General features: G+C 52.4%; 1 protein-coding gene across 1 annotated transcript; it reads right to left on the bottom strand.

The window, feature by feature from the left end:
* Window positions 1-53,023: 53,023 nt before the first annotated feature.
* On the bottom strand, window positions 53,024-110,133 carry LOC127482175 (nectin-1-like). Its single transcript, XM_051812259.1, has 6 exons — window positions 109,429-110,133; window positions 66,245-66,595; window positions 65,194-65,496; window positions 64,626-64,743; window positions 62,641-62,792; window positions 53,024-53,602 (listed from the first exon to the last, which is right to left on the bottom strand). Exons 1-6 carry the CDS (start codon window positions 109,508-109,510, stop codon window positions 53,061-53,063), a joined length of 1,548 nt encoding a protein of 515 aa, XP_051668219.1. The 5' UTR covers window positions 109,511-110,133; the 3' UTR covers window positions 53,024-53,060.
* Window positions 110,134-141,744: the final 31,611 nt, after the last annotated feature.

Below are 141,744 nucleotides of genomic sequence, written 5' to 3'. Positions count from 1 at the left end.
GGCTGGATTCCCCCCGTGCAAGCACAGCACCGGGATGGCAGAGCAGTTCCTCCCATCCCGCTTGGAAAACATCAGTTCCAGGGGGTATTTTGGGAAAACATCAGTGCCAGGGGGTATTTTGGGAAAACATCAGTGCCAGGGGCTGTTTTGGGAAAACATCAGTGCCAGGGGGTGTTTTCCAAGAAGAGAGGAGGGCAGCAGAGCGTTCCCCGGAGCTGGTTTATGGTAGTTCTCAGCCTTTTAGCAGCTGTTTGCACACGAAATTGTTTCACGCGATTAGGCAGGTAACAGCACCTCTAAGCCCTGTGTCAAATATTATTACGCAATAAAATAAAACCCCGAGGGGGAATCGTCCTGACACACACCCTGATTTACACCCTGCGCCGTGGAGATAATTACATTTCAGCCTGATCTCTAAAAGGCAGCCCAGGGAGCCGGTGAGGAAGGTGCAGCTCTCTGCAGCGCCTGCTAAGTCAGAAGTGTCTTGTTAATCATTGTTTTACAGGAATCAAAACAACGCTGGAACAGAGAGGGACTAGCAGGGCTGATCTCCAGGGTGGCTGTGAGGAGGGCTGGGAATAGGGCTGACTGGGGAAGACAGCTCTTGCTGAACAGGGAACAGGGAGGGGGAGCAGCGTGACCTTTTCCTGCCTCTTCGTTTCCTAAATAAGTGTAAAAACACTTATCATTGCAATTTTCTCGTCCTCTTCCCAACAAGAACAAAAACATGGCTGAAGGTGAAGCTGCAAATGTGCCTGAAGATGCATTAAACTGGTGGAGAAAGAGGCCAGGAAGGATGGGTTTGCTTGGGAGGGAATCTAATATCCATGAAAAGGGAATGTATCCCTATTCCCCATTTCCAGAATAAGGGTGCTGGGCTGTGTGAAGGCTTCATTCTGCCTCTCACCTGGGTCTGGGAAGGAGAAGCATTGAGTCACTAGACCTTATCTGTAGCCCATCTTCACCTTGTTTTAGTACAGAAAGACTTTCCTTCTTTCCCAGTTAGAGGGAAGACACTTCATGGGGAAATCCCAGGAAGGAGGGAGATTTAACCTGTCTCTTTACCAAAATGCTCATGCTGTGAGTTCAAAACCAGCACTGCTTTCACCTTTTTTTCCTTCTCTTCCTTGCAGGTTGGTGAGACTAATCCTTTCAGGGTGTGAAAAAGGGCAGAAAAGCCTCAGGTAACCCAAAGTCTCATCCCCACCTCCTTTCCTGCTGGAGAAGTTGTGGCCCTTCAGTGCAGCTCTGCAGGTCTATGGAACTTGCAGGTGAAGCCTGGGGTGAGGAACAGGCTCAGGAATGGGGACAGTGGGACTGGGATAGCTGCTTGTTGGGGCTGAGGAGAGCTGGCAATAAACTGGGATTAACTGGATGTTGCAGCCTTGAATTTAGTTCTGTCCCACTCTCACGTCTTTGCCTTTTCCTTGCCCTTTTCCAGGTGAAATCAGCACTGTGATTAGAAAGAGAAGAGAAGGAAATTAATTACTCATAACAAACTTTTAAGATCACGGGTTAGACAGTGCCTCCTTAAAAATTTCCAGATCCCCAGGAAAAGCCAGGTCCCTGCAACGCACTTTACATACTAACAGAGTCCAATTCCCTGTCTGATAAAAGCAGAAGGAAAGATAAAAAAGCCTGAAGGCAAACAGGATTAATTGTGTGTCAGAGGTGCCTAATTAGAAAGAATGATGGTGTGGAAGGCAGCACACAGGAGGCACGAGCCAGCCCATGCTGCTCTTAGTGGCTTCTTCTGTACCCAGGAGCATCAGCTATGGACACCTTAAATGCTCTTGCATCACTGAGTCCCCTTTTTCCACTCTGTCCCTTCCACCTGGGATGTAGGAAACCCTTCTCTAGTACCTCTCACATGCCAGTGTGACCCTGGGAAGGTTTCCTCCATCCACATGCTTATTTACCCCACCTGCCTTTCCCCTGGAAAATCCATGTGTTAAAGAACTCCTATCCCTTCTTCCTTCTCTTTTTCGGTGTCTTTCCTTCCGAGCCTTTTGTCCTGCAAGGCTTTTGAGCATCTGCAATTTCTGAGCCAAGTGTTTCTCCTCAACCTCTGAACCTCAGGGAAGCCCTGAGCCCCTGAGCCTCCTCTGAGGACACAGAGTTGGCTTCATTAGACTTCCTCCACGCCCAGAGACAGAGCCTGGGTTGCCATGTTAAATAGGAATAAATGGCCAGCAGTGTTGTGCTGGAATTTTCCACAGAGCAGAGCAGCTGGAGGGGATCTGGTTGTTACACGTGATGGGAGGGTGCCAGTCTCTTCTCCTGCTTGGAGGCTCAGGGAGCGTGAGTGGGACTAATTTCATTTCACCTAAAGCATTCAGTGAATCCTTTTCACCATGTAAAATCCATTGCAGTTTTCTCATTAATCCTCCAAAGTACAGACACTTACTCCAGGCCTAATCCCACTCTGCTATTGTGTTTCTCTACTGCAGCCTTCCCTCATCAGCTTAACAAATTCCCTCGATTTCAATGGAAGATCCAAAGCTGAACATGCTGGGCATTAAACTGAGACCATCTCCCAAGGGCTGTTACACCTTCCTCGTCTGGAAGCAGCCTGGGCAGGGAAAAATCCTGAAAGAAGGCAGGAGAGGCGGAGGTCACGAGCTGTGACATTTAAAAATTGCTTCTCAGAGCCCCTGTCAGGTGAGACAACAAAATGTATCACGTCCCAGGCAAATTAGAATTGATCGGGGCGAGGGCTGGGGCTGAGATTCTCTTTCTCCCTTTGTGCCTCTTCTGGGACTGATCCCAACTCCTGTGGGGAGATAGATGGAGAGTCCAGGCTGGTGATAAGGAGCTGGATCTAATTAACAACTTTGTCAGAGGGCTTTGTTTCAGAGGCTCAGCTCCTGCTGCCAACACACCCCATCCATCAATTTTAAGCAGCCCTATCTATGCACAGCTCCTGGGCTCAGGGGGAGCTGAGGAGCTGTTAAACCCCCAGCACTGGCCCTCAGCCCTTCTGCTCTCTGAGACCAGCAATGAGCTCAGGCACAGCTGCTCTTCCTCCAAGGACTTTGGTTTCTTCTCCTTTGCATTTCCTTGTGTTCATTTTGCTTCCCTCTCTTTCCTCTGCAAACCTCCTCCTTTCTCCTGGATGCTGATTCGGGATCAAGCTGTTTTCTTCCCTCCATGCATCAGTTTGTCACCTCTATAATGGAGAATGCTGACCCTTCCCTTTGCTTGGAGATGCTGGAGGAAGGGGGGGAGGATGGTTATAGCAATGTTTTCATCTTCAGCTGCTTGGCTTTGCTCGCCCGTGTCATCTGAGCAGCTGTTCCCTTAATTTGCACCAAGAAATTGTGTTGTTTCCTCCCAGTTCAGGCTGTTGTTTCCTCCCAGTTCAGGCTGTTGTTTCCTCCCAGTTCAGGCTGTGGGTCCCCTGCCCAGCTTGGCACCCCTGAGCTGTGTCAGAGAAGTGTTGCTTTTCCTCCTGGGTGCTTCCCCAGCTGGGGTGGTTATTGCACAAGGGATTTCAAGCCAGGAAAAGCTCTAAACCTCCTTGACCTGGGTGCCTGTCAAGTTCTAGGCTACAAAGAGCCTTTTCATGGCCAGCTAAACAAGTAGCCACATACACCTGCAGGTTCCCAGCTCACCAACAGCCCCTTCCCAATTCCTTGGGGACCTCAGGTGACCTGCACAGCTCAGTTTTCCCATTCCTCCTGGCCCTGCTTTAGCTCTGAGGATGCACCCAACACCTAAATAACATCTCATAATACCCACCCTTAGACCCCTAATACAGGCTGAGGCCATTTGCTCTCTTTCCATTTATAAGGTCTCATTCCCATGTAAATGTTTCATTTGCTTCCGCAATTACTTTGATCTCTTCTGAATTTTTTATCTCTTTTTATTGTGTTCTGGGATCATAATCCTGCTTTATGTCCTGCTATCTTTTGGAGAGGCCAAATGCCTGCGTGCATTTGTTTTTCAGCCTGGCATTTTCACTGTGCAATTGCTACACGAGCACACTTCTGAGGGAGAGATTCACAGTGGAAATTAGGCATAAAAGACTAAATGCTCCTGTTGAGCTATGAGCTGCTGTGTTGTTTTGTTAAATTTTTAAGAGTATTTGGATGGAAATGGTCCCTTTTTTGGTTCAGTTTTCACAAATCCCTTCTGAGAAACCATAGCATCCTTCTGGAATATGCAGGGAAGACTTGTCTGATTTAATAAAAGTGAGAAGGGGAAACAAAATAAACCCAGAAACAGTGATATATCCTCTAAAATTAGCAGCATCACAGGCATCCTAGTAGAACTAACTTGGGAATGATGGTGTGACATGCAGAGAAGTGGGGGAGAGGCTTTTTATCTCCTCAGCCCTTCTCCAAGGACGATGCTGGGTGGGAAGGAGATGGTCTGGCTGGAGCCAAGCACAGCCCTGGTGTGATCTCTGGTTTGGGGCACAACCCTGTCAGCACCGGGCTGAAGTGCTGAGCTCATGCCAGGGGGGGAGATGGGCATCCTTGGTGCCAGGCTTCATCCAAGAGAAGGAATATAAGGAGCAAAAGGGGTGGGAGGGAAGTGTGGGTGAAAACCAGGCTTGGAGGAGACGAGCACGGCGCGGAAGGGAGGATGTGTTTGGCATTTTGCTGGTGCCTGTGCTGTGGGAGGGCAAGGTTTTCCATCTCCACCACGCTCTGGTTTGTGAAGTGAGCTCACCCAGCTTCTGAATAAAGACAGGGAGAAGACCTGTCCATGAAGGAGCAGTCTGAAATTCCCAGCATTAACACGGTTCCATGCAGGACCTCCCGTGGTTTATTTTCCTGCTTTAAGTGAGCCACTTCTGCTCCCCCCCGGGATTGAGGAGGGGATTTAACCTGCCCCTGCTGATGAGGTGGTGAAAGGCCAGCTGAGGTGCCCAGGCTGCCCATTCCATATGCATATGAGCTTGGTGTGTGCCTTGAATTCCTACCAGGAGCCTCTGATCAGCTGGCCCTGAGGCATCACTGAGACACAAAGCACAGGACAGGCCTGGGGAGATCCTGAAAGCAAAGGCTGGGGTGATCAAACCCGTCTGTCCCTGTTACACTTCAATCCTGTCTTCCTGCAGCTCTTTCAAAACAAAGTGCAGCCAACAAGACAAGCATGTCCTGAGACAGACAGGGCAGGGCTGTCTCTGAACAAAGAATTCGGTGCTGGTGCAACATTTAAAGAGAAATCACTTTTCCTCAGCCTTAGCTGGGGAAAGAGTCCACTGGCAGAGGGGGCTCAAGGACAGGCCCCCTTTTTGCCTTCACCCCCTTCTCTGTCACTGCAGCAAGTGAGGTGTTTTCACTGTGTATTTTCTGAGTTGCAGAGTTATGGTTGTTATTAAGTTGGAGTATTTTTATAGACTTGTCCACTTACAATATACAAGCGTGTTTACACACCCAAACCTTTTGCTTTTATTTAGTTCTCTCCTTCCCTGCACCCCATCAAGTGACTTCTAATAAATGACCGAATAAATGCATTCAGATAGTGCTGTAATGGAGAAAAATTCAGTATCTAATGAAGAGGTTGTTCATACCCCAGGACTGTAAAGATGAATGATGGTGACTACAGTTTGAAAACTCCTTTTAGTTTAAAATATTGCTCCCTCATAAGGAAAAAAGAAAGCACAAAGGAAAAAAAAAAACCCAACCAACAACAATCATGTATAGTTTTTACCAGTCAGGAGCTGCTTGCACACAGAACAGAACTGTCGCAGCCAAAATTGCTTCATATATCATAGACCAACACCAGGCAGATAATGGCAAAGCCAGCTCTGATCAGGGGCTGATTATTGTCCCGTGCTCCCAGCACTGATGTGCAGACAACTGACTGCAGCCTGGCTTTCTTGAACTGAGCTGATCTCCTGAGGTTGAAATGAAGAACGTGATCACCCTGACGGGGAAGATGAGGGGTCAACCCGAAGGAGAATCCCTAAAAGAAGTAATCCTTCCTCTCTCACACTTACATTTTCTGTTTGAAATAGGATTGTCTCCTTCCACCACGAACCTGTGTGTGCTCAAAGGGAAAAAAAGGCTTTTGTCTTCCTGGTCTGTTAGTGACAGATATCAAATTATCTCAAAATCATCTTGCACCTGATGGGAATCTGTGGTCAGATGAGTTCCCAGATTGCAATGCCTGGCAGAAATAGGAAGCAGAGTGGAGGGAATTATGATGAGATCGTGTAGTTTAGTATCAATCTGCTCTCCCCCAACTTATCCAACGTGACCCTGGAGCACCCACCTTCTCCCAGGCAGGGTGTGTGTTTGCTTTGCCCAAGGGCTGACCCCAGAGAACAAAAGGCAGGCTGTTGTGGGTGATTTGGGAGAGATGGACATGCCAGGGGTGCATTTGCAGGTGAGGAACAAGGCCTGTTGGTGCTGTGTCCACTGGCTGGGAATGTGTAAGGAGCGCTCATCCTGCACAGTGTCACAGCCTCGTTGGTCCTTCAGAGGGGACAGAAACCTCCTTGGACACCAGCCCATCTGCTCTGTTACACCCCTCAGCTCATCAGCTCCCTTTCCCTGGGCTCCACACTGTTCTCTGTGCTCTGTTTTGCCCTGTCTGTACAAACACATCTCTCCAGACTCACAAGACACCACGATCAAACTCTCCGGCGCTGGGATAGGGGAGATGGAAAAGCAGGGGCTGTTCCCTGCCACTGCAATGTGATCCCAGGGGACCATCCATCAGCCTGTTTGGCTCTTCCCTTCTCCCAGTATTTTTGTCGTTAGGCCATTATGAGTTTCAGATCAGGGACAGTCCCACTGGTTCAGCAGCAGCCAGGCAGAGCCTGCAGGGACAGTCACAGCACGAGCAGAGATCAATGCAACAACTGAATCCTGTCCACTCCCCCAGAGCTCTGGGAATGTGCCAATCTACTCAGTACCAAATCCATGGATTTGGTGCTAACATGATGCTTATCTGCAGTGTTGTACCCTAAGACCCCCTGTTTCATTTATTTTGACATGACACAGGGGCAGTGTCAGAAAGGAGAGGGAGGTGGGTGATCCCCAGGCTTGATCACACTTGGCAATTCCCATGTGCCTGTTGTCAGCCTTTCACTGCTGGAGAACAAGCTCCAAGCTGAGAAAGGCATCCAGTGGTCAAAGGGTCGTGGTGGGGACACAAAGTAGAAAGCAAATAATATGACAAGAGAAGTCAAGCACAGATGAATCTCCTGCTGCTGAGACAACAAGTCAAACTTGCACCTTTCGTGCCTAAACCAGCACATTAAAATTAATTGAATGAGCCCCAACTTCCGTGAGAAGGATGTTCTGTGGCTGTTCATCTGAATCCTTGCTTCCCTCAAAGATGTTTTTGTGTCATTAATCCAAAATTATGCTACATATCCTCCTTCTTGTAAAGCACAGTGAGACACAGACCTGGGATCTGCCACAGTTTGTTATTGAGTTTGTAATATGCAATTGTGGGAATGATTATAATATCAGCAACTGGATTTCATCTGTCCCTGCACATTCAACCAGGCAAGCTGGAATGAACAGTGACAGGCAAATGTTCTTGTTTGCACACAAATCCTTTAATAACTAGCAATTTCAGAAAGAGAAAAGTAGGAGAAAAAGAAGTTGAAGGACAAAGAACTCACATATTAAATTCTACAGTGAAGTTAAGTCTTGAAAAACCGTATCATTGAGGCTTTCAGCGTGCCTGGAAGAGTGGTAAAAGCAACCAAAAGGGTTAATTCTCCCCCTAAATCTCTCATTCAGAGACCACTATTTGCATTCCTTTTAAGGCAGGCAGGAAATTACATTAATTTCTCTAATGTGTGCAGTGCCATAAGTTCTTTTTTTAATTACAATGATCAAAATATTGCTTAAAATTAAAGGCAGCTGCATTTGTTTCTGACGGATATCATAATTGCAATTGTAAATTGGGAAATGTAACGTTTCCTGGTGCTGCTGTGAGTAATGGTTCTGAGATCATTATAGATAGGTAGATATAAATAAACCAGGAGATCTGTGAAAATAGAGCAAAAGCAAGCTAAAAGGGTAATTAGCTGAGCGAATGGGAACAGAGGGATCCGGGGCTCAAAAAAGAAAAATAATCTCAGAATTCTGAGGAGCTCTGTGACTGTATTGGTGGCATGTTGAAAAGAAAAAAAAAAAATTGCTTTTCAAAAAGGGAGGGGGGAAAAAAACCACCGGAACAACAAAGGAAAAGAATTAATTTGAACTCTGGATTTACCACGAAGGGGGTTTTTTTTGCTGTCTTTATACCCTGTAGAGGAATAAATTCCTCCCCGTGAGATCCCCCAGTGCAAATGTCACAGAGTTCCTTTGGGTTTGTCCTGCCCTGGGCCTTGGCTCCCATGTTGGGGTGATCCCTGCTTTTCCCTGGGGAGCAGCAGGTGGAAAAGTGGCTGGTCCTGGGGCTCTGTCATTGCTGGTGATGAGAAGACAAGTCATGTTTTAAATCAGCCTCTTTTCACCCCCTGAAGAGGGAATGTGAAGCCAGGTTGGGGCTCCTTTCCCCAGAGCTGTCCTAGTCCAGGGTCCTGCTGCCCTCTGGGAGAGGGATGGAGCAGCTTCACCCCCTGTTTCTGTTCCACACAGCCATGGAAGAGCTGGAGACGCTCAGAAAAGCCCTGGAACACCCAGCAAGGTGCAGCTGAGCTGGTCCTGTGTGAGTGAATGGCCTCCCAGGGCACCACGAGCCAATTTGGAAGGGGTGTGAAACCAGAGGAATGCACGAGACGTCAGTTTACGTTTTTCAAAGAAAAGAAAAATGGAGGTTTTTCTGGTTCCGAGGCCCTGACAACTGGAGAATGGCCAACTCAGCAGCAACATTTATCAGTAGGCCCTGAGATATAACAGGCAATCACACTCCAGCTGGTTTCCCATCAATAAGCAGGGATGGAATATTAGTAACAATTCCGTGGGATTTGGGAGGCAAACACTGAAAAAAAAAGAGCAGTTGCAAATTGGAGAGCTCGGCCCGGATTCCCTGCTCTGCTGAATTCCCTGGTCCAACAGCTCCAGGTGGTGCTGCTGTCGCTGCCTCACCAGAGCCATGCTGGGAAGAGTGGGCTGAGATGACTCATGGAAGAGACAGATGGAAATGGGGAAGCAGTGACCAGCTGTGCAAACCCCTGGAACGTCCCCAGATGGGAAGGAGCTGTTGCTGGACCAGCTGACCACAGGGGCTGGAATTGTTCCTGGCACAGGCAGGAGGAGCAGGACACAGAGATCTGGTTTGAAGAGACATCCTTAGAGATAAAATTAGGAAGCTGCAAAATGAAGTGGAGCTCTGATGCTCTGGGACAGCCCAAAGTTGGCCCCCGGGGTTGTGCCCACAAAATTTGCAAGCACAAGTAGAGCTGAAATCACTGAACATCTGCTGAGGAAATGCATGTTCTCACATGTGTGAGAGGACACTTTGACCTTAATTGGAGCAAAACCAAGCACCAAAATTTGACTAGCCGGGCAAAATTCTGAGAAAAGCTGGTCCATCCCATAAAGCTGATTACCAAGGAATGCTTTCCCTCTGCTGTGGGCGAGGGAAGAAGCCAGCAGACTTCTTAGGCTTCATTAGAGAGATGGGGATCATTATTTCCCTTCTCCAGCTCATAGAATCACCCACTGAAAGGATCCTTTGGCAGCCAGAAACCAACTTTACAAGGACAGTGACTGATGGAGGAGCCTTTGTGGGTTCTATAAACAGTATTGATTTTCACATTCACAACGAAATGAATTAGCTGCCAATTGTGTCTGAACTGTGCTGCTGTCCCTTGAGCACTCTGTGAACAGGAGTAGATCTGCAAAACACTGGGTGCCCTCAAGGGAAGAACAGGCTGAGGAGGGAGGGAGGGAGGGAAGGAGCACAGATGTGGGATTGAAAAGGTTGTCTCCAGTTTAGTCCTCTGCTATTGTCAGCAACTGCCTTAGGAAAGGCCATTTCTCAACTAATCAGGCTGTTGTATAAAACCTTAAGGAAACACATTTAAACTCCATGGTCAGCATGGTGCTGACATACCTAGTTGCAGACTAATCTGAGAATTCCTAGCTAAAGGGGACCAGGAGAGAGAGAGAAAATGGTGGATACTGAGGGAATAATGTGAAACTGGGCTCCCCTCTGCTCCACAGGACTTCCCACTCACACAAACCCTGCTGTATGTTCATCCTCACGCCTGACAACTGACAAAACAGACATGTGGGCATCGAGGACTATCATCTCTGTGCCAGTCACAGTGAGCTTTCCCTTCCAGAGCTTCAAATCTGCTGTTCCAGACAGTCCCCCACGTCTGGGAGATGGAGGGATGTGAATGACAGGAGTGACCCGAGAGCCAGGACAAATGACACGGCCCCGTGTCACAGAGCTCTGTCTCCTGCTCTAATTCATCATCACCACGATGAAGAAGAGTTCAGACACTGCAGCTGGGGCTGGTTTAATCTTCTGCAGGGCTGTAATGACTCTGAACCCCGTGTCTAACATCCCTCAGCGTGACTACTTAATTACAGTAATTAGGGAGTGTGGCAGGAACCTGTGCAGTGTGAAGGAGGCACTGCTCTCAGGAAACGGATTCTCTGTCCCTTGGGTCCATTAGGAAGTGATCCTGCCCATCCCTTCCATCTCCTGTGGCAGCCTGTGCTCCAGTCTGGTTGCTCAGGAGCTCTGTCTGCTCCAAGCTGGGCTGGACCCCCTGTCCTGGGCAGGGGATGTGCTGCTTCTCATGGTTCTTCCTTCCCTCCCATTCCCAGACCTGATTTTATGCTCCAGCATCAGTGAAAGATCACTCCTGGCTACTCTTTAGAAGAAGACAAGGATGGTGTTGGTCAGTTAGAGAGGTGTCCCTGGGAGAGAAGGTGACAGCCAGGGCTCCTCTCTCACCATCACCTCCCACAAGAGGGGAGCTTTCAGCTTTCCCACCGGGTCACGGGGAGCTGGAGAATCTCTCCACCCTGGGAAAAGGCATGTGGAATGCTGATGGAGAGGAGAGAGCACTGGCACAGCATTGCTGTCACCCCACATTCACAGCCAGGATGGCCTTCCCTCCACAGAGAGTGATGGCAGCTCGCCCTCGAAGTAGGTGTGATGTCTTTCTGGAGCAGCACCGCACTCTTGACCCTGCCCAGCCCCCTGCCCACATTCCCCGAGCTCAGACAGTGTAAATCCTCTGTGTCCTGTGCCCTGAGTGACTCCCACAGGCTCACAGCAGCTGGATCACAGCACAGCCCTTTCCCCACCCCACCACACGTATCCCTCTCAGCCCCGACCCTGGCACTCAGCCTGCCTGGAGCGTTCCCTCGGCTGCTCCCGCCCTGCTCCTCACACCTGATCTTCCCTGAGCTGCAGCAGAACACGTTTCACACCAGGAGTGTTGACCTTTCCAGCTTCCCTGTGGTTCAGAGACACTTTCCCTGCCTGCTGTGACGTCCCTGTCCGAGCACACCCCGCGTTGGTCGCGCTTTGGGGGGTGACACCGAGCGTGGCCAAGGGACAGGGATTAAACCTGCCCCCAGCCAGGGCAGAAATAATCCTGGCCCCACACCACTGCACCGAGGAAGAACCCCGGCTCTGAGTTAATGAACCATAAATTCCAGCTTAATGAGTTTTATACTGAGGAGAATAATTAATGTAATTAGTACTGATACGAAAATGATGGTACTCGAGCCCGGATTACGAGGAGGGGGGAGGCTGAGGGTGGGAGGAAGCTTGGAGAAAGTTCACTCTGTCTATGCTGCTGCTCGCCCAGAGGAACAGGGCTGGATGCATTCTTGGCAGGCTTTAAAACCTCACCTCCCATCTGCCATAAAGGGGAAGAAAATAGAGCATGACAATAAGAGCAAAAAAAAAAACCCCAAAGAGATCAGCCTGCCCTGTTTGCAGCAGGGATGTGGAGCCTTCAGTGCAGCTCTTTCTCCTGGGCTGGCCTTTAATTCACAGCTCCCCCACTCCACTCCCTGCTCATGGTGTATCCTCTGCCCTCCACAGTGCCTATTTTTTTGTTCTACATGAAAATATCTTTATGAAGGTGATTAACTCCAGGATGAAACAACAGCTCTTCACCTCACACTGCATAAGCATATATTTACTTCTACTATATAACTGTTTTGATATGTTTTATGTATTTAATGCAGTCCAGGAGGCACTAATAGCTGTATTTTGCTTTTATTCATGTAAACTGATACATAAATTTCTATATAACCATAAAGTGACCCAGTAAGGGGTACTCTGAGTGTGGCACTGATCAGACATTCAGCAGTGGAGAAGCAGACCTCAAAACTCATCTTAAGTGCTGGCCCTGATAGCGGGAGAGAAATAAAAAAGAGCAGGAATTGAGGTGTTTCACAGCACCTCTGTTTGATTTGGCTTCTTTTCCCCCTTACCTGTGCAAGGTTTTGCTCACAGCAGCCTGGGTGTTTGTGTGACTTTTCAACACAGATAAGCCAGGCTCTAGCTGGGCTTTGGTGGGAGTCTCCTGTTTCATAACCTGCCATGCAGGAGATAAATCCAGATTCTTTCCCCCTTTTTGGAAAGCGAACACTGTCCTGGGGGGGGAGATGCCAGGTTCCAGAAATACAGGATAAACCAGTCTTTGTGCAGAGTGAGGGTGGCATTGCCAGCAGTCTGCTCCCACCATCCTGCATTCTACCCTGGGCCAGGCTGCCCCTGAGGATAAGCTGTGTCTCTCCTTGATATTTCTGAGAAACAACCCAGGGAAACGCTGGAGTTCTCAGCAAAACTGTGCCATGGTCTTGTCAGCTTATCTCAGGCAATCCAATAAATCCTACCCAGTAATGCCCAGCTTTGGCTGCTGCTGGTGCTGTATCCAACCCACTGGCTGCAAGGCAGAGACCCTTTTACCCTCCCTCCTTCAACCCCCACCCCAGCCCTCTGCAATCTGCTAACCCAGATCTGGGGCTAAATTGTCCCAAAAAGGCCTTTATCCAGAGGCAGAGGCTCTGTCCTTGTGCAGTGGAGCTTTGTTATTAAAAAATATCCTGGGGATTTTTTCATTCTCGGAGTTAGTGGCTTGTGCTAAAAATTCTCTAATGTTGTATTGATCAAATGTGTCTGACAGGGAACCTCCTGAGTAAGCAGGAGCTCTGTGTTCAGCTGGGTTGGGCTGATGCCCCACGAGTGCAGGTTCAATGCCTCCCTTCCTGTGGAAGCAGGACTGCTTTCCTGCCCAGGGAAATCAGGCCACTGGCACAAGAAGTGGGCTAGAGAGGAGGGAACCCAGGGGTGACCCCACTGCACCTTCCCTGAATAGCTGCTGGCCCCGAGGACCGGCTGGCTGTGACTGATTCTATCCCACCCACGTGCACAGGGAAGCTGGGAGGAGGCTTCCCAAACAGTTAACAAAAGGAATTGAGTGAAAGAGGCATTTTTTGGGGCACCACAGTGGTTGAATTGCTCCAAGGGCAGAGCTAGAGTGGGAATGTGCAGCAGATCAGCAGATAGTGCCTTGCAGATCACCTGGATGTCACTCCTCTGCTTACCTGTAACTCCTATTTCCCCACTGGCAAAGGAAAGGTGTGTTATCCCAGTCCTGGGAAGCCTTTGGAATGGGCAGGACTCAGCCAGTGTCTCCTGGGCCCCGTGCAAAGGCAGGAGTGTGTGCACATTTTGGGGTGGGAAGGGCAAGGGAGGAGGGAGGTGGTGAACAACTCCAGCCAGCACTGGGAGAAAGGCAGAGATCAAACACCCCACCTGGGTTTCACAGGTATGACAGAAGCCCTTGTAACTCTTCAGTTCGCTTTCATTTAAGTTCTGTGATCAGTCTTTTCCATCTGCAAGAGCTCTGGTGTCAGTGCCACCAACACATGGAACAGAAATTATGACATTTCACCCTGGTAACAGGAAGAAGGGCTTCATCTTAAAGGTCTTTTCAACCTAAATGGTTCTGTGTCCTATAACACCAGTTCCTCCCATATTCTGCCAGCCCACTGGGTCACACTCCACCAGTTTCCTGTTCAACTTGTTCAGCAGTCTACACCCAACAACTTCACGGCTCAGTTCCTGGAGCAGGGACCTTTTAGAGTCAATTGGCACCATGTCAGGAGGAGAGCACCTCTCCTCAGTGTTGCTGCAGCAGGATTTCAGCACCTCCGGGGTCCCCACGGGCCTGGGCAGCCTTTTCATGGAGCAAAGGGAGTGTTGAGCCCATGGCAGCAGGTGCAGGGGAGTTTGGAAGGAGCCCCCAGGCAAACACTGTGCAGCAGCAGGGAAAGGGAGGGAGGAGTAAGAGCCCCGAGTCAGAACCATTTCCAAACACAGATTTGTAAAACCAAAGCAGTGGACTTGGACCTCATTAGCTCTTCCTTCAAGGTTTTCCTTCAGGGTTTTCCCCCTTTTCCTAGGGTGGTGTGTGGCGAATCTCTCTTGCCATTTTTTTTTTTTGAGACCAACCCAGAGAGGCAAAGAGAACCAAGACATTCCTATACTTATTATATGTGCTGGCATAAGTCAAACTAGTGCTTTGAATTGAGGCTCCTCTTGCCTTTTACTTTTCTAAGGAGGGTTGAAATGCTTTTGCTTTGCTGAAAGCACAGTAAAACCCTCTGTGGCAGACTTCTGTGGGCAGCTCACATTCAAAGCTGCACGAGGCAAACCAGAGTTTCTCTGTAATGCTGCAGTTTGAATCTCTGCCTTCCCCTTCCTCATCAAAGCATCGTCCCCCCAGCCATGGGCAGCAGAGAAAAACCACCTGCAACATGTTCTCTGCCTCCTCTGGCAAACAATCATTTTGTCTGGCTTGTTTCCTTATGTGTCTGAAGACCTGAACATCTTCCACTCCTCGTTTAAATTCTTAGATCTGTCTGAAACTGCATCAGGAGGTGAAGGCTCCAAATCAAACCTACCTCTGCTATTCCAGGCATGCAAGTAGGGAAGTGTGGGATGGATTTTTGCTTGCCTTTATTCCGTGGTCAGCGGTGCTGGGTTGGTTCCAGGACATCAGAGACCCTTGGGTTTTCCAGCACCTCATCACCTTTCCAAACAGAGGGACCAAAGGCAGGTTTGGCAGACTTGAACACAGTTCCCTGCTGGGGTGGAAGTGTTGGCTGTGCCTTCAGTTCAGAGCACACCCAGTTTCCAGCTCTGTGGCAACCAGAAAGTCCCCCAAGGTGTGTTGAGAAGGAAACGAGGGATAAACACATTATCTGAGTCAAGACATGTAGCATTTGAGTCCATTGGTGACCAGCTGAATTCTCTGGAAACTGGGGGAGGAACTGTGAATCCAAATGACTCTGAGAAGGTTTCCATCAGTCAAGACCAAAAGGATGGCATTGTAAAGTTGTGTTGAATGCTCTAAGGCTGTGCCTGCATAGTCCCCTGGTCCTTTGGGATGAGAGTGCTCCATGCACCAGCACACAGGGAAGCTGCTGCTGCCCATTTCAGCTTGGCCAAAAAATGTTCATCCCCACCTCAGCCAGCCAAGCCCAGCCAGGTCACTCAGCTGTCATCTAGTGGGACACCACCTCCCAGCAGGAATCTCCCTCCCCAGGAGCAGCAATTCCCACCACAGAGGGGAAACCTTGTCCTTGTGACCAGCTCCCAGCCCCTCTCGAGCACAAAGTGTCAGCGTGCACAGGGAAGCAGGGAAGGGTGGGAACACTCCGTGCTCCAGGGGTGTGTTTGGTGCCATGCAAGGGCCTGGGGGATCCATGCACGTGGTGCCATCTCACACAGGGCTGTACTGCCCCACTCACTGAAGAATAAACTTCTCTCTTATGTACAGATCTGCTCATTATCCTGCAGGGGATCCACGAGGTAGTGTGACATTCACAGATGTGCTTCTCTGGGGAGGAGGAGGAGGAGGAGGAGGAGGAGGAGGAGGAGGAGGAGGAGGAGGAGGAGGAGGAGGGACAAGCAGGGCGAGGCTGGAGGCTGCTCCAGGTGGGAACACAGCAAGTGCAGGCACCAACTCCAGCTGCTCACGTTCAGATACACAAAAATCAAGGGGTGCCTCAGTCCGGGTGGCACAGCGGGAGCTGGGATGGGGCAGCCAAGGGGTGCCCACCTCCCCTGGCAGGGAGGCTTCACCTGGCTGGGAGTTCCTTTCTCACGTGTACAGAACAGCACTGACACGTTGTCTGGGGCCTGGGCAGCGGGATGATGGAGTGGTCCCCATCCCTGCCTCCCACTCAGCACCCTCGTGGTTTCCAGAGGAACAGCAAGTGTGCAATGCCTGCAGAATCCCACATATCCCCTTGTTCAGACCTGTCCCACCCCTCCTATGCCATACCTGGGTGAAACAGGTGAAAGTCATCCCTGAAACCAAGCTCTTACACAGCATCTTCATTCCTCGTCCTCCTCCTTCCTCTGCTTTGCTTTTATATACATTTAAGTGTACATCGACATTTATTTTTTCCTCTAATACAGGTGAACACAAATGTGATGTGGAGATAAATTCCCTTCTCTAAAACACTTTGTGGCCACAGGAATGTACACGTTTGGATTGACACACCCACACACATTCCAATATCCAAAAAAAAAAAAAAGTGTAGTCCCAAAACTAAGATGCTTTTAAAAAAGTTAAAAGGCCAGATTCCTCTATTGGCTTTTATCCTTCATTAAGAGCAAGGAGATTACCTGAAAACATGATTTGTTCTTCATAATCTGCCTGAGTTAATTTTAAAATTCCAATCAACAGATGCAAGGAAGAGAGAGGGGAAAAGCTAGTGGGGGGCCACGTTAGGCTTTGAAAAGAAAATTAGAGAGAATGTTTTCCTTCATAATTATTTTCCCCTTCTGGTTTCAGGTTATAAGACAGTTATTTAAAGGATGCTTCCTCCAAATGGGTTGACTTCAAAATACGTCCCCATGTCACATGGATTTAAAGGAGTCAATCCAAGAGATGGGGAATGGGAGCAGGAAGGGAAAAGGATAGAAACAAACCCCCCCCAAGTCAAGCACTGATCTCTATTTTTGGGTTGGTTTTGAGCATCTTTCATTACAAGCATCTTATGATTTGGTTCAGCCATCCAGCCTGAGCCCTGAGCCCTGGCTGTGCTGGAAAACCTCACACAGGCTGGACCAGGGGCCGTGGAGGATCCACACCCGGCTCCTGCGGTGCAGGGAATGACAGGAGGGAGCCTACAGGGAATGACATGAGGGAGCCTACAGGGAATGTTTCATGGGGTTGGGCACATCCCACCCACCAGAGGGGCAGCTGCCACCCACGGACACATGCACACACAGAGCCAGCTGGGCACAGCAGGGCCAGGAGGAGGAAGGAGAGAGCGATGCAGGAGCTGCAGGAGACGTGGGCAGAGCGTTCCCTTGGGCACGAGCAAAGCTGGGCAGGTGCTCAGCCTGACCCAGCTTTAAAAATCAACCCATAAAATTTAGCTGATGGCAAAAAAAGGAGGGGGGGAGGCAGGATCTAAAAGGCCTTGGTCGCCGAGTGAAAAGAACGTGGAGCTTCTTCGTTCTGCACCTCAGACATACTGCTCCTTAGGGCAGATGTAGGGAGCCCGGGAGCCTGGGGGTGGGCAGCAGAAGGAGATGTCAGAGTGGTGAGGGTAAAGATCCTGTGGGAGGTCTGACAGGGGGGTGTAGACACGAGGGATCTTCTCCAGGTACCGATGATCCTGGTGTGAGTAGCAGCGGCTCAGGTAATCACCCGCATCCGATACCTCTGGGTGACACTTTCCAAAGTTCTGCAGGGCAGAGACAGAGAGTCAAGGGGTGAAAACTCGGGGCCACAAAACCTTCACCGCTCCTCAGCCCCCTGCTGAGACACACGTGGAACGAGCAGGATGGAAAATCAAACAGTTCTGCTCCAGGGAAATAGAAACCAGGGTGATAAATCCTCACACTGCAAAATTTGTAGTCTCACTCCCCAAAATATCCGTGGTTTTGTTGGTGTGTATGTACAGATTGTGCACAGTTTGTCCCTTGTCTGTAAATACTCTGCTCTCTGGACAAAATAAGCAGCTGGGAGAGGAAAGACAGTTTATTTTCACTCTTTCACACCTGAGTTTGGGAAAAGCAGTGCTTGGAGGCGTCATTAATCTACCCAGGGCTCGTGCTCTTTCATTTAAAGGGCACATGTGTCTGAGCAGGGGCTTTGGATGCAAACTGGGTTACTGTGCCTGATGTTTCCGTGGCAGACAGGAGGGCATGTGTGGAGCTTTACCTGTGTGAGCAGCTCCCCTGGCAGCCTGGGGGCCAGATTTGAGAGGCAAATCAACTGCAGAGAACACAAAACACTCGCAAAACCCAGGCTGCTGTGTGGGTCTCATGATCTCTCCTGTGATGGAGTGTGTGCCGTGGATGCTTTGCTCTCCCCCGGGGTGAGAGAGCATCTTTCCCACAGCCCAGGGCTGCGGCTCCCCAGAGGGTGGCAGCAGATGGGAAGGATTCCTCCCTGCTCACAGCCCCTTTCCTCCTCTGGAAGCCCCTCAGGATGACCCAAGCAGGAGGGACACCTGGAGAGGACAGGGCTGTTGGCTTTTAAAATCACCCCACACTCATGGGCGCCCACCAAGAGCCAATTTCTCCTCTAAGGGAGAGCCAACAACACTTTGGTGCCTGTGGTTTCAACAGGGGCTGGTTGAAGCAAGTAACTTGCCCTTGAGTCCTTCCTTGTTCTCGTTCAAAAATACCAGAAAGAGTCAGTTTAGTGGAAAGGACAAGGATTTGACCCTCAGGAGAGAACGCCTGAAGGAACAGAACAATCTACTCAGCTCATCTGCTGCCAGTTCCTGGATAAATATTTCACCAGGATGCTAAAAAAAAAAAAATTGTATAGAAAACAAGGTGTCAACAAGAATTTATTGATGGGTAGGACTGCTGGGAGAGGCAAGAACAAAGCTGAAGGGCTGCACAGTCTTAAGGCGATTTTGGGAACAGCCTGGGTGGGAGCAGTGAAGGCTGCTGAGGATGGAAAGTTTGTCTGAGCACCAGGAAAACAGCAGCAATTCCAAGGTCAACCTGATTTTCATTTCCCTGCCACTGGTACAGCTGAATATGCCACAGATCAAGCTTCCAAAAGTCAGTGATTGTGTGTTGGAATTGCTCTGTTGGTACCCTAAATCCGGGTGGGCCATTCCCACAGCTGCCTCACGAGGGTTTGGCCACTTCTGGCCCTGAAGTGCAAAGTGAAAAGGTGGTAAAAAGTGAATAGTGTGCAGCAGTAGAGCTGTTTAACTGGAGGAACCCAGGCCAAGGGCCACGAGGGAGCTTCACTAACTCCACCTTAACCTCAGCCCCGTTTGCTCTTCTTCTGATGGCACTAGCTGCTCAAAAGGCACAAAGAAGGGGTAACAGCCAGGGAGGGTGTGAGCCAGCATGGGGAGTGTGCAAAGTCTGTATAATCTACCCTCCAGAAATCTCAGACACAACAGAACTCCTTTCCATACCTGCAAGGGGAGGAAAAAATAATAGCCATGCTCTCCTCCTGCTTTGCAGGGGTCATTAACTTTCTGGGTAAAGCCAAGCTGAAAGGGAAGTTGTCTTAATTATGGCAATTTAGTAAGACACAGCAGGCAAAAGGGGTTTTCTTAGCAAGGTTTGTAATCTGTTATCTGTTCATGGGAGGGAAGGTTTAGATGGTTTTTGGGCATGCAACAGAACAGCACAGGATTTGATGTGACTGTGTCTAAGAAAGGTCTCACGGGAAAGAGATTCTCAGTTAACAGAAAGTGATGTGTAAGTTGAGCTGGGTGTGAGCAGGTAACTCTAAATTAAACAAAAGGGGTTGTGAGATCCTATTTTATGGGCTGCTGTGACAATATTCTGGGTCAGTAAAGCATAATTCTTTCTGCTTGTCTCCCAGTCCATGTGGGCAGGGGACAGACATCCATAAATATTGCTAAAAGACACTAAGTGCAATTCTGTCCACACTTCTGTTTGCCCAAGTGAGTCCAAACAAACTCTCCTTTTCTTTCTGGTCAGTGTTTTGTGAAGTCAGGGTCAAAGGAAGAGACTCCCCTGTCTCCTTTCACCTTTCCTCAGCAGGTGAAGGCAGGATTTGCATTGCTCCTGCTTTGCTCCCTGATCTCATTTCTAAGTAGCAAAAGGGAAGAGAACAAAATCAGCCTGGTGTTTTTTTTAACATATTTAGCAGCCCGTGCCCTTTGACTTCTTTCCCCAGTCCCACTGTGAATTTTCCCCAATCTAATTTATCTTTAACGAAGTTTGAAATTAAATTAGGGATAATGAACTAATTAAATTGAACTGGCACACGATTCTACCACCTTCCCCCACCTGACTTCTCCCACTTGCTTTTGTCTCCAGCATGACTCCATGCAATTCTTCATTATCTGGGTTACATCCTCCCCTCTCAGTTTTATTTTCAAGAGCTTGATTAAAGGGGATGTCAGCAATCTATGCATTTCAGACAGCCTGGCAGATTACCTTTAAACAGGCTTTATTTGAATGAATTAGAGAGCTTTCATTCCTGCCATGTCTTACTCTCAGCCCTTCTCCACCCCCCATACACCTGATTCCATCTTTTCTTCTATTTGCAGATCAGCTCTTTGGGTAAAACCATGTGTGCAGCAGGTGACCATGTCTTGTACTTTCAATCATCTTGAAATAATGAGTTTTTACTGGTCTAAAAGTGAAAAGCTCCTTCTCAGCATCCTGAGGATTCCTCTGCTGCAGTTTTTGGGAAATCTGAAGAGTATTGAGAGCTGGGCAGACACTGGTTTTCTCTGCTTGGCCAAACCCAGGGCACATTCCTGCACTTATGGAATGTGTGAGCCTGTTCCCTGGCTGGGAAAAGTCCCTGCTGCTCGAAACTCTTCAAACTTTGGGCTGCCACCCCCCTGACCCTCTCCATCAGCTGATCTGGAATTTTGGGATGCAGCACAGGCTGGTGGCCAGAAAAAAGTTCTGTTGAGTGACAGCAACATAAGACTGTTGTCACTGTGGACCATTCAGTGGGGAGGATGTAGGTGTTGGGAGATATAAAATACACTGGGAACCAAAAATAAGAAGCATTTCATCATTGGGAGCCTCACATCCTCTCCTCCCTGGTTCTAAACTCCCTGCTTGCTGGTTTTGAGCTGTTTTTCATCTTCCAAGCATGGGCACAACTTTAGGTGTCTCTGGGCACGTCCCTGTCCCTGAACTCCTGTGAGGGAGTTCTCGAATAATCTCTGTCCTGAGCAAAGAACAAACATTCCTGTCCCAGGGATGAGCAGGAATCAGTGGTCCTGAGCTTGCTCTCAGGATCTTTGTGAGCATAAAACCAAGGGCAAGGGGGACAGAGGGACTCCCCCCTGGGACAGAGGGACTCACCCCTGAGCTCAGAGAACAAAAAGGATGAGCATGAGGAAAGCTGAAATTCCCAAAACACACGGCAGGGACCTGTGATGAGGGATGCACTCAGACACATGCAAGTATTAGTTATGCAGAAAACTTGCTCATAAAGTTGCATTCCTTCCCACAGCATGCTCCTGTCCTTCTCTTGCTGCCTCTAGCACCTACCTGGTCCGTGTTCCTACAGCAGCTTACACCAGCAACAATCTCAAACATTGCCCTCCTTGCTGTTTCTCTCCCAAATCCTCCTCTCTATCCTTCTGGAGTCAAGGCAGAGCTGCTGTTTAAACTGGGGAAACTAATAAGGAGCCACCTTAGTTCTTTGCTTTATTTCCCCTGCAGTTTGGAAAGGGGAATTTTCACCCTGGTCACCGATTTTTTGGGGTTCTTGGCGCGAGTCTTTTGGTTTTCAGACATTCTTGCTGCAACAGGGACAAGAAATTCCCAAGCAAAGCTGAGAACCGGAGTGTGGGGAGGTGAAGGGGGGAGGAAATAATTAAAAAAGCATCAAGAAAAATGAAATTGCCCTGATCTGTGGTGTGTCTGAGCGGGGAGATTTCGTGGCGGCGAGATTACACCTTCAAAGCACCATATGACTGGCTTTATTTTTACTTCAGAGAAACTGGGAGGATTTCCAAATTTGGATTTGGAGGATTACTGTCCTTTTGCTGACAATAAAATTCCCCACCCCGGGGAGGACAAGGCGAGACCTCCCAAGATGGATTAGGGAGCTCTTGCCTTGTTTGGAGCGGCGGGAGCAGCTCCTCCAGCACAGCCCAAGGATCTGCTGGGAACTGGAGCTGAAGGCATGAGGGAGGGTGGGATTCTCATCCTCTCATCCAGAGGAGGCTGGCAGGTGCCTGGGAGCTGCTCAGCCCCAGGTGACAGACAGACCCCACGACCCAAAATGGAGAAAAGGAAAACCAAACCCATCCAAAACTTACTGTCCACTCTCGCTCGTTACGTCTACGAAGACCTTGATCCTCATTCTGGGAGCAGGAGTGGGTGAGACACCACAAGAGAGAGGTTATGGTTCTGGTCCGGGCCAGGGCTGCTGCAGACACTTACCTAGGAAGGCTTTTGCTACAGCAAGGGGACTACAGGGCTGCTTCCAACACGGGAAAACCAGGGACCACAGGGATAAAAGGCAGACTGAACTGTCCCACTGCACACCTTCCACCTGGGGGTTTGTGCTGCACCTTCACCCCCCTGCCAGCCCGGGGGTTCCCAGTCCTCAGGGAGACACTGAGCAACAGGGCTGGCCAGGGGGACTTCTTGAAAATACCATTTTCCCCCCTGCTTATCTTCCTGCATGGAGCTACTTCCCTCCTTCCCAAGGATCCAATTCCCCTGTGCTTTATCTCCTCCGAGCCATCCCTCTCCATCCTCAGGCTGCTGCTTCTCTGTGAGCCTCCTCTTACCCACCTGGGGCGACCTGGGAGGGATTCAGGCAGCTGCAAAGCACCTCAGCACCTCAGCCCTCCATTTGCTGTCTTCCTTTCTCCTCACCCTTCCCTGCACCTCTTCACTGGGTACCCCCTGTAGCCCCTTTAAACCCACAGCCCCTTCCTGCCCTCGAAAAAGCAGCAAAATGAAAGGGAAGAAGTGAGACAGAAGCTGGAATCACCACAGCTTTGGGAATACACAGGAGTGAGGAAGAGTTGTAGCCAAGGAAGGGGGTACCAATGTCATTTCCTTGGCCAACAACTCTTGGAACCATCCAGCAAATTTCCCATGGGCTGGGAAAGGAGAGATGTCTCCCTTTCAGACAGAGACCTGGTGGCTTTAATAGGTGTGGTTTTAGGGCAAGGAAATGTAAGAAGAGCTGAAAATGCCTCTTTCCACTAAAAAAAACACCACTCAAAGGGTCACTGGTAGCCAGAGATGGACCAGAACAACCATTTGTAGGTTTAAATTCAGACTGAGTCCTAATCCCTCCCTGCCACAGGACCTGAGCTGGGTGACACCCGTGCAAAAAACAGGAGAGCAAAGTCAGGTCCGGTCTCTGATTTTGAGAAGGAGAGCACCAAAGAAAATAACCTTTCCCCCTCTCTCCCAAACATCCAAACACGCTGCCTTGCACCACCCTCACCCAACAGCAGCTCTGTCACTGTCACACACACAGCCCCTCTCTGACTGTCTCTTATTCACCGAGTCTTTCGGATGCAGGAACCTTTACGTGTTCCCATATTCTCTCACATCCTCTCCCACCTTGTTCTTTCACACATGCACATATGTTCCATCTTATCTATAGTTACTTCCATGCACACAAAACTCTCCTTTTTTAATTTTCCTTTCAATCAGTCCTTTTTTCTTCCCCCCCCCCCCTCCTTCTTGCACTTGGAAAACACCTCTTAACATTTCTAGGAGGATTTTTGACTCCTGCAGAACTAGGTACTAGAATCCTGGTACTGCTGCTGCAAAAAATTCCCTGAACTGAATCCCAGACCAGGAGCTGTGCCCACCTAATCTCTCCCTGTGCCTCCAGCCACGCCGATGCAGCAATGGGGGCAAACCCTGGCCTGAAATGAAGGAATCAACACTTTCCCCCTCTCCCACTGTAGAAAGCAAAGGAAAACACCGGAAAGAGCATGCACAGAGGCAAGGCAAGGCAAGGCATTCCTGGCAGCACCCCCAAAAATGAGGGTAGCACGGAGAGCAGGCAGCGCGCGGGAGGCGGGAGCGAGAGAGGAGGGGACAGACTGGGCACGGTGGGGACCACTCCAGAGGTGGGGAGGAGATGCAGGGAGGGAAGAGCCATGACTTCGAGGGGTGCAGTGAGGAAGGCAGAGTGCAGTTGTGTACCTTGAGGCCAGAACCTGAGGGGAAAGGGCCTAGAGTGACATGCGCTAGCGTAAGTTGGGCTGGATGGTTGCATACTCGACTAGGTCTCCGCCAGCATGGATGGAGGTCCGAGGGCTGGGTGACGAGGCCAGAGCGGACGTGTCCAGCTCTGCATACTGGACATCACAGTCCTTGTTGCCAGAGTTCTGGAGAGAAGAGAGCAGCAAGGCGGTGGGGGACACAGGAGGGAGGAGTCGGGGTCGGAGTGGGGAGTGAGGACGGGACGGAGGGTCCGTGCGGACGAGTGAGCCAGGGGGGAGAGGGGGCGTGTGGAGGGTGGGGGAGAAAGAAGAGAAGGGTGAGGAGGGGAGGGGGGAAGAAAAAAAGAGTTAAAAAAGAGGGAGGTAGGGAGGTAATGAATAAATCAGTAAGGTAAAATCTCAAGTCAAAGCAGAAGTCCCAAAGGCGCTGCTCCCCAGATTCACCACAGGGTTGAGTGACTAAGCCCGGCTTGGCAGCACTCCCCTTTTCTCACTGCTCTGCTCTCCCATCCAACCCCTCTAGGATCAGCATTTTCCTTAGCTGGGGGGTGGTTCAGTGAATTCAAGCCTTCTCAGGTACCTGTGCTGTCTGTTTTGGCCCAGGGGTTTGGGGTTCACTGCAGCACAGTGGGGGCACATGCAGGGCTGGGGGGGCAGGACTGAAAACCTTGAATTCTGGGCCTTGGGAAGGAGATACCTGGAGGGAATGACCTCAAAGCCACAGCTCCAGGGGCACTGCCATAAGGAAATGGCACTGCTTGGCCAACAGTGTTGTTTTGCCCCAGTGTGGGGACTGTAGGGCCCTTAAGTGCCACATTGAACACAAGGCTTGACTGCACAGCTTGCTACTGCAGATTAACTATGCAGCATGATTTTGTCATTGTAATAACGACTAATAGAGGCTAAAAGCATCCTTCTTTGGCATGGAAATATTTATGGGTATTCCTTTACTAAGCAGGCTTATCAGCAAGAGCTGCATGAATGGAATATTATCCAATTTGTCTGATCATTCCTACCCAGCCATCTTTCATGCTTTGAACACAATAATAATGGGAGAGCCCTGGAAGGCAGGATGGCCCGGAAAGCTCAGGGTTCAGTGGGGAATGAGGATCACCAGGAGGAGCCTTGGTGCCAATAGCCAAGGTGTGAGGGGGACTCTGGCTACCTGCCCTGTGGAATTTCTTTAATACTCACTTTTAGAGCTGTTTTCTGTGCCAGCATTAGCCAGGCATCTGCTAAGCCTCTCTGAGAGGAGAGCGTTTTCTCTTCCAAATGGAACAGCTTTCCAGTTTCTCTCTCCCCTTTCCAAAATGGCTGCATCACATGGTAATTATGCAAAAGGTGTTTAATTTGAAAGTGTTTCTCTCCTCTTTGTTTGGAAGTGTCCTCAGCCACCTACCAGCTGTGGCAGAGCCATTTTCAGAAGTTTATAGCCCTGTAATGAGCTGGTTGAGTGCCTGTTGCTGGAAGGGGTTATTCAGTGAGTGACTGTCTCTGCCTGCTGTGCCAGGGCTTGGCTCCCTGATTCCCCATGAGGGCAATGGGGAACAGGGCTGCAGCAGCATTTCCACGCTCCCCAAGCTGGATGCTGGGGGAGCAGGAGGCTCGAGGTCACCTCTGTCCTGCCCTTGGTGAGCAGATGGCAGTGGCAAGTTGTTGGCACAAGAGCTGTGCATCCTGTGGCCTCTCTGCTTCGTGTCTGGACCCAGACTATGGGCATTTAGGAAAATTAGTAATGCCAACTCCAGCCTCAAACCTAAACCCAGGCCCTGCAAACCCCTTCCCCCTGAACTTTGTATCTCAGTCCCAGAGAAAGGCAGACTAAGTTTTACCTTTTCCTGCCTACTTTGCCTCACTCCTCTCCAAAGTAGTGCTTCCTTCCCACAGGAAGCGTTTTCTCCATGGAGTTTCTCCCATGGCTGGGCTTTCTCCTTCTCCCTGCTGCTCGTTTGGAGCAGAATTTATTACAATATCAATAATGTGACTTGTATACAAGGTCTGGCACTGCCTCACACGAGCGCTGTGTGTAAATCATCGGCATCGGCACCCCGGTAATTGCCCTGCAAACTGAGAGGAATTATTCTGCTGTCTGCAGCAATGAAACTTTCCCCTCCACCTGTGCAAATGGGGCCTGCTGACACCTACACTAATCATGGCTCTGCTCCTCCACGCACTGGTAGCCCCAGCTCCCTCCTCATGTTGCTGCTCACACGCACCCGGAGCACACCCGCTGTCACCCACACACCTGAGGCACACTCACCCTTCCCTCCCTTCACTCCTGCCTTGATACCTCCCATAAACCAACTCTGTCACCCCACAAGAGCTCAGAGATGCAGGCAACCCCTCCATCCCTACACCCACTTCTCAGTTGTCCACTCCGCTGTCCTCGGGCATTTTGCTGCTGTCAGCTCCACTTCAGCTTTCCCGCAGTCTGCAACTCCTAAATGTACATATTCCTTCACAGTTCTGACACAGGGCTCCCCCCTGCTCCCTTCTGCAGGTATCCTGGCCCTGCAGACATGCCCCAGCCTCTCCCTCCCCCTGGTCCCCTGCCAGCACATGTCCACACACACACATCCCTGCACACCCTCTTTGGAGGTTCCTCCTCCACCTGCCTCCTTTATTTTGTCTCTGGCACCTCTCCCATTTCCCCCTCCCTCGCTCTTTGCCATCTCTAATCATTTTCTGACTCCCATTCTAGCGCTGTGAAATTGTCATCCCCAGGCAGTGGCTTTCATGCTGCCTTGTGATAAATCTAGTTTATCCCAAATTACGAGGTTTTGCACAATTCATTTAAAGCTGAATGCACCCGCCCCATTTTCCTGCAGAATCCGTTCCCTTCAACTCTCATCTTCTTCACTCCCCTCCCAAGTCAAATCTGCGGATGAAGTACAAGCAGAACAAGAATATCCTGCCTTTCTGCTGTGCCTTCCCCTCTAAAGGATCCCAGAACCACAGATACTCCGGAGTAGCTGTGCCTGAACACGGTGGGAGCAGGGCTGTAGCAGAGTGAGGTTGGCAGAGACCAGGTGAAGCTGAAGGGATGTGCTTCCCTCCTCATCCTCCAGCTGACCCACCTCCCAGGTGAAGGATCAGGCAGGTCTGGCTCCATCCCATGGAACAGGGTTGCTGGGACTGAGCTGGGAGGGCTGGTTTTGGTAACCACCACTCTCCCTGCTGCTGTTCCCTGGGGGTTTCCACACCAGATACCCCTCAGAACCCCAGTGTGACACCAACATGAGGCCTCTGCAATGCTTTAGGGGTGGAAAAAAGTGATGCAGGCCAATTTTTTCCCATCAGGGAGGAGGGCAGGAGCTGGCTCCTCTGCAAAGCATGGCTGGGCAACGCGGTGCACACCCGGCCCGGCTGTGGCAGCACGTCCTGCCTGTGCTGCCTGGGAGAAATCCAGCAAAATCAGCACTCCTTGGCTGCAAAGCAACACCCTTCTCCCCCCTGCCAGTCCCAAACTTGAATAGCCTGCTGCCTGCCCAAAGGACACGGTGATTTAGCAAGGAATGGGAGCAAGCCTCAGCTCGCTCCTCCCGGGGCGCAGAGCCAGGGCACGGAGCAGGTACGTGATGGGGGAGTGTGACACCAGTTACAGGGGCTGACCAGGGGATGGGCCAGCCCACAGCTGTGCCAGACCCATGCCAAGAGCAGGCAGAGCTGTGGCAGCAGTGTTTGAGTCCCCCAGACCCCACTTCACCACTGCAAAGCGAGCCCTTCATGGGCCAGATGAAATGAGAGCTCCACACTCCGTCACCTCCTGGCTGAATCCACGGGTGGGGAGCAGTGAGTGCCAGGCTTGGGACGTGGAAATGCATCTTCTCAGGCCAGGATTGAGAGCAGCAAACTCTGTTCCCATGGTTACAGAGCAGCTACCCATCAGGCCCCATCTCACATCACTAACTCTGCCACTTAATTAACTGACTGCTCATTATTTCCCAAAATGAGCTCCTCCATCCTCCTGCCTGCCTGAAATCCAGCCCTCAGACGCTCTCCCAGCAGCTGCCTTGCTTTAGCACCCTGTGTTTCATTTAAAACTCAGCAAGGATTAGAAAGACCCAGGACTGAGGGAGGGCTCCAAGGGGAAGTTTTTCCTTTGGGGCCACAGGCAGGTTCAGCTGGGATGAGGGAACTGGGATCACATGCACACAGCCCAGCACAGAGCTCTGCCTTCTGATTTCCAACGCCCTCAGCATCTGTCTCGCTGCAGACTTCTGCCAGCTAAAGGTCACTGGGCCCTGTCCTTCCATTATCTGCACAGGAACACCCATTAAAGGGTCATAGCAGGATGAACTGGGTTATAATGAGTTATGTTCATAAAATATTACTCCGGTGTGGGCTGGTATTTGCACAGCCTTCTCAAACAAATGGGCTCACGTTGCTGGAGCACCAGGCTGGGTGTGCAGTGCTCTGAACCATCCCTTGTGGAGGAAGAATTTGGGAGAGACCTGCAGCGTTTACATGGGGATGTCTTGTCTCCCATGGATCAAGGGGGGAGCAGCCCCATGCCACGGGGTGAGGGAGGGAGAGGATATTGTCTGAGGCCCAGTGGTTTTCTGTTTTCTCATCCAAAAAGGACTCTCATCTTACTTGCCTTTGCATCTGACATTTCCTCCTTCAGCCTCCCTCCTTGCAAACCTGCCTTTCCCACGTGGCTGCTAATATCTCTTCCTGACCCTTAATCTCACTGCTGCTGCTGCCTCACATTAGCATCTCCCCTTCTGAGGCTGAACAAATACACACACACACACACACAAAAAAAAGGGGTTTAAAGAACGTATTGTCAAGTGAGAGTCAGACACTGGCACGCTCTGCCCTGCAGATAATTGCTTTGTGAAGCTCTCCCTGCTGCTTCCTTCAGCTGCAAACTCTAACAGGGGCTCCTTGCAGGAGGTGAAGAGTGGCCAGGGTGGGCTTGTAGGCGTAGGTGTCATATGTGGGTAAAGGATTTGGAGTTAACAGGGGTGTTCTACTGAGGAATGAGCCATAAAGGCACAGCTCTAGGACCTGGGGAAAGGGGCAGAGGTGGGTCTCAGAGGTGGGCTGAGATCAGTGTGGAGGTTGCCTTCCTCCAGCACAGGATAATCCTGGGCTGAGAAGCTGCTCTTGGGGGGGGGTCTTTTAATTTTTAGGGTGAGAGATGCAGTGTGCAAGGCAGAGAGGCTGGGGGTGAGGGTGAGGCCAGGCAGCACCATCAGCACCCTGTCTGGCAGGGTCCTTACCAGTTTGTCAGTGTAGGGAGAGGGCTCAGGGGCTGCCATGTCATAGTATGGAGTCTGCAAGGGGAGCTTCTGGATCTCCTCCTCGTGTTTCATGTTGTCCAAGTGAACAACCTGTAATAGAGGAGAGAGGAGAGAGATGAGAAGGGCAAGGTCTGTCCTCCTGTCACAGCTTGAGGCACTGTCTGTTCAGGGGACACCATGAAGGGCAGAGCATCTCACCTCCTCCCTTGCTCCCACCACATTATTTGCCTCCTTTTCTCTTTGTCTCATTCTCACACCCCTCACTACCACCTGTGCTGTTCAAAGTGGGGGGAGATGCTCAAAAGTCCTCACACCCAAGAGCCCACCTGAACACCAGCTCCTTTGGAACTCAACAGCCACAGAAGGGACTGGGCAGAATCCAAATTACAGCTTTCAACGAGTGCCAAACTCTGGGAGTTCTGGGGGGACAAGTCACAGCATCAGAGAATCACAGAATCAGAGACTCACAGAATGGTTTGGGCTGGAAAACCTTAAAGATAATTTATTTCCAACTCCCAGCCATGGGCAGGGACACCTTCCACTAGACCAGGTTGTTCACAGACCTGTCCAACCTGGTCTTGAAAAGTCCTTACTCTCTGCCCCTCCTCAAACTCAGGCCATGGACTTCTTTGCTCCTGGAAACCCCATTTTCCAACATTTAGGTACTGTGGACACTGCCTGGGATCAGTTTTCCTTGCCAGAGGAAGGCTGGGGAGGCATACCTGGATATCTTCTGGAGTCAGGTGGCTTTTCATCTCCTGTTTCCTCTTTGGTGGAGGGGCAGGTTTGTGGGATGGAGGCAAGTCAATTCTGCAGGGAAAGAAGTGTCTGATGATTAGAGAGCAAGGGAGAGGGATCTGCTGCTTTGATGTGCCCTGCACCAAGGCTTTGATTGTGTTTGTCACCAAACTGCCAATATAATCATATAGATTACTCTCAGGAACTCCCCTGTGCCCTTTTCCTCACCCCAATTAGAATTGTTAATAGAAATAAACTCCCTGCTAGCATTCTGTTCCTGTTCCAAGCAAATCTCCATGTCGGATTGCAGATCCCGAGGGTGCAGCTTGGGATACCCAGCTTTGGAATGGCTCAAAAATCATCCCACGGGAGGTGGTTTATTTTTTATGGCCGTGAGGTACTGGGAAATGCTAGCAAGGTTATGCCAACCCCAGTTTGGCAGCTCACCTGGAATGGCAGCCCCTGCCACAGGCTTCCCAGCAGGACTTTGGGTCCTCCTCCCAGACAGGCTGTGCCACGCAGGGACATTCATCCCTGACCCCCAGTCAGGGGATCAGCTCTTGCCCCAGAGCAAAGGGATTGGCAGCCACGGTAATCCCAGCCTAGAGACTGTCTCTGCACATTCTGTTCACATGCACAGATGTGTCTAATCCTTTTACAAAACTTATTAAAACTCTGATCCACTAATTAGCCGGGTCCCCCCTCCCTCCTCTCCACCAGATCTGATGGAGATGGGAGACTTCTCTTGGCAGCCCAGTGGATTCCAGCGTGGGACCAGAGCTTATGGGTGAAGGGGAGGGTGAAAGAGCTCCCTGAGGCTCTGTAAAACATTGACTTTGTGGCTGTATAGAAAAGAAATTCTATTACCTTTTGGATCAGCTTCCACAATAGAGGCAGCACCTCAGCAGAGCAGGGCACTGTTGTGTTTCTATTCTCTGGTAAAGTGGCTCTTCCCCGAGCCTGGTGGAGGGCCATTGTGGGAAGTGGATTGTCAGAAAGCATCTCCATCACAGGGCCTGTGCTGTTGATGCAATTTCACCTCGTGGTGCTGGGTTTTTTTTTTTTTTTGTTTGTGTGCCTTTTCTCTCTCTGCTCCTGCTCTCCCCACTTCTCTTCCCTCCCTTCTGCCGCTCTCCTCCAGTGCCCTCTCTCAAATGGGATTAAATGGAGCACAAAATGTGCCCAAGGTGTAACAACAATGAGCTGGGGGGTTGTGGAAGATAAAAGCAACCTCTGGGCTTTCCGTGCCTCCCCTGTGAGGTAGGAGAGGAGGGAGGTGGTGGGAAGAGTGGGAAGGGAGGGAGGGGGTGCTCTGGTGAAGAGCTGGTGACAAGACAGAGCTTTTCAGAAGAGCCCAGGCTAAATGTTTGTGAAGAGGTTCATGCTGCATAAACTGACCTCCACACCACACAATTCCCTGCCTGGGATCTGAGCTGTGTGGTGCAGGGCAGAGCAAAGCAAGTACCTGTCAAAGAGGAGCCTCTGTGATGTCCTCTCTCTCTACTATTGCCAGAGTTCATGCCACCCTACGTGCAAAACCAGAATGCTGAGTGGATGTGAATCCTTTCCAGACCCTTTGGAACATATTCAGAGGTGCTCAGGGTGACATCTCTGATGACAGAATGTCATCCAGCCCAATTCAAGAGCCTGAAGCCATTTCACTGAGAAAGAAAGAACAGGATCCTCTTCTACCCATGGAGGTGAGAGGGGCACTGAGCTGCTGCACCATGGTCTAAAATATGCTACAGCATCAGGGTGAACATCACTGTGCTTCAGTTTCCACTTAAAGCTCATGGCAAGAACTCAAAAAACAGGAGAGGGAAGGATGGAAAGCACGAGGGAGCCCCAGTGAAGGGAAGAGAATCAGAGGAGTGCTCCAGGGGCTGGCAGACCCGGCAGAGACGCCAGGAAAAAATCGGCTCGCTGCCAATTTTAACTTGTGTGCAGGTAGTGGGAGGGCCAGAGGTGCTCTCTCCCACCCCGCAGCACCCACCCCACCCCTGGGCTGTGGCTCTGTGGGCGTGGGGTCACTCACAGGTCGTGGTCCGTGTCCGCGCGGTTCTTCTGCTGCCGCCGGTAGACGACGATGACGGTGACGGCCACGCCGAGGATGAGAGCGGCTGCCACGACGCCTCCCACGATGCCAATGATGCCTCCCGGGGCACTCTGAGGTAGTGGCTTGTCTGCAACACACAGGGCAGCACAGGGGAGAGGGGCAGAGCATCAGTAGGGCAGCACAAGGACCAGCACAGGCAGGGAGTCCAGGAGCAAAGGTGCCAGCTCGCCCCGTGGAGGGAGACAGGTCGTGATGAAACACAGCCCTTGGAGCTCAGGAGGAACAGAAGTTGGGGCTACAATGCAGCCCACTGTGTCCCCAAGAGTTAACCCCTTCCTTAATCCACTCTGCAATTTCCTCTTAAGTCAGGTGGTTATTCCTGGATCTCTTATTCAGCCTTTGTTCAGCTCTAGAAAAAAGAAGGGTTTAGGGAACAAAGGTGCTTCCAAGCACTCAAGTGGACCTGCTACTTGATAGTGCTTAACTATTTCTGAAAGCCTTCTGCTGGGCTTTGTCAAAGTGTATTCACTGAATTCCTGGCACTGCCTGGAATGAAGGAGAGCCTTGTTCAAGTAGACCTTAGGAGAGCTAAAGAGCAAGGCTGAATTTCATTGAGGTGGAGCAGAGGCATGTGCACCCCTAAAGCTTTCCTAAAAAGATGTCCTGAGTGCAGGATTTAGGGGTAAAGGGGAAACATATCTCATCTTGCATTTCATCTCCTGCTTGCCCCATGGCTGGAGAGCTCTGTGACCTGGGCCAGCTCCTGGGTGACCAACATGGACCTCATTCAAAGGCAACCCATCCCATGGGCCTGATGGGAAAGTGCTTTGAAACCCACGATAAAAGGATTTAATTTGCTCTACCTTCCAACCTAATTAAACTTGAAAACTAGCTAATTGGTACTTTGTACTTACAACTCTGGCAGTGATGAAAGGAGGAGATAATTGGAATGGAGGAAGAAGAAGGAGGAGGAGGAGGAGGAGGAAAAGAAATTCAGGGGAGGGGAGCAAGACAGGGATGAGGGAACAAGGTGCTTCACAAAACTTGTCTACCACATTTAATTTTTGTACTTATCTTAATGCCCTGGGTACTGGCTGCTCTTAGAGACCAGATGCTGGACTATATGGCCCTTATTTGTGATAATTATGGCTCTGGGTACCATAGTGGCAGCCAGGATCTCCCCTAAACCACCTGGCCCCGAGGCCACTAAATTATACCCACTTTACACGTGCAGAGGAATAAAACCAAGCTAAGTGTGGTCATAAAACATCTGCACACGCTCCCAAACCACGTAGGAAGACGTACACAGGGCTTTTCAGGGTGAGCATCTGCCTCTTCCCCCCACCTCACACCCTGAAATCCCGGCGCTGGAGCTTTGCCAGGACCTATTCCCAGGTCCCACCTGGCCGCCAGCCTTCCTCACCTCCCAGATTTGCAGCTGCCATCCAGGAGTGGAGTGAGGTGTGTAAACATCTCGCAGGGAACACTCCCCCTCCGGTCAATACCGGATTGCAGATCAGAGCCCTGCCGTGCTGGCTGTGTCGGTACAAACCTCTCGGGCTGCCGGCACCACGCTGGGACAGCGCTGCCGGGGAGCAATTTACCCTGGGAATTGTTTGGACACCGATTCCCCACCCTTTCCCGGGCAAACCCGGCTTTCTCTTGCCAAGCCACGGCACCCCAGAGCACCCCCGGGGCAGCATCCCACGCTGGTCCTTAACTAAGAGCTCGGAGCCGCGTGTGTGATGCTGCAGTCACCAGAACTCGCTGCTCCCCGAAAATCCTCAGCAGTGGCAGCCACTTTTCTTCCTCTTCCCTCCTCCAAAAGCCACGTTATCTCGAAAATAATATTTCTCTCACAGCCCTGCTCAGGCACAGGGCTGACGTGTTGCAATCCAAGATCCCGTAAAGAATCTCCCAGTCCCTTTGGCTGGGGCATTCCTGAGATGAATTGGCCCCTAATGGCTCTCGGGATGGAGCAGAGAACATCAGCCTCCTGCTGCCGCTGTAAATGCGTGTGTATGTGCGCGGGGGAAGGGGGTGGAAGGAGAAAGAGGGAAATAAATAAATAAAATGAATCTCCGGGAACTTGGACAGGGACCTGCGTGACAGCAGGAAGGGGCAAAGAGAATTTAGAGAGGGGAAAATACAGCCAGCGTTTTGAAGAAGAGGGAGAGGTAAACGCAGGGCACTGGGTAAAGACAGTAAGGGGATGAGGAGAGTGAAAGAATGAAGGAGGACAAGGAGAAATTTGGGGTCTATCAGGGTCCCTCTTTCTTACCAGGCTCTCAGGACTGGGGTATGAAGATCCTGGGGTCAGTGCCCACCCAGCTGCCTCAGCCAGGGTTGGGTGACACTGCAGGGGCAAGTCCCAAACCCTGACACAGCCCCGGGACAGCAAACCCTGCCCCTCGTGTGTGCAGGACAGCCCGAGCCACCCACCCTGCAAAGGGTTGGTGGTGGCTTTGCAGGAGTCCAGGCTGGAAGCTGTGAGAGGTGCCAGGGATAATTGCTGACAATAACAGGAAACACCAGGAGACAAGGAAGATAAATGAGAGAAGAAGGTCCTGAGAGAGCAAGAAAGTGCAGAGGGTAGAAGAAGAAAATGAGTAGTAGAGAGAAACCTTCCTTTCTGCTTGCTCTTCCCTCTCCATTTTTTCCCCCCTTTTTAAAACCATTTTTCATCTCTATCCCTCAATCTCCCCTTCCTGGGGAAGAGCTGTGTCTGATGGTTTGGAGGGCACCAACAGAGCTTTTTTGGAGGGCAGGGTGGCTGCAAGAAGGGGTGTTATGAGTCAGACAGGAGAACACCAGGAAAAGCCCCAGGAGATGATCAGAACTGGCAGATGAGGATTCGGTTACACTGACAGGGCTTTGGGGCAGCCCTGGGAAGATGTTTGCAAGGCTTGTGAATCAGGATCAGAATAAATTGGCAGGACAGCTCAGGGGCCTCCAGACAGGAGTGGGAAAAGGCTTTGCCAATTAAGAATGCAAACCCCCGTGCTCTGTGTCACGCTTGAATAATTTAAAACTCTCAAAAAAAAAAAAGTTGGTGTGAAGCAGTTGGCAGTGAGGCAGGTACCAGAGAGAACCCAAAGGGGCTGAACAAACAGCTCAGCCTTATCTGGATGTCTAAGGGCTGCTGGGAAACTCCTCGTTCCTGCTGCAAAACTGAATTAATTCACAGTATTACAATTAAGGAGAAAAGAAGGGCGTCCCACCCCCAGTCTCTTTCAGAGCTGTTTTGTTCCTTACTTTGTTCTCCCACGGCTCTTCTGGAGATGGAGGCAGACACAGGAAAGGAGGAAAAGTGGTTATCTCTCTGCAAAGCATCCTTGCCAGTCACCTGATGGTGCCTGTGTCTGGCTTTCCAAAAGTAACTGCTAACAGATGAAGGTCTTTGTACCAACTGGATCAATTAAAGCATTTTGTGAGGCGCTGATACTGTAATTCACCACTCCCAGAGCTCAGTTAAATCACACCCAGCATTCCAGTGCTGCCAGTTGTTCCCAAAGAAGCGAGGAACGGATGGGCATGGATGTGTATCCCGACGGGATGCACCAGACACAGCCACAGCACACAACTGAGCAGAGTTTAATGGCACTGGCTCTGACAAACCCCTTGTCCAAACAGCCTCGGGGCTGATGGCTCTGTCTGTGAGGGCTCTGATTCACTGCCAAGAGCCAGGGGAGCCTTGCACAGCAGAGAGACAAAGGGACAGAGGCATCCACGGGAGCAGAGCCCAGGGGAGACACAGTGCAGCTACCCAGAGCAGCAGTCAATAAAAACTGAGGGACAACAAAGGCTCGGGAGAACCAACTCACAGGAGAGCAAGAGAGATGCTCCCAAAGGCAACTTGCAGTGAGGCAGAGATGGATCAACTGGAAAGCATCCAGACAAGGGTATGGCAGAGCAGAGGAAATGAGTCACTTGCTCTTGGTAAGGAGGGAGGGATGTGGAGGAATTTGTGAAAGGAGAGACTGTGTCTGTCACACTTTTGGAAGTGAGGTCTCTTCCCTCGGAGCTGCTTGTGTGGTTGGGACATTTGCATCGTGAAGCAGCCTGGCTGTTTTTGGGATCAAGGCTTGAGGGAGGGATATGTTACATCCCCAGCAAGGCTCTGTGCCTGCCTGGGATTGACTTTGTTTGTAAAGCTGGGATCAGACAGCTAATTCTGCCCTCCCTGCAACGTGTGCACAGTGCCATCCAGCCTGAGCAGGTCTGTGGGAAGGAGTCTGGGCAGGCAGGAAGGCTTCATTTGGGTGAGGGGACTGGGTCTCACACTGGGATTGGCTTTCTTCTGTTCTGACTGTCTGCCATGAATTCAGCTGCCCCAAGGAGAGCCTGAGCCCCACCTGATTGCTGATGCCCCACCCTGCCCCCCAGGTAAATCTGGAAGCTGGGTCAGTCTCTGGGCTGTTTTACTGCAGTGAAGCCAATACTTCTGAGTGAAGCCAATCTGCTCAAAGAGAGCTGCACACTCTCCTCCTGTCTTTGCCCCCTCCTAAATTCAACCTGATCCCTCATTGCTTCGCAGAAAACCAGCACAGCAACACACAACACCTCTGATAAACGTTTTGCTCCAAGACCTGCCTGCATCCATAACCAGTTCCAAAGCAGGGCTCCCTTTCCATTTATCACCTCCCCACACAGAGCAAATCCCCCCCTATTCCGTGGCCGTGCTGCCTTGCTCACAGACACGTTGCAGAAGGGATTGGGATCCTTCTCTCCTCTGCTGGCAGCTCTGAACCCCCTCCAGCAGCCAGCCCTGCTGGAGTTAGTGCTGCCTTGGTGCTCCCCTGCCTGCACGTGTAAAACACCCCGTGCCAGAGCAATGCCAGCCCAAAGAAAGCCTGTCCCTGCCCCGGATTGTCACCCTGACCCGCTGTGAGGAGTCAGCACTTGCCGGACTCTTTTCTTCCTGCTGAGCAAGACAATGAGCTCAGAGGATGCATATTTATAATACACCCCACCTGACACATTCCAGGGAGCCTGAGACAAGTTCACGGAGAGCTAAATTAAACCGAGTTGAAAAGCTTGGCAGAACAAATAGATCCCCGGTTTGGTTTTAAAGACAAGAGCAGGATTGGCTAATTTGAGACACTGCTCCCGGGCACAAGCTGGTTCCCCAGCCTCGTGATTCCCTGCCTTTGCAAAGGGTTAATGGAATGCTGCTCCCAGGAGAGCCAGAGCCAGAGCTGGTGGAACTGATGGGCCAAAGGGGAGGATGAACAGCAAGGCCCTGGGGATTTTAAAGGGATCTGAAGACTGAGGGAGCAGAGGATTCTCTGGTGGCAGTTCCCTTCCCTGGGTTTATCAAGTGAATCCCTTCCAGGGACAGCGAAGCATCCAGAGGATAAAAGGGATTAAGAAGGGAAGGACACTGCTGGAGAAGCTGTGCCAGGGGCACGGGACCTTCAGTGTGTGAGGTTGAAGTGCCCTCCTGCCCCTTCAGCAGCAGCATTTCCTGGGTCTAAAATATTCACACCCTGTGGTCCTGGCCCGGAGAGCAGAAGGGGAGCACAGCCCCTCACTCTGCTCCCACCTAAGCCCCCTCAGACCTTGCTCCAGCTCAGATCCTTCTGGAGGTGGCCAGGCTGCAAGAACCACTCGTGGAAGTGCTTCCCAGCAAGGTGACCCTGCCCTGTGCAGACACAAACCCACTTCTGTGGTCGGTCTGGGGGTTGCAGCACCTCTTAACCCCCTCCAGGATCCAGTCCCAGCTCTGCTACCAAGTGCTGCTCGTGTGGTGAGAGCAAGAGAGGACCTCAGCACAGGGGGGAGCAGTGATTTGGTCAGCAAAGGTGGCTGGCAGGGGTTTCTGAGCAGGAGGAGTGCCTGGGCTTCACCTGGGGACAAAAGCATCCCAAGAGCAGAGCTGATGGAGCAGACCTCCCTGTCCCTGCCTCCCAGAGACTCCTCCAGCTACAGACATTGCTCAGGACCTGACTGCTTCTGCTTTTGTGCCACCCCAGGAGCTGGAGGTGCAGCTGTTGCCCACAGAATTGGTGTGCAACAAGCTGATAATTACACACCCAAGAGGGACACTGATTATTTATTTCAGAGTTGCCCAAGCCTGGGTGCTTGGTGGTGTCCCACAAACCCAGCACACCCACTGGACTTTTCATGCTGCTATTTACACACAGGAATTCAGAGTTAGTAACAGGTACAGCCCCTCTGTTAGGATTAGTTAGTCATTTCCACACAAATTCCATAACCCCACCTAACTTCTACTCATGATCTTTACCTGGGCAGGGTCTTTTTTAGTATTATAAATATATAAAAGATACATTAATATTTTTTAGTGTTATAATGAGAATAGTTCAGCTGTAGGACACACAGACCTTGAGTCTTTTGCCAAGTTGGCAATGTGTACACAGACATACATCAACATCTTGATTTAATACTTCCTTCCCTAACAGTTCCACGAGGTCCTTGAGTAAGGGATGCTCACTGCCCTCTGTTCTACTGACACACAACAACATCTTCATTTGCTATATCCTTAAAACTTGTTAGTTCCCAGATGTCCTTGACTAAGGCATGCTGGCTGCTGCCTGTTCCACTGATTAGGTCTCCTTTCTTGATGATTAGGCTTGAAAGTATACGAAGATTTTACACCAGGGAACATCCTGACTTAAAACAATCTCGACATATTCCACATTTTGCAACACAGCCAGCTAAAGGTTAAACACCAAAACGAAGGCAGAGCTTCTCTTCTGCCTCTGTGCCCTGATACAAGTCAGATGGAATTTTTAGAGCCTGTCACAGCTTCTCCCTGTCAGGGTGTTTGTTGATGGAAGTCTCACTTACACAATCAGCCACCACACAGGCGAGTGCCAAGGCATGGCTTCGATCCTGGCACTGCCTCCTTTCCCTGGAAACCCCCCCCTCAGCACAGGCTGGGGCCACAGGGCCCCCCCAAATGGGGTGCTCACCTCCCACAGGGGCTGCTGCATCTCCCTGCAGCAAAGGGGAGCTGGGAGGGTCCTGCTTACATTGTGTGTTTGATGGGGCCAAAAGCCGGGTGTCCCCAAGGGTGGTTCAACAAACAAATGCCTCTGACCTCTCTGCCTTGTCCTTTCTCCCCTCCCAGGAGTGGGAATCCCTCACAGCTGCTGAGCCCCTCTGTGAGTGACCTGAAATGTCCCCTCTCTAATCCCTCTCCTCTGAAAACCAGAGCTGGGTATCCCCTGGGTCATTCCCAGCGTGGGTATCCCACTGTCTGGGTTCCAATCACCACATCCCCTGAAGATGCCTGACCACTCTGCTTTCCCCTGTAATTTTTCCAGTGCCAGCTGGCACTCAGGGACTGTGCAAACCACTGGCCTGTCTCTGATGAGGTTTTGGGAGAGCCTGGCAGTGTGGTGTGCGGGTCCAGCCCTCCCTGGGGTGCCTGCTTTGAAGTGGACACAGGGATGTGCTTGATATTAGTGGAGATTTCACAGACATTCCAGCAAAGGCAATTGCTTTGCCATTCACCAAGGGCAGGGACCAGCCTCCCCCCTCTCCCCTCCTGCAGGAAGCAGCAGCCACAGCCATCCTCGGTGAAACAGCATCTGCTTAAGTAGCTCTGGCTGCAAAGGCACGTCTGGAATGTGGCTTTAGCCCCTGGTGACCTCCCCTTGCTGTGCTTCCAGTGGCCACTACCCAGGATGGGGTTGGGATGCAGCAGTGGGAGCTGGGTGTTAACCCCCTGGGGTCCAGCAGAGAGGAGGCTCCTGCAGAGGAACTCCACTAAAGACACCTCTCACTGGGCTGGTTTTTCTTCTCTGTGCCACTCTAGCAAAAGAGGGGGCAAATATGACCTCGTTGCCTCTAACCCACCTGTCCAAACCCAGCCCAAACCTCACCTGGCCTCTCTCCATCCCACTTGGCCAACCCCACAGACACCCCCTGCCTTCCTGCAACCTGCAGCTCAGTGCAGCAGGATGGACAATGCCCCAGCCTGGTTTTGGGGGAGAAGATGAGCTCTGGAGAAGAAGGCAACTGTTATCTGACATTTCCTCAGCCTCCCAGCCCTTAATTTTAGTTCTGCTTCATTTCCTTGCAGCTCGGCAGAGTAATGAACAATCAAATCCCTTTAGTAATTTATTTCTTCTGCTGTACAGTTTCGAGGAGGTGATGACACTTGAAATTGCCTCTCCTGGAGGGATGAAGGGGCCAGATCCCAAACCCTGTTACACCAGAGTGTGTTTCTCTTGATCTCAGCAGCCTGCTGGAGCTGCCCAGAGCACAGTGTGGTCCCAAATCCATGTTTAGCCAGAGATACAGCCTTGCTCCCTTGATGAGTCCATTAAGGTCATGCTATTACAAGCAGCCAGCAGATGAATTCTGTCAGATAGAAGGTACAGGAACTCAGACAGCTCAGACTCTCATCATTTGCGTTAATAGAGTTAATTTGCTCAACCATCTCCGGCAGCTCTCCTGGGAACATCTCACTCTGCCTGGGCTGTGCCCTGGGTTGTGTTTGTCTCCTGCTGCCTTTGGGGTGCTCTGGGCAGTGTGTCCTGGCTGTCTCCAAAGGATGAGCTCCCCTCCCGTTTGCATCCATGCCCAGGAACACGGGATGTGCCCGGCAGGGTGAGGAGGAATTGCTCTGCCCCTCTGTCACCCCAAAGTGCCTCGATGGTTGTGCAAAGGGAAAGGTGGGCAGGGCTGCAGTTTTCCTCTCTCCCCTGGGAGAGCAGAGAGGGCTCTGTGCCTCTTCACACCCCCCTTCCCTTCTCTCCTCTCCCACAGCTTCCCAAACACCCCTGAGACCTGCTGCAGGCTGGCCAAAAGGATGACTTCAGCCTCCTGGAAAAGGGAGGGAGCTGCCAGATGTGTGAGAAGGAAGCTGTTGGATGCTGCTGTGGCTCTGCCTTGGACTCTGGTGCTGCTGTCCCTCACACACCCCTTCCTGAGGGGCAGTGCTGAGGGTCACATCTGCTTCTCCCAAGCCAGGACTGTCCCTGTGCCTGCCCTGGCTGAGGAGGTGCAGAAAACCCCTGGCTGCCCCTGATCTCCAGGACAGGGACATGATGCAAAGGCAACTCAAACTTCACATTCCTGACCCTTTTCCTGATTTCTCCCTCCCCTTCATGGCACTGAAAGACTTCTAGCACACCTTCCCTCCTAACTTCCTAAAGGATGTGACCCCCAGTATTTAGCCATGTAACCTCCCCCAGCAGGGTGTTTGTCAGCCTGCACACAGGGAGCTTCCCCCAGCTCCAGCATGGATCAAATGGAAAAGCTGGAAAGAGAGCCATCAGTCAGTAGGACACAGAAGCTGTGAAGGACAGGCTATTGATACAAAAGCCAGGCTCACCCTGGGGAACACAACAGGAATAAACAAAATCCCTGCAGTGCTCCAGAGGCACTTCAGCAGATGGGTATGGTCAAGAGGCCTGTAATGACTCAGAAAAGGCAGAAGGTTTGAATAACTATTCATGATCCGTCTCTGGAGACCAACACACATTTGTTTGTGGCTTCTGAGATGACAAAACAATTTCCTCATGTTTGAGGATGACAAGAGTGAGGAGCTTTGCTGGACACCATCTCCTTGGATACTCCACTTACTGTGAGCAAACAGAGAGGTTGAAAGACTTAGATGACAAGACTCCAAACTCAGAGCTGTTGGTTTTTACTATTTGTTAAAATAGTTCAGTTCTAGAAGGTTAAATTTTAGCAGAATGGAAGAGGACACAGAGAAAGACTTGAATCCTACAGGGTGATTTCCTGGCAGCAAAGAGAAAGCAAACACAGGCTCCAGTTAATAAAGAATTAAAAGGAGGGAACATAATCAATGCCAGTCTGCAAGGTTCAGGGGAAATGGGTCTTGTCAGTCAAACACAATGTCATTTTTTGCCTACTAAACCAGTCATCTCATCAAATAAGTGTAGAGATGGGATAGAAAATAGATTTAGAATGGCTGACTGACAGGTCTCAGGGGTTGTCAAGAGGGAGTTGAACAGAGAGTCCCAGAGGCTGCCAGAGCTGATCAGTCCCAAGGTCACACTGGAAGCCAGGACAAGCCTTCCCCAGCTCTAAATCTCTCTCTCCCCACCCTAATCCCCTGCTGGGTGTCAGGCCTTTTGGCTCAGAGGGGAGGTGACCCCTCTCTGACACAGGGAGGATGGTGGGACTTGAGGGAAGAGCATCCTGGGGAGGGGAGAGGGGTCCCAAAGGCTCTGTGGAGGGTGCAGAGCTGCCTGTGCACGTCCCTCCAGTCAGGGCCAGGCTCCACACGTCCTCCTCCTCCTCTCCCCCTCTTCTGTTGCTCAGGTAACACTTTCAAGGCAGGTCCTCCAAGCAAAATTTTAGGTCAGCTATAATTGGGAAACCTCACGTGGAGCCATAAAACATCAGTTAATATGCTGGAACTATCTAGTTAAATGCCAATTATAAAACCCCATAAGCTCCTCAACTCAAATATATTAATAACATAATTAAACATTTATTGCTTATGCAAATTAAAAGTTAAGTTAATCGGACGGCAACGAAAACCCCGGGAAGTGACCATTTAAATAACTAATTTCTATTTAATTGTGATCCCCCCCCCATGCCATCATTCCTGGAGTGTTTACTTGAGCCATTCCAGCTTGGCATTCCCTCTCTGGCATCCATTCATCACTCCAGACAGCTGCAGCATTCAGCCCAACAGCTGGCAGCAGCTGCACAGGGTGCCCCTCTCCTGCACACTGGGGGAATTATTGGGCCTTGGGATGAGTGTTCCGTGCTGGGATCAGCCCCTTGGCTGGACAGAGCTGCCATTAGTCCATTGATATTGTAAGGTGGCCACTGGAAGGGCTGGGAGCTCCAGCAGGGCAGTGGGATGAGGCTGGGAGGTGGGGAATGAGAGCAAAGCCACATGGATGGGGTGGCCCCCCCTCCATCCCTCCCTTCCTCCAAGCCACAGGCAATCAGTTCAACCTGACAGGTGTGGAGCTGGCAGTTTTGTTTTCCAAAGTGAGAGGTAAACAGGCTGCTGGCAGGAGTCTGGGAGGAACAGAGAGATAAGGGAGAGATGGAAACATTCCTGCAGCCTCTCTTATGGGGTGTTGTGGGCAGGGAGGGAAGGGTTGGCTTTGCAAAGCCCCAAGTGCAGCTGGGACTCAGGTGTGAGGGTAGGAAAGGGATTGATAAAGAAGAGAAACCCCCTCCTCTCACAGCTCCTCAAAGGGATCCCTCTGATCCCTAAAGATCTGATCCCTGTTCACCCCCAGAGCTCCCTGGCAAACCCCAGCACAGTGTTTCCTGCAGAAAGAGCTTTTAGTGCCTCTTTGCATGAAACCATTTTCTTCCCCAAACTCCAAACCCTTCAGACAAAAAAAAAAACCCTGCCTGTTTCCTGCCAGGACCTGGGTTTGGGCCAGCAGTTGTGCAATCTGCAGGGGAGGGAGCGTCCCTAACTCACCTTGAGCCGGGCTTAGTCAGACGGGGCCACGCTCACCTCAGCTGCTGAGGGTGAGTGAGCAGCCCCGATGGCAGGTATCCATAAATCACTGCCTTTCAATAATTCAGCCCCTGGAGGGTGATACAACATTTTTAACCTACATTTCAGGTGAAAATGTAAGCCCGGCCATGCCTGACTCCCGGATTGCTGCTCGCCAGTATGTAAAATTTCAGCAGTGCAACACACATCCATTTTTAATTTTTCTTTTTTTTTTTTTTTTTTTACAGGCTGATCCTTGTTCTGCAAACACTATCTGAGAGCCAGCCTGCATCCAGACACGTCTGGGGAGGCTGTGAAATGCCTTGTTTGGAGGAGGAGGAGGAGGAGGAGGAGTGAAGCAGCCCCCACCACTGAGGGCATCTGAGGCTCAACAGCACTTCTCAGTGTCACAGGTCCCCCAGCTGGAATACATTTGCATAAAGCAATTTCCTCTAACAAATATGTTCATACAAATCAAACCCAAGATTGCAAATAATTTGAAACCACGAGAAAAACAACAAAAAAAAAACCCTCAAACCCTAATCAAACATATTTTGCTGCAAGTAATTCACCAGCACTGTAAGTTTTTCTCAGTCCAATTTATCCAGCGGTAGCTGGAGGAGATTTAATGGGGTGTGTGACCTTGTGTGCTCTGACTTGAACTCGAGCAGGGCTTGCCTCTCACCTCACAAGGAATTTGGGATTGAAGGTCATATATTTCTGAACTGACCTGTTTCCAGTGCCCCTGAGCCCCCACCCCCTCACAGCCAGCCTGGTTTAACATCTCCCAATCAAACTGACTTTTCCTCTGTCTGCTGGAGCCTTTTGGCTCTGGCACTTCCAGTTCTGAGTCTGCCACGCATGTGGATCCCTGGGACATCCATCTGGTTTGGCTGCCATGCAAGGCACTAATCCCAGGTGTCTGTGCCCAAGGATATTGGGCAAGTTACCTGGAAACCCCCTGATTACACTGGGCTTTATCTCACTCTCACGCCCCACAAATCCTTCTCAGGCCACATTCATCTGAATGGGCAGAAATAATAACTCCATTGTAGTCAGAAAAGTTGGATGTGCTTGCACCAGATGGAGACCTGGCTCTGTACCTCCACCATGGACATTCCAGCCCTGAATTCTGCTTACACCTCCCATCTCCAGGGAGGGAAATCCCACTCTGGTCTGGACCCTCTGCTGCTGGACCACGCTCAGCACGGGGCACACAGCAAGCACAACCCCCTGGTTCATCTCCTCCTGCCCTGTTCCAGCTCCTCCCCTGACTCTCAGCTGATCCTCAGGGCTCTGAAGTCACTTTTGGGGCCAGCAGTGCTCGCCTGCAGAGATGTGGCTTGGAGAAGGGATCCAAGCCACGCTGCCATTTCTCCATGGGCCACATGCACTGCTGGCATTCCCCCCACCCCAACGTGTTTCTGGTTTGTTCCAGAGAAACACAATACTTGGGGGCACTGCATGGGACTCTGTTCCCGCTGTGTTCAGCCCTCTGCAACCTGAGCTGCTGAGGAGAGGCCCCGTGCAATGGGTTTTATCCATCATCGCTCAACTCTGAGACACGGCCTGGGAAATCAGCACAACATTTCCCAAGGGCTCACCCCAGCAGGACCACGGGCAAAGACAGCCCCTCTTATCCTTCTTCCCATCTTAGACCCGGCTCCCCAGTGCTCCTTTTGTTTCTCTCCCCCCCCCAGACTTGGCTGGAGTGGCTGAGCCAGCTGCTGGGATCTGGCTCTGTGGGATGGTGCCCCTCAGCATCGCTGCTGTGGTCACCCTGAAAGGCTGAGCTGAAGCAAAGCTGCACTTCCAACATTTTGCCTGGCTAAGGTGAGCTGGCAGATGGGAAAATGAGAGGGGTAAAACACGTGGACAGAAGGATACAGCCCAAACAGCAGTCACATCTCCCTTGGACAGGCTGAAGCCTCACAACAGGAGTGTCCCTGCCTTTCCCTCCCGTTGCACCTGAGGAAAGCATTCCCAAGGCTCCCTTTCACCCCTTCCAAAGGGAGGTGCCCAGCACACTCCTTTCTCAGCAACAGGACTGAGAACTGGCTCCAACAGCAGCACAGGGATTGGAGGAGCCTCCTGCCAGGCAGCAGCACATCGATCACCATCCTCCTGCCAGGCAGCACACGGGGCACTGATCACCAGCCTGGAATCAGCCTCCTGCTGCTCTGGCACAGCCTCCACTCCTGCTGACAGGGAACGAACAATCTGCACCAACCCACCCCTTCCCAGCCTGATCCTGAACACTTCCCTCTCCATCCAGCTCATGGAGACCAGTTCAAGTTCAAATTCAGGTCGGTGCCCTTCTCCCTTTCCCTCTGTGGTGGATCAGATCTGGTTCAGATCTCCAGCACATCACCCACGTGCTGAAGTTGGGTGCAAAAATCCCTTTCCAGAGCCAGGGAGAAGTGTGTGTTGGTATCAGAGCAGGGACAGCACGCACTGATCCCTCTGATCTCCTGTTCTCCTCGTCTCTCCCTCCCTTGCAAAAGCCTGGCCTTGATCTTTGGGAACAAGGCTGCCTTTGTAGCATCTCTTCACAGCCAGGAAGCTGGGGAGGAAAGGAGAAAGGCAAACTGTTCTTGCCCATGCAGAGATGAGTGATGGAGACACAGAGATGCCTGATCTCCCCTCCCAGCAGACCCTCAGCACCCCTAAATACTTAGAGGGGTTTGATGCCCCATTTTAGAAGGGTTTGATGCCCCATTTTAGAGGGGTTTGATGCCCCATTTCCATGGCAGGCAAGTGTTGCACTATAGGAACACCCTCCTGTGTCAGAGCAAAGGCTGGCCTAGCCCTGTATCCTGCCCTGACCACAGCAAATTCCACGTGCCTGGAGAAAATATAAGGAAAGCAAGTGTGTATTGACACTTTTCCAATAGCCTGTCCTGTCTGCCACAGCCAACAGCGACTTCAGAACTTCCTCAGCTACAGGCAGTGTCCTCATCTTTAACACCTTTAATGGATTTTTTTTCTTCTCTTTGTTTTTCTAGCTTTTTTTATTTTTTTAGCTCAGGTAAACTTTTGGCACCAGCCGAGGGATTTCACTGTTTACACCAACAAGGTTCCCACCTCCTTTTGTCTGTCTGGAATCTGCTGCCCAGGAATTCCACACAATATGTCAGTGGCAAAGCCATTCCCTGCCCACCTCCTCCAGCCCAGTGCTGTTTGGGAGGTCTCTTAACCCTGAGCCTTCAGCCTTCACCTGCAAGCAACTCCCAAATTCCAAAATACTGCATATCCTGGGATATTTGCAGCCTAGGCCATTGGAAAACAGGTACTGCTGTGACTCTCCTTCCAGCTCCCAGTCATGGGGTGCACAACGACGCAGTCCCAGATGCACCAAAAATGAGGAGAATGTCTCTTTTTTTTTTTTCTTTTAAAATTCTTTATTTATAAAAAAGTACATTTTTTTTTCCACAGCTGAGCCACTATTGGTTTTTATACAAGTAAAAGGAAGGGTGATGCAACACCCCACCCACACAAATTATAACCATGAAAATGTCACCCCCCCATCCCTCCAGGACTCCAAATGAACAAATTACAAAGGATGGAAAACTGGACCAAAAAAAAAATACAACAAACAAACAAACGAAAATCATAAAAGTCCATTACATTATTATTATTTTTTATTTTTATTTTGTACAAAAGCACTTACAACACAGATTACAAAAAAAAAAAAAAAAAAGAGTGGGGTTGGGGTTGTTTGTCTGTCTGCAGTCTTTATTCCACAATGATAATTACAGCAAGAGGATGAAGAAAAAGAGAGATAAAATCACTGGAGCTAAGGAATCATGGTTGTTTTTTTTTTTAAAAAAAAGAAAGGCAAAAGAAAAGAAAATCCAGATCCTCAGCATGAGACCCTCCACCAGTACCAGCTTCTGCCAGTGGAGGATCTGCCCCCATATGCTCCTTACATTCACCCCCAGGTAAACTGCATATGGGAAGTCACAACTGGTCCAAAACACGAAGTTTTGAGACCCAAACTCACCCTCCTCTCTAAGGCTTGGGTTTCCTTCCCTTGCTGGTGGGCTGAATCCCCCCTTCACCCCCCTCTGCCCTCGGTCCCCCCCACCCCCGTGGCCCCTGGGGAGAGGTTGGTGAGTTTTGGGAGTGATGGGGAGGCCGTGGTGGGACCTGAGAGCTTCCCACCCTTGCCCTGCCTCTCGCAGGGTGCAGCTGCAGCTGCTGGCACATCTCAGCAGATCCCAGGGGGTGGCAAGGGGGGGGAATAAAGAACAGGCATCAGTGCACGCCAGGCTGGCAGTGCCCCCTCTGCCCACAGCCTGGGCAGACCCAAAACTTCAGTGCTACGACAGCAGAGGTTGGGAACTCGGAAAAATGGGAAAGTGGATTTTAACCTGCTGGCAAAAAGGCTCCAACCCGTCTCACTGCTTCCCTTCCCAGAACAAACTGGGCCTGGGATACCCTCCTTTCCACAGTGGGAAACCTCTGAGCCTGCAGGAATGACACATCTGACTCCCTCAGGGAGCTGGGCAGGGGGGGTTTCCCCTCCACCTAAGGATTGGTGCCCAAAACTCCCAAAAATCCGTGTGCGTGTGTGTGTGTGTGTGTGCTCGTGCATGGGAAAGGAAAACAGCAAAGCAGAGCAGCAGCCCCTGTTCTAATCACATTCCCTTCTCTAATTGCTTGAAGATCAATCTTTGGAATATCTCTCTCTCTCTCTAACCCTCTGTGATTTCTGCAGAACAGTTGTTGTTTCTTTTTGACTCAACATCAGGAAAATGGCTCCCTTTGTCCCTTATGTCTTTGCAATCAATTTGGTGTAACCACTTCAGTTTGTTGATTTATTTCACGAAGAAATCCTCAGGTTGTTTCTTTTTTTAATTTATTTTTTTTTCCCCCCTGGTTGAATGAAAATAACTTAACAGGGGGAAAAAAACCCTGGTAATTAAATAAGGGAAAATAACATCACCGGGGTGAATTGCAATGAATAATCCTAGAGATAAGCCCCAGCAGGAAAACAGCTGGGATGTCTTTGTACATAAACCACAGGCTCATTTTGGGTTGTGACACAGATGGGTTTGCTTGTACAGCTCCCTGAAAACACACAGGGAAGGAACTGGGGGATCAGCCCGAATTCACCTGTGTTTTGGGTCACGGGACCCTCGGGGCTCAACCTGAGCTCCCCTCAGCCTGCTCAGCTTCCACACACCCCCAGCTCGGTCCTGAGGTGCCACAGGCTTTGCCCCACGCTGCCAGCCAGGATCAGGGCTTGGGAAGGGGAAAAGCACCATTCTGATATGTCTCTTCACTGGCAAGAGCCCAGCCCGGGGATCCCAAAAACGATCCCTTCCAATGGATGGGGCAGCTGGCCACGGCTCCGAGGCACTGACACCCAGCCCAGAGCAGGGGGAAGGCATTTCCCAGGCACAAAAGCCAGCCCAGGTACCACTGATGGGACTGGTGTGAAATGGGACAGTTCCTGGAGAGCAGCAGCTCCCTAGCACCGGGGAGGAGAGGCAGCCAGCACAGGCTGGGCACTGAGAGCACAGGGACAGCTTCCCTCTCCCAGCTGGAAGCTTCCACTTGCTCTTTTCCCTGGTCCTGTGGGGACCTTTTATGCCTCCTTAGCACCTCTGATGAAAGGGGGGTGGAGAAGCTGGGGATTTTTCACCTGAGGGTCCCAGAGGGGTCACCCAGCCTGGGAGCTGTGAAACTCCAGCCTGACACAATCTGCCCACTGCCAGACACTGGGGCACAAAGGGACAAGTGACCCCATCCCCTGAGGAAAGAACAGACTGCCCCTCTGACCCCCTCACAGCCCAGGAGACCCCCGGGGCCAGCAGGCAGGTTGTGCCTGCAAGGTGAGCACTGCAGGGTCTCCAGCACCTTCCCTGCCCTGCAGAACCCCCCAGGAAGCACGTGTTGTTCAATCTGGCAGCTCTCCTGAGCTCCCAGGTAGAGACAGGTACCACCTTCTTCCTGGAAAACCTGATCTAATTCCCTTCAAGGGCTCCCTCAGAGCAATTTAACCCAGAGAAGACAGTGATGCTATTACAGCACCAAAACAGATCTCAGATGGAACATCAATCTGATTTTCCACCCCCACACTTCTTTCTCCTTCTGCCTTTTTTTATGGATTAATGGCTAATCACTTGGCTAATTGCCACCCCAAGAGCCTCTTGGCCATTTAGCTGACCTTGCAGGGGACAGCAGGAAGCAAATCACAGCACAGAGGTGGCATTTCTCCATGGCTGCAGGGAATAACTGCACCAAGGGAGCAATGTTGGAGGGCCCAAGGATGAGAGGAATGCACTCCTGAACCTTGAACTTGCAGGGCACCTCACTGCTGGGCCAGGCAAGGCTGCCTAAGGATCTTCCACTCCAGGCTTGTTCAGGTTCTGGATGAAAAACAATCATTTGATCCCTTTTCTGAACCACTGTGACGAGGTAAGTGGCTGAGCTAAGTCCTACATTTGTGCTGGTGCACTATTGGGGAGGAAAAAAATGTGCTGCAGCAGGAAGGGAACGAGCTTGGAAATCCCACATTGCTCCACTATCTCCTTTCCTTTCCCTGGGTTTTTGGAGCCCCATTCAGTGAACCATGTGGACAGTGTGTGAGTAGGCAGCAAATAAACCACCTCAAAAAATGACACCTCCAAATGCAAAGGAATAACTCCCCAAAGCAGATTGCTCAGGACTCCCTGTTCATGATTCCTGAAAGCCAGACCTTAACCTGGGAACATCCCCACTGTCCTGTTCTCTCCCAGGCCCTTCTGCTCTGTCTGCCAGGCTTTGTGCCTTTGCTCTTTAGGGCACAGCTTCCCTGTGGGGTCAGTGCAATGGGAATTTGCCAGCTCAGAGCAGTGGCCCCTGCCTGTGACTAATGAAGAACATGAAGAATCACTGCTGGACTCTGCAGATTTCATAAAAGGCTGTTTTCTTCCAAACCCATCCCCTCACAGAGTGTGTCTGTGCTGGGGGAAATCTGCAGAGGAGGGTCTGTGCCACTGACTGCACTCTGGTGATGGACCACCCAGAGTTTGGTGTTGGGGACACTGTCACAATCCTGTTCAGAGCCCGGTTGTGAAATTCAGACCTAAAGGATTATTCACTTGAGAGAAGGACTTGGCTGGGAATTCCAGGCTCTGCAGCACACCCCGTGTTGCTCTGGGGTGAGCTGGGGCTGGGGTACAACCCTCAGCTGTGCTGCCCTGCCCTGCTCCAGATTACAGATTCCTTGGGGGAATTAAAGCCCTGTACACGCTGCTATCCCAAGGCACTGGAGGGAAGCCATTCCCACTCCTAACCACCAGCCCTTACTAGTCATCAGAGATATGTTAAGAGATTTTATGTCCTTTATTGGGGGGTTTCTTGCTAGCAGGGTGCTCCTGGGGGCAGTGGACGGACCCAGGAAGGTTTTAGCCTCATTTTTTTAAGCTTCAGCCTGAGAGACCTCAAGGGAATCTCTGTCTGCCCTGCCTTCCAGAGGACATAAAGCAGCCTTCCTGTGGCATGTGGCTGTTCTGCCAGAAGCCAGGAAGCCTGAGGGGCTGGCAGGAACAGCAGGAAGATTGCAGCCCAACAATTGGATTTCCCACTCCCCTTCCCCACTAACGCAATCAGAGCAAGGGACAAACTGTGGATGGCTCAGGCTGAGCTTCATGTGGTCTGGACCAAGCACCACATGGTGAAGGGGAGCACTGGAAGCTGCCTGGATCAGAGATCTGACCTTGACTCATCTGTGTGGGTCTGCCTCTCCACCCTCCCTTTTGTAGCAGGATAAACCACTGGATGCTATGGAACAAAACCCAGCGGGTAAGGCAGGAGGAGAATTAGTCCTGCTATTTTTAGATGTGCATGATAATACAGCTCAGAAAACTGGGGATTTCTTTTCAAACCAAAGATTTATTTATACATCAAATTAAAAAAAAAAAAAATAAAATTAACCCACAAGAAGAAAAATAAGCCCCAACCCAGTGAATCTAATTTTGGAGACGGTCGGTGTGAGACAGAGGGCCCTGAAGTCTGGAATCCCATTTATCCACAGAGCAGAGATAGCAGCAATCCAAACCTCCCCATCACAACACAGTGGCTCAAGGGAAGGAAGACGAGATCAATACCCCAGGCTCAATCACTCCTACCCTGTCTACCAAGCCTGTGCTTAGAAGAGGGATGTGATATTGAAGAAGTGGCAATCAATGCCAACTATGTGGTACAGCCAAGGCTGAGGTTGTTGCTAGGAGAGAGAGAGAGAGAGAGAGAGGGGGAGAGAGAAAGAAGAAGCACCCCCATGCTCTGACCAGAATAATAATTAAAAAAAAAAGTGTAAACACATGACAATTAAGTCTTAGTGGTATAACCAAAGCCAGGGGCTGATCCTGCCCTGCCAGGGTGTGCAGAGCTGAAGGCAGTGAGTGTGTGGAAGTGAAGTGTTCTCGGTTGGTCCCTTCCCCAGTCGGTGTGTGCCCGACTTGTGCCCCCAGTGAACTGCTCTGTGGCTGGTACTGACAACAACAACAGCAACAAGAACAAAAAGAGCCAGCATTTCTCTGAGCCATCACAGGGGGAAAAATGTCAGCAATAAATACTCCTCTTCTTTCTTTTAAAAGAACACTCAGACAAAGACAGAAAATGAAAAGCCAGGAAATAATAAATTGTGGAGGGAAAATGGCAGTTTTGTTTCCCTGCTCTGCTATCAGCCCATGCACCTGGGGTTTGGTCTAGGGCTTTTTTTTCCCCCCCTTTCTCCTCATTTTCCTTTTATTGAGTCATTAAAAACTGGGTGTGGATCTCTCCAGGTGTGCAGCAGGCAATGGGAATGTCACCCAGACCCCATTGAAGAAAAAAAACCCCAAGTGATTAGGGGGAAAAACCAAATCCATTCACCTGATAAAATGGCACCTATGTTTCCATTGCCATAAAGTTTCCTGGCCTCTGTCCTACGGACAGCCCCCGCCTCCCAAGGTCAAAAACAAACAAACAAGACAACATACAAACAAATTCCAGTGTTTCAGGGGTGTGGGAGCGGGAGGAGGAACCCTCGGGGAGGGGAGTGGGGCCGAAGGGCACTCTGAGACATGAAGACACAAAACAGAGTGTAATATACAGGCTGGGCAACAGTCCTTAAAGCAAAGAGTAACACCTAAGCCACCGACCAATACAAACACCACAGAAGGGGACGAAAAGTCGTCGAGAGATTAAAAAGCAGAAAAAAAAAAACCAAAAACGAAAACGAAAAAACAAAAAACCGAAAAACCGAGAGAGAGAGAGAGAGAAAATAATTACCCAACCTCCCGCCTCCCTTTAATGCCTTCCCCACCCCCCCCCAAAAAAAAACAACCGATCTGTAAGCAAAGCTGCCCCTCCTTTCCCTGCCCCAGCCCTTCCTTGCCAGTGCTGGAAGTGTCCAAAAGTCTGTGCTGGGGCTGGCCGGGGGGGCGAGCGTGTGTGTGTCTGTGTGCAGGGGGGAGCGCGGGTGTGCAAGCTCCGAGGGGTGCAGGGGAGCAGGAGGGCATCACTCGTGTGTGTGTGTGTGTTGTGTGTGTGTGTGTGTGTGTGTGTGTGTTGGCCGTGCCAGGCTACACGTACCACTCCTTTTTGGAAATAAAAGACCCGTCGTTCTGCGACACCATGTTCTCGGCCATGTCGAGCTGCTCGGGGTCGTACTGGAAGCCGAGTGTCCTTTCGTCGTAGGGCTCGGGGTGGGCCTCCCCCTCGTCCACGGTGAAGTAAGGCCTCTTGGCGTCCTCCTCGTACGCTTTGGGGCCGCCCAGCTTGCGCTCGCCGCCCGCCTCCTCGTCCTCGTCCTCGTAGGTGCTGCCGCCCAACGGGCCCGGCTTCTTCTCGTCGTCCGAGTCGTCGGGGTACTGCAGGTTCTGGGCCATGGGGGGGTGGTGCTGTGGGATGCCGGCCTTGCTGTAGCCGTTGCCGTACACGTGCTTCTTTGTGCTGTAGTCACCCTTGAAGGTGTGACGCCGGCGCCGGAGTACCACAAAGAGCACCACGGCCACCAGCAGGACCAGCGAGACGCCGCCCACTATGCCCCCAATCACCGGTGTGGGGATGTTCGGCTGCACCATGGATTTGTGATCATCGATTGGAGACGGGGTGTAGGGGAATTCTGGGTAGGAAAAGACAGATGGAAGGGGGAACAGTGTCAAACCATGCGGAAACGCGCCCCTCCCTCCATGCTTTCATTGCCAGTCTGGGGAGGGGAGGGGGGGGTGAGGGGGTGGGAAGATGAGGGTAAGGAACAGGGAAGGGAAAAACTAGGGAAAAGGGAATAGGGGCGTCCTCACGGGGGTCAGCTCTGCCTTAGCGAGGGGAGCGCAGCGTGCCGTGCCAAGCTGGCCAAGCCTCATGCAGGAGCCCCGGGGGCTGGAAGCAGTGTGTCTGTCCCTCCCCACCCCACCTGGTCTCTCCGGCCGTGCTCAGATCCCACCAGCCCAGTGTCTTGAGTCCGGACGCTTTTCCGCTTTACCGGGTGACATTTTTCCAGTTCCGGTTGCCCAGAGGGCACTGGCAGCCCCAGAGTGCTCCTGGTGGGGAGCTACACCCACAGCCCACTCCAGCAGTGGGCACCGAGATGCCACAACTGCTCCTGGAGGTGCCACACTGGACCTGCCAGCTTGGCATCCCCCTCCTGGCATCCCAGCCCGGACCACAACCAGTTTAGTCCAGAGCAGGAGGCACCAGCACCTTGTGATCTCCCACCCACACACCCACAAGTGCTGTGTGGCTGCTCAGAGTCCTGCTGGCTCCTGACCCCGTGTGCTGACCCTGGTGACTGTTCTCTGCAGCACAGGGACACAGACCTCCCACTGCTTCTTTGTCTTCCATGGCCAGCCCAGTGCCACTACTCATGCTAATCTTGTTCCTACAGTTACCCTGACCCATTTAAAAAAAAATAAATAACTCAGAAGAGAAAGAGAAAAAGAGATGAGAAAGCAGCTCTCTTCCCTTTCATGCAGTTCAACACCTACACTTTGGCGCAGATAAAGTTTGATCCAGGACTTGAATAAACTTCCTGAAGCTCCCTGGGCACAGTTACAGCCCCTGGCCAAACTCAGCTTTCACACAGTGCCTGTTGAACACCCGTGTCCACGAGGCATTAAGCACCACATGGTTGTTCAGTCCTTCACCTGCCTCTGAATTTAGACAGCAGGCGCCTGGTTAATGCCCCGTGGCAGCCTTGCCCTTGCACACCAGGCTCAGACCTCTCCCACTGCTCTTCCCACCCCAAGGCCTGTCTGCCAGCCCTGCTCTGAGCTGCAAACCTTTGGTGCTGCTCCAGAGCCTCCTGGCCCTCACTTTTTACTCCAGCAGCCAAGGAGAGGGGCAGGGCGAGCAGCAATCTCAACGTGCCCTCCCAGAGAGCAGCCAGGATGGGGAGATGGGGAAGGAGGGGTTCAAAGGAGCAGATTCCAAAGGGATATGAGGCAGTGTCTGCCTCCTACCCCTCTTCACGTCCCTGCTGGCAGGGAGTGGGGTTCTGCAGCACAGCTTAGCCCAGCAGCTGAGCAAGAGGGGAGAAAAGAGCTTCCCCCCAACAGAGGTAGTTCCTGAAACAGCTGCAGATTTTGGACAAGGGCACTGAGTTTGAGCAATTGTTGGCCTGATCCATAAATGGGGCTTTTTTTTTTGTGCCTGAAAGCTGATTTATTCCTGCCTTTCTTGAGACGCCAACCCGACAACAGCATCTTGGTCCCTGCAGCGCTGCCTTGCCTCGAGCAAAGCCTCATGAGGCTGAACCCACACAGAGAGCAGCCCACTGGGCACAGTGGGCTGGGGACAGGCAGATGGAGGGGTCCCTGCTGCAGCCACAATGAGGAGCAAGATGCTGTGCAGGCAGGAGCCAGCATTTTTCCAAAGACAGCCTTTGGAGCAGCAGCAAGGGCATGTCTTTCAGCACAGGGAGCTGGGGCTGGGTTCTGGAAAGCCAAAACCACATGTTGCATCAACAGAAGGCTTGTCACAGCCAGCTGGTTAATGGAAAACCTCTCTGCAGGGACAGCAGGAAAAGTCACGTCCATCCCCTCATGGTCTTGGCTGCTGAGGGCTCGGCCTCAACCACACTGTTCCTTCTCCCCCTGCCCAAGCCACTTCCCAGGGCTGCTCCTTGCCCTCACAGCCTCTGCAAGCCCGTGGTGCCCGATTCCCAAAACTGTGCACAAAGCAGGGACCACCTGGAGGCTGAGTGGGACCAGGGAAGGACCGGCAAGCAGCTCAGTCCCCAGGGGCTCTCTGTTTTATTTTCCCACAGCCCCGATCCGAAGCCTCCTCCCGCCCTGCTGTTCCCTGCAGCAAGGCTGATGGTGTGCGTGGGACCACGGGCCCCAAAATCCACCCTGAGAAGACCCAGACATGGTGTGTAGTGTCCCTCTGCCTCCCTGCTCTGGAACACAGATCTGAGAGGGGCACTCTGTGCCCGATCCCTGAAGGAGCTTGGCCCACTTTTCCCTCAAAAGCCTCATTAGCAGTCCAGGTTGGCCGTGCGAAGCGAAAAGGGGGAGAGAGGGATGTTATTCTACCTTTTCTTACAGATATTTATTTTTTCCTGCCCTTTGTGCTGCCCACCCCTGAGACAGCACCCACCCACGTGCCACCCCCCTGGCACTGCCAACGCCGTGGACACGAGCACGAGCACGAGCCGCCGTGTTGGCTTTCACACGTCGCTCGGGGAAGGAACTATTTTCTGCTCCCGTCCCATCCCCATCCTCCTCGCAGTGGCCCAGTTCCCATGCCAGAGAAAACAAACCCGAACTGTGGGAAGAGAAGGGAGAGGAAGGACGGGGAAGATCACAAGCCAGCAGCCGAAATCATCCCTTCCTCAGGCACGGTTTGCTCCCAGCGCATCCCTCCGGACCGGACACACGGAGGGCTCCGGGGGTGTGATGGGGAAGGTGGGTGACCCCGGGGTGGGGGGACAGGCAGAACCGAGGGGCCAGTGGTCCAGGGAGGAGGGGTCCTGGCCACTCCAGAGCCCGGCACTGCCACTGGATGGCGGCACAGACCGGCGCTGGCTCCACAGCAGGGTGGGCACTGCCGGCGACCCTCACCATGAGCTCTGGCTGATGAGCCGGGAAGGGAGGAGTGTTCCCTGGGAAGGGAGCAGCATTCCCCAGGCAGGGCTATGCCTCTGCCTTGCAACAAGGTGCCTTGGTGCCAAGGCAGGTGGTGAGCGGGGAGCAGCGTGTCAGCTGTGCCTGGGTCCCTGCCACGGTGCCCCCATCCAGCTCCCGGGTTAATCAATGACTGGGACAGGTCTGGCTCACAGTGGGCACCTCTCCACATGCAGCCACTGCTCCAGCCCCCACAGAGGGGGACTCACTCACCCCTCTGCCCACTCGGTTTCGTGTCTGGGGTGCAAAGAGAGCAGCGCTGCAGCCTGGGCAGAGAGAGGGGGCAAGTGTGGGAAAAGGAACCCTCTTTTTGTGTCCAAGGGGGGCGTGAAATTTCTGGAAACTGGTGCGATGCCTGAGCGTGATTGGGGGCCCCCATGTGAAAAATCCATTAGGAAGAGCCTGGAGAGAATTAAAGCCACTGTGAAAAGCGGCCTGGAGAAACAGGAGACAGCAGAGCAGAGGGAGGGGGAACAAGCCAGGCTTTAATGCCAGCATAAAAAGCCTCCCCCCCCTCCTGCCACCCCCCAGCCCTCATAAAAAGAGGGAGTGCTGTATGAATAGGAATTAAAGCAGCAACACTATCTGCCCGTGCCCGGCTCTGCCAGCTGTTGCATTCAGCCCAGCTTCCTGTCCCCGTGCCAGGAGCTGGACCTCTGGGACAGCAGCTGGGAACGCCGGGGGGTCACGCTGGGCTCCGCTCTGGCACCCGGCCGAGCCCACAGGTTCTCTTTGATCCCTCCATCCCCGGCTCCAGGCACCTCCTGCCCTCCCCCTGCAGCACCCCCCGGGCACAGCAGAGCAGCCACTGCAGGGACAAACCCTCCCCAGCACTGAGCAGCCTCGAAAATAAAGACTTTTTAAAAATCACGTCTCTCTTCTCGTGGCTGGCTTCCAATAAAAATGAGGCGCATGCAAATCATCCCACCTGCCCATCAATCCCACATCTAATGCCTTTTGAACCTGCTGGCCGATTTCAGTGCTATCTGACAGAAGGAGAATGAACCAAAATTAGCCCTCTCATAAAGCTCTTGGTGAGAGCTGGAGAGGGATCCTTGGTAGAGGTGGGAGCTAAACCTCATTAGACATCAGAGAACCCAGAAGGGACAAGAGGCTGCTCCCAAAGGGCAGGATGGGCCCAGATCAGAAAAAGTACATTTTTAGACACCAAGTAATTCTTCTGTGATATGCAGATCCACGGGAAACCAGCTTTCAAAAGCCCTCCTGCTCATCACACTGCTTGGATATTTTAAAAGATTCTACTTCCTGTGGACACGTTTCTTCTTGAAGGCACATTTCCATCCTTTTGCCTTCAATCATAAAGTCCAAGGAAAAACCCAGCACCAGCCAAAGTTCTCCCTGCAGCCATGGGCACTGAGGAAAATGTCAAACTCCATGAGAAATCACCTTCTGGACATGTGTCAGCCCAAGCTGCTCCTTGCACAAAGCTCTTCCAGAGGAAGGCTCTGGATTTCCTTCTACCTTGCAAAACCAAACACCCGCTGCAACGGAGCAGGAACCTGAATTCCAGTGGATTCATGGGGCTTCCCAGTTCCCAGTTGGCCTCAGCAAACACTACAATGACTATGTGGGTGTTGTTTTTAAGAGGCAGATTGCTGATGGTAAACTTCCCCTGCCCGGAAGAGTCCACGCCAGATTATCCCAGGACTTTGCCCCCGTGCTGTGTACACGAGTGAAGATAAGGAGATACCTCTGGACCTGCCTCAGCCTGGAATTTGAGAAGCCCGTAGCACTGCTGCCCTTTTGCCTTCCCCTTTGCACCTCTGCATGCCCACCTCCAGCTCCAAGGGCTCCTGCCCTTCCTCTCCCTTCCAGGGGTTCCTCGCGCAGATGGAGGGAGAGGAGGTGGTCGGGGGTGTGGAAAAACCACTGGCAACTAATCCAGAAGTTCAGCAGCTGCCACTGGCATTTCAGAGTGTGACAGCTTCCAGGCCAGATGCCAAACGTGTCTTAGGTTCTAATCTCTCTGTCAGGTCACCTATCACTTGTCAATCAAGCCCTGCTCCCGCTGGCACAGATGCCACCAGACAGGATGCAGCAGCAGACACTCCGGAAGATTAGCATCAGACAGACACCCCCCAGGCTTGTAATCAGACAGACACCCCCCAGGCTTGTTCCTCTGCAGCCCCCCCAGGCCATACATCCTCCCACTTAAAGCTGCCTGGCCGGTGGTGTGGCTTTGGGAGCACCTGCTTCAGGCTTGGGATTTAGGACTTCCCAGAAAGGGCTTTCCCTGTGTGCTCTGAGCCTCAGCAAAGCCCTGCTGCTGCTGCATGGCAGAGGGTTCCAGCCAGCCCAGGGGCTGTTTGCAGTGACCTTGCTGGGACGAGATCACTGCTGGTGTGTAAATAACTCCCTGCTGCAAGCCAAGCAAACAGGGGGGGTGTGATCAGCCCCTGCCAGCCTTTCCTTCCCCCCCAGCCTGTAGCACATCCAAGGCCAGGGCTGGCACAGCCTCTCCCAGCTCCCCCAGCTCTCCTCTGAAGGTCCATGAGGAGAAGGGATGGTTTAACATCTCTCTCCTTGTGCTGAAGCCAGTACAGAAGTAGGTGAACGTCCCCTGCACAAACACACACACAAATATGTATGTACAAACATGCACAGGGGATGGACATGCTCTGCTGCACACAGAAAAGCACATGTTCCTAAATACATGCACGCACACACATGCAGATGCAGTGGTGTTCCAATCCTGCACACACACATGACTGTGCAGCAGGGCACCTCTGTGCAGGCAGCTCTGGGAAGCCCATTTCCACAGCCAGGATGAGGATCAGGGTCACACAGGTGTGTATGTCCATGGCCAGGATGCCAGTGGGGTCACACAGGTGTGTATGTCCATGATCAGGATACAAATGGGGGTCACAGCTGTGTATGTCCATGGCCAGGATTCCACTGGGGTCACACACGTGTGTGTCCGTGGCCAGGATGCACACAGGGGTCACACAGCTGTGTGTGTCCATGGCCAAGATACAAATTAGGGTCATAGAGGTGTGTTTGGCCCTGACCAGCCCCCTGTGCAGGACCCCCACACCCCACACACGGGCAGTCTCCAACCACAGCCTTTTATTATGTCACCCACCCGCCTGCAATAAATAGTTACATGTCACACTACATGGCTTGGCTACGCCTGACAAAGGTCCTGCAAGGCAGGGGAAGCTATTATAGGAACAGATTGCTGGAATAAAATATTAAATTTCCACTTATCAATCTCTTTAATGTGCTATAACTCTCACAGAAGCATTCAGCCTTCTCCCTCTGAACAAGTCTCCTTCCCCATCAGGGGCCAGAACCAGCCCTGCCCTCCTCCTCTCTGGGGCCTGGAGGAAGGATTTTGGGTGGCAGGAGCGGGGAGACAGGGAGGCAGAAGGGGGAAAAGCTGCTGCAGAGTTTTCTCTGCATCAGCCTTCTGTGTTGTTTTTTTTCCTCCCAAGGCTGGCTGCTCACTAGATTGAACTCCATTTATTGCATGCAGCTCTTGAAAGAGGTTTCGTGGTCCACTGACAATCCCTAAATTGCCTGCAAGACCCAAACAAATGTACCTGTAATAGCTGAGCGAGGAGGGCTGAGCCCTCCCCAGCACTGGCCTAATCGGTCCTCAGGGAGAGCTGGATAAACATATTCAGATCCCATGAATTATTAAAGGCTTGCTTTTTTTTTTTTTTTTTTATGTGGTGGAGGCCTGGCCTACTGGGTTGGCTGCTAATCCCTCCTGCCAGGGCAGCCATGGGTGTGCCCTTCATTCCCCCTCATTTAACCTCAACCCCACAATTCGGAGCTTTGGGGGCAAACTGAGATTACAGGCAGGCAAACACCAACCCAAACCCCAAAATCCTGCCAGTCCCCGCTTCCTTTGCCAGCTCTGTGCTGATGGAGCGTGAGAACAATGCTCTACTAGTCCTCTGAAAAACCACCAGGAAGGGAGACACTTCCAGAAGCCAGAGGGGGAACCCACAGCCCCTCGTGCCCAGAGGAGCCCCCGTGCCTGTGCTGGTGAGTTGGTGCAGCCCACCTGGGCTGCAATGCTGCTCTGGTGCTGAGACACATCCCAAACTGCCAGGTGGCAGCAGGAAATGTCAAGAGAAGGCTGTGTGTGTGTGGTGTTTGGGAACACGTGTCCTAACACCACAGGTGATAGGGGGTGGCTGGACAGACAGAATGACAGCGAGGAACGGACACACAGGCTGTGCAGGAATGGAAAGTGAGACGTGGTGCAGAGAGCCTGTTAGTCTCAAAGTCTTCTGAACTATTCCACCTCCTTCTCTGTGACTGGGGGCTGAGTTTGGAGGCTTTTGCCCTCTGCTCACTGTTCCAAACGTGCCCCAGTGTTTGAGCTGCTGCGTGGGATGGATTTCTGTTGCCGAAGGGAGTCAGCTCAGTTTGTGCCAGGCACTGCCTGCACTGTCCCAGGAATGCTGTGCCTTTGGTGGCAACTCCCATGGCATGGCCAGCAGCTGATTTTGGCCATGACCTTCCCCTGGCTTCAGGCAGCTGGGAGGGTTGGGCACCAAGAGCTTTGTTATTCCACTGCCTTTAGCTGTGGAAACAGCCCCCAGAGAAAAGCATGTACCAGGAACGACTCAGCAGGCAAGGATCCAGGACAGGAGGTGTGAATTAAAGGCCTGCTACAGTGATAATGATCATAAATAAATACCGGGTAATTAGCATCTAATTAGCACATCCCATCCATTGACCTCCAAGCACTTGGATAGAGGAAGATTAGCCTGGTTTTACCCATGTTACAGAGAGGGGAACTGAGGTGGTGAGGGTGCCAAACACAGAGTTATTGCTCATTTTAGCTGCCCTGGGCTCATATTTTTGGTTGCTCAGCATTTACCACCATAGAAAGTGGGTGGAGGGGGCTGGGGCTCAGCCCCCCTGAGAGCCCCATTCCATCACACTCAGGTTAAACAACTCCCCAGGCACTGGGGTGGCTCCCAGGGGTGCCTGCTGGCAGAACAGCAGGGCTCTGACTGCCTCGGGGTGGGCAGCAGGAAGGACTAACAACCCCAGGAACCTGTCCTGTATTTCCCTGGGAAGCCCCCAGTGTCCCCTCCAGCTCACAGGCACCTGGGCTGCCCCGGGGTGTTTGCAGCCCAGACCTCACTGCAGTGAGGTACTTCCAGCTCCCCTGAGACCCACAGCTGAGCACTGCCTGTCATTAACCCACTGACAAACCAAATCACTCCTTTTACCCAAAGGAATGGGACAAACTTCCCTTTCCTGCTCTCAAAGCACCAACAGCCACTTTTCCCCTTTGGTGATGCCTCACAATGTCCCTTTGACTCTCTGAAATGAGGCTATTGCCATATGGTATTGCTTTTTTTTCCAACTATTTCTTGACATCACTTTCTCTCCCTGACACTGCCTAAACCTCTCCACACGTCTTTTCCTCACTCCTGTGGCTACACTGATTTGCAAGTCATCAAACTCCTTCTGTCTCATACGACATCACACAGCACCACTGTCCCACTGCCTGCACCCTGGGATGTTATTCCTTTCTGGAGCCCAGATAAAGCCACTCCAGTGCCCACAGCCTCTCAGAAATCAGGTAGGTGAGCAAGTGCACAGACCAACAGGGCATTGGAGGGAGCTCAAATGAAAAACCATGAGTTACCTAACACCAGAAACACCAAACATCATCCTGCACAAATGACTCATCCATCTCACGCCTTGCAGTCCATATCCTCATCCTACCCCTTCTTCTACCTCCCAATAAACATCTCCCTGACGTGTCTGTGCTTTTAACACACCCAGTGATCTCTCTGAATCCGAAGCAGGAGGCAAGGGGGAAACAAATTTGAATACATCTCGGTGCAAGAAAGGAGAAGACAACACGAGGAGAGGAGAAAAGAAAATCCAAGGCAAACCAGCGCAAAACCAGAACAGAGCAAAGAACCCACTGCTCCCTCTGCATCCCCACCCTCGAAAGGAGATGCTGGTGACTGAGGAGAGGTGACTCCCCCTCCCCAGCTCCCTGTCCCCGTGGTTCAGAGCACAGCAGGTGCTGTCCTACCTGTGACATTGACCTCCACCAGGCCCGACCGCGTGCCGATGGCGTTGGTGGCCTCGCAGACGTAGGTGCCGGCCACGCTGTAGGACACGGGCCCTTTGAAGTAGATGGTGTTGTTCTGGATTTCCACACTCCCTGGCAGAGTCCCGTTTGGCCTGGGGAGGGGGGACAAAGAGCGTGGTTGGCCCCAGAGATGACACCCAGTGGCACTGACACCCTGGGTCTGCTTTTGGGCAGGTCCAGGAGCTGGTGGTGCTGTCTGGAAGGTACCCACTGATGTAGCCAGGAAAAGGACACAACCTGACCCTGCTCTGCTCCAATTTCCTGCCCATGTAACACTCCTGGGCAGCTGATCAGCCAGTGTTAATTGCAACTCAGGCTCTAAAAGAATGGTGTTGATTTAGAGCCCTGCCATCTATGACCTGCCCACGTCAGAACAGCAAGTGTGAAGCTGGAATAATGCAAAACTAGAATAAATGAACAAAGGCAGATAAAAAAAAAAAAAAAAGCCCCTGTGTGTTAGGAAAAGACACACATGGCCTGGTTATTCTTAATTACTGAAGCAAAGTAAAGTAATTACTTCTCTTAGGCAATTAAAAATTACTCAAGTAATTCCTTCCCCTCCTCCCAACCCAAATGTGCACATATTGTCAGCAATTTGTAAGAAACAAAAGGGAATAATGGGGGCATAATTAGGATTGTAAAGAAGTGCCTAAATGCACATGCACTTCTTTTGCATGTCTACATACAAACATAGGCACACAGGTACAGCAAACATTTGAGTCTTTCCCAGCTACACCAATCCAGTGATCCCAAAACTGATGGAAGAACAGAACACCTTAACCTTGGTCCCCACAGAGCCCTGGATCTACAAAGACAAGGGCACATCTTGTGGGGTGGGATGCTAAATAAGGCCATCTCCTCCTCTGACAGCTCCCCTGACTGTTGCTCATCACCATCCAAATGGCAGGGGAGGAAAGCACTGCTGGGTTTTACATTCCAGGCAGGAGCAAAACAGCAGCAGCAGTAATTGCTTCCTGACCTCCGGGAAGGGGAAGAGGAACATCTGAGCACAGAAATAGCCTCAAGTGGCATCTTTTCTGCCGTGGGTGCATCTTGGCCTCTGAGGCTTTCCTGGAAATGTTGTGAGGAGCCCAAAGAGCCCCTCGGAGTTTAAGGCAGCCTGGCAGAACCAACAGATGGAGGGAGCTGGGGATGAGGACTGGAAGAAAGGCAAGAAAAACAATCCTCTTCAGACTTTCCCTTTGAACAGTTTGATCTGGGAAGTGAAATGAGAGAGAATGTGCTCCTTGCAAAGCCATGTTGAGAGCCTCTTTCCTGATGACAAATGCCAGCTGAAAAGAAGAAAGGATCCATTTGATCTTTCTCTTTTAAAGTTACATGAGTGCTTATAGAAAAGAGAGAGCAGCAGAGAGAATCACATCAGGTTGTATCAATTCCCATCTGGCTCCCCAGACACCCCTCACTCACTTTTCATGTCTCTTTAGTGTTTTCAGCCAAAAGCTGAAACCCTGGAGGATGAGGAATTGGTTCTGTTTAATGTCAGTCACGTGGGGATCTCCTGGAGCTGATTCCAGGGAAAGGTTGTTCACACACAGACAAATTTTGTGCCATTTGTGCCCCTTTAAGGCAGGGAAATCCTGGGTTATTTTCCAGCTCTGCTACCGAAGCACTTGGTGGTGCTGGGCAAATTAATCACCTTGTCACATCTCAGCTGCTTCACGTCACCAGGGCAGAATATTATTCCAGTGAGGTGAGAACAGGAAGTTTTGCTGGATATTGAGGCTGCAGTGCTGCTGGCAGCAAGTTTCATCACAGGCACAGGTTCTGCCTTGGAGTGACACCGCTGACACTAATGGGACTGGGCCCTAATTGACCAGAGGGTGAGTGAGGTGTCTGCAGAGGCTCCCTGGCCCTGGTGGAAGGTGACATGTGCTGCTGAGAGCAGAGGCACTGCAGGCACTTACAGCTTCCATTCGTAGGTGTGAGCTGGGGGGTTGGCATCAGATTTGCATATCAGCTTCACATCCTTGCGGTTGAGGAACCAGTTGCCATCGAAGCCCTCGATGGTGACTTCTGGCTCGTCTGCAGGGGGGGGTGGGAGAGAGAGAAAAGCAGTAGGGAAAAGGAGAGGAGAGGGGGAAAAGGAAAGGAAAGAGTTGTGGAAAAGCAAGGAGGAGAAAATGAAACAGGAAGAGATGAGGGGGCAGGGGTGGGAGAAGGAGAGAGATTGCAAGGAGGCAAAGATGACAGGACAAGAAATGTGAGGGAGGGGAGCAAAAGGGACATGGCAGAGGCAGAGAGGGAAGGTGTGAAAAGGAGAAAACATATGATTATTCCAAGGGATCACTTCAGTTTTCACTCTCAAAAAAAAAGAGAGCAGCCTCCACCACACCAACATCCTCCCTTTGGAAAATTCTCTTCTGCCAGACTTTATCCCAGACTTTATCCCGCACCCACCGCAGGGACTGGGCACTGCTCCTGCCCCCAGCCCTGCCCCCTGCCCTGCCCCAGGCCCTGCCCAGGCCCACTCACACTGCACGTTGAGGGTGATGCTGTCAGTGAACCTGTCCAGCTGGTAGTTGACCACACACATGAGCTGCTGCCGATGGGCCTCCCGGCTCGGCACCAGCCGGTACCGGCTGATCACCGTGAAGGTGCCGTTGCTGTTCCTGATCTCCTGGAATTCCGCCTCCCCCTTCAGCTTGGTGTCCCAGGTGACAGTGCTGGGGGGCTTCCCGTTGGAGGAGGTGCAGGTGGCCACCAGGATCTTCTCTGTCCTGCCAGACTTGGCAATGAGCGGCCTCTTGGTGCCCTCCATCCAGTTCGTGGGCTTGGCTGCGAGGGAGGGCAGAAAGAAAAGGGTACAATTACAATTTATCAATAAAGAGACGGTCAGCAAACCAATGCTACCCTGTCTTCTGCATCCCAAGAGACACCTAGCACCACTGTGACAGACCTTGGGGCGAGCCCAGGATAATTGCCAGCAATTATTCTCCTGTAAGAGTTGCTCTACAGCAGTGCTTGTACACCTTGCACCATCCAGCTGCAGCACCTCTGGGGAAAAAAGAATGGTGGAGGTGGCCTGGATGCACAGATACACAGTGGGAAGTCAATCCTTTCCTGCCAGAGGTTTTCAGCCCTATGTTAGAGAGAAACTGAAACTGGAGAGCAAACAAATCATGGAGACCTTGGCTGTGTCTGTTCCTTCCCAACCCTAAGCTCCACGGACAAGCTCTGCTTGTGCTTAGGATCTCTCTCTTGTCTTTCCTCTCTGTTCACTGGACAGTTACAAGCTCATTAAAACTCCCACAGGGAACTGGCCACTGTTAATGCACCTGCCTTGAGAGTGTAGGTGGGGGGAAAAGGGAACCTGAGGCCTGGGGAGAAGGGGAGGTGTGACAGCTCAGCAAACCACCCACCCTGGGCTCCCTGCTCTTCACCTCTTCCCAGTCAACTTGAAAGATCATCACAGGCAAAATTTACACCCAAAGATTCACCTCTGCCCTGAGCCCCCGGGACACAGGTCTCAGGTTCCTCCAGATCAGCTGAACTGGAGGCAACAGTTCACCCCCCAAAGTCTTACCCAGCACGGTGAGGTTCAGCTGCCCTTCCCGGTTGCCGGTGGGGAAAGTGGCAAACTCACAGATGTAAACCCCCTCATCCTCCAGCTCCAGCCGGGAGAGCTGGATGGTGCCATCCTTGAAGGAAGGGTTCCGGAAGGTCACCCTCTCCTTGTAGGGGGACAGGATGGACACCCCCATGGCAGGGTTGTAGATGGCCACATTCTGCTTGGTGCCGTTGGTGGCCTTCTGCCACGTCACCTGCGTGATCTTCACATTGGGGAGGGGGTTGGTGAAGCTGCAGTGCAGGACCACGTCTGTGCCGATGAACCCCGACACGGTGTCATTGACCAGCACGGTCTGAGCCTGCAGCCCTGCAAGGAAATGGAAACGTGAGCGTGTGTGCACGTCCCAGGCAGAGGAAAACAAGGTTATGGCACATCAGGCTCGTGAAATCCTTTATTTATCCCCTTTGCTGCTTCTTGGCGTGGCTGACACGAGGACGGTCTATGGCTGCAGGCTCTCAGTACATCCTGCACCCACCTGCAGCTTCATTCCTTTCATTCAGATGTTCATGAACACCTTCTTCCCCACAACTGGTGTTCACTCTTCACCACAATCAGCCAAACTAGGGCTCATGATCACCAGAAGTTTGGATCAATAATGCTTTCCTTCCTTTTGCCTTCAACTCTGGGTGACACCAGATCAGTTATGGTAAATATGCAGGGCATATGTGTCTGGAGGCATGTTAAAGGGCTGATATTTATCAGCATAGCACATCCTAACATATGCTAACACACATTCACACATCCATTTAATCCCACTGGAACTGCATCAGGAATTAAAGGAGCAGCAAAGACTCAGCCCTCATTTCAGGGCAGCAGTAATTTCCATACAAGAATCACTTTACAGCACTGCCTGTACACCTTGCACCATTCACCTGCACCATCTAGATCATTTCTGTGGCCTTTTTTTAACCCCAAAGTGGCAGAATTTAGGAACCTTCCATCTTGGTTCTGTGCAGTAAAGATGAAAGGTGCCTGGGAAAAGTGGTGCCTGGAGTTCATGACAGTTCTTCTGTCTCTTGATTCCTCCCCTGACAGGTGGAGAAAAAGGTCTCCCACCAGACTGACCCTTAAATTCATCTCTGCTGCTACTGTGTCTTTTCCCAATCTGTATATTTAGAGATAATACTCTGCTAATTATACAGCCAGTATTTATATGATAAATAAAACAGAGAAGCAAGGTGGTAAGAACAAGAAAAGCAGGTTTTGCTCCCTGCTTCTGGTAGAATCTGTAATTGGATGTATTCTGGGAGCCTGAGAGTAAAGGAAAGAAAGGGATAATAAAGAGAGAAAGATGTACAAAGAGTGAGCAACATGAAGGGGTAATAAAAGAGAGAGAAGCTGGGGAAAGAAAAATGCCCAGGAAGAGAAACACGACAGCATCTTCTAAGTGAAATGTCACCCTACCCTGCTCCTGCAGGGGATGAATGGGCTCCCTGTGCCAGGCCAGAACGAGCTGCTCAGTGTCAGCCCCCCCAGATCCCTGGCGGGGGTACCTGGGACTCCTCCAGAGAACATGAGCAGGACTCCACACACACACAGTGCAGGCAGACAAAAGTCTTCCCACCCACAAACACGCCGGCTCCATGCTGCCCCCTCACTCCACGCCTGCTGCTCTCAGGCTTATCCCCATCCCCACATCTCATCTACGCCTCTTCCCTCTCCCCTTCTCCTTCCTGTGACCCCGAGGACAAGCCTCGACAGCCCAGCCCGGCCAGGAGACGCCACCAGCTGACCACAGCCAGCAGCAGTTCCGACCGAAACTCGGCCTCCGGAGCTCTGTGTGGACTTGCCCCCTTCCCTGAGCCAAGCCCTGGTTTGCCCCACACCCCAGCACTGCAGCTGGGTGCTGAGGAATGTTTTCCAGAGCTGCTTTACAGCCACAGCAAAGCGGTGGTGCCCTCATGTGCCTGCATGCACGAGTCCTCTGAGGCTCAGCCCAGCTGGCAGGGTGCACCTCTCCCCTCCCAGCGTAGCCAGGGACACTCTTTGCCACTGTTTTCCCTCCAGAAACCAGAGGGAAGGGATGTTCCTGCTCTGAGAAAGTCATATCTGGATCATGTTTCTCCACTGGAGGATGTCCCAGCAGTAGGACACAGCGAAGGACTTCTCTGACACCAGTCTGGTCTGTGCCCACAGTGTCCTTCCCGATGAAATGAGGGCACGGGCTGGGTTTAGATGATGTCATGCTGGGATTTGAGGGAAGAATGGGTGGATGGGGAGGGGGGACACGTCTCCAACGTGCCCTGCAGCATATGCTGCTCCCTGCACCCCAGAGATGAGCGAGCCTCCTGCAGCGTTGCCCACACCCGCGGAGGTGAGGAACAGCTCTGCCAAGCAAAGTCTGGCTCTGAACCCTTCAGAGCCTCCCAGAGCATGTGGGAGCTTGCTGGGGAGCGATTCCAGCACGTAGCCAGGGCCCTGGGAACAGCCCCCCACCCTCCTCAGCACTGCCTGGCTGGAGGTGTGCTCAGCTCTCCCTCCTTCTCCCAGGGCTGGGGGAGAGCAGGTTCATCAGCACCCCTTTCATGAAGGGCTCGTGCCCCCAGGCAGAGCCTGCCCGGGGCTGGGGCGATGGCACAGCTGGCTCTGCTCCCACACAAGCTCCCTGACCCCCCACAGGCCCCAGGGCATCCCTTTGAACCGGGATTTCCACATCCCAATAAAGAGGCCCAGGAAGCAGTGGCCCAGTGTCTCCTGGAGGTGCCAGAAGAGCAAGAGATGAGCAGAACTCCAGAGAGGAGAGGATGGAAAGCCACCAGCTTCTCCTTGGAGAAGGGCAGACAGCCTGTCTCTCCCTCGTGGGACATCTAACTGCACCTAAGCTGTGCCCCTTAAATAAGGTTATAGTCAATCAACCTAGCAGGGAATGTGATATATAGTACAAGAAAGATCAATCCACACCCTCACTTCAATCATTACCATGCCCTTCCTTTATGCTGTGATTTCCCTGCAAATTAATGAACTGACCCTTTTAAAAATCAAGTGATTTTTCTTGACCTTGAGTGGTAGTGACAATTCCCTGTTCTATCCTCCCTCTTCCACCCTCTCCCTGCCATGGCATCCATGCATCCACGCAGACTGGACCTGGGCATAAACTGGAGAGGAAGTGAATTGTGGAGCTGATCCTGAACCAGACCCCAGAATGGTCCAGCAGAACCCTCTCCCCGAGTGTAAAGAGCCAGACTTCTGGCCAGGGAAAAAGCTGGTGCCAGTTCAGTGAGCACTGCTTGCCAACAACCAAATGCTGCCAGAGCTGGGATTCAGGCCCCTACACGTACCAGCTTCAACAAAAACACATTCCAAACTTTCTCGAGGCTTCAGGGGAAAAGGGGAAAAAGAAAATAACACCCAGTAGAAGAAATAACAAAACAAACCAAACAAAAAAATAATACCCTGAAAAAAAACCCAAACACTGCAAGGAAATCGTGTTTCCTTTCCAGGTGGCTGAACGACTCATGGCTCTTTTGCAAGACAGGATGAACTCTTTATGTTCAGCTTCCCATGCTCCCCCACCCTCAAGCAGAAGGCAGAGGGCAAACCCAAAGTGCTGCCAGGCTCTTTGGGAGCACTTGTTTGCTGGGATGGTGGCTCTTCCCCCACCCCCTTACACACTCAATAATTCATCAGGGCAAATGCACAGATAATTGATGGCAATGAGCACGCTGGGCCGGGAGAGGAGGAGAAAATAAAATCACTAATCAGCCTCTGGAGAGGTTTGAACATATTAAACTGGATGTGTGTGTGTGTGTGTGTGTGTGTGGAGAGCCGGGATTCGCCTCAGTTCTTCCCTGCTGAGCGATCTGTGTGGTTGGTGCAGCAGAGAAAAGGCTTGGGATGCATCCTGCTGTTGGCACGTCCTGTGCCAGATCTCCCAGTGCCCACCAATCCGTGCTGACACCTCCCAGGGGCAGCCAGCACACGAGGAAGGATTAGCTGGATGGGTTGCAGCTTGCCTGGGTTGCGTTTTTATTCATTAGTTTTTGTGGTGTTATTTTTTTGTCGAGGACCAAAAAGGCCCAGCTTGTGTGCCAAAGACATGTTGGTGCCAAGGCCTCATTAGTGGAGACCTCTGAGATCCTACTCCTCCACCTTGGCCTCTGAAGTGGTTTGTGTTGATGCCTTTCCCCACGATCCCAAAGCCAGATATTTTACCAGGTCGTGCAAGGCCTTGGGGGCACCGTGCAGAGCTGGGGGTGCCCTGAGGCACAGGCAGCAGGCTGGAAGGAAGGTCTGGACTCCCTGGGTGTGAGGGGCAGTGGAGAGGGAGCAGACAAAGTGGCAGGTGGTGGCTCCTGACCCTGAAAACCCTTTCTCCCAGCACCTCTCCTGGGAGGTGCTGTTACGTCGAGGCTCCCACACCTGCAAATCTGGTTCTTGCTCCCCCATATAGAAAGCTCTGGAAATGATCTCCAGGCACTTGTGAGCTCTGACACAACACTGAGCCTCCATTCAATGCCTCTTTGTTAACAACCCTGTGAACTCCAGGCTGCTTTGCACAACCTTGCCTCTGCTGAGCCTCTCACCAACTTCTCTCCCTCCTGTTCCCTGATACTCATCTCCCCCCTAGGGCACTGAAACAACCCTTGGCAGAAGTGTGATGAGCCACCCTTTGGTGTGGTAATATCATGACTGATGCAAATGTCAGAGGAATCACTCCTGATAGCCTTTGCATCACTCAGAACCAAACTGAAGGGTTGCAGCAGCCTGATCTTACAAAAGGACAAATCCATGCATCACTTCAACCTACAAAGATCCTACAAAAAGCACCTGAGTTTGAGACAGCACCTCAACAATGTCCAATGATGTCCCCATATGCCTCACAGGCACCACAAACAGATGTCCAAGAACTTTCTAGGAGGGGAAAAAGGGGATGGAACAGGAGCTCAAAACTTCCCACTCGCTGGCACTGAGAAATGTCTCTCCTGGTATTTCTGAGCTCACTTTTCAAGGCTTCCCCTATTTTTAAGTGGAAAACAAGGTCTGGAACGCCACACAAGCTGCCTCCAGCAGCCCCAAGGAACGCCACAGGTGCGTTACAGGCAGGGTGGGAAACGGGAAAGAAGCTCCTAAAATCCCAGCAGGGGAATTTCAGGTGGCAAGAAGCAAAGGTGTGAGGTGGCGCTCGGCCAAGGTGTTGGGGTTAGGTACCTTTTCTTCTTGCCAGGGAGACTTTGTATTGATTGCCAGGCATTTAAATCAGTACTGTGCTGCTCTTCCAAGAGCACAGTGCCTGCCTCGCCCTGCTCACCCAGTGGCTTGAAGCCCATTGCAGGGAAGGAGTGGGCTCCAGTGAGTCAGTGGGCTCCAGTGAGTCACCACCATGAACTTCCCGTGGCATCCAGACTTTCACTGGAGGTCTCTCTGTCATCCACTGACTCAGTCCTGCCCCACTTCAACTTAGACAGGGATTAGAAGACTCTGAGTTTCCAACACAGGGGGAAGGGGGCCTTGGAAGGGAGGGATGAGAGAGAAAAGAGATGTGGCAAGATTAGGGCTCCAGCTGACATGGCTGCACATGAAAGGGCTGAGATAACACCGGGATGGGGTGGGGGCACCCCAAGAGCAACTGCACCACCCAAGCACCCCTTCCCCCAGCTGGGAGCTGTATGGGATCTGACTGGGAAATGGTAGAGCACACAACAGCCTGGGCTGGCTCTCGCCTAAGTCCCTCTCAAACAAGAAAAAAAATGGGCTTGGCTTTGGCTTGCAAATGGGAAACACACAGGGCCCTTTCCTCTGGGTCACCCGTGCATCCCCAGAGCCAGCACACGGCAGGGACGTGGGATCCCAGCACCAGTCAGTGACTTGCATTGAGTGAGACTCCAGCCAGCCCTTCACTGGGTCAGGGCAGTGGAGATGCCTCTGGGATAAAGCAGGGCTGCCTTCTCCTGCCTGGGCAGTGTTCCCTTCCCAGATAAATAGAGCACAAAGCAGCCTCGGGATCCCCTTGAACCAAAGCTCCTTCCCAAAGGGCCTGATCCATTGATGCTCCACTTGTTCTCTGCTATGGTTTGGGAAGCCTATTCATTGAGCCACCCCTGGGATTCACACACTGGGATTCTTTCTAAGCAAGACCAAGGCCTTGTTTGTCCCAGGTGTTCCTCACAGAAACAGAGGAAAGAAAAGCAGAGGCCAGTGATGGGCCACGGATCGAAGAGACAGCAAAAATCAGAGATGAACACCAGACTAGACCAGAAGTTCTTGCTGCCTGTGCTTCAACCTTGCAAACAGCCTCAGCTGCAGCCAGCCCTTTAGTTCTCCAGGAAAAGGGCTGCAAAGCAGAGGAGTGGGATGGGAACAACCGCGTGCCTTTGCTCCCGGCTCTCCCTCTCTGCCCTACCTGCCCTGGCTCTCACACAGCTGCTCTGCTTCACCCCCCCAGTCAAGGGGAGGGGACCCATGCCCCATGGTAAAAGCAGGCAGGCTGGCAGAGCAGAAAGAGCTGACACAGCACTGGGAAAGGCCTTCCTGCAATAAAACTCTGAAAGCCCATGCTCAGCAACAAAGCACAAAGGCTCCCGGTCCCCGCGGAGCAGCCGGATCCCGTCCCGCCCCACCAGCACGTCAGCTAATCCCAGGAGAGGGAGCTGCCAGTTCCCACACACCTGAGCGGCTCAGCAGGCTGCCCTGTGCCTCCACCTGAGGTGCACCACTGCTCAGCACTCTCCCCTCCACGCTGCCTCTCCCCCGAGGCCTTTTGGACTGGACTTTACTCCAGCTCCTTCCTCAGCTCTTTTCCCACCGTGTGCTCTCCTACCCAGCCCCGTCCAGTGCCCGGGTTCACAGCTCTCCTCTCCTTTCTCCTGTGCCCTTGTGCAACTAAGTCACATCTCCTTCTGCCCCTCTACCTGTCTCCATAAGCAGGGACAGAACTGCCTCTCCACCTGGTGTCTGTAATGTTTGTTCCTTTGACTTGCCCTCCTTCCATTTCAGCCTTACAAATTTTCCCACCCCTCTTGTGCCTCTCCAACATCACCACCGCATCCCAGGCCTCTCACTTGCCTCTTCTCATCCCCAGCCACCATTTCCTCCCTGCAGATGCACCAATGGATATGTCCAGGATCACAATCCTGCACTGGGAAAGGTGGGCAGCTGGTCAGGCAAGGGTAAAGAACAAAAAATTCAAGACCCTTCTCTCCAGAGTCAGCTGCCTGCCAGCAAGGAGAAAACCAAGGTGGGTTTTGCTTGCCAACTGTGACCTGTAAGCAAGAGAGAAGACCCAGAAAGGGGACCACATGCAGAGCCAATGCTTATTTGGTGGTTGGGTGGGGAAGAAAAGAACAGTACAGCTGGAAAATCAAGTGTGGAGGAGGGGAAAGAAGCTGAGCATTGAGCAGAGGGAAGCTAATTAAGCTGAGACTGTCCTGAGACCTTATCTTGATGGGCTGAGTCCCCACATGTACAGGAGTGTTTTCTCTGCATTGCCTCTTTCTTGGGCTTCCTTGTAGCCTTGGATGGTGTTCAGGGAGTTTTGGTCCAGTGCTAAATATCCTCCCTATTAGATCCCTCCAGGTGCTAAGGAGGAGGGATTTAATGAGGAGCTGTGAAGAGGGATCAAGATAGTAACCCATTCAGAGCCTCATTTCCGAAATCAAGGAACTTGAGACTGAAGAGACTCCATAAAAACAAAAATAAGCTCGATGGCACAGAAAAAGAGAACAGCAGATCCTTGCTTCATTCCCTGGGCTGAGGGTTTGGGGCTGGAGCAGGAAATCAGGGAGCTCTCGGGCTGGATCAGGGATGACTCACTCGCCTCCACAGTGGGAACGCGACAAAGCCGAAACTCTGCTGACTCAGGCGTGACTTCAGCCAGGGTTAACAGCCAGCCCTCATCCCACTGCCCCCACCACCCAGCTCCCTCTGCCCCGACCCAAACCCAGCCTCTGGTATCAGAGGGGGAGATGCCAGGCCACGGGAAATTACCAAAGGACACAAACTCTGGCCTCCTGTCCAAACCCTGGTGAAAAAACACACCCCTGCCAAACCATGCTGGTGTTGGCCAGGCCTGTAATTTTCATGAGGAGGATCAAAACTCCTACTTTCCTACAGTTTAAATGCATGTTAACAGTCACAGCTTTCTCTCCTCTGTGGTTTTGCTTCCCTTTTGTCTTTCCTCCCATTATCTTGCAGGATGTAACACATTGCTGGTATTTCCCTATCCTCCTGAAGTCAAAAAAAAGGACCTGTTTTCCCCTATCAAAAGGGGGAATGCCACGCTCTGTTCTTCTGTAATTTGCTCAAAGATAGAAACGGAAGAGTTTTTTTGTAACCAGAAAAATGGGATGTGTGTTCTGGTGGCTGAAAACTGAGGAGCAATCTTTGCAAACAACGTGAACACAAACATGGCACCAACAGATGCAATGGACACACACCCCTGGCTGGCTGACTGCCTGGGATTTCTCTCTTAATGTGTTTTATCTTGCCCTAGAGATATCTCTGCAGGCAAGTGGAAGAGACTCAGACCTCCCAACTTTCTCTGGGCTGTTTAAGGATTCCTGCCCGTGAACAACAGCCTGTAAAGAACAGTGAGCACAAACACACCAAAATTCAGTGCCCTGCCTGATTTCCAGCCTTGCTGCTGCTCAGCTTTCTTATCACCAAGTCCCTGTGAAAGGAACTAATTCCAGAAATTTCACCTCTCCCCGGATTTATGAGGCAGACATGGCTTCAGTCCTACCTGGGCCCCATCTGTACCAACAGCTCTGCATATTTATGGAAAGCTTTGCAAATTCAAAAGGCTTTTCAAACAGTAGCTAATTAATCCTCCAACACCCTGAGAGGCAGGAAAGCATTACTACCCCAGCTTTCAGGGATGGGGAAATCAAGAGGTGCTGAATGACAAAGAGATGTGCCCAAGGCCACCCAGGCAAGCACCGGCAATCTCCCCTGGGTGGCTTGGTTAGATGGGGGCATCTGCATATTGTGGTGGCAATTCTCACCTAAGGAAGCAGGGATGGAGGCATTTCTGGGAAGGCCCCACAGCCCCACCCACCACTCATGCAAATGGCAAAGTCACCCTCATTTTCATGGCTGAGGAAACCCAGGGAGGTGAAGTGGAAAACCCATTTTATCAACAGAGCCTGGAAGCAAACCTAAACATTACCCAGTCAACAGCCAGGCTGAAGGGTCCCAAAATGTGGCTTGTGTTTTTCTCAACAATAGGCAAACTGGGTGCAACCAAATCTATGACATTTTGTATTAAGAACGTGCCAGAAATTAGGAGAGATATTTAGACTGAGGGTGAGTGTCCCGTTCACACTCCAAGCAAAGCCAGCTCCACATTTCTGAGAATATTCCACATGCTGAAAAAGAGTAGGTTTAGGTTAGATTTCAGGAAGAAATCCTTCCCTGTGAGGGTGGGGAGGCCCTGGCACAGGTTTCCTTGACAAGCTGTGGCTGCCCCAGCCCTGGAAGTGTCCAAGGCCAGGCTGGACGGGGCTTGGAGCAACCTGGGCTAGTGGAAGGTGTCCCTGCCCATGGCAGGGGGTGGGATGAGATGATCTTTAAGGTCCTTCCAACCCAAACCATTCTGTGGCTCTGTGATTACCAGGCTCTGCTGACTCCAGACCTCCCAGGAGACGGGGAGCTGAGCAGAGGGGGGCTGGCAGAGAGACCCCCATGCTGGGTGGAGATGCAGCTCCCATATCTCTTAAGGTCACAGCCTCCATCCAGGTTGCCTGGGGAATGACTGCTGAGCTTCTAAAGGGCTGCACAGCTGGGGCTCAGAGGGGCCTGCTGAGCCTGTAAGACCCAGGACTGTAAACAAGTGACAAGACCACCCATTAAAGGCAGCCTGTGCATGAGCATCTGAAGGGGGGGAAGGCAGTGAGGGTCAGAGCCCAGACCTCCCACCCAGGGTCATGCTCCCTGCCTCACCCTGCCTGGCCACAGCTCTGGGATGCTTTGCTTTCCTGGGAGACCAACACAGTTATACCCACTCCTACCTGCCCAGAAAGGTGAGGGCAAGTCTTGAGGAGCAGGAGTTCAAAGAGACTTCTGCAGAAAAAAAAAAAAGCTGATTTGTCCTGCTTTAGTTCACAAAAAACGGGGAGCACATCACATTTCAGTGTGGACACCTCTCAGTGGGAGCACTGCTCCTTTTGGGGCTCAAACAGGGGGAACTGGTGGTGAAGAGTCAAGAGTTGTACATCCTCAGTGCCATGAGGGGCACAGATCAACTTCCAGGAAGAGAAGCTAAGGGTTTCTCTCCATGCCTTATTACCTCCTTCTCGAACAAGGTGAGCTTTGTGCTTCCAGGTAGCCCCAGGGAGGAGCTGGGTTGGGATAAAACACCCAGGGGGTGGAAGGACACCCTGTGCTGAGTGACTCACCCCACCTCTCCTGCCCAGGGACAAGGGTGTCCTTCAAACACAGCCACCTGCACTGGGGTGCTGCTCTTTGGGCTGGGTTTGGGGGCCTCTCCCAGCACGTTTCACTTTTATCCCAAATCTGGGGGTGCCTGAGCAGGGAGGCTGGGATGGCTCTGACAGGAGATGCAGGCAGCTCCAAGGCCTGAATCACTTCCCTCACAGATCTGCTCTAAACCTCCTGCTCCCCAAGTCTTGATTGTCGAGAGACAAGCCAGAACCCAACAGTTCCACATGAAGATCTATTAACAGCCACCAGGATGGAGCCAGCCAAGAGCCAACACCCCATTTCCCAGCCTTGTGCTGGAGAATCTGAGGGTTAAACAGCTCAGTTGGCCTCAAGTGACACATTTCATTGACTTTCATAGTTATTTCATTGACTTCTGTTACACTACATCAGCACCAGGCCCACTGTTTCCCTCCTGGGGAGCAATAAGCCACGTTCCAAAGGATGTGGATGCTCAGCAGGGCAGATGGATTTTCCTGTGCCACTGGGGAGAGCTCCAGTGAATCATCCCAGTCTTCAAAGAGCAGGAGGTCAACTGCTCTCTGGGGACTCCTGTGGGCTTTGTCCCAGCTCAAACTGAGGACTGACACAGCTGCCACAAAAATGGAAAGCATGTGATGAAAAATAGCTGGAGCTAGGGGAAAAATTTCCGGCACAGCATATTTTTTTCTGATGGAAAGTGCCATTTAGTCCAAGCCAAAACTACCCACTGGAACGTGCTGATTTTGGCAAAATTCAATGAGAGAAAAAAAAACCAGAAAGCCTTTTGATAAGGTTGAGATGGTTTTTCCTTTTGGACCCTCATTTTTATGGTTAAAACACTGACTAGAGCTGCAGCCAGAACGGAATGCTTTGCCTGTCATGCAACAGGACACTTTGGATTGAGCCAGGCCAAGGTTCTCCTTTTGAAATCTCACTTCTGTGGAAATTTTTCAAATGACAGTTTGAAAGCAGAAGGGAAACTCCCTCTGAAACACCCAACATCCCCACTTGCAAGCCCATCCTGCGTTTAGTCATCCCCACAGCCGACCTTTCCAACACCCAAGGAGAAGGATCCCTGTGAATGTGCCCACCTTCATCCTCCACAGCCCACTCTGGGCTCTGGTCCATCTGGATTCATTCTCTTCTGGGTCTCACCCCAGCCTGGTTAGGAGATCTCTGGGGGTTTGGGCCACCCCCCAAGCTGTGTGGGACCCCAGCACCTCTCCCTCCACTGCCTGTCTCTTCCTCCTTCCCGACAGACGGATTTGCTCCCACCCTCCACCTGCCTGGTGTGCCCACCTCCTCCTCCTCCTCCTTCTGCTGTTTGTGCCTTTCCACTCACTAACAGCTACATGGGAGGCTGGTTAAGAGAACTTCTGTTCTTTTCAGACTGGGGGGGAATAAAGAGGGAGAGAGAACACAAGCCAGACTCTTACATTTTTTAGCAGACATGACAATATGGACACAGTTCCAGCAGAACACTGTACATTTTTTAAGACACGCTTCACCCCAAAAATGTCAGCCAGCTCCCCTGGTGGCAGGAAAAGCTAAGAAATGAAAAGGTCCTTCAGGTCTGCAGCTGAATTTTTACCTTGGAAAAGCTGGCAACAACTGGGCAAGATGTCTCAGCCCCTGGCTGTGCAGGCAGGAGGCTGAGGGCTTGGCTGCTGCACACACAGCTGCCCCAGCTCCCCACCCTCCTCAGCAGAGCCCCACACCTCCCTGCTGCCTCCCCCCAGGGCTGGAGCGAGGATGGATGCTCCCCAACATCCCAGTTCCCACAGAGGCAGCCCTGGAGTGCCCATGGATGGGGGAAATGGCTCTGGAGACACCACACAGGAGGCAGAATCCGGGAGATGGGATGGGCTTTTCCCAGACAGCTTGTGCACTCTCCATCCCTGGAGATGTTAAGGCCAGGTTGGACAGGACTTGGAGCAACTGGTCTAGTGGAAGGTGTCCCTAAATGGTCTTTTATGCCCATTCCAACCCAAACCATGGACTTTCTTGACCTACCACGCCGTGTCCCAGCTGGGGACCCTCCCACGTGAGGAGCAAAGGAGGAACTGTGCAGAATGAATCCCTGGGAGATAAAAAACACCTCCCTCACAGTCCTGGTGCTCCACAGGAGGATGGGACAAGCCTGGCCACGGCTCCCCTTGGTGCTTCACCGCCTCTGGACTTGGCAGCTGGGCCTGAGTTGCTCACAAGCTGCACAGCAGCTCTGGTGTCACCCCAAGAGCAGCCACTGCTTGAACTCACAGCTGTCCAGAAACATCTTTACTTGTTGCTCGGGTACCAAGGTGACAGATATAACACAGCTGGACGCTTGACTACCTAAGAAGATGGATGGAAGGATATAAATAGCTAACAGGAAGAGAAAAGAGGACAAAGAGTCCCATTTCCAACTTGGTAAAAAATATGACCAGGATCATAGCGGAGAGAGACTTCCAGAAATAACCACACGGGTATTAAAGGTAGGGAAAATAAATTAAAAGAGAAACCAAGGAAAAAGAGATTAAAAGGAGCTTCTTAACTTGTTTGAACAGTAATTTTCCCATCATGGAAAAAGGGTTAATGTCACCTGGATGCCACAAACCTTACTGGTGGTAAGGTACCCAGATATTTCAGTGTGGGGAGTGACGAGCAGGCAGGGGAAAAAAAGATAAGCTTGTAGATAAATGCCATTAACTCCTATTAGTGCAGGAGTTAAGAGAGTTCAAAGGCTCAATCTTAAGGGTAGAGGTCTCATGGACTGTGTCTGGCAACAGAGACTTGTCTGGAGAAACTCTGAGAGGAGGCAGTTAAACAAACCAAAAGTTTCTTCCTAATTCTGAGAAGGCACCAGACTTGAGAATCTCGTGTTTCTGATGCTGTCACAGCACCAGACCCACAGCAGTCACAGGGAACTCTAAACAGATCAATAGTGTGGAGATCAGAGCAGTCCAAGAACACAGAGGTGATGAGCTCTGCAGCTGAAGTCACCCTGTGCCCTGACCCAGCCAAACACAGGGGCAACGAGCTGGAGGGAACAGAGCCCAGAGGATCAGAATGATGTGCCCCAAAGGGAAATGAAGAGCCTTCATTGAGGGGAGAGACACACCTTCCTCAGGAGAGATCCCATCAGGAAGAAGTAACACCCCTGAAATGCAAAATAACAGGCTCTTTGCAGGGTGCAGGGCAGGCTGAGAGGACACCCAGTGTGCTCCCCAAGGCGCTCCCAACCCTGAGGGCTTCACAAGCTCAACAAGCACCGAGAAAAGGACTGGATTTTCTGCCGTGGATGTCCTCCAGTGAAGGACTCAGGCAGGGAAGCAACAGGGAGCCCAAGAGGAAGAGGAAGTTTACAGCTGTCCTCAGAAAAGTGAACGTGGCCTTTCCTCTCAGAGCTTCCATATCCCTTGGGAAAGCATAACAACTTCTGTGCAAGTCTGCACAGCATCCTCTGGGAGTTGGAACCTCAGGCCTGACAACTCAGTGGCATAGTGTGAATCCAAAGTAATTGCATTGTTTGCTCTGGGAATACTCCAGATACACTTGGCATAACACAGAAATAGACTCGAAATCCTCTTGTTGCAGGATCTACAAACCCTCTGCTCTCTCACATCCCTGGGATCTGCTTTTCATCTTCTCCCCTGCCTTCTTTCTTTCCATCACCCTGATTTTAGAAAAAAGGTATTTGAGTTCCTGCCTTCGCTCCCTCACTGTGTAATGAAATCTTTGTATCCTCCAAACATGCCTTGAAGAGAAGGGGTTCTCTGGAGCAGACAGTGAGGTAGGGGTCCCTTGGGCATAAAGACAAATTATCTGCAGGCAGCTGTTTGGGCTGCAGGGTTAAGCCATTTTAATCACCTGTAAGCAGAGCAGCAGCCAAAGAGTGGTCAGTGTGTAAAGCAAGCCCTGCTGTCCCAGAGGGGCTGGGATGTCTCACCCAGGCTGCCTGCTGATCCTCTGCTAGATTAAATTCTTCTGCAGAGCTGGCCCACAGTTTTATGGCAATGGGGATAACTTTCCTGCACCTCAGAGCCCCATGTTTGGGTTGGGGCAGTGCCTGTGATCCCAGAGCGGTGAACTGCAAACCTCCCACCTGGATCCCAACACGCCCTGCAAAATCCAAGGAACCACAACTCCAGCAGGGTTTGAAGCTGTTGTTTTCCCATTCCTGGCATTGCAGAGAGGCAGATCCCTGGTCTCTGCCTGTCCCCATCCTACCCAGCCCTACCCAACTCCCAGCAGTTCCCCACAGTTTGTGGTCCCCTCATATCACTGTCATCTTCCTCACATGCCCACAGAGTGAGAGAAAATGGTGTTTGGGTGTGTTTAGACATGGGCAGAGGGAAGGGAAGGCACAGATCTTTCCCAGGAGACTAAGATGGGAGTCAACAGCAGCCCTTCCCCGTGCAGGGATGGCCGTGTCCCTGCCAGCTGGGCCACGCTGTGTGCATCACCTGAAGCCATGGCAGGGCTCCCCAGGCAGGGCTCCCCATCAGGAGTTCAAACAGCCCACTGGAAAGCCGTGCTGGGCCTCTATCAAAACCCCTGCCCGTGCCTAACTCCCCCCTGCCCTTCCCCTGCCTGCTTCCCAAGCAGTTTGAGCCGATCCAGGGAATCCAGTCCCCTCTGAGCCATCAGTGGCTCTGCTGCACAGACCCCCATGGCTGCTCTGCTGAGGGGACCACTCTGTCCTGACTCCCTGCCTCCTGCAGGCACCAGGGGAGCCCCAGCCTGGTCCCACGGGACTCAGGGGCTCCAGCTCTCCCATTTCCATGTGGGAAGCCGCGCCCTGACCTCTTCGAGCTCCGACTTGCTTTTCCCAATCCGCCAGGTTTTGGGTCGGACGTGCCGGGACCTGCCGCCTCCTCCCCGTCCCTTTGAAGGCAGACACGTAGGCAGCCAGGCCCTCTGAGCACAGCTGCACACCACAGCATCCAGCCCTCACACCCCACAGCATCCAGCCCTCGCACTCCGGGCTGGAAAAACCACAAATCCATGAGTCACCTGCGCTCGGCACGGACAGGGCCTGGGAATGTCCCCGCTCCCCTGCTCGGCGGGGCAGACGCGCTTCCCAGGACACCAAACCTCCCTCCCTTCCCAAAATCCGCCATGAACGCTTGGGAAAACTTCTGGGCCAGGTTTTGGGAGCGGGATCTTGGACCCAGATGACGTGACAGGAGAAGGGGAGGCCTTTGTGCAGCCCGCTGGGAGAAGGGGCAGGGAGAGAAGGGGCAGGATGCCTGGTGCCATGGCAGGTGACCAGAGCAGGCAGCTCCCTGCAGAGCAAGCCCAGATTCAGGGAGCTCTGGTGTGCTTCAGCCTCAGCTCCACAGCAATGATGAAGGGTTCTCCCTGCTCAGCACCAACCCCCTCAGAGACCCCCTCTCCTCCTCAACCCCGTTATCACCCCATTCAGCCTCTCTCCTCCTTCCAGTGCCTCTCCGAGGGGAACGGATGAGGGTGAGCTGGGCTGAAGGAGCCACCTGACAAGCAGAACACAGAGCAGGGTGTGTGCAGAAAGAACGTTTCAGGGAAGAGGAAACACATGCTGTAATTCCATGTACACACACGGCTTCCAGGGCTTGGCACAGACCCTGCTCGACTTCCGCAGCCCGGCTCCAAATCCCCCACAAAGGCCATTTTCTCAGCCAAAGAGACAATAGAGATCTGACATAAACAACCTCTGTAGGATCAGCACATGGTCCCCAGCCTGCCCCCACCGCTGCCTCTCTTCCCCCTCACTGGAGCCAAGGCCAGCGAGACACAATGTGTAATTAGGTTAATGAGCTAAGCGCGGATTTTAATTGGGATTCCCTGATTTACTTGTCTGTCTCCTCCTTTTGTTTTACTGTCGGTGCAGGTCCCTAAAAGCTGCCCTGGCTAAGGGCTCTGATATCAGAAAGGTCTTATGGATCTTTAATTGTATTTAATCATCAAGGTAATTAATGATCCTTGAGCAAAATGGAGATTGCATCTAGAGTGGTTCCAGTCTTGCCCTTCAGCATCTGTTGTGTCTGGGCAGAGGCACTTTGCAGACATGCAGATGACACAGAGAAAGACAGAAGGATGGCAGAGAGAGGAGAGTGATGGAAAGATAAAGGATTGGAGGGGAAAAAAAGCATTTAAAATGAAGAAGCTGAGTAAAAGAGAGGGAAACAATTCCTTCTCATCACACGTGAGGACTGCCCCGTCCCATGGTTGATTCATGGGATGGAGGGAAAACAGGGCCCTCAGCCACATGTTCAAGGTGCCCCATGATGCTCCTCTGCCCATCAAATGTCCAGCTGTCCATGCAATAGCCTGTCATGGCACGGAGCTCTCAGAGCCACGGCAACACAGCAAGAGGGAGGCTGGTTCCCACCATCCTCCCACGGTCCTGGCCCCAAAGGCAGAGATCCAGCTGTGTTTGGGCCCTGGGAACTCAGAGGACCCACCTGGAGCTACCAGAGATATATATGCCACTGGGGTGGTGTCCTGCAAAGGGACAGGAGTCTACTCCCTGTTTAATTCCAGAGCCTGGAGTGGCAGCTCCCGGGGGACGGCTGCTGTCCCCTGTGCCTCGCCCGGCACTCGGTGCTCAGACTCTACCACGGTGACTCCCGTGAGACAATCACCTGCTTCTGCTGCTCCCCTTTTCCATCCTTTGCCTCCCTCCCCCCTTCTGGCACCATTTCACACCCCTCTTTTCTCAGGAAGACGTTTCCAAAGTTCAAAAGCCCGAGAGGGAACCCGGGCGAAGGGGAGCGCTGGGGCAGCAAGCTGCAACACGTCCCCGCTCTCTCCCCGGCCGCAACCGTGCAACTCCCAGCCCAGCTCCCAACCTCTCCGCTTCTCCCAGAGCACAAACAATGCCTGTCCAACCAGAAAACTGGGCTGCCTGCTCCGACTTGCCCCAGAAAGGCAGCTCCAGTGAGAAATGTCAGCGGGAAAGCAGGAGGGACATGGAACCAGTGCCTGTCGCTTGGGACCTATCACACCAGGGCCACCTGGAACACAGGGAGAGGGGTGCACTGGCTGTGCTGGCTTTGTTGAGGAATGTGCTCTGGCTCCCAGCTCTAATGAACAGGGAACTGTGCAGGAAAACCACTGCCCTGCCCTCCTCCAGCCTCAGCAAGGGTGGGCAGGCTGGGTGCAGCCAGTGGGAGAGTCAAGGGCAGTTGCACATATTCCACATGGACCAGGGGAATGGCCAGTGCAGCCTGGCAGTGGGATGATATTTAGGACTGGTGATTCCCCTGTAAAGGAAAAACCCAGCTGCCACAGCAGACCCACCAAAAAGGTTTCCTTTCTCATTCCTATTCTGGTGGGCTCTCAGTGTTGGAGGACAAGTGAAAGGTCCTGGCGTGGTGCTGGAATGAGCCTGCTTTTATTCTGTCACTGTAAATTAGCCCCAGCTGGCTTTAGATTGGACTCAGATAAGCTCTGTGAGTTGTGACTTGCACAGAGAAATTGTTGAGTTGGGCTTGCTTTTCAAACTGGGCATCAACTGGGTTCACAGGCTTCCTCCAGCCTGGAGCAGCCTGGAGTCACGGTTATGGGCTGGGGGCAGAGTTCCCCTCCAGATATTGAAAGCCCAGTTTTTCCTGGAAACCTTGGGCTCTATTACCATGAGAAAGGCACCGTGCAGAGCCAGTCCTGACAGGGAATCTGCCCCTTCCCACTCTGGATCAAGCTGCCTCACCAGGCAGGTTTCAGCTTGCTTGGGCCCGTCAGCTTGGTGGATCTCATTTCTAGTGTTTTTTTTTTTTTTTTTTTCTCCTTTATTGCCTACCCATCTGCCCCAGGGCTTGAGAAAGGGCTGCCTCCTCCTTCAGAGCATTAGCAACCATGCCAGTTTTCCCCACTTGGAATATTTAATGCACAGGCTCTTTTCTCCCACGCTCCCTTATCCATCCCACGTCCGGCCACGGCTACTGTGGCAGCCGGGAGCCTCCAGGGGCTGGCAGGCACAGGCAGGCAGGCAGTGCTCCCGCTCCCTCTGCTTCATCCCTCCAGCCATAGCACATCTGAGCAAATAGGAACACCTGATGTGAGATATGGGGAGAGGAAGAACGCCAGGAGCTGCTGCACGGGAAGGAGTGTCACCCAGAAACACGGGACACGGAGCGAGCCAGCACAAAGGCACAGGGAATGGGAACTCCACAGGGGTAGGCCTTGAGAAGCATGGCACTGCAGCAAGGAAAAAAGGGCTGGAAGACTGGGGAAGCAGCCTGGCTTCAGCCACAGCATGGCACTGGGGTTGGTCGTGCTCCCACAAAGCTGGCAGAGCAGGGGCTCAGCCTCCCTCCCAAGGCTGATCTCCACAGCCCCTGATCCTGGGAACAGGCTAAGCTGATTGCAACAGCAGTGAAGATCTGCATCAATCCTCTCCTCCCTCCCAGCACAGAAGATCAGGCCGCCTGATTGTGTCATTTATTCCCCCTGTAAACAAAGCAGCCAAAAGAGAAACCCAGCCCAGAAATGAGAACCCTTCCTGAAGATCCAGCTCAGTGCTGAGCAGCTGGGCAGAGCAGGAGGAGAGCAGGGATGAGGCTTCCCAGCCTGACCTCATTTGTGCCAGAGCTGCCTGGGGTGGGAAGCACAGCACTGTCATCTACACCGAGTGCCTGGGATGGCACAGCCCTCAGGGGTGCCCGGGGGTCTGTCCTGCCCCACAGGAGCCCTGCCCTGGTGCAGAGCACTTGGAGAGGGCTCTTCCCACAGGAGGCACCTTTAGCCACAGCTCTGGAGGAGAACACAGGCAGCACTTCAGGGCAGGAGCTGATCATGGCTTGCCACGCCAGGGAGGATCTGCCCCTCCAAGGCACATTATCAGCTGTCCCTTCTCTCCTGCTGCTCGTACCAACCACTTTCTCTGGGCTGAAAGGCAGGACTGAGGTCCAAAGCCAATACCTGCAGAAGTGGGGCTCGAATCCTGCTGCCTTCCAGCAGCTGCACTATTTTATATCCCAGGAAGGAACGAATTCAAAGAAGCTCCTGCAGTTCACACCATCCTGTTGGGATGGAGACTGCTGGACTCCACGATCCAACACATCCAAAATCTCCAGCTCAGGGTATTTTGATTCTGTGGCTGCTGTGCAGGGTGACTTGGTGAGTGACCCCCACGGGCAACCCCAGCCGGGATCCCCCCCAGGCATTTAAAATTGCCCCCCTGTCACCAGGCCACTGCATCAGCACCCGCAGAGCCAGGAGGTCTTGGCATGGAAGCAGGAGGTGCTGGGCTCCCCTGTTTGCTGAACTCAACCTGTGGCACAGCTCAGCTCTGCAGCAGAGCTCCAGCTCCCCTCCAGCAGTTTTTGGGAGCCAGGGTCCCCCCTGCACCGAGGGAAGCCCTGGGCTCTCTCTGGAGCTGGCAGTGGTGCCAGGGCCTGCTGGCAGCAGCCCTGCCTTCTCCTGGGGGATGGTGTGAGAGGGAGGCAGGCTGTGCTGGAGCTGCTCTCCTTGGGGTCCCTGCCAGCCTGTGATTTCCCTCTCGCGTGTCAAGGGCAGCCAGCACAGCCCTGGCTCCCCCCCTGTCTCTCAGCTCTGCCTTCCCAGGAGGAAGGGGAGTGGAGTGGCAGGCTCGGAGGCACGCACAGAGCCACCTGACTCCCACTGTCTGCTCCTTTCCCTTTTCTCCCAGCCTCCCACCCCTTTGCTCTGCCCTCCTGGCACCTCTGCACACACAACAGCATCGCTCCTCTGTGCCAGAAAGGGCAACCCGACAAACTGAGAGCAGCAAAACTCAGCCCTGGCGTTCAGGGAGCCAGGTGTGTGGGAAGGGGAGAGCTGGGCAGCCTCACTTGACCCTGTCTCATTGCAGAAACGTCTCCTGGTCACCTCTGCCTTGAAAGCTCTGCACTTCATAACCGTGAATGCAAAGCTGGAAGCACCACGACAGCAGTTTTTAGCCACAACCCACTGTCCTTGTTTGCCACTGCCAGCCAAGGAAGGATCAGGCCCAAGCATGCACAGAGCTTTGAAGACTCCTCTCGATCTTTGTCTTTTTGCAAAGAGGTAGAAATAGAGCAGAAGATCTTGAGGGATGCAGAGAAGTCACTGACTGAACCCACAGCCTAAGAAGCCTCGCCAGGGCATTGTGAAACCTCTGAACCACTGTTCAAACGGATTTTAAATAGAGTCCCAGGCCTTCCTGCTCTGAGGGTGAGGAAGAATAAAATGGGGTGAGGAAGAATAAAATGAGCTGAGAATTTTTCAATGCACACATTGAGGACAAATGGCTTTCTCCCTGACAATGCCAGGAGCTGAAGCCAGGGGATTCATCAGCACGTTCTGGCATCCCATGAGACTGCAGGATTCTGCCCACACTGGTGTTAAATGCCACATTAACAGGAGCAGGAGTGCAAGAGCAGTGCAAAGACTCTCAGCAGCTGGTGCCAGAATTGGGCTTTCAGAGTCAAGCCCTCCTTTAAATGAATGGAGAGTAACTCCTGCAGTGCTGACACCAGCTCCCAGCCAGGTTACTTGGCTTGGACTGTGCTCTGCAACACCACAGCTGCTGTCCCAGAGCAAGCACTGGGCTGGGAATTACCTGCAGTGGAAGCACTGGGCTGGGAATTACCTGCAGTGGAAGCACTGGGCTGGGAATTACCTGCAGTGAGCACAGGCAGCTGAAAGGGAGATGATGGTTCAGCTTCAGTTGAGTCATCCCTGCCCTGTCTCAGCCTTCTGTGCCCACCCAGCCTGAGTGCCAGGGTGCCTCTGCCTGCCCAGGCTGTGTGTTCTGCCCTTCACTCCCCTCAGGAAGCTCTTCCCAGCCTTGCTGTCACAGTAATGTGACTCTTGGGACCGAGCCACTGGCGTGTGGGAACCCAGGCACGGAGATGAATCTTGGAGAGACAGTAATTACTTCTGTCATATTAATAAATTAATAAATCTCTCATTTATTCTCCAGATTTAATTTCCAATCCCTGTGTTTTCTCTTCCTGTCACACAAACACGCTGCTAAGAAATGTTGGAAGGCACGAGGAGGGATTGAGAGAAGCAGGGAAGGGGGGAAGGAGGCTCCAAGAAAGGGCCATCTTCCCCCCTGTGAGGCTGTTTAGCATCTCCAAGCTACTGAAATGGCTCCTGAAGTTGCAGTGGCAGAAAGGTGAGAGGAGTAGAAACTCTGCCTGCACTACAAGCAGCCCCCCTTGATGGAAAAACCCAGCTCAGAGTGCAGACATCTTCACCTTGGCTGGGTGTCTGCACTCACTGCCCAGTCGAGGAAGAGGAATTCCTACCACACAATAATTCAGGCAGTGTGCATAAGGAATCCACCCTGGGCTGGATGAATCTGAGCCTGAAAGTGCCTGTTTATTTCCCTGGACATGAGGGAGTCTGGATGATTAGCTCCACATTTCCATTTGGTGTCAAGGCATGGTCCTGCAGGAAACCCTGCCCAGTGAAATCAAGCCTTTGCCACTGACCTGGGCTCTGCTCATCCAGAGACTTACCCAACAACTGCCCAAACACTTTGTCAGGAGACCTTTTGCTACAGGAGCTGCTGAGCTGGAGACCCCATTTCAGGAGGGCCTGTTCTCTTCAGAAATCACTTCTGAAGTGCCTCCTTAAACCAGGGCAGCCCAAACCACCAGCCAAGAGGAGAACATCAGCTGAACCTGACTCCTCCTCCTGCCTTGGCACCACTTCTTGCCCAAATTTCTAAGCAGAGGACCTGTCTTTTCTCCCTCTGCAAACTCCCCCTCTATGAAAAGTGACACTGGCTGTGGTTCAGATTTCTGACTCATCACTTAAAGATGAAGCATCTTGGCCCAGTGCTCAGTCCAGCCTTTGTAAAATGATGCTTGGTCCCACCCCCTCTTGCCCTCCCAGGAGACAGAGGCAGTGGAAACCCAGATGGGTTTGTGGCAGGGGAGGAGGCACACATGCTCTGATGCTGCAAGGACCTGTCCATGTTTCCCATCTCGGCAGAGAGAGGTTCAATGGGAGCATCCATGCAGCAGTAATAGGAAGGGGAGGAAAATTAAGCTCCTACCAGGGGCCATCAGGTCTTTTCCATTCCACACACCTCATCCTACATCCCAGAATGACCCTGTACCCCCTGCCTTGCTGGCAAATACACAGGCAAAAAGATGAGAGGGGTTTTTTTGCCAAAAAAATAAAAAGGTGGAGAGACCAGGAATAAGAGCAGGGACATTAGAGGAGTCCTATCTATAATTAAACCCTCCTGCTCAAAGCATTCCTCTCCCATGCATCCCAGACTGCAGGATGCTCTCCTGTGCATCCCAGACTGCAGGATGTTCACCTGTGCATCCCAGACTGCAGGATGCTCACCTGTGCATCCCTGACAGCAGGATGCTCACCTGTGCATCCCAGACTGCAGGATGCTCACCTGTGCATCCCTGACAGCAGGATGCTCACCTGTGCATCCCAGACTGCAGGATGCTCTCCTGTGCATCCCTGAAAGCAGGATGCTCACCTCTGCAGCTGAGGGGGCTAAGCCAGAGCTTCCCTTGCTCGTTGTTTCGGGGAAGCAGAGGGAAAATCCCACAAGGATGGCCATATTCTGGCCACGGAAGGTTAAAAAAATAAAAAAATAAAAAAGGCAAGAACAAAAGGCAGCAGCGCTTCCCTGCCCCCTCCCCGCTGCCTTGCAGATGTCCACTGGCTGCTGGCTAATCCTCGCGGGCAGCCAGGCAGTGTCACCCCGCGGGGGGACAGCCCTGTCCCCCTCCCCACCGCCCCCAGCACAAAGGGGGGGTCAGCGGGGCGGGGGGCGGCTCATCCCCGCTCCCGCCGGGAGCAGGAACAAAGCGCCGGGGCCGGGAATTCCACACAACCAACAGCATTTCCATGCTAATGAGAGCTCCCGGTTCCATCCTACCCGCCCGTGGCAAATTGGAGCGAAAACCCGGGCTTGGGAGGATGCAACTTCTACGCCCGATGAGCGTCGCTGGGCTCCGACACCGATGCTCTGCCCCGGTTTATTTTTAATTGACTCCCGCTAAGCCGGAGAGCGCGTTCAGCCCTTCCAAAGGGAACAGCTGTTGAGACTGAAAATCAGCAGCACGAGGTGCGGACGGATCTGTTCCGTGGCGTTCGCTCCTTAGCACTCCATCGCCAAACCTCAGCAGCCCGCCCGGAACAAAGGATGCCTTGGTGCAGAGCGTTAACCCCACCCTGAAACCTCGGAGTGCCCATCCTGCAGACCCTCAAATCCCCGTCCTACAAACCCTCACATTCCATCCTGCGAACCCTCACACTGCATCCTGCAACCCTCACACCCCCACCCTGCAACCCTCACATCCCAACCCCGCAAACCCTCACATTCCATCCTTCAAACTCTCACATCCCCATCCTGCAACCCTCCCATTCCATCCTGCAACTCTCACATCCCCATCCTGCACCCCTCACATCCTAGACCTGAATCCCTCACATCCCCACTCTGCAATCCTCATATTCCATCCTGCATCCCTCACATCCCCTGCACCTCTCACATCCTCCTCCTGCATGCCTCACATCCCCGCCCTGCAATCCCTGCATCCTCCTCCTGCACCCCCCACATCCCTATCCTTCACCCCTCACATCCCAAATCTGTACCACTCACATCCCAAATCTGCACCCCTCACATCCCCATCCTTCACCCCTCACACCCCCATCCTTCACCCCTCACACCCCCATCCTTCACCCCTCACATTCCAACCTCCAACACTCCCACCCCCATCCTGAATCCCCCTAGCCCCCATCCCACGGGGTGACAGGAAGGGATCTGTCCCCCGGGGCAGCTCAGCCCGAGCAGGGAGTGTTTCAACCAACAGGCTCAGCACCAAGGTCTCCATCCTTTGCACAACTGTCCAGCACCCTCAGACACAAGCCCTGACAAGCCCCTGGAGGTGGCCAGCTGGATCCATGACCTCATCCAGTGGCTGGGTTTTAGCTGGAATGCTGTTCTGAGCATCGGGAATCAGAGCTGACGTGCTGGTGCTTGGTCCCGCTCACAGACCAGCCGTGCCCTCCTACACAGGGAAAACACCAGCTGGCCAAGCCTTGGCCATCCCACTGCTCACTCTCGAGGGATAATAATCCAAAAAAATACTGGAGAACCCCAGGGATGGCCAAATCCTCACAACGTGGAAATGTTGCAAGTGGGAGCGACTGGGGATCCCTCCAGCCCCGGGATCCCTCAAACAGGGATTGTGCTCCTGGCTAACACAGTGTAGTGGGGTCTGGCTGGCTCTGAGAGCACACAGGGTTCACTCCTCCCTCCCTGGGAAGAGGGGGAACAGCCAATTCCTTAGGCTGGGGTACCTGTGTCCTTCCAGGCAGCCTGGCTGTGGAGTCCAACTGGACACCCGCTGGAAAGGTGGCAAAAAATTGCTAATGGGGGAATAAAAGCTCAGCCTCTCTCCCTCAGGAGTTTGCAACAGGGTTTCTACATGAACAGTCATCAAAGGCCTGGATCTCTAATACAAACACAGCCAGAGGGAAGCCAGATCCTGTGGTAGGAAGGATATCCCTCTCACCTTCTGTTTCTTGGGGAGCAGAATCCAACCATGGGAACAGACCTGGAGGAAAACCCCAAGAAGGAGCAGGAGGAGAGGGAGTGGATGCAGTAACACTTTGCTAGCGTGTGTCAGCAGGACTTACTCTATAAATAATATTTCCCACCAGTGGCGTGCTGAGTGCCAGTCATTTCAGATGCTTTGGCATTTATTAGAGGGGTTTGCTGGGAGCTGAGGTGTTTGGAAAATCTGTCACTGACCAGCGTGTTCCAATCCTAAACTGATTAATTAAAAGCTGACCCTGGGCTTTTTTGGAAAGTCTGGCCCCCTTCTCTGCCTAGCTCTAAGCCCAGGAAAAGCAATTTTTATCTTTCTGCCAACCGAACAAATCCAGCTCCAGACCTCTGATTAAATATTAACTACCTTGCACAGACCACGAGCGAGCTCCACAGCTATTTATTGCTCCAAAGGCAGCTGCAGCAAGAAACAAAAACAAAACAAACAGAACCAGCCAGGAACGAACGGTGTCATCCACATCAACAAGTTTCCCTTGTGTGCTTGAGTCAGCTCGGAGCCAGGAGGCATTTAAGAGCACGTTTCACTGGGCTCGGAGCTCAGGGAGCCAGCACGGCTCTCCCAGACCCAAATGCCCCCCAGCAGCTCCTGCATGAGTGCACCAGCTCCATCCCAAATCCATCCCAAATCCATCGGCCGGTGACGTCAACGCTGGATCTCCCCACAACCCCTCCGTGGTGCTCACGGGGCTCCTCGCACTCTGAGGGGGGCAACTGGTGATTTGGCTGATTTATCACCCTTCTCAAAGCCCACTCTGGGCCTGCCAGGGATTTTTAGGGCCACGGAAGGATGGTGAGTGTGTGCAGGAGGCAGAGCCACAGAGGTCAGTGCTTGTCCCTGTGCACTCACAGCCAGTGGGACAGTGCTGGGAACCAAAGTCAGAACAACGTCCCCACACCAAAACTGCCCCCTCTGGCACTCAAAGCATCTTTGAAGGCTTTTCCCCAGGCTTCTCCCCTGGATCATTCGATCCCCTGGAGCAAGAGGACAGAAGGTGATTGTTCCCCCATCTTATTCCTAATTATTATTGGGAATAAAAAAGCAGCTGTGCTTCTGTTTGGGCCCTGGGCCAGCGCTGGGATCCCCCCTCCCCACCCAATTTCCCAGCCATGTGCTCAGGTTTCTGAGGCACAGGATCAAATATCCCATCACTCAGGGGAAGATATTATCCCCTATTACCAATTCAATGCAAACAGCTCTCCTCTTCCTCAGATTAAAACCCAATTAAAGAACCTTGCTTTTCAAGGGGAGAGGAGGAAAACTGAGAGGAGGTTTTTGTGGTTTTTTTTTTTTTTCTTGGTCTCTGGAAAAGAGGAAATATCCACCCATAAGAGCTATCGATGAGTTCTTTTCAAATGGCATTGATTTTGCTCAGAACCATTTGGGGCTCCGGTCTGCAGAGAAAAAGAGAAATACAGAGAGGACACAACAACAGAACCTCAACCACCAGTGTCCTAAAAAGGAAAAAGAAAGAATTTTTATTTGCAGGAGGATCAATGGTGTTTGCTTAAGTCAGCAATTGGTGTTTTGGGTTTCAAAGCTTTCCCAGGGCAAGGGAGCCTTACTCTCAAGGTGAAGAGCGAGCTCATAAATCTGGGAGAAGCTTCAAGACCAGAATATGCTGATTCCCCACTGCAGGGAGGGCAGAGCCAACAGGAAAAGGGCATTTGCTCTGCAAACAAGAAGCAGGATGAGCCGCTTGTAAATCGCTGCTCACAAGGGAACAGGTGACATTCAGTCCTGCTGCACTCGGATCTGGGATACAAGGGGAAGAGAAAGGTGACTTGAAGCCAGCTCTGCACTCCCAAGGGCCACGTGAGCCTCTGGTTTCTCCTCTCAGCTCCCAGCACAGGCCAGTGAAGCCTCAGATCTGATATTTTATTTCCCACAGCTCTCGCTGGGAAAACAAGACTTATCTTCAAGACTTGACCCTGGTCCCAAATCCTACAATCATAAAATGGCTTGGCTTGGAAGGAACCTTAAAGACTGACTTGTTCCAACCCCCCTGCCATGGGCAGGGACACCTTCCACTAGCCCAGGTTGTTCAAGGCCCCATCCAACCTGCAATGCCTCCTATTGCCTCCTGTCCTGGGAGCAGACACGTCCAGAGACGTGTCCAGAGAAGGGGGAAAGCCAGAGATGGGAAAATCTCCCAGCTGGGACTGCAGCCAGCACAGAGAGACTCCACCACAGAGTGCACAGACCCAGCCCGCCGCATCGATCCCGCTTCCCCAGATTTAGTGGAAACAAACAAAAAGCCTCATCATCAAAAACCCCAGACTGCCTCTGCAGCAAGTATCCTGCCCAAAAGGAGCTCTGTGTTTGGAATCACACAATCATTAGGGTTGGAAAAGATCTCCAAGAGCACTGAGCCCAAGCTCTGAACCACAGAGCTCCCCCCAGCTTCCCCCCATTGTCTGCTGCAAGGTGAGGGGGGATTAGGGGTATTGAGTTCTTGACAGCAGGTGTTTAGCACACCCATCTGCCTCAGCAGGCAGGTAGGTGACCTCCCCAGCTCCTCTGCAACCTGAATTATCTTCTGTTTCTATCAGGATGCTAAACCAGCACAAAAACATGTCTGTCTTTCTGTCAATCTGTCACCTCGCGTTCATTTCATTTTCCTCTGTCAAACATTAGCCCAGATCTAACTGTCAACAAGCAGATAGTTTATTTATTGTTTCCTCTTTTGTTTGCTTTTTTTTTAAAAGCCATTTCCACTTGAAATACACTCAGACAGGCAGAGCCATACGCACACAAATAGCAGGGCACCATTTTCACCAGGCTCACTCCACTCCGGGCTTATTTAGTGGGAAGACTGGGAGTAACTTGGTCTGACAAGTGACTCTTTGCATTAAAACCAAGCTGCCAGACTGCTCTTGGCTGCACACAGGGGCAAGGTGAGGGGATGTGCCCAGTTTGCCTGCACAGGCTGGGCTCAGCCAGGTCGTGCCACATCCCAGCCCACCCCTGCCCGAGTAGCTGCAAGTTTTGCATCGGGAGAGGAGGGACCCGAAAGGAGGAACCCAAAATCCTGTTCCCACTGCCTGGGCTGAGCATGAGGACACGAGGACAACCACCAGCAGACATCCTGAACGTCCCTGTGCTCAGCACCACAGTGGTGACTTCAGGATGAGAGGCACCAGCCCAGCCAGACAGCGGGGAAGTGGGACATGGACACAGCCATGGCTCTGGGGGGATCCAACGGCTCTCCCATGGATCCAGGTGGGATGGAGCTCTGAGCAACCTGGTCTAGTGGAAGGGAAGGTGTCCCTGCCCATGGCAGGGGGTTGTAATGAGATGATCTTTAAGGTCCCTTCCAACCCAACCTATTCCCAACTGATTTTGGGGGCGCTCGGGGGGAATGGCACCAGGGCTGGGGGAGAGGCAGAGCCGGGTGTGGCTGCTCGAGGGGCACCACAGCCCCCTCTGACAGCATGCCCACTGCCTGCTGCCACGCCAGGGAGGCTCCCAGCCCTCACCTGCACAGCCACACACCTGTATGGGACACCCAAACCACAGGGAAAGGGAGAGGTGGGAAGGGAAATAGGGGGAGAGCAGGAGGAGCCTGGGGACAGGGCAGCCCTGCAGGGGGGCACGGGGAGGAGCCAGAAGGATTCCCTCCCTCTCCCCTTCATTTCAGCTCAGGGCAAAACAAAAATGAAGACTTTTCCTGCCTGGATTTTTTTTCCCGGCGTCCCCCCCACCCCAGCCCCGGCCCCGCTGCTCATCAGCCCATCTCAAGCCACCCCGTCGCCATGGCAACGGGCCGAAAGAACAGATGGTCCTGGCAACCAAATCCCCCTTGGAGGGGAGCACACGGGGCCACACGCCTGGGGACAGGGAGGACACCCCCTCACGCTGCTGCCCCTCATCTTCCAGCCACGGAGACGTTCCCAGGCTTGGTGCCACCTCGGGGGGTCCTTGCAGGAGGGAGGGACAGGGATGCTCCCATCCCAAAGAGCCTGAACCCTCTGGGACCCACCATCCACGACCTGGGCTTCCCTGGCTGTGGGAAGAGCCACGTTTTCCCAGTAATCTGGAGCATCTCCCTGCCCACCCCTAAACCAGGGGCTGCACAGGGGACAGACCTTCTCCTCCCTGAGCTGAGGGCTCAGCTCTCCAAACCTCACTGGGTTTCCCAGACGGATTCCTTTGACCAGACCGGGATGAGATCTGGGGTGGGTGAAGATAAAACTCGGCCACTAATCTCCCTGGGGATTAACTGTCAGGCCTGAGCACGTGGGGCCGTGGTGTGGGGCTCTGGAACAGGAAAACAACATCCAAGCCCTCCTGGAGATGCCCAAGGTTCCTCTGGAATATTTGAGGGAAGCAGCCAGGCATGTCCCAGGCACCCAGGGAGAAGAAGGTGTTCTCAGAGGCATAAACCTTGTCTTTCCTCATGGGATTTGCTGCAAACCTGATGCAGCTTGTTGTGTTCAGCCCCAGAACTGGTTGGTTTTTTTGGGGAAAACAGCAAGTGTGAAGCTACACTTCAAAGCCTACAGAGCTGCCTGGGCCTGCAAAGGCAAAGGACTCTCTATGGGGAAACACAGGCTAAAGACATCAAGAAGCACTCTTGCAAGAAAGAAAAAAAAAATACAACAAGTGGCTTTTCCTTTAGGAACCTTAGCAGAGTCTGTCTCATCTGCTCAGGCCCGTTTCCTCCTGAAAAACCCAGGGCACCACTTGCTCTCCAGAGCCAGTTTTGGAGCTGTTACCACCATTATCACAACTTCCCTAGCTCCAGCCAAGTCTCTGTGGATGCTGGCTGAGTTCTGCAGCCCTGTCCCCAGTCCCACGGGGGCCAGGCAGCTGCTTTCCCTGCCCACGGAGTCCCGGCGAGGCTCCATCCCACCTGGGAAGCAGCGTTTCCCAGGGCTCCAGAGCCAGGAGATGGAAAGCAGGCAGTCCCAGGGTGGGAGATGAACACGTTGGGAGCTGAACCCCTCCTGCCCCACAGCAATCCCTTCCCCTGCACCGAGCTGCTCCCTCTCCCCGGCCCTGGCACGCTCACAGGGATGCTGCCCGGGGGAACCAGCCCGGCCCAACCGGCTCCCAGCCCACACCCGTGGGAAGCACCAGAGCCCGTCCTGCCTCTCAGGTGTGGCCCTTCGCCCGAGGGCGCCCAGAGAACCTGGTGCCAGCTTGGATGTGGCCAGTTCTGCTGGGGAGAGGAGGGGAGCTGTGCCAGGGAGCTCCGTGCCAGGGGAGGCTCCCGCTGTGGATGGGGCTGCGCTGTCCACAGCACCCCTTCCCGGTGCTTCCTCTCCTTCACACAGGGTTCCCAGACATTATTTTTGCTCTGGGTTCAGCCCTGTCTTCCCCAGCCCCACCAAGCCCTGGAAACCCACATCTTTTCTCTGCAGAACAGGTTGGGTGCAGGAGCAGCCGTGCCCGCTTCCCACGCGCCAGCACGGCCCAGCCTGGCCCACACCCTCCCCCTGCCCCAGTAGCCCATCTCTAGTTTTTTCCCTCTGCTCCCTTTCCTGGAGCTCCCTCCCCTCCCTGTGTTGCAAACATTATTCAGCTGCTAGATAAGAAGCTCTCCAGCAGCTCTTTATTAATCCCACTGGAGGCAGAAAGAAGAGGAGTGAAAGGGTTTAGTGTGGCCAGGACAGAGACTAATGTTCCACGAAACACCTTTGCAAAAGAGAGCCGTGTCTTCTTCCCAGAAGGTCTCGTGGGAAGCTTGGGCAATAATTAACAATTATCGAACTTCAGGCCCTCCCTCCCTCTCTCTCTCTCTGTCCTGACCAGGGTTTTGCAATAACTCCCCTGGTCTGAAACGCTCCCAGCTTTGTGGGGTGCACTGGGGCTGCAGGGATGAGGAGGAGGGTGCAGACAGACTCCGTGGGCAGGCTGGAGGCAGCTGCTGAGTCTGCTGCTTCTACTCTGAGCTTGGCTCTGAACCTCCTTTCCCTCCCTCAGTGCATCCTGCAGCTCCTTTGGCCACAATGGCTCGTTGTGGTTCTTTCCTAGGGCAGTTCCCCCCAGCCTTGGAATGTCACAGACTCTTGCATATGGCTAAAATCGTGATCCACCCAGGAGAGAGACTAGAAAGCTTTTATAGCACAAAGACACTTGTTTAAATCCATCTGCTGTCTGAGGCAACTGTAATCAGTGCCATGTGATGGCTCACACGTGCATGGCTCCTCAGGCCTGGGTTTGCATTGCTACCTGTCCCCTCTGATGGAAGGACCACAGAGTTTTGGAAGTGCTTGTGCATGGAACAAAGGGGATTTCTGTTCCCTGCACGGGGCAGCTGAAGTGTCAGGAACCTTGCCCACAGCCATGCAGGAAATTATGGGCAAAAGCAAAACATATTGCAGGTATCTGAAGGCTCACATTGCTGTCCTGGCATGGCATCACACCCTTCCTGCCTCAGCACCCACAGAGCCACCCAGGACAGGGCACAGTGTGAACCTGCCCCAGCCTTTCCTGGAGTGCTGCCCAGCAAAGAGCCAGGGTGGGGGGGTGGGAGGGCAGCAGGGCTGTGGAGAGATGTCCAGCCCACACCTCTCACCTACCTGCAGCCCCCCAGACAGCGACTGGAAACCAGAAGTGACCCAAATGCAAAACCAGCAGAGCGAGAAATCAAGAGACCTTTGGATTAATGGACCATGTTCACCCACTTCCATGATGTCAACCCACACATCACACACTCAGAGCAGCCACAAACTGGGTCCAGTGTCTGCACTGACAGAATATTTGTACATCGATCTACACAAAAGCATTTCCTGTCTCCTAAAATCCTTGGGCAGGGAGCTGCTCTGGAAAATGCCAAAATAAAGGGGAGTTGCCTTTCCCTGAGTTTTGTAAGCGGTCTCCTGCTCAGATGGAGTGAGGTTGGGAAGATGAGCTGTGCAAGGCACCCTGCAGACACGGGGCAGTGTGAGCACAGCAGAGAGGGACGGCCAGCGACAGCCACCAGCAGCTCCTGACAAGGAAAGGCACTCAGAGGTGAAGGGAGCTGGCCAAGGATATTCCAGGGAGCTTGTGGCAAAGCCAAGAACTGCTGCCAGCCCTTCTGAGCTCAGCCTGCCTTTGCCATCACCTCCAGGCCATTCTTTCCCTGTAAGTAAAAGCTGATTCATGCCTGGTAGGAGTCGGTGTGAGGCAGCAGATATTCCCATTTCCACTGAGGTGCTGTAAGGTACTCCACGGGCACAGCAGCATTTGAAATGTCAAGAATACAAAAAAAAAAAATATATATATATACTTAAAGAGAATGATTTCAGCCTTTTATTTCCAAAGTGAGTTTAGAGGCAGTGCAAGGTCTCAGATCAATACCAGCAAAACTGCAAATTGGAGTCCTCCCCTTCGCCACAGAAAGGGTACAGCTGAGACAGCATCTGCACAAACAGCCTGCCCACAGTCCCTGCCAGCCTGCCTCAGCTCTGACCTTGAGGAGTTGCCTTCAAGTGTGAGAGGGAAACTCCCCCTTCCTCCCCCTGCCCATGCAGCCCCGGGCTTTTGTTCCCCGGCAGGGAGATCGCTGCTGATTTATTTTCCTTGGGTACACTCTGTCTAGGGGAGAAACTGAGGCTTGACAAACTCATCCCACGTGCACACCAAGAAGAAACCTGCTTCATCATGCAGGTGGAAAGGAATCCTGAAGGGGTTCAAGGGGACTTTGCAGCACAGATTTTTGAGGTAAATCCAGAGAGAGCTTAACTAGCAGGCTGGCTCTGGCACTCTGGATGGTGAGATGCAGTTGCCTGTTCCCGTGCTCCACTAAAAACAGGCCCTTCTCCTCCTCCCCTGCCCCACAGCTGTTTGTGTGCTCGGCCCCGGGGACCTTGGAAAACTGCTGTTCTAGGTCCTCCCCATACAAAGCTGGGATCGATACAGCTGTCAGGCTTTGGCCACATTACCCCTCCTAATTGGAATTACAATAGGCAGACTGCAGCTCTCACTCCATCTCTCTGTTGCTTGTCATAACCTAATCAAAATCTCTCTGGCTGTCTCTTCACCACGGAGCGTGACGGGAGCAGAGGCGCTGGCAGCCACGAGGCTCCCAGAGACTGCAGATTCCTCGGGATCAGGGAGCTTTCCTGAGGCTGGGAAGCTTTTCCACAGGGGTGGAAAACGAGCCCCTGACTGCCAAAACTCTCCAGCCTGCCTTTGGCCAAGCAGGTTAAAGGGGAGAGATGACCTGAACCCCCCGGCTGGGCAGAGCAGGGAGGCAGAGATGGGGATGGAGGGGAAGGAGGTGCAGCATCAAGGTAAGACCAGAGGCAGCCACAGCTTGGTTATAGAGGTGGAAACTGGCCACCAGCAGAGCCCCAACGCTCACCTGGCCATGCCAAAGAAGGAGCCTCCCTCCTCCTCCTCCTCCTCTTCCTCCTCCTCTTCCTCCTCCTCCTCCTCCTCGCTACCTCTTGGCAATCCCAGCCCCTGCCTGCCCAGCAGTGCTCAGCCACCCCCATGGAAGCAGGTTCCCAGCAGCTGCCAGAGCCAAAACTGAGCGTGGGATCACTGGCCAAGCCACGAGGCAGCTCGGCACGGGCACGGCACGGGGCACTGAGCAGGGCTCGATGAGCCACAGCTTCATGCTCACCCAGGAGGCCACGCATGTCCTGCTCCATCCAGGGTGATCCATCGTGGGCAACAGATACAGCAGCTGTGATTTGTTGATCATTATCAAAAGGCAGTAATGCAGGGCCGAATTACCCAGAGGAGGGAAGGATCAGCAGCCCGGACCTACTCAGCTCCCCAGAGACTGGCCATAAACAAAACTTAAATAATTAGAGTGCTTGGGCAGAGCTGCAGCCTCTAAGTATTCCTAGGCTCCACGCAAATAAAGGAAATAAATTCTTGGAAGGTGCCAGGCTGGATGGGGCAGAGGGAGGCTCATTTTCCACATCACTTGAGAGCAGCCGTTATAAATCTCACTGAAAGATGCACCTCCCCGGGCTAGCGATATTTTTAAACTCCGAGAGAGAGAGGGGAGAGGAAAAACACATTTCAGTATTTACACCACAGGCGAAAAGGGTATTTAAAAATCAGGGTACATTTTTGAAAGTCTGTTCCTGCCATGCCATGAAAGAAAGAATTTTCCTTCCACGGTGTGATAGCTGGCAATATTAGCCCCAGAGAATTCATTCCTACCACCGTCGTTCTGTTGTGAGCTGAGAAATCAAACTCCCAGAAGGACTGGGGGAGTCAGGGGATAAAGGTTCCTTCCCGACTGAACCAGCGGCAAATGCAAATCGACTCCTGCACTGTCCCTGCTCACTCGGTGTCTGGGATAACGTCCCATGGGAGTTGGGCCGACGTGGCTCAGCACCCTCACAGGAGCAGCAGGCTGGTTTGCCAGGCCAGGAGCCAGGCACAGCAGGGATGGGCACCAGGACACAGGGAGGGTGTCAGCTGAAGGACATGGCACTGCAGTCAGAGCCAGGGCAGAGCCCACGAGGTGTTCTGGTTGCTGGAGTGGCGTGTCCCTGATGTGCCAAGGACACCTTTGGGCCAGGGGATCCATCCACCACCTTGGGCAGGATCTCCAGGCCAGGTTTCCTTTCTGATACTTTGCCATCCTCTAGTTGGTTCATGGTTCCTTCCCTGTGCAGGGTGGGGTGGGTTTTTTTGGTGGTCATCTAGGAAATGCTGCCAACAGCTGACTGAGCACGAGTTGGATGAGGCTGCAGGGCAGCTCTGCCACGGGAGGTGCACTGAGGTGGGAGTTCTCAGCCTGGCTCTCCTGGAGGACCCCAAAGATGAACTGCCAGGGAACTGCCCTCCCCTGCAACCACTGCATCCCTCCTCCTGCCAAACTCAATCCTGCTCCTCATTCCCTGCTGGGTTCCCAGGCAGGGAGAACATTCCCCCTTTCACAAGCTGTGGTCTGTGCAAGCCTCTCTCTCCCTCCCATCCCTCCCACCCCTTGCCAGGACTGCTGCCATCCTCCCGAAAGGATCCTATTCAGCTCCTATCAAAGGGATTCACGAGCACACCCATCAGGCATCACAGCACCGAGCAAATCCCCAAACAAGCTGCCTCTGAAGATCAGAGCAGGCTGTAATCACTCCCTCTGCGGGGCATCCCAACAAGCCCTCCCCCACCTTCCCCGGCGTGTCTCGCTGAACCCGAGCATGGGATAAGTTTGGCAAAGCTCAGCCCCATCACTAGTAAAAGTCTCTTCCCAAAGCTCACACACACCTTGCTCCTGGCCTCTCCTGCTCCCACACCAGCCCAGCTCAGCACACAGGCACTGGGGGGCTGCCCCAGCCCTCCTGCCCTGCAGGAAGGGGGTCTGACACTGCCCCTTCCTCAGCCCCTTGGGGCACAGAGTGAACTCACCCTTCCCGAGCAAAACCTCCCATCCTGCCCGGCCGTGGGGTGCAGTGCTCAGGCTGAGAGCACCCAGCAGCACTGCTGGAGAGCCAAGAGGGGTCCTGTATCCAATGGAAACTGGCAGCTGATGGGAATCACAGCATGGCAAGGATGCTGCTATGCAACACATCCCCGATCCTTCGCGGCCATAAATGGGCACAGCCTTGGTTCTCCCCCATATCCAGAGACATCCCTCCCTCCAGCACGATCCCCAGCCAGTGCTGGTGCAGCTGGCAAGGGGAAGAGCACAAACAGGCCCAGGGATGAACAGCCTGTGCAGTTGTCTCTGCTGTGCACCACCAAAATCACTCGCTGCTGCCTTCTGCTGCAGCTCTTAAAACAGCACTGGCACAGGCCTTGGCTAAGGGAGGTGACAGGCAAGAGCAGCAAGGAAATACAACCTCTCCAGAAGGGAGAAGATATTCTTAGAGCTCCTAAACTGACCTTGATTATCTGTCCTTAACATTTCCTCCAGTTTTGGCACCCCCAGGCTAGGAAGGCCATCAGCACTGGTAGGAATGTGACTCTGGGCTTTGCCTATAAGGAGTCTCTGCTGATTATCCTTCCTAAGAAAAGTCAAATAGTAAAGCCCACTTGATGCCTCTTCCTAAGAAAAAAGTAGCCATAGCTTGATGCAGCTTTAATTCTCCAGTGAAAACAGTGTCCTCCTGACTGTAGGCTTTGTATGGTGTTATTTCTAGTCCCAGTTCAGTGGGAGAACGAGGAGATGTTTCAAGGCAGGGGGAACCTCCCTCAGGGCCGTGGGTTTGGGTGAGGGGTGGGTTATGACTCTGCAGAACTGATAACTCCTCTGTCACAGGATTCTGAGCCGAGCTGGCTCATTTCTTTGGGCTATTCAAGGACAGGCCAAGGGTTCATTGCTCCCTTGCTGCTCTCCCCTGCCCTGAGTGCCACAGTTCCTCACACAGACCAACATACCACGCTGTATAAAGCTGGTCTGTACAGAAATCAGGAAAAGACAGAAGCCCTGACCTTCCTCCTCAACTCTCCAGCCCTCTGTATGTGCCTCCCAGTAAACCCTGCTCATCAGATTAAACTCTCCCCTGGGTCTATGACTTCTGCCCATCACAGACCATTTGTAACCCCTGGCTTTGTCAGGACACTCAGTAAAACAACCTCTAATTACAGGCCTTTGCTTGAGCTCTTGAGTCACATCAGCCTCTTCTACACATCACCATCAGACCCTGAGTCCACAGCCAGAACCCTGACCCCAGACTGTCCCCTTGGGCTGTCTTTCCTAGGGACAGTGAGAATGGTCAGTGAAAAGCTTCTCCAGCAGCATCCTCTCAATCCAGAGGGTCTCCTGCCAGGGGATAAGAAATGAAACCTGCTTTTGCCAGTGCAAAAGGCAGATACCAGCTGAAATGCAGCATCCCCACTGGGTCAATGGGATGTGGCTCCAGACCCTCCACTGCAGCAGCCTCTCTGTAGCCTCACACAGAGAACAAAGCTGGTTCTGCTCTCAGGTGGCCACACAGCACTTCATTCCAGCCCCCTCATCTCCTGCACAGACAGGCCTTTGTGCTGGGAAGGGCTCTCTCCCGTCACCAGAGCAGAAAGGCTGGATGTTGGCCACTGGCTGGGAGCTGCATGGACACCCTGTCACTCCTGGACAAGCCTCTGGATGCCTCGCTCTAGCATGGGGAGGGGAGGAATGGATCCTCCATGAGAAAAGAAAAATGGACTCTGGCTCAGCCTGATGACAGCGTTTCCCCAGGCAGAGAGAGAAGTGCTGAGAAGAGAGATGGAGGCTGAGTCCTCTTGACTAACCAGGCTTGGGAGTACCTGCTGTCTCCTAGCCAGGTGGTCCATCTGGTGCCTGCCGCTGCTCCGAGGCAGGGATGTGATTTGCAGGTCCTGTTCTGCAGCTGGAGCATCCCTGCATGGTTGGGAGCAGATGGAGCCACTTTGCTGTTTCCTGCAGCTAGCACGGAAAATCGGCTGGGATGGGGAACAGAAAACCCCATCCCTGGGTTTTAACCTCCAGGGAGGAGAACCACACTGATCCTGCCTCTCTTAAGCTCTTCTCCCTGCCCACCTGTGGGCTGAATGGGGATGGAAAGCAGTGCCTACACCAGTCCCCAACTGGTCTGGCTCAGAGCCAGGAGCAGAGCGAGGGAAAGAGGCAGAGTTGGATGGACAGTGCTTAGAAAGGCTTCCCTCTTGCATCACTCCAAATAATGTCAAAGGAGGATTATAAACCTCCTGCAGGGACTGCTTTATGGTGGGGGAATGGAGAAGAGATGGTTCATCAGGTTGGGTCCGTTCCTCCTCACCCATCCCCAGCACCCCACAGAGACGCTGAAGGGAGCAGGGACCACTGAGCCAGATTTCCCCTGTGCCTCCCCAGTCTGGGACCTCCTGTCCTCCCAGGCTGGGGAACAGCAAGGGACTGAAGCTGTCTCCTCCTCTCGTGCCCAGTAGCTGCTGTTTGTCTGCCTTGGGACTGCAGCAGAGCCGAGAGCTGCCGCAGCTCTGCTGAAGCCAGTGTGTGAGACTGGCTGCACCAGCTCCCAGATGGGGAGGAACACGGGATGGGCAGCAGGTGTTGAACTCCCCACGTGTCCCTGGGGTGCCCTTGGAGCCTGGGACACGCAGAAGTGACAGCACAGGGTAGATAAAATAACACAGTGCTGGGAAGGGCAGCCCTTGAGCCTGCAAGTTTCGCTTCCCGTTTCTCCGTGTGACAGAGATGGGGTTGGAAATGCAGGACTTTAAACCCAGTGGGGTGGCACAGGGGAAGGACAGGGAGGTGACTGCCTGGCTGCCACAGGCTCTCAGTCACAGACTCCCCTGTGAGTGATATTTCTGCATTTTATTCTGCTATGGGAAGAGGGTGTTCCCCTTGAAAACCCAGCTGGGAGGGTATGTGAGTATGTGCATCCATCTAGTCTGGACTAAACCTTCACCAGGAGAAGCAAACAAAACTGTACGCCCAGGAGAATATCTGTGGCTTAACAGCAGCCAGGAGGAAAGCAGGAGGATGTATCACAAGAGGTTTCCCTCCTTAGTTAAACAAATTTTCACCTGGCACACTAATGTGGGTTAGGGAGCCCTGGCTGTGGAATTCTCCGTGCTGGGATGGCTGAGCTCTGGTAATTAACACAATGAGTGTCTCCAGTGCAAACTGGGTCCCAGCTCCCGTGGCTGGCGGCACCAGCTCACCCTTCATCAGGGCTGCCCTGATTTAATCTGACGTATTTGAGGAAGCAGGATCTCTGGGGGCTGTGAGATTGGAGTACCTTTGTCCCTCCCTCATTTGTTTCTTCTGCTTTTTGCACTGATAAGCCTGGCTGGGCTGAGAAAGGCACTGAGCAAGAGCCACCACCACCTCCAGCAATGGTGTTGCAAGAGGCAAAGCCTCTCTCAGCAGCCCTGAGGGCTGTGGCCATCCACATGAGGACTGACCAACTCATCCTGCAGCACCCACAGGCAGCCTGGCTCCTGCTCTTCCAAAAAACCTTGCCTTTGAGTAAGCTGGTCTAGTGGGAGGTGTCCCTGCCTGTGGCAGGGGGGTTGGAAGGAGATGATCTTTAAGGTCCCTTCCAACCCGAACCATTCTGGGACCTGGTGATTAAAAAATCATTTTGCCCTGGTGCTGCCCCAGCATTCCTGTGTAACCCCTCAGGGCACTGCAGAAGGGCAAAGAGCCTTCCCCTGGTTGGTGGTGGCCACTCACTGCTCTCCCCCCGGGCTGTCCCCAGCCTCGGTGGCACTAGCAGAGGGCCAGAGGCGCCCGTGGAAGAGCAGGCTTGGGAAGCAGGTCAGGACAACCGGCTCTTCTGGTTCCCTTGGTGATTCAGGCGAGGTGTGAGCGGTGCCCAAAGGATCCCTCCGGTGCCTCCCTTTAAGCTGGGCTTTGTGGCAGGTCCAGCTGCAGCACCAGGCTCCGCCAGCACCCGCATCCCATCAGCCACAGGCCCCTTCCCAGCACCCTCTGGATGTGCTGCTGGATGTGGGGGTGCCCCTGCGGCCTCTTTGCCGATGGCTCCATGTGCACTGGGCTGGCAGCTCGTGCCTGATTAACTCTGCTGGTTCAGAGAGCAAACAGCAGCAAGCAGGGCCAGCCCTGGCCCTGGCCACGGGGCAGACACCCTCCTGCTCGTGGGCTGAGCTGGCTCTCACCCAGCCTGTCGCCTCACCCACACACCCATGAGCTCAGCACACCGGGGGAAAACTCGACGGGTCGGTTGGGCTGCAGAGAGCCAGGTTTAACGAGAAAACACCAGCAAAGGACACGCTCTGCCTTCCTGAAATAGCCCCATGCTGTCCTTTCTGAGTTTTGGGAGCAGACAGGTGGGGGAAATCAAAAAATAACAACCAAGAACTCAAACCAAAGGCTGAACAAGACTCTGGCAACTGGGTTTGGTTTGGGTTTTTTCTGCGTTTTGGAAGCTGCTGTGGGATATTAAAGCAGCTCTATAAAGTACAAGATGGACCAGATCCTGCAGTGACACACTTTGACTATTCCCAGCACTCCAGAGAGCTGTTGTACCTCGCCAAAAACGAACCCTCCCTCCAGCTGCAGCCAAGCTTGACCTCAGCCCTCCGGGTCACCACAGCTCAGGCAGTGCTGCTTTTGATGGAAAAACAGCGTGTCAAAGCTTCAGCCACCTCTGCAGCTCTCCCCTGCAGAGCATCTCAAAGCACTTTGCAAAGTGTTCACAGGCCCCTCTGGGAGCCCAGGAGGCAGCCCAGCCACAGCAGACAGGAATTTGTCCCCAGACAGAGGGGAGCACTTGGAAACAGAGGCCCAGATGTGCAGATGCAGGACCGAGCACAGGATGAAGCCTCTGCTCTGGGTGGCTGCACCTCAAGCCTTACGAATTTCGGGGCAGGGATTAAACAGACAGACTGTAAAAACTTGTAAAGCATAAATTTAACTGCGAGTGTTCTTAAACTCTGCAGTGGAACCCTCCTGCCCTTCCCCCAGGGCTCTGCAGGAGCCCCTGTTGGTATCAGTGTCTGGAAGCCCTAATGTAGCGTGAGCTGATACCTGGTTCCAAATGGATGGGCAGATGTGCACCGAAGGCTGCAGGAGCCACGAACTGAATCCGTTCTGGGTGATTGAACCGATCGCGGTAAAGATAATTTGTAAAGCAGATTTTTATGAGAGACTCCTTACAGCTTTTACAGCAGGGAACTTTTATTTCCTTATCAGGGGAAAAAAAAAAAAAAAAAAAGCTAACATTATGTGAAGGGGGAGGCAGCGAACGTGGACGGGAACGGAATGAAATGGCATTGATCAGACGGACATGAAAGGTTTCCCAGAAAGCAAGCAGTGCCTCCTGCTTTCCTCTCATCCTTCTTGGAGGCTGAGAACCCACATTTGCCAACAATTCCACAGCTCCTATTCATTTATAGTAGCGGATCCTGAGTTCCCTTGCTTCTTGAAAAGCAAACCTGTCTGCATTCAAAGCTTACATATGGCTTGTTTTATATATATATATAAAATATATAAATATATAAATATATAATATATAAATATACAAATATATAAATATATATATAAATAAATACATAAATATATATATATCCTCAACTGAATTTGGCACAATGCACTTGAAGTTGAGGCATTACCTGCCTGATAAAGGCACCCAGACCTGGGGTCCAGCAGGGACTGCCAGTCTGCTGTGTCTGTGTGCAGCACCGAGCACAGCCCTGTGCTGGTCCTTCCCTGCAGCTCTGGATCCATCCCCGGCGCACCCAAAACGAACCCAAAGCAACGAAAGAAATGAATGAATAAATGTGTGACAAGGGCTCAGATGTTCCTGCAGCTGTGGTGCACCCACCACCACCACCACCACCAAACTGGTCCAGCCGAGAGCGTCGCCCACACAGGCTGCAGGGCACTGGTGATCCCGGGCCAGGGTTTGGGAAGGATTATCCTCCTGGATAACTGCAGAGCTGGCTGTCCCCTTGGCTTGGCAAGGCACCACTAGATGCATCACTGGCTGATCCTGGCAGAGCTGTCAGCGGGACAGTGCAAGACAAACTACCACGCTACTGCAGTGGCAGGAGAGTCCGCTCCACTGCTGGCAGCAAAGCCTTGGGAACAGCCAAAAATGGGATGAGTGGGGGGGGAGAAGTCTCTCTTGGCAGGACAAGGTGAGATGCCAGGCTGTGTCAGGGTCACTGTGTGTCTCCTTGGTGAAAGCAATTCCTAGAGGGACTAGGGGGAGCATAAATCCCTTTTGGTTTGCCCGGCACAGTCACCACGGCATTACTCCACCTCCTGTGCCTTTCCCAGGGGTTGTGGGGAGGGTTTCCTGCCTGGGGCTGCCGGGTGGAAGGATGAGAAAGAAGGAAGACCAGGTGAAGAATGGCATGGAAAGTTCTGAGACATCTTGTGAGGAGCCAGAGCCCAGCCAGGCACCTGCCTGGCAGCACAGGGAGCACAGGGAGCCCGAGGCTGTCCCTTCCCTCACCTCTTTTTGCAATGCACAGCAGATCCCTTTGTCCTGGGAATACAGAGCCATACCCAGCCCCGATTTCTCATCGCCCTGTTAACCTTTTCTCTCTCACAGTCCCCCTGGTTACTGGACCACCCCCTCCTCCCATTTCACCTCTGTCCTCATCCATTTTAGCCGGACCATCCAGTCACTGTGCCCTGTTATCTCCCGTGCCCTGGGTGTTATCATCAATCTTTGCCAGTACCAGGAAACTCTGGGCCCTGGCATTTCCCCTGATGGCCCGTCCTTTGGCTCAGACCTTGCTATCTGCAGCCACATCTCAGAGTCACAGCCCAAGCCAGCCTGGCTGCTCTTCTCAGACACAGCCCCAGCCCAAACAGAGGAGTGGAGGCAATTCCACCCTGCCTTCCCTGCAACTTCTCTCCAGCTGCAGATCCCACTCCTGCTGCAGGCACAGGCTGCCTCTCACCCCTGCAGAAGGCTGGATGCCGACCCGGGGTGGCACAGGTGCCCGCTGCCAGCACTCCCGCCCCAGCCACCAGCAGCCTAGTCCCAAAAAGGCAACCGCCGGCTCTATTTGCATCTCTCGGCTCATTCACAAACTGTAAACCCAGACTGCCGATCCCTTTTCCATGGCTCCGACTCCGGAAAGCCCTCCAGGATGGCATTAACCCACTCTGCACTGGAGCAGAATAAATGAGTCCCCGCAGGGCACTTCCCAAAGTGGGTCACTCTCCCGCTTCCCAGAGCTGTGCTGGAGCCCAGGGCAGCACCGAGCCCGGGGAGGGGACACACGGGCTGTTCTGCCACCGCCCGGCTGGGTCCAACGGGCTGGGGAGCAGCCGATCCACAGCTCTGCCCGCCTCCTCCTTTCCAGGGATGGATCGGAACCAAAGGGATGGATCGGAACCAAAGGGATGGATCGGAACCAAAGCGATGAATAAGGTGCCGTCAGGCAGCCAAGCGCAAAAGCAGCGAAAGGAAGCTCCGAAACCTGGGAGCGGTCCAGCCCCTCCGCCAAAGGAGCCCGTGGGAAGTGTGTGTGTGTGTGTGTGTGATGGGGAGTGGGGGTTTCGGGGATGCTGGAGAGCTGAAACCCTCCATCGCTCCTCCCGAAACATCTGCGCTCCGTGCCCTGCCTCGTGGCCGCCTTTCCCGGGAAGCCTGGCTGCCGCGCCTCGCTAGACGCCGCTCCATCCAAAAAAGCAAACAAACGGCCTCAGCTCCCCGGGCTCCAAACCCGCTGCCTGCAGCTGCTTCCCAAACAAACGGGCGTGTTGTTCCGAGCCGAGCCGGGGCTCACACCGGCCCCGACCCTCTCCCACCCTCGCGCAGATGCTCCCACACCTGCTCCAGACCCGGGCGCGCACCCCAAAACGCCGGTGCCGCCCTTCCCCGCACCCCTTTCCCCCACGGGCACCCCGCAGCCCCCCTCCGGGGCTGTCCCCCGTCCCCACGGAGCCCCGGCGGAGCCCATCGCCCCCCGGGGGGACCGTCTCACCTGGTAGGAGCGCGGCCGCCAGGATGCAAACTCCGATAGTCCACCACGATGCACGGCAACTTGTCTGCAGCCGTGAAGCCATGAGAGTTCCTTAGGAGCGATGGGCAAAGGGGTCGGTCTTGGCAGCAGCCCCGCGGGGTCCCCCCCCGGCCCAACCCTCCCCGCCCCGCGGTGATGCTCAGGTCTGGTTGCAAAAAAAAAAATAAAAAAAATTAAAAAAATATTAAAATGCAAAAAAAAAAAATGTAGGTGGGTGCGGGAGGACAAAGAGGCGGCGGGAGGGCGGGAGGGCTCCGGGGGGGGAGCTCCGCACATCCGCGGGGCAGCACAGTGAGAAGGGGAGGGGAGGGGGGGAAAAAAATGCTATTTTAAAAAAAAAAAAAAATTAAAAAAAAAAAAGGGAAGAAGAAAGAGAAAAAAAAGGGAAGCAAAACAAATAAAGAGCGGCGAGGCAGAGCCCTCCGCGGGCTGCGGCGGTTCCCGTGGCTCCGGGCTCTTCGGCAGCCCCCGCCCGCTGCCCTTGCCCTGCGCGGGGCGCCGGGGGGGCCCGGCGGGGCTCACAGAGGGATGCGGGGCTCGCTGCGCTGCTCCATGGCCGGGCGGGGGGCGCGGGGGCCGGGCCGGCCGCGGGGCGGGGGGCGCGGGTGCCCGGGCTGGGCTGGCGGGGCTCGGCGGGGCCGCTCTCGCACTCGCACGCCCGGAGAACACACGCACGGCCCGCGGGCGGAGCCTCTCCCGCGTGATGTCAGCGCTCGGCGGAAGGAGGGCGCAGCCTTAACCCTTTGCAGGGATGCGGGGATGCGGGAAAAGCGGGCGGGGAGGGGTGGCCGGGCTCGCCCCCCGCCCCCCGCGGCTCCCGCCCCCTCCAGCTGTTGGCAGATGTTGGCGGCTGCGGTGGCAGCTGGGCTTTGTTCGCCGTGCCCGGGCGCATCGCGCGGCCCAGGGGCGCCTCTCTGTGGGTTTCCCGAGGTGCTCCTGCCTCGGCGCCCCGGGTTTTGTGGACTTGAGGCTTGTTCCTGGATCCCCTTCGGGCCGTGCCTCTGTCGGTGCCAGGCGCCCACCTACCAGATACAACACCCAGAAACACCCTCCGCGAATAGACACGACCATCGCGGGGGGAATCTAAATTTCCCCTCCCCGATGCCTGGGGTGTAGATACTACAGCGTTTCCTCCTCGATGCCTCGGGTGTAGCTGCTCCAGCGTTTTTCACGGGGCCTGCTGAAAGAAGGAGCTTGTTCTGGACACCCTCTGTGTGTGCTGATAAGCGAGGGGATTCAGAGCCAGCACAAGGGCTGGTGAGCTGGAGGAGGGAAGGCAGCGCTTTGCTGCGCTTTGTAACAGCCTTTATTATGTGGACACAGACACAGCCTTTGTGGATCCTTTGCTAAGGAGGTATTTAGCCTGCTAACGCCGGCTCCCGAGCTGCCCTGGCCTCTGCGAGGATGCTGAACCCCAAACAAAGATGTGAACAACAATGACAACAACCAACAACAAAGTCACGTTGATTTCAAGCTCCATTAGGACAACACGGGAACAAATCAATGTCTGGCAGGCAGAAAAGGACAGAACCAGTGGGGAAGGATACCACACAGAGTGGAAAAGGGAGAGGAGGGGGCAGCCAGCAGCTATAAAAAGATACCCCTGAGGACCCCTTCGGCAGCTTCCTCCTCCTTTTAATTCCTTTAGAAGTTAATTCCTGTTCGAGGGAAGGATGGACAGCTCTGTAACAAAGCGGATTAGCCAGATACAAGGTTCGTTCCGAAATAACAAAAGTTATTACGTAGTAATGAGGTTTAGTTAATAGATTCACAGGCTGCAAGGCCACTGGGATTCCTTTGGACATCCTGCTTGTGGAGCAGAGGCTGCTGAGCTTGTCCTGATGATTTCTGCCTCCTGCCTCTTCCATAAAGCTGCAGACCTGAGCTTGGGAGTGCAACCCCCCCTCCTTGTGGACAGGCAGGCTGTGGAGTGTTCCCAGCATCCTTGGGATGGTTGGTTTTCCTGTCTGTGGAGTGTTTATCGGTTTAATTTCAGTTTTAATCCATAAAGTCTCATTATTTCTTTTCCCAACTCCATTAAAGAGACACCTCCAATGAGACATTGCTCCCCTGGGCAGGACTCTCCAAGTTACCACAGAGTCCCCCACGTTATCAATGTTCCATCTTGCATCATTCCCAGTGTTACACTCTCCCATCTCCCATTTAATGTATAGTGTATAGATGTGTGGGGCAGCCACACCTCAGCTTTCTGCATTCCAGGTGACACTGCAGGGCTACGTCCAAGGTGAAATTCAGATTTCCCTTCAGGAATATGGGGAGATTTGGGCCTTGGCCTTCAGGTGGAACCTTGGGCCTTGACCTCCCAAATCCCAGACCTCAAACATGTGAGACAAAAATGTAAATCCATTTAGCAGCAGCAGCAGCAGCAGTGGACCATTCGCCCTGGTGCATCAGGCCTGACTTATTGAGCCAGAATGTATTATTTTCATGATCCTGCACAAAGCAGAACCCATCACATTTGGCACAGTTCTGGCTGTTAACTTCTAAGATTTATTACACAGTGCCATGGGGCCCCTGTTCCGCAGCATTTTGTGAGTCCAAAATTTCCGTGAAGCCCAAGGGGACTTCTGCATGAGCAGGAAAGGCAGGAGCAGAATTCTTTGCTTTGGCAGTTTTTTGTTATTTTTAGGGGAGGAAGATCATAATATGTAACATATTTAATTGCATCAGACTTATTTTTTGGATTTGGGGAGGTCTCTGTGTGCATGTCCTCTGAGGGCTGCAGGGACTGCCTTCTGCTTTGCTAGAGCAGCTGGTTTAGCCAATTTTTTCTTTCCTTGTTCTAACCCTCACTGGGATGGTTTCTAAAGCTCATCCCAGCCAGAGACATCAAAGAGGACCCCTAACTATTTTATATCCCATGGTGCCTGCAATAATAGGACAGAGGTTTTAAAGGTTCCCCATCCTTTCCACTGCTGGTATAGGAACACATGAACCACTCTGAGGCTCAGAAATTCCTTTCATAAATCTGTAAACATATTTCACTAGAAACAAAGGGAGAATAAAGCAGCCCACCTGGTGCCTCAGATAGTCTGAAGAATCCCGTGTTCTCCAAGGAAAACAGTTTCTAACATGGTGCTATTTACCCCCTCTCGATTTTTAGGGATGGCAGGACTCATTTGAGGTGGCAGCTAGCCATCAGAGCAGAGATCCAAGCCCCTTCCTCTGCACCCCTGTGAAATCTGTTTTAGGCACAGACACTGGAAGTGGTGCAGGAACTTGGCCGCCGCTTCCATGAGTTGTCACGCTAATATCGTTCTTGAAAATTGCCATTAAAGCATGAAACAACATTTGGCTGGAAAAAAAAAGAAAAAAAAACAACCAACAACCCACCCCGGGCTTGCAGTGTTTTGTCCGCCCAGCGTTTTGGCTGCTCCACCAGCACGAGGGTTTTCTGCTGATGCTGCCATGTGAGGTAACGTCTCCTCAGCAACCTGCTGTTATAGGACGTTCCACCAGCGCCTCCCCAAATCCTTCCCACTGCCTGACGTGGTTGAGCCTGGTCTGTTGGCAGGAGGACACGGGATGGGGCTGGGAAGGGCTCTGCAGTGACACAGATCCTTTTGGATGGGGTCTTCCCTGGCGAGCTGATGCACATCCTTCCTCTGGGTGGAACAGATGCTGGGCTGGAGTCAGGGAAGAATGGCTCGTCCAAACAGCTCCTGTCTGCTCTGGGAGGAGCACAGGAACAACAGGGCTGGGCCTGTGGATACCCCTCAGGGGATCCAGGAATTCCCTCAGTGTCTTCCCGAGCAGTGGCCCCTTCCCAGTGGCTCCCTGCGACTTGAAAGTCTCAGTGGGAATGGACATCTTTTATACTAGTTATTTATAGTTATGATTACCAGAGAGGCTTGGGAGGAGGGAAGAAGGGGGGGAAAGGAATTGCTCTTTAAACCATTCCTCAGTGGGGTTTTTCAGCTGCCTTTGTTTGATGCAGAGCCCACAGCAGAGACCTGTCATTCCGAGCTGGGAGCGCGTTTGACACTCCTGTCTCCGCCGTGTACCTGGTGTGTATTTGCTGCAGTGCTGATTACATTAACTCCTGTGTTTATAAACATTTGGAATCAGTGCAGAAGGCTGTGCTGAACAGAATTTTAAAGCCGGCATCAGTTTTATTTTTGCTTTTTCATCTGTAAACACACATAATGTGTCTGCGGCGCAGTCAACAATGAGGGATCAGAGGTGCAAAGGGCTTCCTGAGCTGATTGTCTGCTTGGCTTCACTTCTGAGCTCTCCTGATACAGCCTCCTCCATGCACAGACAGACAGACACACATACACACTGTACAGACAGCAGACACTGCCTCACACCTCAGAGCACCATCCTATTTTACGAGGCAATTCAGCACTGATAGTCCTGTCCTGCTGTTCTCTGGATAGGGCCAGCAGCTGGAGAAGGAATTAAGTCTGAACTGGTGAGAAAATTGCCTCCCAGTTAATGGGAGCTGATGCGAGCTGCGAGCAGCCCGCGAACAGCAGAGGGGGTGTTGTGGCCCCCTCTGTGGAAGGGTTTGTCACAGCCTCGCTGCAGCGCTATCGCAGTGCCTTAACCCTCGCCATCCCCACAGCACCCCCTTGTGAGGCTGGAATTAAACCGTAACCCTCATTATACATGGAGAAAAGAAGCCCTGGGAGATTAGGAATCCCAGCCCTGCAGAAAGCAGGATGAGTTCTGCTGAGGGCTTTCGGTGGAAAGAGGCTGGAATGGCAAGGCTGGGGGACTGGGAGGACCCACGTCTTGGAGATGCCCTCCAAGGGCTGGACTGAGTGGCTTTTAATCCAGCCAAACACACACTGGGGGGAAATTTGGGCTGGAATTTGGGCTCTTGCAAGGGTAGGACTGCTGCAAACAGCACCCATGTCTTGCTCAGACTAGAGGTGGGCACAGGGGCAGACTGGACAAAAGGTGTGGGGTCTGTGTGTGTGTCAGCCTGTTCCCATCAGCAAAGAATCATTCCTGCATCAAAGCCGATGAAATGCCTGAGAGAAGGAGCTGTCATCTTCCCAGATGGAGCTGACGTGGAAGAAGGAATTGAAAGGTCTGTCTTACATGCACACAAACACGCTGGGATGGTGTGTGCATGTCCGTGGAGGACAGGAGGAGAGGCACAGCATCCACAGAGACCCCATGGCACGGAGGGGGAAGGGGGGGAGAAAGAAAAAGCAGAGGAGAAATAGAAAATGAACTCAGCAGAAACACTTCAAAGGGCATTGCTGATGAGGTCCAGCAAGGGGAATTCTCTCCCTGCTCTTCAGACTCGTGTCTCAGGTCCAAGATCTGAACCATGTGCTGCCCAGGACCGGCATGGCCCATGCAGGGTGGGCAGTTATTGTGTTAGAAAATAGAATTATTATGGAACAGCACCATGCCCTGCCTTCCCAGGGGCCTTGGCAGTGCCCATGCGTGGCCAGGAAGGCAGGACACAGAGTCCCAACCCAAAAGCCTTCTGACTGAGGGTGTTAGGAGCTGCTGTGCAGCCATCCATGAGGGAAAAGCCACAGAGAGGATTTCTGCTGTGCTGGAAATGCACCGACACGCTCTGCTTCGGGTTTGAGTCGGGATCAGGACACGCTGCCAATTTACAAGTGGAAATAAGCCTTTTGCTTTCAGTGCTCGGACAAATAGGCTTCTGCTCTTGCATAAGCTGTTTTGGGACCTGATCTCAGGATCACAGGGCGGGAAGTCGAGGGGTTTGAGGGCCTGTCTCATTTGCAGGCTGTCAGGTCGGCAGCACAAGGGTGTGAATTTGGTGCTGTGACAGGGGAGCAGTGCTCCCATCACAGGGGTGGAGGGGCATACTGCCATTAGCAGGGTAAAACCCCTCTCATGGAACCCATGGAGTTGGGCCAGACTCCCTTCCCCGTGTCAAGGTGTGCCTCTGGAGCAACTCTGGTGTGTTAAATTTAGCAAATCTGCAGCAAATCCAGCCCAGACATGGGAATTTCTGGTGTAAACCTGCAGTTGATCCCAATCACTGCTGTGAACACGGAGCAGCCCCACTCCCTGTGCCCCTTTCAATCGGTGCCACTTGTTTCTAAGGCACATCCAGCAAAGATTATTCTCTCTATCCCTCATTTCCAGCCATGCCATTAATTCCTGGCTGTCCCAAACGAGCTGTTTCCCTGCGAGCAGGACCCTCTGCCCCTCTCTGCCAGGCCAGGTGGGCATCAGCCTTGGCAGGATCCAACGGGGCCATGGGAATCAACACATCCCAGGGATGCTGATTTGTCACTCTTGGGGTTGTCAGCATAAATCCTTGATAAACAGAGACAGGAATAATAAAGGCTGAGTTTACCTTGTGGGCATTACTGAGTGTCCTGTGGGTGAGCAGGGGGAGGCTGCTGCCAGGCTGGGCAGGCAGGGGAGGTTTCCTGTGCACGTTCCTCCACCATCCCAGGAAGGGAGGGGGTTTTACTCCAAACAATGCTGTGTGAGCCCAGAGTAATCCCCCTCACAGCCTGTTTTGTCAGTGCCAACTGGGCCTGGCTGATGTCTATTCAGAGGGATTTTGCTGCAGTCTGAGGAGTTAGCAATGTGAGTTTGGAGGGGCTCCAAGGGAAATGTTTCTGTCAGCCTGGAATGACTGCAGAGGGGCCGGTGGAATGATGATGCTGCTCTCTCCCAGAGGACAAACCTCTGCTCGTGGACCAGTTCCCTCCTCCTGTCTCACTGTGGGAGTTCTCCTCCAGCCAAGAGTTTCTGCTTTCTTCTGCAGGTGCTGGGGGGAGGAGGTCACCTTCCTCCTGCTGAGCTCCCAGGAAATCAGGAGACCTTTCCAAAGGCATGGGATAGCTTTGCCCATCTCCCTGGGAGAGCAGCTGACCTGGCACTGAGGATGAGCACTTGTCCCCATGGCAAGTCTATCCAGACTTTCAACCAGCCAAAGAGCCAGGCTTTGTCTACTAATTCCTATTGCCTGTTTAGTTGGGTTTTTTTGGTGACAGCTAAGCCAGCACCTACATGGGCTTTTGTGGCAGAAAAATTCCATGTGTCTTCTACAGACCTGTGACAAGTGGACAGAAAACTTTGAGCAGCAGAAACAGACCCCTGAGTTCAGCCTGTATTTCTGACACCTTTTTTCTCCCCATTTAATATTCAGGTTGAGCTCAGTTACATTTATTTTTTTTTTTTTTTGCCCTGATATAAACAGTTGGGATGAGAATTCACTTTGCAGCACATCTCCCAGTGCCTGTTCATGATACCTATTCTACCAGTGTATGACACCTATTCTATCCAGATCTGGGGCTGAGTCCTCATCATCTCGTGCCTCAGTTTGCCACCAAACATGTCACAGCCAGTTTGGAGGCCAAAAGCCCTTTGTGGCTGGAACAGGCTCAGCCAGGGTTGGGATAAATGAGTAGCTGGTCTCCATCTGGAGCATTCTGGGAAACTGGACCTCTTTGGGAGTGATGTGAGATGGATAATAGCAGGGAAAAGCTGTTAAGGGCTTTTTGTCCTTCTGTGGGCACCAAAGGTCTCTTTTCTCTTTGAAGATAACCTGAGAGGAGTAGGACTGTGGGCTCACTCCATTTGTCAAGCGATTCTTTTAAATGTATTTAAATACTTCTACAGCCTCTGTTAATGAAACTTTGGTGACCCTGGGGCTCCTCAGGGAATCCATCTGCATCTAAGTGATGGAAAATGAACTCGTTAATGGCTGGGCCCTGCTTAGTCAATAAGGGATATCGATCCCTGGTGATGAAGGGCTGGATGGGAAGGGGCTTGGCTCAGTGGGCTCCATCCTCAGGGTGAGCAGGGATGGGTGGGCAGTGCAGAGCAGTGATTGATGAGGAGGATCAGATGGTGGCTGGGAAAACGCCTCATTCTCGCTGCTCGCTGCAGGGCTCTGGAAGGGTTTGCCAAACTGAGGTACTCGTGCCTGAGGGACACGTGGGAAGCCTGTGGAAGAGCTGATTGCAGTCCCTCTGCTCCTGTCTGCTGTGCTTGTACACCACCCACCTCCACAGGGGGCTTCTTTCCCTTTGGATGTCCCCCTGGGAAGGAGAAGTGTCTCTCCAAACCCACCCCCCCCTGCTCCCATCAAACCTAATTTCCTCTTGCCACAGCAGACCGAGCACGGGGAGGGAGGTTTGAACTCCTGGATGTGCTCACCCAGTGGATAACACAGAGGATAAAGGCTGGCATGTCCAGAAAGCCATTGGAAAGTCGTGCTCTAAATGCCTGGATCCTCTGGGAGGTGCCCTGAAGCAGTCTGGAACATTTCTCATGCATCCAAAGGGAGTTATTTTGGGGCAGGGCTTGTCCTGGTCTTCCCATGGGCTGGAAAACTGCCATGAACTCCTTTTCCACTGCCTTTGGAACACCTGCCCATCATGGAGGGAAAGAATTTGGGAATCTGCCGCAGGAAATGGGAGTTACCTGTGTGGCTGTGGAAACCCATTGCTCCTGCTCAAAGGGAAAGGTGTGAAGGTGGGGAGGGGGATGACAAGTTAGAAGAGGGAAATAGGGAACAGGAAGCATATTTTCCAGCCTGTTTGGGTGCAATCCTCCTGTACACACCATCTGTGCACTGGGGAAACTGTGCTGGGTCTTTTAAGGGCACTGATCCACCCTTTCATCTCTCTCACACAGGGCAAAAAATGCAGCATGGAGCTGGGAGCAGAGCCTCAGACAGAGGAAACTGGTCATGTTCTGCCGGTGTTCTGCAGAAAAAATGCTGATTTTCCTTACAGAGGGGGATGGCCCAGTGAGATCAGAGCAGCAGGGCTGACTCTGCTTTTATTCAGGGTCCTGAGTTACCCCCCTCTCCTCTGCTTTGAGGGGTCTCACTCATCTGAAGCAGCTGAACCTTCAGGGATTGTAGGAAAAAAAAGGCAAGTTTGGAGAAGTGAGCAAAACCTTTATGGCTCTGGAGCAGCTTTGGAATGTCTGCAAAAGGCTTTGAGAGCTGCAGTGGCCAAAGCTGAGCAGTTTTATTATGACGTGATGCTGCTGTGGCCTTCAGTGATTCCCACATCCCCTGGGTCAGATCCTCAGCTGATAAAAGCTGGGAGAACTGAGCTGATTTATGGCCACTGAAGATCAGCTGCAGCAAGCCCACACTGCACCATTTGATGAACAGCCTGCTCTCCCCTCTTGCCTTTAGCCACTAAAATCTGCTTCATTAACAAACTCTCCCTAATCAGTGCTCCTGAGCAGCAGAGCACTCTGCCCACTGGGGCTCTGTGTGGAGCTTCTTCCCAAGGATTTTTCCAGCCAATATAGCACACACTTTAATGACTTTGCTTCTCCTTAGCCAGTCGTTGGAGGCCGTGGAGCAGATTCTGCACAGAAGCTCTCGTGGGTGGCTGGATGTTAGCTGTGAATCTGCCCATGTCCCCAGCAACCAGACATCTTCCTCCTCTTAAAAGGGGATGATCTTTTAGCTAAAGGCATTTTAGTCACCAAGTGGAGTCTGGGGGGTTGGTGGATGTGATACTTCAGCTCTTAGGCACGCCACAGAAAGCGGACAGGGGTCTTCAGGTATTTCATTTTTGTGCCAGGCTTTGCCTTCAAAAGAAAAACTCCTCCAGGAAATAGAGCTTCCTGATCTGGAAGCGATCAGACAGTGGCTGTGCCACGAGGGAGGGAAGGATGGGCATGGAAAAGAGCAGGCTGAGCCCTGGCAGCACGACCAGGATTTGTGCTCAGTGGTGTCTGTCAACGCCCTCCCCCCCGTGGGCTGCGCTCGCGCCCCTCTCTCTCATCCTGACGGATGGAGACCCACCATGCAACGTGGAGAGGATAATCTGAGCAGCTCTATTCCCACCCTGGCGTGGAGCCATAGCTGTGTGAGACGTCAGAGGCTCCCCCACACAGCCCCTGGCAGCAGCAGCAGCAGCGGCTTTGCCGTGGGGAGCCGGGAGGTTCCAGGGGAGCGGCCCAGCCACCCTTATCCCGTGGGCGGCTTGTTTTCCGTCCTTCCCACCCCCTGGGTGATGATGAGGCCTATTTTTCTCCCCTTCCATGTGCAGAAATAGCTCACATTTGTCATAAATCACCTCGGCTGCAGATGGTGAGTCACCAGTTGATCAAAGGCAAGACCCTTTTCTAGGTCTGGGCGGAAGACGAGATGCTTCAATAAATCGTTGGGAATCAGCAGCAGAGAGTTTCCCTCTGGTTTAGGGAGAAAACCAGCCTGCCCCCCTCCTTTGTCCTCGTGCCCCTGGCTTTGTGCAGTGCACATTGCAAACCTCAGTGGCAGGAAGGGGGACACCTGATTTAGGATCCCTGTCACAGCTGTTCCTGGGCATTGGGCAGCAGTTTTCTGCCCTAACCACCAAGCCTGGACAGCAGCAGGGGGGAAACGTCGTGGCTGAGGGGGACAGATGTGCTGGGAGCAGGGAATGAGAACGGACAGAGTGTTGGCATGTGCCATTCACCAGCAGGCAATGAGATGAGAACGCAGAGTCCAACGGGATCAGCATCAGCTGGGCAGGAGCGTGACATGAGCTGGCGGGGTGGTGACAGGAGCTGGGATGCAGGGGGGGTAAACTGCCAGCCTGTGACATAACTGCAGCAGGATCCAGGGATCCACACTGTGCACCCATGGCAGGGTGGGATGAGGTGGCACCGGACAGGACTGCGCAGGCAAGACAAGGAGAAACACGGCAGTGAGGAGAGGGGAGACTGAACCCAAGCCGTGCCTCTGCCAGCCTCGTGGTTGCAGTGCCTGCCCAGGAGAGAGAACTGGGTTACAGGGGAGCAGGGGACAGTGGGAGAGCTGTCAAGGAAAAGGGAAAGACCCGGAATTGTTCCCGAGTGCTCCTTTCCTCTCTGCACCTCCAGCCACAGCCTCTCCGGGAAGGGAGAGATCAATGGCTCTTGAGGCAGAGACTCTGCTGAAAGCGGAGCAGATGAAGGGTTTGCCATCTGTGAACAAGTTGTTCTGATTGAATTAGAGAACATTTAACATTTACAGATAATTAGAAACAGCCACCCATTACAAAGGCAGCAGAGAGAAGGGAAGCTTTTGAAAGGCGATTGGAAGCTCCTCGACACATCAGCCAGGGGAGCTTTTCACACACAACTTCTGAGCATTTCCAAGTGCTTTGTGCTCCTTGCAGCTCCAGATCTTGGGAGCCCAGGGTCTTCCTCTCTCTCTCTCTTCTGTCCTCTCCATTACTTTTTAACTGCCTTTTGCCTTTTCCCTCCAGCCAGCTCCTTTCTGGGAGATTTTAGCTCCCATACTGGGCTGTCAGCTGGGAAGGAAAGGGAAGGAAATTGCTTTCCCACTCCATGACTGTCACAGTTCCTTTGGCCTGGAGTTGGGCTGTGCAGCCATGGGGAGGGACATCTCTGAATGCAGAGGCTCCTGTGCTATCCTGACCTCTGCAGGAGAGACCTGGACCTAAAGCTGGTTAGTATTTTTTCAAATCATATTACATGGCAAGATAAATACTCCTGGTAATAGGAAAAAAAAATAAAATGTTTGGTTGTAGATTAAAAAAAATAGTAAAATGTGTAAAATACATTCATACAAAAATACATTCTTCTCTTTTTATCCTTTAATATGTTTTTACATCAACAGTATTTAAGAAAGCACGTTTCCCATCCTTTTCTTTTGAGCGAAAAGAGAAGCTGGTGGAAACTTCAAATTCCCCAAAACATGAAAAAGAGATGATTTCCTTCCCAAATTTCCTCTGAAAAATAGCTGGCATTTCTTAAGCAGCTCGAGCAGTAATTGCCTTTCAGCAGTGATGGTAATTGCGTTGCATCTGCTGCGAAGAGATACCCAAGAGGTGAAACCGTGGAGCTGCAGCTGCCCTTTGGCTGGAAGAAGCCTCAGTGATGGCTTTGGAGCAGCTGATCCATGACTTGGCCTCTGCTCCCAGCCCCGGGGGTGGCTCCATGGGCAGAGGCACTGCCCCATCCCGGTGGGATTGCTGTGCCAACCAGGGAATAAATAGGTTTGTGTGCGTGCATGGAGGTGGCTGTGCCTTTAGCAGGAATTAAATGCTCAGTGAAGTCGTGGCTGCTCCATCCCTGGAAGTGTTCCAGGCCAGGTTGGATGGGGCTTGGAGCAACCTGGTCCAGGGGAAGGTGTCCCTGCCCATGGCAGGAGGTTGGAACAGGATGATCTTTAAGGTCCCTTCCAATCCAAACCATCCCGTGGTTCTATGAAGTTTCAAATGGAGATTTTTCCACAGGCCCAAAAAAATATCAGGAATCCTGGCTGGGGTCCTGGCACTGACCCGGGCACAGCTCCCAGCACATCCTGCACCCCAGCCCTGTCCCCCCCGTTTCCCAGGGCTGTCCCCAGCAGCCGATGTGCAGGACCCTGACAGACATCTAGTGGCATTTTCTATAACTACAGGCACGTGTGGCTGGGAAGGGGGTGCCCGGGGAGCTGGGGGGGCCCGGGGAGCTGGGGGACCATCAGCAGGAGCTCTGAGCACCCATCCCTCGCTCCGGCGTCCGTCCCACGGAAGGGCGAAGGGAGAGGCAGGTGCGGTCCCGCAGCTTTATTTCTTGGAGGATCAGGCTGAGGGGCGAGGGAATCGCTCCAGACGGCTCACCCTGCACCATCCCGTCCCGGTGCCACCGATCCCCGCTGCCGGCGGTGCTGGGCAAGGAGAGGGCAGGGTGGGCAGCCCCTGCCCGCAGAGCCAGGGCGGGCTGGGGGGGGTCTGCACGTGCCCGCACCCCGGCTGGGAGCATGAGAAAATGCCTCCAAGGGGGTGTCAGACACAGTTACAGTGAAACACGATATTTATAACAAAGTGTGGGGGAAGGTGTCACATCACATTACGCTGACGCTCCAACGCCGGAGACGCGGGGACAATGCTGCTGGAGAGGGGTGTGGGGAGGGCCAGCAGGCGGGAGGATGGCTTGGCTTGGCTCGGCAAGTGCTGATCCTTTGCTGCAGTTCCTGGCAGCATCCACACCGAGCGGGGCTTTTCCTGGAGGCAGGAGGGGAAGGCAGGAGGGGAAGGCAGGTCTCTCGTGGGTGCTGGCATCGGCTGGTGGTGCCACTTGGCTCTTGGAGTCACTGTGCCCGGCCTTGCTCTGCTTTCCAGCAGTAGTGCCGGGGTGTGAGGTGACAAAACAGGGGAAATAAAATCCAGATATCTCAAACACTGCTCCACTGTATCTCTCCTGGATGGACATATCCCACTTGCTTTTGCGTCAGCGCGAGGACGTTGGCTTGGGAGCATAACCTTGCTGATAAACCTTTCCTTACCAAGCTACCATTAAATGCTGTAATCCTTGGAATAAACAGCTCTTTAGGGAGAGCCAGGCTGTGTCCCTGCACGCAGCTGGGATTGCACAACTGCCTCCCTGAAGAACGAGCCTCTGGAAGTACCCAGCTCTTCCCAGTTGCTGCAATGAGAGCCAAAGCCAAGGGCCGGGTCTCAGAGCTGTAGTTTCCTTGGATCCTGTGTGGAAATTCCCTTGCATTGTAAAGAGAGCAGTGGGAGCTCTTACACACACCCAGGCATGCTTCTTTCTGTGCATTCAGCTCCTGCTCCTTCCTCCTGCCCTGGCAACGGCACAGTGAAACATGGATGCAGCACAGCCCAGCAGGCACAGCCCTCGCCGGCCTCTGGGGGCTAATTGCCTGGGAATAGCTTTTGTCAGCTGCTGGTTCACCCTCTTTGCAAACACGGGAGCATCTCCTGAGAGAGCAGGGCAGAGCTGGAGCCTGCTGCTTCTCCCCCCTTCTCTGGTGAAGGTGTGTGGTGCAGGTCTGGTGGCAGGTAAAGCCTCTCCCCACAGTGAATGGAGACTGGTCCCCACGTGCCAGCACTCAGGGGAACGTGCAGGTGGGCACTGCACACCTTACAGTGGCCTGGGAGCCCTTCCATCCCTCTCTGCTCTGCCCCGTGCTCCTCTGTGACCCCACAGCCCCTCGTGGGCCACTTCAGCCTCTGCCCACCCCACGCCAGCCCTGCTTTTCCCTCTGTTTCTCCCCCCTGTTTCCTTTCTGGGCACTCAGCTGCTCAGTGCCTGCAGGGACTGATGCTCTTTCCCAGGGTGGTTTGAGGTCAGTTAGAGCATCGCAGCTCTGTCCAGAAGTGGAGACCTCATCACTGCTGGCGTGTGGGTGCCAGCTTTTATCCTCCTGGGATTGCCTCTGACGGCTCTCCCTGGAGTGCCAGCGTGGGCTGGGGTGACCTTGGCCCCGTTGCCTGCCCTCATGAGGCTGCTTCCAAGTGCCTGCAGCGCTGGAGCCGCAGTCCCTGAGTGGAGATGGCAGCAGTGGCTGCACAAGGGAGGTTGGCTCTCCCCCAGCTGCCTGCGAGGGAGCGTTCCCTGGGAAAAGGCACCGGCTCCTGCCTGCTTTGCAAGGCATGTGTCTGCCATGGGAGACAGCAAATGTTAATTTTCCAAGGGAAATGCACACTTGAGCTCTGCCCTAGACCAAGCCAACCCTGAGCTCTGCTGGGTTCATCAGCAGGGAGATTGAGGTGCCCTCACTAGGTTGTTGCTCAAACCTGAGCTCCTTCACTTGAGGTGTGAAAGTCCCCCCACGTGAGGGAAGAGCCAGGAGAAAAGAGGGATGGGAGCAGAGGCTGGCATGGAACCCCAGGAGGGCAAAGGGCTGGAGCACCCAGCTGGACCACACCTGTATGGTCGGTGGTCAGTGGTAGAAATTGGCTGCTTTGGGGAGGAAAAGGTGCTGGTGAGAGGCATTAAGGAGGTTTAGGCTGTGTGTTGGTGCACAGGGGTGTGCTGGGTGCAGGTTAATTGTCCTGGGTGCACCTCTGTGATCTGTACAGCACAGCCCTGCTGTTCCCAGAATAGGTGTTGCACTCCTGCTGTGAACGGGCCAGCACAGGGGCTGTGATGGATGCTGGAGTGTGACTGTACCTCTGCACAGAGAGCACTTCCCAGTGGCATCAGGGAGGGACACAAAGGCCACAGGGGCACAGAAAGGGGTCCCTGCACACCCCCCGTGCGGGTCATACGTGTCACAGTGGCCATGTCTGACCAGAAATCACGTCCCTGGGGGTGAGGGGCTCAGGGGGATGGGGGTGTGTGTCCCTGCCAGGCTCTGCTCCCATCACAGACGTGTTTCTCCGCAGAACACGTCCCATGGGAGTCAGTGTCTGTGGCTCTGGTGTCCCGGGCTGTGTGTGGAGACACCAACACGTGTGTGTCCTGGGAGGCACATCCTGCAGCGTGTGTTCCATGTGTCTGCTGCGTGTCAGCCCAGCCCAGCCCTGCCTGGGCCCTGCCCACAGCCCTGGCACGGGGCCATGGCACAGCCAGCCCTCGGATGTGGCCGCTCTTCCTTCCCCTCACTCCACGGTTTAAAGGAGGTCGTCCTCCTCCCGCTGCATCCAGTGACTAAGGCAGCCTGGCATTTACCCAGGATTTATTTGGACACCCCAGAGCCAGCTGCACACATTTTTTTCATTTGCTTTTTGTCTGCCTTCATGCCCTTTTGGTGATTGGTTATAACCCCAGTGCAGAGAAGGCACCAATGCTCTCTTGCTTCCAGGGGAAGGAGATTCATGCATCATCCACCAGATTCAGCCAAACCAAAAGGGAAGCAACCTGAGAGAGAGAGAGAGGGAGAAAAAAAAAAAGCCTCCTGCATTATCTGTCCTGGAAACAGCATGTTCTTTCTACAATTCCCTTTGACTGTTTAAGGAAAGATTTATTGTCTCCTTTCTCTGACAGCAGAGTTTGCAGTGCTCCTGTTAAGTTTGGGCCAGCCCGGATTAACTGTGCATCCTCAGTGTCTGATTAACTCTATTTGCTGTGTTTTTATTGACCTATGCAAGAGGAAAAACTAGGTCAAACCAGGCTGATGAGGCTCGAACTGGCTCTGTAATATAAATCAGTACAAACGAGGCCATCCAGTCGCTGAGCCATCAAATCACGCTCTGGGGTGGGTCGCCTCCAAAGTGTCCAGGGGACATAATTAGGAACTTTCCCAAGCTGTCAATCAGACTGGAAGCATGGTTTGGAGGTGGAGGGCGGGTAGACTGTTGGTTTTTTTTTTTAGGAAGCTCTTCTTTGTTTCTGTGGTGAGGGGCATTTTATCAGCAAGTGGCTGAAGTGCAGGCACCGGGATGGCTGCAAATAGAAACGGCCCCTGCCTGGCTCTGACTCCGTGTTTCTCTCCACAGAGGAGGGCTGGAGACAGCTGAAAGAAGCCTGCAGGGCTGAAATGAGTTTTTCTACGGAAGCAGGAGGGGAGGGCAGCATCTTTTACCCAGCTTCCTTGCTAGCAGACCTTATTGATGGCTTCTGCCATGCACAGCCAAGGGCGGTTCAGCCAGCTTCCAGCACGGGGAAGCAGTGGGGACTGCCTGCTCCTGGCAGTCCTGAGTCTCCTCTAACATTGCCACTCCTGGTTTGGTTGGATCCCAGCAGGAATCAGGCTGTGACCCCATCTGAGTTAGTCACCCTGCTCTGGGGAGGGAAAGGAGGCAGCAGTGTCTGTGACAGGCTGGTTTCAGCGGCATGAAAAAAAAAACCCTCCACCACTGGAAAAGCTTTTTGCAGGGAGACAAAGGTGTCTGGTGCTGGAAGCTTCCAGGACAGGGAGCGGGGAGCAGGCTCAGCTGGTGTGTGAGCGCAGTGTGACGCGCTGGGAGCGCGGTGTCACACAGCATCAGCGTCACCCTCGGCGGGGCTGTGCCAGCTCAGGGGGTCACAAAGCCACTCTGAGGGGGGGCAGAGGAGCAACAGGGCGAAGCAGAGGGGGCCACATCCCAACCAGGCTGTGCTGGTGCAGCGGGGACTCGAGGAGGGGGTGCTGGGGGGGCAGTGGAGGAGGCTGGAGTGCTGTCAGCTCAGAGGGCTCTCCCTGCTCGTCCCGTCCCCCCGGGGCTGTCGGCGAGGCTCTGCTGGGTTGGCCCCGGCTCTGCAGAGCTCAGAGGGGAGCTCAGGTCAGCGTCACGTTGTGCTGCCGAGAGCCACACATGCCACCCCCGTGGCGAGGGGGAACCGGCCCTGGAGAAGGTCACCTGGGTGAGGGAGCCAGCTGTGGTCTGCTTGTGGTTTGGGCAGAGCTGTGCAGGGTGAATTCAGCCACGGGAACAGAGCAGGATGTTTTCAGAGTGCAGACAGAGGCAGAGAACCCATCATCTTCCAAAGGCTTTGGGGAGCTCACAGGGATGTCGGGACACAAATGCCTCACTCAACCCCAACAATATCTGCAGTCCCTTCCCACTTAGCGGGATCTGAAGGGATTTTGGGTGTCACAATATATGGGGCACCTTCAGTGGGAGTGTCAGGATGCTGCTGGGGGCAGGAACTCACCTGTTTGGAGCAGGAACAATCCCCTATTTTCCAGCTCCACGCCCAGTCCTGTACAGCAGGTGCCCAACGTGCTGTAAACGCTGTTCCTCCAGGGAAAATTTGGTGAGGAAAACAAGAGGGACATCAGCTTTTATGTACAAGACAGAGCTGATGAGCCCTGCACGTGCAAAGTACCCTCTACTGGAGCCATCCAGCTGAGGCAGGAGGTGATTCCCAGCTCCTGCAGGCTGTGCTGGGGGAAGCTGGTGGGATTCAGGGGCAGGGCAGGGGCTGGCACGGGCACCTCTGCAGCCTCCAGAGCTGCCTGTCCTGCCCCTGCCGTGAGTGATGGCCCGGCTTCCCGGAGGCATTTGCATTCCCTTCCCGTGCTGCTGTTGCCTTCCCTTCTTTATGGCTGTGATTTACTGACGTCACAGGCGCAGCATCACGGAATTGAATTTACGGGAGGCTGAATTTATGATTAGAGAAATGAACCCTTCACCACCGTGTGCTGCCCCCCCCCTCCTCCTGTACACACCTCACTCTGCTCCACGGCACAGAGGGGGAAGAGAGGCCGTGGAAGACCCCAGTTCCTGGAGGATACCTTCATTTTAGCAGGCAGAAATGAAGGGAGCAGGGAAAGGATTCAACGGGAGCCTGGGCATCCAGAGTTCCCATGGACCTGCAGGCTGGCACTGCAGCCACTCAGTCAGGAAGGCAGAGCTCCTGTCTGCTTGTTTCATGCTAACAGTCCTCTTCAGAATGATGTATTCCCTGGTTCTGGGTGACTTCCAAAGCATTCCCAGCAGGTATTTCTCGGCCTCGCCATCCCCTGTTCCTCCCCTCCAAATTTTGCCCTCTCTCCGGCTGAATTGCTGGACAAACTGCAGGATCCATCAGCCAAAGAGAGAGGGAAGGGGAGCAGAAACGAGGCACAGTTTACAGCCCATAAGCCAAACTCGCTATGGGATGCAGCTCCATGCAGATTGGAGCGTGGCTTGGTTTGTGTCTGGGGGGGTTGGAATAACTCCATCCTCGGCAGCTAATTTAGGGCGTCCTCCGCTCTGCCTGGGGAGGAAATGGCTTCTGTACAGAAGGCACTTGTCTGTGACAGATCTCTTGTAAACAGCATAATAGCTCCATGTCAGACACACTGAAGACATCTTTATCAGGTGCTTTGCCAAAGCCCCGGGGGAAGCTGGAGGACAGACCTTGGTCAGCAGAGATTTCTCAGGCACGGGCTGGCTGAGATTCAGGCTGCACAGAGCCCTGGCTCGCTCAAAGGCTTGGGCAGGCCACTAGTTATTAATGAAAAAGGAGGTCTGTGTTATACCCTGCTGCATCACACACCCAGCTGTCTCTCAGCAGAGCAGCTTTGCTCAGGTATTCCCAGCAGAGGCACTAAAGAAAAGATGCTATCAAAAACAGAGCGGGTGGGAGAGCGGGGTGGATAAAGGATTTCCTGCTCCAGGGGAAGGTCAAAGCCTTTTTTTTATCCAAAATGAAAATCCTGGTGGTTTTCATCAATCATCAAAACCCCATTTTTGCCCGGGCTTAATCACAGTGATTCATGTGGGCCTTTCTATATTTTGTTCCTTACTTCTGTACACGTATCCACCACCTTCCCAATGAAATGTCCCTTCATACCCGCAGTCCTCAAAAATCTTAGTTCCAAAACTGGAGCTAAAACGTTGCTATGTTTCTTTTTCTCTGGCATTGGTATTAAGTGAGGGGAATCCATCTTGCTTTTCATGAACACTTTGGGGTTTGGCTGTTTGCAGGAAGCTGAAAGCAGAACAATGTTAGTGGGCATCAGTGTTTCTCTGGTGATGTGCTCATTTCTTTCCAGCCTAGAAAAAGTCCTTGTGCCTGCTACAGTCCATCCACTCATTCATCCATCTCTCCATTCCCATCTTGCCCTGCACACCAGAGTACCCTCTGGCTACACTGAAACATCCCCAGCTGCAGAAATCATGCTTGAGGTGGAGAAACTGCAGAAGCAGAAGGAGCCTTTACAGCAAACAGTCTATTTATTGATATTTTATTATGCTGTTTAGCAGGACCCTGGTGCCTGTAATAAAGCATTAAGGAAGTGTAGCAGCACATTCTCATTGATCCCATTCAGTGCTGTGATATTAGTGAGAGGACCAGTGACAAAGGAAAGGAATAATTCTGTTCCCCTCCCCTGTGCTGAATTGCTGATGGCAAAATGCCCTGTAAGCCTGAAGATTAGTTAGTTGTACTGTGACCCCCAACTGAATAACCACAAACCACAGGCTAAAAGGGAGAGACAAGTGGGTTTTTTGATCTACAGAACTACACAGTGAGAGATCTGGAGAAATCCATGATGGCTCAGAAAAGCTCAGATCTATCAAGGCCGATATTCCCTGACTGAAGGTGGGAATAGTCCGGGCTGGTCCTGAAGGGAAGGGATGAGCTGAAAAGTCCTCTGTGTGACAGAAGCATTTGCAGTTTTGTGTGCTCTGGGTGTCCCAGCTGCAGGACACAGCAGCCTGGCTGGGGCTGGAATACAGGAACAAACCCCCTTGGCTGGTCCCTGCTCCTTGGGGTGACCCCACAGCCACGGGGGGACCCGCAGAGAGGGAGGGATGTGAGCCCACCACAAACAGAGCACGGAAAAGGAGCCACACACAGCCCTTCAGGAGACATCTCCCACCTCCAGGAGTTTACACCAAAACCACAGAACAGGTGAGAACAGCAGAAAATGGTGAGACAGCCCCCAGTGTGCCAGTGGCAGGAAGGACACAAAAACTGCCCTGTGGCTGAAGGACAAACCAGAGCCCCCAAATGCTGCCCACCAAGCAGGTGAAGACACTTTGCTTCTTCCTCCCTGGTCCTTCCCAGGGGTCCAGTGGCCAGGCTGGGGTATCCTCCTGCCCCTTGCCCAGGGTGTGTGCCTTGGAGCCCTGCAAGGAGAGCAGCCCCCAGTGCCAGGAGCTGGAGGGGGGTGTTGCCACTCCCTGTGCTGCCAAGCCCTTGGAGATGGGATGTTGTGCTCCTGCTTTCTGGTTTTTGACTCCAGACAGGTCTCAGCAGGTCCCAGGGATGCTGCCCTGGGGTGTTTCACAGCTCTCCACCTGGAATAATGGGTGGCTCTGGATCAGATTAACCTGCAAACACAGCATTAGCCAAATGGCCTTTCCAGAGGGAGGAGGAGCCGGGGTGTCTGAGGAGGGATTTAGCTCTGCTGTCACCTGCACAGCTGCTGTTCCAGACCCAGCATGGCTGGATGTTTCCAGTCGAGGAAGGTGGGGAATCCAGCACATGGTCCTGTCCCCAGCCAGACCTCAGTGAACAACTTCAGCTGCATTCCCATCCCTGTCTGTGCTGCTCAGCAGGGCCACGCTGCTGCTCACCAGCACAGGAATGACCCCTGAGCTCTGCTTCCTGCCCCTGCTCCTCTACAAAATTCCTACATGGTCCCTTCATCATCTGATGCTCCTTTCTTCCCCTGTGAAAATCAGGGCAATAATAGTAGTAGCCCTTAGAATGGCTGGAATCATTAGTCAAATAATGTTCCCAAGGGTCTTAAACCTCTCATTTTGTTCCTCCTGGGCTTCACATCATCCTGGATGTGCTTCTTCCCATTTTTAGCAATCTCTGTGACCGTGGGGACAATTAGGAGCTGTAATCTTGTCTGAGCAGCGTGTAAGGAGGGAGAGAATCCAGTAATACCTGGCTGGGATTTGGTGTGGATTAATTAGCTCCCGTTTGCACAGCTCTTTGAAGCTTCAAACCTATTCAGGGGCTAAGTGTTATTATTAAATAGTGATCCATTAGTTCTGATCATTGGCTACGGCTTCTCCGTAGCCTCCCTGGTGTCATTTTCTACAGTATCATATATATTATTTTGCTATTCCATATATATATATTTTTTTTTAAGGAGATGTGGCAGCAAAAGAGTCCATCTGCAGTTTTGGTTTCAGTGTGTGGGTCCTGACAGCTGGGTTATACCTGTGTTTAGTAGCCATGAGTGTATTAAAACCTGCACTCTCTGGCTCCCCTGAGCACTGGGAGGGCCAAACACCAAAATTCGGGAGCAGGATGACATAACAACACCTTCAACCCCCCTTTTTCCAGTCTGGCACCACCAAAACTGGGAAAGAAATTAGCTCGTCCTCCCAGGGATGTGAGCCCTGACTTCCCAGATCCCTGGGGATGAAGGATCCTCCCTCCTCCTCACACAGGTCTGGCAGAACATCTCCCATCCAGGGAAGGGGCTGTGGAGCTCCCAGGAGCAGCTGTTTGGACCAGCTGAGCAATGTTTTAAGTCAGAGTTTACTCCTGGTATCACCACTGGGAAGAGCTCAGAGCCTCTGGCACTGACATACATATGCAGGTGCATATTTCTGTCTGGAATTGAGGTTTTATTCTTGTAAACACTGTATTTATTATTAAAATATATATATATATTGGCTGCTGCATTCATATTGCACAAAAAAAAAGTCATAAACCTCCCACTAAAGAGCCAGGAAAATGCTGTGAGGAGAACAAAGCAGGCATATATCACTGTGTTTGGGCAATCTTAAAGCCAGGCACAGCACTGTAAATAAAACACACAGTGCTCCTTTCACCACAAATGTATCCCCCATCAGGAAAAAAAAACCCACATATAATTTGAGATCTGATCCACTCTCCGTCAAGAGGTGACTTATGTTCAGGAATCAGAAAGATAAAAAATCGGGGCAATTTCTAAGTCATTCGGGTCTCCAAATGCTGTTTCTTCAACTGCTGTTTAAGGGAGAAGCTTTGGGAACAAGCAAAGATTGTCAGGTGGGACAAGGAATTCAGAATGCCTCAGATTCTGAGACTTAACCCCAGCTTTTTATTCCACTATCACACCAGTGAAGCCAGTCATTATTGCTCATTGCAATATTGACAATTTTTAATTCTAAGCAGTTCCCCACACATAACATTTTCTCTTTATTACGTGGTTTAACTCTTGCTCTCCTTGATGCAGGCTGAAAATTTCCAGGATGGGTGTAAGCCAAGAATTTCATGCCTGAGGTCCTCCTAAAGGATCTGTGAGAGGGATTAGGGAAAGCAAAGCTCACTATTATCAGGTTTTAATTTGCTACACGGGATCCACACTTCTGCTGGGGGATTTGTAGGGTCTGCAAAAGGAGGTGAAAGCTTTGTAGACACTGAAGTCACTATGGCAGCGACTTGTAGGGACCTCAACAGCACACAGAACAACAGAGAACTGCCTGGCTTGGGGGATTTAAACCCTGTCTCAATCTACAGAGCAGACAGAACCTGGCCCTCAGTGCCAGAACCTCCCAAGGATGCCGCAGTGCAGCATCACTTTGTGCTTTAACGCATCTGAGACTGTTCCTGAGCTATTTAAGTCCGGCTTAACTTGATCTTGATCCCTTAATTACATCATTGGGATCGTTTCCAAATCAGCCCTCTGAAATATCTGACTCCTGGGTCTGAAGAGAGGGCTGTTATCCAAGCTTTGATCCACGTCCCTGATGAGGATGAGGAGCTGGACCTTGGTGTGACACGGCTCCCTCTGGGTGCTGGAGGGGCCAGAGGCACAGTCTGTGCCTTTGGGTGATGAGCACTGCAGATGACATGGGGCTGTGGGTCTCTGGTGGGTGTTTTGAACACTGGATGGATATTCTGATGGCTGTACCAAGGTGGTGGATGAAACTCAGAATGTGGCTGCTTCATATATATATTTATATGTAAAATATTGGGGGGTTTACATAAATTTCCAGCCTTGCCTCGCTGTGGGGGTGCCTGGGGTACCCCGAGGATTAGGCAGGTGGAGGATGTGCACGAGGAGTGTTATTCCTCCTGTTGTACAGCTGGGGGCTCCGAGGCACAGCAGGATCAAGTGCTCTGCCCACAGCAGTGTCCAGTGCTTCACTCCTTTCCCGGGCTGGGAATTCTGTGGGTTTTCCTTGTCCTGCTCAGATAAGGGATTAAGCCTCCAGCAGGCAGAAATCAGCCCCAATGGGCAATGCTGGTCCTTTGGCCTTTCCTTTTTATCTTGGGTTAATGTTCACCCATTAACACCCATGGGAGCTTTTCCTTCTGAGCTTCACCCATTTCTTGGTCGTTTGTTAAACACACAGCTGGAAACGAAGCTGCACCTTCTCCCCTTAGTCTTGGAGACCTCACTACCCGTGGTTCTAACACAAATACAGAGAGCCAAAAAGCTCTTTTCTTATTTGAGGAGCAGGTGTAAACCTTGGCAGGATAAACACACCTCCATCGGGGAGGGAGAACGGCTCCACTGCTGCCTCACAATCACTGCTCCTGCCAGCTTTAATCATCCTGCTCTTTGTGCTGAGCGAGGCCCTCCTGATCAATCAGAACTTTGAAGTTCTGTTATGAAAATGTAAATGAAATGCATTGCTAAATGAAGCTTTTCTTCTGCCTCGTGCTCCTCTCCATTCTTCCACGCTCGCAACAGCGCCGTGGCCTCGCTGGGCCATCTCAGCACTGAGCTGCACATTTGCCTCCTGCCTCCCACTCTCTTCACTGCTTTTATTGCAAAAAAAATTAAAAAAAAAGAGAAGAAAAGAGGAGCAGAGCTGCCCCCTGTTCATTTCCAGATGTGCTGATCCGGCTGGGAGACAAAATGTTCTCCTGATTACAGCTCTAAAAATAAAGAAGGGGATAGCAGGGAAAATGTGCTGCTGGTTGGGTCTTTTTAAGCAGTTAAGCCTGACTCCTGAGGGAATCAAGGTGTCTGCATGTGGGGCTGGTGTGCTGCACTAATCACCCCTGCTATTGGCCTCTGCCTCTGACTGTCACAAAAACATCCCCAAGGTCTGATGTTCCCGTGCTTCACCAAATCCCCTCTGCCCAAGCACGCTGGTTTTGTTCCAGTGTCTGAGGCTCAGCAGAATAAATCATCCCCTCAAACTGGTTCATCACAAGCCAGGCAGGCCCTGGTGATGTGCAGCCATCAACCATCTGGCCACGGTCCTGGGAGAAGCACTTCCTGGGGTTTTGGCCGGGAGAAGGGATCGGGGCTGGCGGGGCTGGGATGGCTCAGTGGAAGTGCTTCATTCCAAGCTGCTTCATCAAATCCCACTTTCACCACCACCCTTAGCAAGTCCTTGGGAGGCAGAGCCAGCCAAGCCTGGCAGACCTGGAGGAAGAAGACAGCTCTATCAATGCCCTGAGCGCTCCTGCTGGGAACGGGGGCGGATTTTGTTGTTTCCAGGATCTTTTTGCACAGTTTCGCTGTGATTTGGTGACTCCTCTCAGTATCCATGATCCCTTCTCCAGGGATTGCTCCAGCCCCTCACTCGGGGCATCAATATGCTGCCCTGCACCTCTGGGGAGCAAGGGAAAGCTCACTGGGACACCTGCAAGGCTGTGGAAAGGTCAGGCTTGGGAAGAATCTGGGATGTGGGCAGCTGGCACTGGAGCCAAGTCTCCTTCATTTCCAAAAGGAAGCATATGGAAAGAAGTGTAATTTTAGAAGCAGGTGGATAAAAGTGTCCTTCTTCTCTGTACTCACTGCATTTCTATCTTCTCTACTTTCTCCTTTTTCCCCTTTTTTTATTTTTCTTTTTTCTTCTTTTCTCTCTTTTCTTTTTTCTTTTTTCCCTTTTTTTTAAAGCACCTGGCTGAAGCCTTTGCTCCTGAAGGCTTTGCACCCATGCCTTGCTCACCACTGCATGACCTGCGTGGGGAGGAGACCTGCAGGAAAATGCTGATCCATTGGTTTTTTAGGATGCATTAGTTTGGAGCCATGGTAGATCTCTTGATTCTAATTCCAGATCACAAATTCCAGGTGCTGGCTGATGGACTGGACAAACTGAGAGCATGGCAAGAGAATTTCACTGTTAGATTTATGCCATTTACTGCTTCAGAGCAGTCACTGTGTTCTATGTACTCCTCCTGGGGAATGGGCTGGTTTAGTGGTGTCTGAATTTTAACACTTAGAGGGAAATTTGCTTCTAGACTGGGGAGGATTCTGTGCTAAATTAAGAGCCTCTGCTTTTCTGAGTGGAGTAGGTATGGCTTGAGCAGGTGAGGGGTTCTCCATGTCAACTGGTGGCTTCAATCTCTCAGGATGAGTTGCTGAGGTCAGTTCAAGTTCATTACTCTGCCAGGAGTTTATGATTTCTTTGTTATGGAGGTTCAATACGAATTGATTTTAAAATAAACTTCTTTTTCCGGACCAATTTAATAAATTCACTTTATTGTTCGGGCTTTGATGTTCTTTTCCATGTGATCAGCATAAAGCATTTCCCTTGCTACCCCCTTCAACACTGAGTGTTATTTAGACCTTGCAGCTCTTTCCCTCAGTCCAAAAACTCGATCCAAAGCTGGGCTTGGACTGCAGCTCATCCAAGGCTCAGGTCTAGGGGCCAGTTTTGCAGCTGTAGCTCAGGAATTGAGCCAGCACAGCTCACTGTGGGAGAGCCATTTTTGCTCAAAGCCAATGTTTTCCCAGGTATTTTTGTTGGGATTGAGGGATTTCAGTGAGCATTAACAGATGGGGAGCTTCAAGGGCACCATCATCATTTGCATCACGGTGCAGTTGGGATAATAATTGTGGTTATTCCCTGAGGATGGCTGAGAATCAGCCTGGAATGGGGGGGATCTTTTCCAAGTGAGGAAAGAGATCCACTCTGCAAAACAAAATGCATTATTAAATGAGCCCTTCTCCTCCCAGCCCCAAATAAATCCAACAGAATTTCACTCTGCCCTGTCTTGTAAAGGGAGTGAAACTGGAAAGGGGTTTGGGATAAACAGCAAACTGGCAGAAAAACAGGCAGCAGGATTGTTCCATGGGAATTCAGGTGAAAGCAATCTGAGCAGTGCTGAGCCTCACTGGGGCACACAGCTGATTCCATTCACTGGGACAATTAAGTTGTGAGTTTTTCTCTTCGCACTTTTTCTCCCTGGGGAAAATATTTTCAGTATAACTTCAGTATATTTTCAGAATAAACTTCAGTATAAAGTTAAAAAATCACCCAGAGAGCTCCCTGCCCTCCAGAGCTGGGCATGGCCTGGAGAGAGTGAATTAATTAGATGGGAGTGATTGGAACCAAACCGTGGTTTGGCCGTTTTTTACCCAGGTGTTTCAGGTAAAGCCATGATGCCCCATCACCATCACCTGGGGCCCCTTTGCAGGACAAGTATTTATTGAGCAGCACAAGCCCTCTCCTGGCTTCAGGATGGTCTGCTTAGCTAGAGCTTTTAGCTAGTTTTTGGGGGTTTTTTTATGTGTGTTTATGCAGTTTTATTTTGTAGTCAGGTCTCAGTATGGCTGTAGGTGCAAGGTGATTTTCCCATCTGATCTGCTCTGCCTTCCACGCCCTCAGAGCTGCACAAGGTAGGAAAACTTTTTGTTGCTTCTGGTTTTTGTTCTTCCTCGAGAGGAAAATGAGGTGGATTGTTCAGGGAGATGAGTGTGTTTTAGGGAGCAGTGATGTCTGTCAGTGAGGCAGCAGCTGCACAGGGATGCATTTCCATTTCCATCTCTGCCTCCTCAGCTCGCCCCAGAAATGTTGATGCAGCACTTTTGTCTCTCAGGTTGTTTCTTGAGTTGTGGTTTGGTTTTTTTGTTGGTTTTTTTTTAGGGTTTTTTTCTTAGTGCTTTCAATGCATTGAGGAAAGGACAAAGAAATTTAGGGAAAGCTCTGAGCCTGTGTAACCCACCCTCAAACCCCTCCCTGGGCTTGCCCAGGCTGTGCCACAGGAGGCTCTGCTCTGCTGGAAAGAGCAGCAAAGGGAACAGCTCAAAATTCATCCAGCAATGCCCATCTGTTGGCTTGGCATTTGCAGCCTGTCCCTCTGCTCCTCCTCTCTGCCTTGCAGGAAGGTCAGATGGCTGCAGGGCACTCAGAGTGTCCCACAGTGGGGCTCAGCAGCTTTTTTTTGGAGTGTTGGAGGCTGCAGGCACAGCCAGGCTGTCCCAGGGAAGGGCTGGGTGAGGCAGAGAATAAGTCAGTGATTTTATTGTTGGATGGTGTTTCCTGTGATCACTGAATTATCTGAGTCACTCCATGTAACAACAAGCATTCCTAATGCTTTCCCTGAATCCCAGTGTCCTGCTTTTTTTGCACCTGCTGGCTTCTAACCTTGCCAGTGCACCTCATATCCCATAAGCATCCCCAATAATGAGTGAAAACCCACTGAAATGGTGGGGGAACCCGGTGGAATTGGGCTGGTTTTGCTAAAAGCAGGAACTCTGTCTCTATTTGGAGCCATTTACAGTCACATTCTTGAAAGGTTAGCAAAGGCAGCCCTGGCTTTGGTGGGTGAATGAGTTGCCAGGGAGCCCTTTGCACCTCTGGGTCGTGCTGCTTGAAGCAAGATTGGTGTAAGATGTGTCCTTACTCAGAAAAGAGGGGAAAACTGCAGCCCATGAACCAGTGCAGGCAGCAGTGATGAAGAGCAGCAGGCTGAGCATCTATTGGAAGCAGAATATTTGGAGTTACCTGCCCTGCTGGTGTTTGCAGGGATTGAAGGCTCATTGTTTCACTTCTCTGCTAAAAAAGATTTAAAGAGGGTTTTTTTTGTCCTGGCTTGATGGGTTGTGTGTCTGTGGAAATAACTTCAGAATATATATATCTGTTGGAAATTCACTGTTTCTGCTCTCTTTTGAAAGTGTTTTCTTTAACACCTGTCCTTTGGTGGGTGCTGCTCTCCCAATGCAAACAACATCCATCCCGTGGCAGGGGGATTTATGGGAATGCTTTATTGCCTGCTCCAAATCACTGGCAAGGTGCAGGAGTGGCTGTGATGGAGGGGAATATGCTCAAGGGTTTCTGTGTGAGCCATGTGGGTTTACCCAGGTGTTCTGCTGGAGTGATTAAAAATGTTATTTGTGGGGTTTTGGCTTTTTTTTTTTGTTTGTTTCTTTGTTTTTTTAAGATGGGGGGGTGTGTCCCTTGCAATACTTGTTTCTGCACGGGGAGGGTGTTCCAGGTCACCTGGTGTAAGCCAGGAGAGCCTTTCTGGAGCTGCATTTGGGCTTCAAAGGTTGTTTTGGTGGCACTGTGATTTATGCCAGCTGAAGATCTGCTTCTAAAACTGCTTAAAGCTTAGCATTCCTCTCTCAGCATCCCTGGGAGATAAGGATTTACTGCAGCTGTTTGAGAAATGCAAATTTTTTTTATTTTTTTATTTTTTTTCTCCCAGGAAATATGTTTCCTCATAAAAACAGGCTCCTTCAGTGTGTGAAAATATTTCATGAGCATCTCTTTTTTTTTTAAGGTTTTTGATGGGAGATAGAATTTCCAGGAAGCAAAAAAAAAAACGTTTGGAGCTTTCTTTTTTTAGAACGCCAGGCTTTGCTCGTGGTCTCAATTATTTACATTTTTCCTGGTGATAAAAAGTGTGATAAATGAAAGCAGGCGAGTTCCTCGTGCTCGCAGAAAATGGTATTTTGGGGGAGAGCTGCTTTTCAGTGAGAGAAGAGCTTTGTATTGTGCTGTTCCAGCAGGCTTTAAGCTTAAAAATGAGAAAATCCCGGGTTCAATTTTTCCTTTGGCAGATTTCTCTCTCCTTTTCTCAGCTCCTGCGAAGCACTCCCTGCCTCCCCTCCTGGTTAAAGAGCAGGATCAATACCCAGGAAGGGTCTCAACCAGCTGACAATTCATTACATGTGTGTGTGTTCCTGTCTGACAGGGCAATTCTTGGGGCTCGTTTTTCAGGGGGAAAACAAAAAAAAATATAAAAGAAAGAAAAGAAAGCAGGAATAGACAAAGAGATTTACCAAGGCATCAAGTGAAATGAAAGCTGACAGGTTTCCTAATGTTACATGCCCAGAACAAAAAGGATTCCTCACTCTGCTCCTCTGTAAATGCTTGAGGAGCCTTTGTGTGCATCCTGTGCTGTTCACTGGGAGCCTCAGCTCCAGGATTCCCCACTAATCCCTTTAAAAATGTGCCCAAGATGCTCCTTGGCCTTGCAAGAACCATTCAGCAGATCAAAGGCAGGCAGCAGTGAAATGCTGGGATCTCTTCCCATTTTTGTCACTGGATGTGCCCAACTTGCCCCAGGCACATCAGTTCTTCTCTTTTGGTTTTTTGTTGGTTTGTTTTTTTTTTTCCCCAGAATTTTTCTTTGTGTGGCAAAAATAGAGGCAGCTTTGGAAAGAGTCAGGCTTCAAAACTTCTGGAAAAATCCCTGTTGGGGAGAAACTGCTCTGGTGGGATAAGCAGGCTGAGCATTGACCACAACTTTTAATCTAATTGAAGTTTTCCCAGGTTGAGATGTGTTTGCAAATGCCCTTGAAGGTCACAGCCATCCCCACTCAGACATGAATGGTTAGAAGCTGTAAATTTGGGACAAAACCTTGGTTTATGGTTGAGAGGAGCACAGGGACTGACAAAGAGCCTCCTGAGCCTGTTCTACCCCTTCCCTTTGAGACACAGCCCAGAGATTAACCCATTGTTCTTAGAACAGACTTTTTGCTAGAAAACAAGCTAACCCCTCTTTTCTTCCCTGTCTTGCTGTTTGTTCCCCTCCCATCTCCTGTGGGAAACAATTCCCCCCAGTCCTCAGGTGGTGAAATGCATCTGGAGGATCCTCCTGCAGGGCAGCTCTGTCTGGGGGCTCAGAGCCTGCCTGTCATGGGGGGGGAAAAAGGAGGCAAGAAATGAATTCAAGCCTCCAGTGGTGGCTTGCAGGGGTTGGAGGGATATGTTGCTCCTGATTAATCTTAATTTCTGCCCTGAGAGTAAGAGGCCATTCAAAGAAAATCCTACTTTACTCTGGTAACCTCAGTGCCAAGGAGAGCTGCTGGGCTGGGCAGGTTGTGGGGCAGTGCTGGTGTGGGGTGTTGGCAGGTGTTTTGGGGGGGATGTTTCTCCTTCTTGGTTTGTTCTTTGCAACACCTGAAACTCTCAGACCGCCTGTGTGTGCAAAAGAGATGCACAGTCATGGAAAAATGGGGCTGGTGGGACTTGGAGGTCACCTAATCCATCCCTTTATCCTCTCTACAACTGTCTGTGTCACACCAAAATCCACCTCCAACAAGGACTCAGTGCACTGAGTTCTGATAAATAACAGTGTGTTATTTATCCTCAGCATTATAAGTTTATCCTAGCAGGAAACTTAAACCCAGCTTTTTCTCTTTCCTCTCCTGCAGACTCACCCCATTTCCCCCTGTCCTGCCTCCCATGGCCTGAAGGATAATTGCTCCCTTCTCTCCTCAGAACAGCCTTTTACATAAGAGAAATCTGCTCCGTCTCCAGTTCACAAAACCCTCACCTGGGCTGAGCCAAGCCAATTTCTTTTGACCTTTCTTTGAGGCTTGTCTTTCCTGAGCCTCCCATCCATCACCTGGGCGAGCTGGATGTGCAGGGTGTTGATGCAGAGCCTGGGCTGAGCTTTTGTTCGCCAGAATTCCGCTCAACAATTTGCTTCCCACGCCCCCCTGGGTAAAAATTACGGGTGTTTGCAACCCTAAAAGTCAGGGCAGTCCATCCATGTGTCTCAGAGCCACAAACCCACCTGTCTGCCCTGCAGAGCAGTTTGCTTTGGCTGAGGGAGGGACCAGCCGCTGTCCCCAACCTTTTCCCACCTGGCTTTTGACACAAAACCTGTTTCCCAGTGGGATCTCCCCACACAGCCTGGCCTGCTCATGCCCTCTGAAGCTGGCACATGGAGTTCAGCCTCCTTGCCAGCCAAAGCTTGATTGAAGCCATGGAAATCAGCCCCAAAAATCTCTGGGTCTCTTCTTTATCCCTTGATCTTCCCCCAGCTTTTTCTCTGGCGAGATCCAACCCCTGTCACTGCTGACAGATCCAGCTTTCCACATTAGCTGGGAAAATATGCAGGAATAAACCACTCATGCATCTCCCTCTTAGCCTGGCACGGCTTTGCTGTCATGTTTTCCCCCAGTACTTGATGTTTGCAAGTCTTTTCTCTGTAAGTCATGTCGGCTCCAGGACCAGAACATGCCAGAGCTACTATTTTCTTACACTCTCTCCTTCCCCCCTCCTCTCTCTCTCTCCCCTCAGCCTGAGTGTTTAATTTGCTCCCGACTCTGCTTGAGCAATTTTTGGAGAGTACAGTTTATATTTGTGTATGCAAATAAGCTGAGCAAATATGCTAAGGAGCTCCAAAGATAGATCAGGACGTTTAAGTACATGCCAGCCCACGGGAAAATCATCCCAGGCCATTCTGGTCTCTGTTAACCCTTTTGTTTTCACTAGTTTGGAGGGATTTTTGGGGGCAAGGAGATGCTCTCCCACCTCTTGTATGGCTGTGACCATCCCTGGTGTGGCTGTTGCAGGCACCAGGGCACATCCATAGTTACATATTCAGACATTAGTTGTCTTTCATGTCCTTTTTATTGTAGAACAAGCAGTTCCAGGAGCTGCAGGAGCAACACAGCTTTTCCTTCAGCCTTGTGATTTATGTCAGAGTCTCTGGTGTCTAATAAAATGTGAGCTCCTGAAGCTTTGGGCATGGTTGGAGAGTTCATAAAAATCCTCTTCCCTGTGGATGCTCTGATAAGTAATAACATGGCTGAGCCTGGTTGTTGCCTTTTCTTTAGGGGCAGGGAAAGAATTTGACCTTTCTCCTTGAATTCCTGCCAGTGGTTATAAAACTGGCAAGGGGGAAAAAAAAAAAAAAGAAAAAAGGGGAAAAAAAATTTCCTTTAAACTGGTGGCTCGTTGAAATCGGTTCAAACACCTCCAAAAGAACCACTAGTTCTTCTAATTTGATTTTCCTCCCCATAAGAGGGGAAATGAGATGATTGTCATTCACTGGGGCTGACAAAGAGCTACTGCAGAATAAGCTGTTCAGCCGGAAACATTCCAGAATAGCTGCCTGCTTGGACACACTCTTCTGGAACATAAGTGACTTGACTGTCGAATAATTACTCCACTTTGGAAGGATGCTAATTACTTTGGAGTGGTTTTTATTCTGGAATAAAAACCTGCTGTCATAAATGCCCTTTGGGAGGCAGGATGGAAGAGTTTCTCCAGCAGTCACCACTCCAGACGTTTTCCTCTTGGAGATGATGTGAACAGTCTGGAAAGTCAGTGACTGCTCTGGTGCTGAACCTGGGGAGGGTTTGAGGGGGGGGAAAAGGATCCA

This window comes from Manacus candei, unplaced genomic scaffold (genome assembly GCF_025592945.1).
Source record: "Manacus candei isolate 608988 ecotype Guabito, Panama unplaced genomic scaffold, ASM2559294v1 h1tg000086l, whole genome shotgun sequence".
In the NCBI taxonomy this organism is placed as follows: Eukaryota; Metazoa; Chordata; class Aves; order Passeriformes; family Pipridae; genus Manacus; species Manacus candei.
The sequence above is the reverse complement of the archived record's forward strand: the minus strand, read 5'-3'. Positions and strand labels throughout refer to the sequence as shown.

Bases quoted from the DNA above. Each gene is read 5' to 3' on its own strand.
- LOC127482175 (XM_051812259.1), bottom strand. From the start codon at position 109,510: ATGGCTTCACGGCTGCAGACAAGTTGCCGTGCATCGTGGTGGACTATC. The intron at 62,793-64,625 runs GTAAGTGCCTGC...CCCCCTCCCCAG, and splicing joins CACACCTACGAATGGAAGCT to GCCAAACGGGACTCTGCCAG. The intron at 53,603-62,640 runs GTAGGACAGCAC...TTTCCTACCCAG, and splicing joins GGTGGAGGTCAATGTCACAG to AATTCCCCTACACCCCGTCT.